Genomic DNA, 144179 nt, shown 5'->3' with positions numbered 1-144179 from the left:
TGAACACATCGCACAGTGGCCTGATTTTTCTTGCATTTGTGTTTGACCTGACACGTGGCTCTTTTTCCAGGGCTAGGTGTGGAGGGTTCTGCCCGAAGCAACTGATCTTTTCTTGCCTTCTTCGCAGCTACATGAGAGCAAGCCAACTCTGTTGCAAGCGCCACCAGGAAGTCCACCCGTCTTTCCTTCGTCCCGGTGCATGCTTGATACAGCACATGTGCATTCAGTGCTGCCATGTCAATCATGTTATAAAACACGGCGACTGGCCAGCGCCGTGTTCCTTTGCGGACAGTGTACTCCCGAACCATCTGGTCCATCACATCCACGCCACACTTTGTTTTGTTGTAAAGGGTGACAGTGTTTGGCTTCCTTTTGGTGGTGTTATCAGTCTGAACCACGCTGTGCATGCTGCTAAGAATATAGACTGTCTTCTTCCGTTTGGCCGCATACGCCGTCAGCGTGGCAGCAGAGGTTGAAAACACCTAAGAAATAAGATAAATTGTTATTTTCATAGCCCTTTTACACACAATGAAACACATAAACATAGAACCACAAAAGACCTGCAACATACCTGAGTGGTGAATACATTGCGATCTGTCTGTCTAGTGGATTGAGGAATTTCCCTGCGAATCCTGTTGACTGTGCCGAGGATGGTGGTTTTCCGTCTAAGAAGTTTTTGTGCCAGTGAAAGCGATGTGAAAAAATTGTCCGTGGTAACATTTCTGCCCTTGTCTAGGAATGGTTCCATCAGCCTCATTACTACATTTTCAGAAAGTCTCTCCCCAGTGGGACGACTGGGGTCCTTGCCAAGATATGGGAAGACATTGCAAATGTACTTGGATTTTAGGTCGCAAGCCACCCAAAACTTGATCCCAAACTTGTCAGGTTTACTTGCAATATACTGCAGGAAACAGCACCGAGTCTTTGATGGGAAAAGCTGTTCATCAATGGTGATATGTAGACCAGGGTTGTAGCACGTGATGCAGTTGGTGACCAATGATCCCCACACACTGGAAATTGCAGCAAACTTGTCAGTCTTTGCTCGATCACAGCGGGTGGACTTGTCATCAAAGCGTAGGTGTTGCATGATGTTTTGGAAGCGGTTTCGTGCCATAATTCCAATTATCTGTGGGTTTCCCAGGTTTGCTGACCAGCAGTCATTTACAGATGGAAGCCTGCAAACCCCCCGCAAGATCACAATTGCAATAAATGCCATTAGTTCAGGGAGGTCCATGAACCAATGAACATGCTCCGTTTGCTGTGCATGTTGAATAGTCCATTCTTGAATGCTACGAAGCATGTCAAGAGTGACGAAACACAGGAAGCTCTGAAGGCGACTCGAGATACTTCTCCTGGCCTTAGCCGTTGGCTCTCCATCTGCAGCGTACGCTTCTATTGGGGTGAAAGGGAGACAGGTCCCCACATGTTCTTCACGCCACACTGTGCCATCTTTCGCTGTCTCAGTCCCCAAACAAGGTCTCTTTTTCGGTGGAGAAGCAGTCTCCTCATCTGCAGTGTGAACAAATTCAAATTGTGAGCAAAATGGGAAGGTCAAACAAAATCACAAATGCATGCATAGATACTAATTATAATTCCAGTATCTCCTCCTCTGTATCAGAATAATGTCTGAAATATCTTACTTACTAACTACATCCACTTACTTGTTTGAAATGAAAAAGGAAATAACATGAAATGAAACTAACCGGAAGACTGATCAGACAGCTCTGAGTCCGAATCCGGCTGAACTGCTAGGTCTTCTCCATCCGAGTCACAAGGGTCGACTTCCGTCGGTGGACTCAGGGTTTGCAGAAAAAAATAAGTTTTTAACAATAGGATAATAAAGCCCTCTTATTTCGGGAATTTAGATCTCAACTCTCTCAGTTTCTCCTGTTTCACTCAGACGTCACACTGACAGAAAAAGCACTTAGCATACGACACTCAGCAGAGACACGAGCAAATTTCATTTTCACTGAGAGTCGGAAACAAAATAAGACGTTCTTCCATCAGGAGATGATCTGAGTCAGCTCCTGGAGAATCCGAGATATTCTCTGACGTTTTCAGGATTTTACACACACACGTTTGTTTTTAGAGAAACCCGTCAGTCTGCGAGGAATTCGACAGTTTGTCCTACTTACCAAGAGACAGAAAACAATAACATACAGCTTTAAATGGGTCAAATAAATTAAATTACTAACACAGTTTAAACCAGGATAAAATATGAAGTCTAAAAAAAGCCCTATATCACTTATGAATGAATCAGGTTTGAATGAATGAGCTATTGTTCATGCTGAAGTGATTTATATATTTGTCTAAAGGGAAATCTAGATATGGCCTTACTGCAGAAAGTCTGGCCTGGATAAAAATGCAGGTTTGAAAGTAAAATCCTTTATTTTACTGTTGAGATTGTGAGATCTGTGTTGGGGAGCAGAAGTGGCCCAAGAGATTTTATTTATGAGGCTTTCTATTATGAAACAGTCTCCAGATCACTCAATATTTTTAAAACAGTTACCACCTCAGTGTTATGTGTTAGCATGATAATAATAAGTACACTGTACTTGAAGTGGGCATATCATGGACACTTTCATCACAGTATTTTTATTCTTGCACTTCACCATGATACCTCTAACAATGATCTTGATTGATCTTATATTTAGCCTTGGTGCAGCCCTTCAGTTTTTCATCTGTCTGAATCAAGCCAATTTAGTGCCTTTTCCTATTAACCGAACTTTCCTCCGAGTGGATACCCCTTGCAAACAGAAGGTTTGAACAGCAGGTGTGTGGGAAGATCATATCGAGGATATTCTCTCTCTAAGACATCAGACAGGGCCACGGCTAGAAAAAACTAATTGAAACTGATGCATAAGAATTACATGAATATATTAGACTCATCCATTAAAACCATAACCCTGATATTAGCATGCATAAGGGACTGAGAACAGATTTTGGAGACAAACACATTTTTTTTAATCAATTGCTGTATGAAGTATTACTGATTATGTCCTTGTATAAACACACAGGGTTGCTAAGGCAAGTGTTATGTGACCTATGAACTAAAACAAATTTGCCACGCTGTTGTACAACATAATATTTAACACAATGTTGAAGTTTCACCTAATGATGGTGACAATGGTACTAAATATTAATCATAACTATCTGTTTACAAATTTCATGGTAATCAACCAGTAGCCGTCGACAGAGGTCACTTGAAATCACCCTCCTCAGCTATAAACCAGATGCTGGTTTTTACGGCATTACATGAGACAAAGAAATGATTTCAGGTTTTAGGATCTAAGCTTGACATTTCTCCAGATTAAATGTTGTCTATTAACAAGCTAAAATGAGAAAATTGCATTGTAGTAAAACTGTTAAATAACTTCAGGACGCTGGTATATTAATGATGCAACTTGTTTAACAGCAGGATGACCCAGATAATGGCTGCACATTGGGCTAACGATAACATTGTTCTCTATACCTTAAGTGCAGTGTTGGGGAGTAACGGAATACATGTACCGCCGTTACGTATTTAAAATACAAAATATGAGTAACTGTATTCCGTTACAGTTACCGTTTAAAAAGGTGGTATTCAGAATACAGTTACTTTGTTGAAATAAATGGATTACACTGCGGTACTTTCCTGTTTCATTTTGTCGCGGGTCAGGACTGTTTGGGTTTTGTTTGACAGCTACGTTCTGTTGTTCCAGGCGGCAGCGTTACGGTTGCCATGGTTACAGGGCGACGCTCTCTCTCTCTCTCTGCGACTGTGTGTTTCCTGGGTGAGAGAGCGCCTTTTCGTTGTTGTTGTTGTTGTGCTAAGCTAACAGGCAGAATGCTACAAGCATAGCTCTAAAGAATGTAGCATCATGGGCAGTGTAGTCCGTGTTACAGGGAGAATGGACTGCCATACACGTTATGTGTCTGTGAGCGCGAGGAGGGAGAAAAAGGGGAGTGGAAAGGTACGAGTTGCCATCGAGGAAAAACGGGAGCTGGAAGCATGTAAATATAATAATAACCACTGCAGCCAAGAAGAGTGCCTGACGAGCCCAGTTGTAAGTAAGCTATTAAGACTCGACTGTACACCGTGTTCGTGTTTTCCTCCGAAAACAATAAGTTCCGTTGGAGCAGCCTTTCAACGCCTCTCTCTGTCTCTAGCAAGAAAAGTTGACCCACACAACAAAGTAAAGCTATTTTTCGGCTACGAGCCGACAGGGACCCCGCCGTATTAGTCAGAGGTCCCTTTACTACAGTTCGGAGTCGCGGACCTTCAGTAATAGTAATAAATCACACAGCAATAGTACATTCACGTTGTTGTAAAAAGCATGATAATATATTAAGTAATCTAAAGTATTCAGAATACGTTACTGTCATTGAGTAACGTAACGGAATACGTTACACAATACATTTTGGGGCATGTATTCTGTACTCTGTAATGGAATACATTTTAAAATGTATTCCTTTCGGAGATCATTGCGACTAATAGTCATAAGCCGCAGGTCCTTTTTGGCATTTTTAATTCGTTAATAAATCCACTCTCCACTCAGACCGAGACCTCCCAAGCTTTATGTGAAAAATTCCTAAACTATTTTTCAGATAAAACTATAGCACTAAGATCCACATATCTACCCATTGAGGACACATCTTTAACATCCGAACCCTCGTCGGTACTAGAACAGTTTGAATTTGTTTCCTTTCCGACCCTTAAGGAAATAATAGCTCAAACGAAAAATTCCAATTCCCGTCATGATGTGCTCCCTTCTCGCATTATCAAAAACGCCCTGAATATTGTAGGACCCTGGATTTTACTTATAATGAATTCATCACTACTATCAGGCTGCGTCCCTGCCGTGTTCAAACATGCAGTTATCCAACCTGTAATCAAGAAAAGTAATCTTGATCCTAATGTCCTCTCAAACTATAGGCCGGTATCGAAACTCCCTTTTATGGCTAAAGTCTTAGAGAAAATTGTTCTCAAGCAATTGCAATCTTTCTTAGAGGCAAATGGAATCAATGAAAAATTCCAATCTGGTTTTAAACCTCACCACAGTACCGAGACAGCTTTACTGAGAGTTTTTAACGATCTCCTCGTAACTGTTGATACAGGGCGCCCTGTGGTTTTAGTTCTTTTAGACTTGTCCTCTGCTTTTGATACGGTCGACCATGATATTCTCCTTTCAAGACTTGAACACGTAGTTGGCCTTAAAGGCAAAGTACTCTCATGGTTTAAATCATACCTATCCGAGCGGTTTTTCTCTGTCTCTATGGGAAATCACTCCTCTTCCCCCGCACCCCTTCGTTGCGGTGTTCCCCAGGGGTCTGTGTTAAGTCCCACGTTGTTCTCTCTCTATCTGTTACCCCTGGGAAAAATCTTTAGAAATCACAATATCTCTTTTCACTGCTATGCGGATGATATCCAAATCTATTTCCCTTTGGATTTGGATCTTCAATCCCCGCTATTGCCGTTGCTTAATTGCCTGTGTGACGTCAGAGACTGGCTACTGCATAATTCGCTCACCCTCAATGAAAACAAAACAGAAATTATCGTCTTTGGTAGCCACATGCCGTTGAAACAGCTTTCGGAGACTTTAGGTTCCTATGCCAGCCACTTATCGCCCACTGTCAGAAATCTCGGAGTAATGCTGGACAGCTCCCTCAAATTAGATAAGCAAGTGGCTGCAGTGGTAAAAACCAGCTTCTACCAACTACGCCAAATTTCGAAGGCAATGCCTTACCTACGACATAAAGACCTTGAAAGGCTCATTCATGCTTTTATAACCTCTAGACTGGACTACTGTAATTCTCTTTACTTAGGCCTCCAACTCTCTCTTATTCAACGCCTACAATTAGTCCAGAATGCCGCAGCACGCCTTTTAAGCGGCGCTAGAAGACAGGATCATATTACTCCCATTCTAGCTGACCTCCACTGGCTTCCTGTCAAATACCGTATTGTTTTTAAAATTCTTTTATATACTTTTAAAATCTTAAATAACTTGGCACCCAGTTATTTGATTGACCTTCTTAATCTATATATCCCTACAAGGGCACTCAGATCCTCTAATCAGGGGCTTCTAATGCAACCAATGTCTCGATTAAAGACGAAGGGGGATCGGGCCTTTGCTTTCGCTGCACCAAAACTCTGGAACAGCCTACCGGTTGATGTCCGTGTGTCGGAAACTATCCAATCTTTTAAATCTCGGTTAAAAACCCATCTGTTTAAGCTCGCTTTTCAAACTACTTAGCTTAATTTTCCCTGATTCATGTCTGTTCTTATATTATTATTTTATAATTTTATTCTTTGTTAACTGTTTTCTCCTGTTGTAAATTGCAAGTATGGTTCGTTTGTGAAGCACTTTGTTGTACTTGTGACTTTTAAATGTGCTATAGAAATAAAATTGAAATTGAAATTGAAATTGAAAAGTAACCTTCCCAACACTGCTTAAGTGTTACTAAAATTGTGACTTGTGCAGACTTCCTGTTTTACTGCATGTACTGTGGGAAGCCTCTACTCTGCTTCAGCGTGTGTGAAAAGTCAGTTTTGAGCTGATGCATTTTGATCTTACATGAGATGTTGAAGAAATCTAAAGACATTAGAGGTTGTTAGTGCTTAGAGACATTGTGTCCTGTTCTCATCCAGTCCGGTCACGAAAAAGGAATTTATTTCCTGTGTGTGGTTTCACAATTGTCACGTTTTTGTCTCGTCTGTGCACATGAACACAATTAACCTTTTAGACATTTCCAGGCCTCAGGGCTGAAGCAGCAGGAATGAAATGAGCAGGTTCGGCTGCTTGTACGTAGAAGAATCCCAGATATCTGACATTTAAATGGACGCTGTCACATTTTTCACATTTTGCCGGTTGTGAAGGAATGCAGTAATGCTGAACATTCAGCTGAGCATTAAACGTACAGATGCAGCAGAGTCAGAACAGAGAGCAGCGTAGGAAAACAAAAACACAGGAGTGAATTCAATGTGAAAGTTGCATTTAAAGTCACAGGATGCTAAAACGAATGCCTTTATTTCTGGAGACCTTAACAGAAACAAAAGCATTCATTTGTTGTGTTGAACTTGATTTCTTACCTAAATCCAGAATTTTACTTGTATATGTGATTGTGAATTACCCACCACCGTAATAAAGACCTTACAGATACACATGTGCCTCAGGCTTTTGCTAAAAGGCAACATATTTGAAGGTCATTCATGAATGCGACCCACTGCTACTGTAGGCTGGTCGACATCAACCGGCTGCACTCGCACCGTCTCTTCGTCCCACACACACACACGCACACACACATACACACACAGACACACAAACACACAAACTAACAGTAACGGAGGCTGCTCCATCATGCACAGCAAAGAGCACATCAGGTAAGAAACTTTTTTTGTTGTGTATTATAGGTAATAATATTGTGTTTTTCTTGATACAGTGCCATTAGGTAACTAAGTCGTGGTTTCTAAACTTTTTGTGTGAGGACAGTGTTGTGTTATTGTATGTTTGTGATTTCATTTTCTGAGGCCTGAAATGTAAATTTACATTTTCACTGATTTATGTGAAGAAAATCCCACTTACTCCATGCAGAAATAGTAACAGGCTGTGGTTTGCCCCAGAGCTAACGGCAGCATTTAAACAATGCATGATTTTATTTTGACCTACTCTTAATAAAACAACAATGATAACAACAACTGTCTTGTATTAATTGATTTATGGTGGATTTAGAAAGTTTAAATGATTGTATTTTCTCAGTATCCAGGGCAGGATAATGACAATGCACACATTTCAAGCTAGGATTGCAGGGAGTAAATATATATATACAAAATATGTTTTTATGTATTAATGATTATAGGCTCCAGTTTCTGTGACCCTGAAGTGGTAAAGCAGAAGAAAACAGATGGGAATAATTTTATTCAATAATCCAATCATCAGAGGCATGTTTATGAATTGTAGTGCACACATAAATCAGCTGCCATAAGCGTTTTTCTTTAACAAAGCAGTTAATAGGTGGTATCAGATCTGACCGCAGGCTTGGTTCCTCCGGTTGCAGTCCAGCTCTGGTACCCCTTCATCAAACCCACATGAGCCTCATTAGCATTAGCTGATCAGGGCAGCAGCGAGGGAGCATGTGAGGTATGTTAGCAGTCATGAGACTGGACGTGGAGCTTCAATTAAAAGGGAAGTGACTGACGAGCTGCTGCTCGTTAAACTCCCACATCTCTTGAGTCTTGACTTGATGGACTTCAGGTGGACAAGATTTAACTTAAACAGTTTAAACATGTTTCTAATCGTGCTGCAATGTGAAAGCATATAACAAAAAAATCTGTTACATGTTAATTTATACACAAGATGTTGGAAGCTCATTAGCCAATGACACCTAAGTGCTGTAATAAGAAAAATATTCAACCAGTAGGCATATGTGGTTATTTCTTATGTTATAGTGTACACTTGTGCATTCTACACTTTTTTTTATTAATACATATGTAAAGCCTTGTTCAGGTATGAATTCAATAATACTGATAGTTTGAAAATATTATACAAAATTATCTCTCTATAAAACATATTTGTCTCTTTAACATTAATGATCCTCACACCCATTGACGGAGACAGTCATTAAAAAATAGAACGTACAGACACACTCAAACACATTAAGCTAAGAGGTGGTGTGCCACCAACTGCCTCCAGCTATGTAACAAGGAGTCCATGCAAGAGGTTCACTTAAGTACAAGATAATTATGTAAACATAAACTAACAAAGCTGAAACACTGAAGCACGCTGATGCCAGGTGAAGTCAAAGAACGAGGCTGAGCAGTACTGCTCGACCAACTTTTGCACCTTGGAAGGCCGAGATGATATGCAAGACCTTCACATCAGGCCAGGACTTTTTTTAGAGACATTGGGAGGGGGATCAGTAAGACGTTTAAAAAACTACATACCAAAGTCAGGAAAAAAAAACCTTATCCACATATAATTGATAAAGAAACCCTGTTTGCAAAAAGGGATTTACAAAAATAAAACAAGATCTAAGAAAAACTCAAGTATATCTCTATATACATACAAATGCAGTTAAAATTCATCCAATTACCATAGAAAGGGAACCTCACATTTATGCTGACATTTTAAATTATTAGGTCACAGCTCGTCTGTACAACTGTTTTCTAAAACAATGATGTGTTCCTCACAATATTCAAATGATGCAATCAAATCTTTCAGGAGAAGCACAGGTTTGACAAAGCCTGGAGATCTGATGATTTCTGCCATTAGCACGGACGAGTTTTCCTAATATTGTCTTGTTACTATAGTGACTATATTTCAGGAGTTTCTTAGAGACACCACATCCCAAATGTAATGGGAATACCTCCTTTAATTAAACAGATAAGAGAATTATTGCTCTCAGGTAACTAACCTGTCTATGGACTATGTAGCTTAATTAGCTTCCTAATTGATCCTGTCTCTATGAAAGGTGGATTTTACTCTTGGGATAGCAGCACAAACGAAAGATTTTGGATGGGGAAACACTGAAGTGCTCGTGTACTGGGTTAACAGCCTAAATGCTAAAAAACATTGCTGACATATACCAGGTAAGCAATTTTCAGTGAATCAGATGAATACCATCTTTCGGTATTTAATTCATTATGTTCATGATTTTAATGCTGGAAGACTTAAATAAGAAGAGTATACATTTTTCTATTGATAAAAAAAAATATCATCTTGCTAATCCAGCCTATAGAAAATTACCTAAAATCCAGCTGCATGCTATGTGCTATGAAAGAAAATCTCAAAGTAGATAATTCCAGGCTCGGTGCCAGCTTCTTGAACAGGCTGTACCACACAGAAAGCCATTTTATTAGCCTGATAATTCCATTAAAAATGCTCCGAAAGGGAACCAAGAGACTATGTCAGCTTGCTTGTCTATTATAGCAGCCAAAAAATATTTACAGTCCTTCTTAAAGGCTTTCAAATTTATGGATGCTTGATATGTTTTTTTCTACAAGACTGTAAAAATGTGAATTTCATAGCTGAAGTTCGATTTTTTTTTAGCACGGGAGTCTACTGGCTATTAGAGGAACTGCAGTTTGTGGCTACAACGTTGGGTTAGTTTTCTTTAGTCCCAGAGTTTGCAGCTTGGACAGAGTATCTGAGGATCTGATAGGTGAAGTTATTTTGGCAAATTTGACCTAACATTAGAACATATGATTCTTTCATGTTTGGGCTTAAAGAACCCAAACCCTTTTATATCATCAAACACTTGTTAGAAAGCTCAACTTTCTAGGATACAGTTTTAGAGCAATTTCTTGAAGATGATTTTTTAGACATGGCCAATGAATTCAGGGAGGTAAGGCAAAAACAAAGTAATAGGTAGTTTCAACATGCTTGAAAGTTTTTAATAACCACATTGTTGGTGCAAAACTATTTATCTTTGCTATCTTTGGCTTTTTTTTTAATAGATTCTACTACAGAAATGGGAACAAATGATGTGTTTTTGTGACAAGCTGCTAGTAACAAAGTGCCTAAAGAACCATTTAAAATAGGTTATTTGCTAAATTTTCTGTTATGTGTAGACACAACACTGGTTTATCCCTTGAGTTCTTTTTGAATGAAAAATAAAACATTCATTTGAAAATAGGCAAACAAAACTAAAAACGTAGTAAAAATGAACCAAAAGCTGCCAATCGCCAAACAAAAAACTTGAAACAACTTTAGAAAGGCTGAAGAACCAACATTTAAGACCAATTTAGAAATTTACAATAATTCTGGCTCTTAGGAATCAAATTATGAAGATATTAGGGGTGACTCAATAATTTTGCACAGGACTGTAGTTTAAAACACAACTCTATGTTATAGTTATGACAGGGTTGTTGTCTTGAGGGGAAAGCAGCTGGAATGAATGTGCAGCCTCTTAGCAGCACTTTATAAAACCAGTGCTATAGATACTATTATTGTTTGTATACATAATTTATTAGCCATTTGTCTTCATACTGTGCAAACATCTTAAAGCATGAGTATGTTTAAAGGCGTCACAACAGTCACAACTGTGTAAGTATGGAACATCAGGAATTACAGTAACTCTAATGTGAAACAGCTGACTTCAAAAGGGGGGGGGGGTCTGCTTACATAACAAACAAAAAAAACTTTACGTATCCACACACACATTCACTACTACAACACGGCTGCAATTGGCTGCTACTGCCAATCAGGAGCATGTGACTATGTGAATATGTAGGCTGGTCGACATCAACCGGCTGCACTCGCACCGTCTCTTCGTCCCACACACACACACACATACACACACAGACACACAAACACACAAACTAACAGTAACGGAGGCTGCTCCATCATGCACAGCAAAGAGCACATCAGGTAAGAAACTTTTTTTGTTGTGTATTATAGGTAATAATATTGTGTTTTTCTTGATACAGTGCCATTAGGTAACTAAGTCGTGGTTTCTAAACTTTTTGTGTGAGGACAGTGTTGTGTTATTGTATGTTTGTGATTTCGTTTTCTGAGGCCTGAAATGTAAATTTACATTTTCACTGATTTATGTGAAGAAAATCAAAGAGAAAAATTATTATATTTTTCAGCCTGCTTAGCTGTTAATCAGCTTTCAGCATCTTATTAGGCTCATGAGCTACAACTTGGTAGACCTGGTAACATGTTATATAATGGTCCACAATTCATAGTCATTTAGTTTAGTGAATATTGAGTCATTTATTTAAAAAAAAAATACACACACACACAACTACTACAGCCTTAAAATTGAAGAGAGAAGAAGAGTTGAAAGGATCAAGTCTATGGAGAAATAATAAGTTATTTTAAATATATTTTTAAGGTCCTTTACTGACTTATTTAACAGGTAAAGTGTACATTAAGAAATAAAGATTAAAAGACAGCAAAGATGTAGCTTAATTTTCATTTGCTTTCCTTGGTGAGTTTTTTAAATCGTACTTTTTTTCTCAAGCGAATTTAATTGAACTGCTGCTGGAGTGTTTTTAATTCCTCCTTCATCTGACACAGAGGTCTTTCAAAATACTGTAGCTTTGGAGAATGGCTATGGATAATTAATGGAAGTTGACCACCTAACACTTTGTCTAACATCAGTCACAAAGATGGAAAATCTTTACCAGCTCATACCACAATAGTGTTCAAGTTCTTCATTTTATCTTATGTGATTTATTGAGCTCTTCATTCATAACTGAATTCTTTCTTTTGGTCATTTTTATAATCTTTTCAATCCATTTTCTTTCTCATCCTTTGGCTGCTGTAACAAATAAATGTTCCCAATTTTGAGATAAATAAAATATTTACTCATATATGCTGACTTCATTATTTCAAACTTTTGCTAGGAGCATCCTCTGTTGTTTATATCTATATGAGAAAAGGCCCAAAAGTGATTTTGTTTTTGTTCATTTGTTTTCTTTATTTTGATTAAAACTTGTAAAAACATGTTGTGAACTGAAAATTGACATATTGTGAAGTCTGTGTAGGTTCTAAGTCTTCCAGGTAATGATAGTTGAGAGGCAAAATATCTTCAAAAACCTAAAGACGTCAGGTTGTCTTCTTTTTAAGCTCCCAAGAAATATTGTGAAATTGTTGGCAAACAGTTGCTTAATGTCAGTCACTTGGAGTCGTGTTTTTCTCCATCTGAGAAATACAAACAGTCTCTGTTTGTGGCCTGCATATTTCCCTGAGAGACGTAGCTGCCTTTTTATCTGCTGTGCGAACTGTTTTTACACAAGTTGACTCCATCTGTTGTTGGGGACTGAGAAAGTGGTGAGAAGTGAGTTAAAAAAAAAACAGCTTCCTGCTCCAACTCAAAATGCTGCCGGGCAGCAAGGGTAAACAGAAACAGTAAAGGTGCAGGACAGGCGGCCACAAACTGAACTCAAACTCATATCAGGTCTTTCAGTGAACTTGGAAAATAATTCCCTCCAATTTCATTATTATTTGTGACCCATATTTTATTTCCCTTCAACATTGAAGTAATTTGTTAAATACTTTATACAGTGAGGCAGTGGTCTTGCAAAACATGAACATAAAAGGCCAGACTTAGTCCAAAGTAAGCTTTATGTTATGGACCTGATCCAAAATGTATTGAGCCTACACAGATCCCAGCGGAGAGGAAACAGCAACAGCAACAGCAAGATGAGGTGAATCATGATGATGTTGCAAAATAATATTTATTCTTTCTTTTTTGTGTCCGTAGTCATGACGAATACCAGAAGACAGCTGACTGGCTGATGTCCCAAACAAAGCACCGACCCCAGGTAGCAATCATCTGTGGATCCGGACTGGGCATGCTCGCTGACACACTGAAGTGTCAAGACTCCTTTGCTTATTCTGACATCCCAGGCTTCCCTCAGAGCACAGGTACACTGAATATTCAGGTTAATGACTGATAAATATGCTACATTATTCTGTTTAAAAGAACTGGTTCCCATATCTTCTAAATATTAATCATGTTAACATGGGATTCAAGGCAGTTTGAAGTTACTATTTGCACATATTGAACAAAACAAACTAACTAAAATATGTGGAAATATATATGTTAGGAGGTTAATTTATTTTTATGGGAGAAACATCTCCTCACTCATCCAAGTGACTTCTTCAGTCTTATAAACATTACATTTGCATAATGACTCACACTAGCACCACTGACTAAGAATGCACTGTGAGGTCAGTTTCATGGTCATTAAAATGCGAATTATCATAGCCATTGATCAATGGTCATTGATCATATTCTTAATATAACATATTAAGAATATGTTATATTGTTTTATAGGTTCTTTTTTAATTAAATTGATATGTGGGATTACAAATATCAGACTGTCGAACAGCAACTTTTTGTAAGTTCACCTGCTGATTTATAGAAAATAAATCCTAAAATTAACCAAGACAAGCAGTTAAATGGTTAAAACCATTTTAATATGAACAAGGAAAGAATGCATGAACTGCCTATATGAAATATATATATGAAGCATAGTTACATCAGAAGTTCCTGTATGTATGTGTTTGTGTTTGCAGTCCAGGGTCATGCAGGTCGGCTTGTTTTTGGGGAACTGAAGGGGAAGACATGCGTGTGCATGCAGGGTCGCTTCCACATGTATGAAGGACACTCTCTCTGCAAGGTACATGCACGCAAATGCACTGATCCTCGCTGAAATAATGCATTTCCTTCTGACCTCATGAATCTGATTCAAACCAGAACCCCAAAACTCCCTCAATTCCATGACAGCTCTGTGAAGACGTGTGAACCAAGCCAACCAAACCAACAATTCATAAGTTAACATTTTCTTAAAGATCAAACCACAAATTATAAAACTCTTAAAAAAAAACTTCTGAAAAGAGAAACAGATTTTTACAGACTGCACGTAATAAGGTTCACATACACCAGGCGCACACACACACACACACACACTTACACATGCACACACACACACACTCATAGTGAGCTGATTAAAAAAGCTTAGTCATGCACACATGTAACTGTAATCAGCAGCATGAGACTGAACTTGTAGTGTGTGTGTGTGTGTGTGTGTGTGTGTGTGTGTGTGTGTGTGTGTGTGTGTGTGTGTGTGTGTGTGCGTGCATACACCCGCATGTGAGAAGCCGGCCCAAGTCATGCATGGGTTTGGTCACATGCAGCCTTTTAGCTGTTCAATGGTGTCATTGTTTCCCTCTATAACCCAGACACACATACACACACACCCACTCTCTTTTTTATAATATTGAAAATAATGACACTCCTGTAAATGGAACTCTGTGGAAAATGGAAAGCTGCTTCTCAATAAACACATTTCACTCCTGGGCACCATTACTAGATAACCATCTGCAATGAAGCTCACTAAAAGCTAGAGGCCTGTGTGCGAGTTACAGCTTCACAGGAGGCTTCTGTGTTTGTCAATTCATTACTGAGGCTCCAACTTCCTGTCTGTCCATCAGACGACCTTCCCCATTCGAGTTTTCAAGCTGCTCGGAGTGGAGACCCTGATTGTCACAAATGCTGCTGGCTCACTGGCCGATGGCTTCCAGACTGGAGACATCATGATCATCAAAGACCACATCAACTTTCCCGGATTGGTCGGTCTGAACCCACTGTGTGGGCCCAACGATGAGAAGTAATTACATGGATGGCTATGTATTGTTGCGACCGTTTTAAAGGTCTTTTTGTGTCTACTGCTCTTTACTGTTGTTGTGAAATTTGTTTTAGGCCCTTGCCTGACCACTATCAGCATGTGAGTGTGTGTGACTGTTAGACAGAAAGCATTTAAGCATAGAAAAAAGTGCTTGTGTGAATGGGTGTCAGGGGGTGAATGAGGTTTAGGTAGTGAAGCGCTATATAAGAGCGAGTCCATTTTCATATTATTTTTTGTTCGCAGGTTTGGTCCTCGCTTCCCAGCCATGTCTGGTTGCTATGACAAAGGTCTACGTTGCCTTGCTATGGAGATCGCCAAAGAGCTGGGTGTGGCCAGTGTTCTGCAGGAAGGCGTGTACGCCATGGTGGGTGGCCCCAACTTTGAAACCATTGCTGAGGCCAGACTGTTGCATCGGCTTGGTGTGGACGCTGTTGGTACGTTCAGTACAGCCACATTTTCATGGAAAAGCTAAAAATGTAAAGTTTTACTTAAGGTTAGCACCGCATGGACAGCCATGAGATCTTTAAATATCAACAAGAGTCATCTTCTGCACAAAAGGAATGAGTTTTGATTCTGTGGAGAACAGGAAAAAAGACAACTTCAGAAAATGGTACCATTGTTATATTTATTATTTAACTAGTGGCACTTTTTGTCAGGGCTGGGTCATATCAACTGCGATAATACTGGTATAAACTTGTACAATATGAAAATGTCATATTGTCACATCATTGTTATATCACACACAGTGTTTATGTTCTATAGTGTGCACAAGAACAAGACAAGCCCCAGCATGTCTGAGAGCAGCACGGACTCAAGCGCAGACTATGAATCACAATAAACAGTTCTTTACTCACACGACACCGAGTGCATTATATACAGGTGGGGAAGAGGGGATCCAGGGAATCCAGAGGTCCACGAGGAAAGACAGGGGAACGGGGTCCTCACTCTCGCACACAGCTCCACACGCTCGCTTCCAGTCAGCTCACTCCACACGGAAAACGCACACGCCACACTGCAACTGCCACACTCATGAACGGGGTCTCAGGACGGGGCACAGAGAATCTCTATACAAAGACAAATTGTCAATACCAAACAAAGCATGAAGAGAAATCAAAATATTTCGAAAACTAAAATTCCACTAACGAATGTTGCACAATAGTCCAGCGACGAAGGACTCACAGCTGCTGCCTTAAGAAGCGGCTGGTAAACAGGATGATGAATCTCCGGGGAGTAATTGCTTGCAGGTGTGAGGACCAGCCCATTATGAGCTTTGCCTGGTGAGATCAGACATCGCCATTTCCGATGTGAACAGAAAACACCTACATGTGTTAGACTGTAAATCTCCCCTAAGGCTCGATTTATGCTTAGTGCCAAGTCCCTAAACCACAGAAGTCTACTCTCTGCACTGGTAAGTGTTGTGGCATTTGTTACAACAACTCTCTTGTTATGCCTGTTTTAAATATGACTCACATCAGCTCTTTGGAACAACTGGAAGCACTCTTGATTTTCCTACATGGCCTTTCAGGATAGTCATTAGATAATGGACATAACAGTTTTAAGGCCAGAGCCACCAAACTCTTGGCAGGTCACAGGTATATAGATTTTACTGATGAAATTGCTTTTTTCCCTCAGTATTAGTTAAGTATTTGTGAGAAGATGTGACCTATATCGATACATGCTTTGTGCGGTCAGCTTTGTATTCTACTAAGAGAAAGATCTTAGAGATATGTGTCCTCATTAAGGATTTGTGTTGATTTGTGGGGTTTTAGTCTCAGATGTATATTGTTAAATGGTGATTATGAGACAGTGTGTTTCAGCTATTTTACAGAGTAAAATGAAAGTAACGAGTAATGAGTTTGTAGAATGAATTACTTCTTCCCAGCACTAACTAAGTAACGTAATGTGTAATGTGTAATAATTACTTTTTTGAGTAACGATTCCAACACTGATCACAACAAAGGTGGGAAATAGCTCAACAAACATGCACAAATATTTGACCCACAACATAATAACAGAATCGGAATCACTAAATTCTTATCAGCTCCCTCCCTGATCCCACTGCACTAAAATCAGATAATCTCACTCCTGTTATCTGCCATCTTAACTAAAATGCTCGCTATTTATAGGGTTGAGTGGGAAAATTTGTTGCAGTAGCATCAGTATTATCATCAGTTGTTTCATCACTAGTTTTAGTAACATCCCCTGGTCTGTTTTGGGGGTTTTTTTTAGGTATGAGTACAGCTCCTGAGGTGGTTGTGGCAACTCACTGCGGTCTGAGAGTCTTTGGCCTCTCTTTGATCACCAACAAGGTAGTACACATCCGAGTCACTGATCAACAACTGATTAGCTATAACTGTGATCATTTACAAAGCTGCAGGCTACAAAAGTAACTCTGTTACAAAGACTCTGTGATATCTCACTTTGCTTCAGGTGGTGAAGAGTTACGAGGACACGGAAAGCGTGAACCACGAGGGCGTCTTGGAGATCGGCCGGCTGCGCTCTCACACCGTGCAGCAGCTGGTGACTGAGCTGATCGATAGGATGGAGATCAATAACAACGACAACCTTAATAAAGCTATCTGAAAAACGTACAATCACACAAAAACACATGAAGATTGTGTACATATTTCACTGGTGCATTCACAACATTTTTAGCACTTCTTCCTGTTTTGTTTTGCTGTAATTAAACTTTATTTATATCAACATGGTGCCTAATATTCTCCATCAGGGTAAATCAGAGTGTAAGTATTCTTTTATGATATTTGACTTTAAATCCTAAAACTTTATATACCAATAACCGCTGTGTTTGAAGGTGCTTTAATATGAAAAACATGAGACACAGTTTTCTTTTTGTATTATTGTCTTGCACATTTTTGTTGTAGAATTGTATGTAATGTAAAGTATTAGTAAAGTATGTCACAGATTTCCTGATTGATGTTAATCGGATTAAACAAACTGCCACATCTAACGCTTTCCGTTTCCTACTTATTGTGATTAGCTCGTTTGGGTAGCTGCAGTTCCTCTATTGTCCACTAGATGCTACTGTAATAAACCTGTAAATCAAGGATATTTTACATGACAGGCCACAGGACACATCAAGACCAGATCAGTGAAACTGCCCAGAAGTTTAAATACACATTTAATCCCTGAGATATATTAATTTAAGACAAAGACGCTCAATTTCAACAGTATGTCTGTTTTTCTACATGATAAAGAAATGCTGCTGCTAAATGAAAAACTGGTCCACACAACACATACATTACTATAGCAGATATTGAAAAAACAGGAATGTTTCTGTCATTTAATGTTATTACTTTATTACTTTGGTATACTATAAAAGGCCACGGGGGAGGTTTTTATTAGCAGAAAAAGCTGCAAAAGTTATGGAAATACAGACAAAAGTCCCAAATGTATGCCCTGCTTCACATTTTCCAAAGCCAACCAGTGGGACAGAATGGAGTCTGGCTCCTCATGTTTGACATCCCAGCTCTAAATGAAATGACGTAAACTGGAAACCAGTTTTGCAGAAATAAGATCATAAGATCATCAAGGCCAGGACTTATATTTTGGAACAAGGAGAGTGTTATATATATATATATATATATATATATATATATATATATATATATATATATATATATATATATATATATATATATATATATATATATATATATATATGCATAATAAAGTGCAGTAAACCTGGAAATCATCAAGAAAATAAACAGCTATTTGTTGATGATATCAGAATCCTTTTATGGCCATCATAATTATTGTGAACCAAAAGCAGATAAAAACAATTTCACAAAAAGCAAAACTACTTGTAAAACACACAAAGCCTAGTTCACCAACAACTGATGACAAAATAACACGCAAGGTCAGGTTCCAATGCATTACATGTATTTGGCATTTTGTAATAAGGGTAAAAATAGGTATCAACACTCGGCCCACATCACACCAATTCAGCCCTGGCTTTATAACTGAATCAAAACACCCTGCCTGGAGCATGAGTTTTCAGCTGAATAATCCTTCTGCCCTGCTTCCTTCGAATGGCTTAACAATGACTCCAGACCAAACATGTGACTCAAACCACTCCAGATACATTCCCCTTTAAGCTCTAATCATTTTAACCAGAAGAACACTAGTCAAAGGGAGTACACAGACCAATGTAAAAAAAAAAAAAGGAAAGGAAAGGAAAAGTTACTTTATGATTATGAATACTTTATAAAAGAGGTTAACAGATTTTGAATGCAAGTTCGCCATCAAGCAATTCTCTGCTATGAGTCAGCTGGTTTTAGTTTTCATTTAGTGAATCTTTTCATGAAACTGGGATAAAGGTACAAAGCTGTTTCTCATTTCTGATGTTTTGGTATTTGTATGTTCACACCTGCACTAATAAACTACACCCGTGTGTGTAATTCAGCCAAATCACAGCTTCTTTTATTGCAATAAAAACAAAAGCCAAAAACTACAACAAGTGCTCCAAAAATTTGCAAACAGTAACACGTGGAGACTGCAGTATGCCTCGGAGTCATGTTTTTTTTTTTCATGTTTTCACATTAGCCATGTGCAGATTATCATTGTCACTAACCATGACTATCAGAAGAGTCCTGGCCTGGGAATGTTTACTTTCAACTTTCTAAGAATGGCACAGTTTCATTTCTAAGCAACAGAAAAAACTTCAGTTGCAGAATACCAACAACGGACATTGGTACGTAAACAGATTAGCAGAAAATGCTTTACAGCAGTGACTGATATGTGTACATGTGATAATATATTTATTTTAAACTAGATTACAAGTGTAGAAGTGTGCATTGTTCATCAAAACAACTACAGGCTATTAGTGGCTAGTGAACTAAGACTGTAAAGTGTGTCTCCCCTCTTACTGCTGCCTGTGACTGAAGCATCTTTGTATGTTTTTCATCGTGTCTTTGCTTTCTTTTCAGTCACATTGATGCTTTTGTCACCATTAAAATTTTATACATTTTCTCATGAGGATGAAATTGATAGCTTTAAAAGAGGAAAGGGAAAAAAATTACTTTTTTCCCATAAAAAAGTAATTTGGGGCATAGATTCCTTAAACAGAATAAATCTTTAACCAAAACACCCTAACATAAGGCCTTCAGGTGAATCAGATGATCTTCATCACCAGATAAAGTGTCGTCACATGTCATGAAAAATTGTAGAGCTTTCTGATTTTAGGGCTTTTTACATTTAGTCCTAAGAATTAAAGATCTAAAAAAATGTTCATGTTCAGTGTTATTCTACCTTTTCTACCTCTCAAACTGTTGTTTAGTGTGGAGATCTGCATCACATTGCTGCTGCCTGCTTTCCAAATATCGCCATGACAGTGCCTGAGCAGGTGACCTACGAAGTCTTCTGTTTATCCCTGGCAGCTCTAGTGCTGGCTGTGATTGAGCTCCTGCTGCTCTGTTGCGTCCTCAAACAAATCAGAAACAGGTAAAAGCAGCTGCCTCATAAAAATCAGCCGCTCAATTCTGCAATTCAGAGTTATTTAGATTTACACTGAACTACTATTCTTCTATGTTTATTTTAGAGGTCACTTTAAACCTTCAATTATCAATAATCTCTGGTGTTTTTAGCGTGGTTCTTTTTGCAAGAACATATGTTTGTATAAACTGCTTTGATACAACTTTGGCATTGATTTTAATAACATTTCAGATTAGCCAAACTCGCTCTCCTATTTTTGACAAAGGCACAATTCAATTCAATTCAATTTTATTTATATAGCACCAAATCACAACAACAGTCGCCTCAAGGCGCTTTATGTTGTACAGTAGATCCTACAATAATAGATACATAAGACACTAGAGTCTTTGTATGTAATATTACAACTACCATGCTAAGCATTAAAACCACAACACTGGCTGACTTAATTCCCAGTTAGTGCATTTCTTACAATGGTGCAGCTAGCTCTAAACAGGAGTCATAGGAGTATTACAGTGTAAATAAGATTCATAAATCTCTGTTAGACCCAAAGTATGTGACTGCTTATAACTGAGGTGGCAAACAGGAAATTTAACCCATGGTCTTTAAAGGACACATAACAGAGAGATGTGGCTACTATGGCTACCTGCTCCCAACCAAGTTATATGTTCAGCATAATTTATCATGGATATTTAGCCAGGTAAAAGGATAAAAACAGCCATTGTTGCGACACTTTGACTTTAAACTTGACATGGCACACAAAGACATCCCATTGTAGTACATATGGCTATCGACATGATTCGTGTGTCACAGTTGAGCCTATGTCCCAGCTACTGCAGTTCCAGCACAAGAGCTGTTATATGAAAATGCTGTTACTTAGACCAAATTATAATTTCAGCTTTGATTATGATCACTTGTTATTTCTAACAATACCCAGGTCTTTGTATTGAAACTGGATTGCACACCTGGTGAGGATTTGTTTGGATCTGTGTGTCTGCCTTAAATTCAATAACATGTGACATTGCAGGCAGCATTTATCCCTTCAGCGCTCACACTGAGGCCGAGCCTTAGTCAGAAAATGAATAGCCCTGGTAAGTAGGGCAGCCTGACATTAATTCAGCAGATGTAATGGTTGACCCAAGCATGACCAGTCTGGTGACGTCAGTCTTTGGCTTGCATACTGGAGATGTGTAGACACTTCAAGACTTGTTGAGGTGGTGCAGTGGTTTCCTCCCACAGTTGAGGAATCTAAACTGAGACTGTCTCGTTCTATGTGTTAGCCTAACTGGTGATCTGCTCAAGTCTCAGGCAAACCTTTCATCAGATGGGGTAGGCTCCAGCTTACAGCAGCCCTCTGCAGGATAATGCCAGTATATCGAATGGATGGATATTAAATAGATTTAAATATTTGGTTAAATGATATCTTAGGTTAAAATTATGACTTTTAAAGGAAATCTCCTCTGCTGTTGGTCAGTTTTTCCCAGGCTGGTTTACTAGCGTAAAAATGAATGAAAGTAGTGAAGTTAGTGAGCCCATGTTTTCTCAAAATGATTTTCCCTTTACAATGAATGTTTTATAACCTTTTTTATAGTATCTTACTGTTGGTATTACTGGATAATATAGTCCAAATTACAAAAATCTGTTACATTACAGATACCAACATGGAACCGACTCAAGGGGCCATAAAGGTCTGGCTGTGTGTTCAGTGGAGAAAAAAAGGACCCAAAAAGTAACTTTGAGCAGTGATTAGTCTCTCCCATATCCACTGACCTTGCTGTGTGTTAAATAGCCTCTTACTGGATGGCAGGATTCAAGGAGAATATGAAGGTGTAATTACCCTTCAATGGGATTTTTATACTAGTATAGTCTGATTGGATGGATCCAGAGGACAGAGCTAGTTCTTGTGTTTCTTTTTCCAAGATGAAACAAATTCTCTAATTCAGACCTTAGGGAATATAGCTACAACGATGTAGAGACCACAAATATTGATCATCTCATTAGGTGTAAATAATCAGTTGGATCTGATTCCTCAGAAACATCACCGAGATGCAGATCTCAGCAGAACAACCTAGTCGTAAACTGACTGTCAGAACCAAGCCCGACCATGCAGACCAGCTGCTGGACCACCTGCTGGACAGAGTGTTTCTCCAGGGGAATGCAGGACTAGCATCTGGAGGAGAATCCCCAGCGGACGTTGAATCACAAAATGGAGGAGAATTCAAGAAGGAAGTTGGATTAGAACCTCAGAAGAACCTTAGAGAAGGATCTGGATCATACCCAGAAGCTTCAACATCCACTTCTCATCCTCAAAGAGGTAAGTGTTACCAAATTCACTTCACTTTTTCATTGTCATAAGTAGTTAATATGCAGTCCAGAAATATAAATACATTTTAAAAAATGATAATTACGTTTAAAAAGTCAGGAATATATGTTTAGTCATCTGAATAACACAAACTAAAATGTGTCTCAAAGTCGAGCTGAAACCTCAAAATAGCTTCAATAGTCCTGAAAAAGGCATTTGAACTGGCATGCAGTGAATTAAGTCAGACTGAATTAAATCTGTGATTTGGTGTAGTACAAATACTGGTTAATTTCTTCCAGAGTTTTAGTTGTTCCTTATTGACAGTGTGGAAGCATCGCCACCTCCTGTAACTAAAGGGAACTGCAGATTTTACAGTTTTGACTAATCTGGAAATACATACTGAAATGCTTCAGATAAGAAATGAATTTTGACTGAAGACTGATCCAGATTGTTCTCTCGTGCAGCTGTGAATCCTCTTCATAACAGACTGCAGCAGTGGTTCCAGGTGACTGCTCCTGGTCAACATGAGAAAAAAAGACATTTCAAAAGTTTGTATGAAATCCAAATTACATAAATCAAAAACTCAGCTGTTATTATATTTCCACATATTAAGTGTCATTTATTCATATGCTTATTTTTGCTTTAATATCCTTCACTCCAGCTGCATCCCATCAAACATCTTCTGTGGATCAAACCAACAACACGTACTCGCAGCAGTTCCATGAATCCCAGCATGGCTCTTCCTCATCTAAGGGTCCTTCATCCACTGAATCCTCAGAGGAAGACAAGTAGCACGATGGGACAGAAGATCAGAAACACAAACACTGATCAGATTCTGAAAGAATCTGTCAAATAAAACAGCAGAGCATATAACAGTCATGTTGGCGACCTCACTAACACGCAGCATTAGAGGAAAAATTCTTGTTCTTTACTGAAGTTAAAGGAGTTACACCAAAATCTATAAATATCAGTTGTCTTTCTTTTAAAATGATCATTTAGAAAACTAATTTGGAATAATGTACAGCAGTATTAAAGGTGCCGAGTACAGAAAAGTGAGCATGGTATACAGTTATACATAAAATATGGTCAAATATGATACCAATTTTTGGGATAAATAAAGTTGGTAAATTTCTGTGTTACAGCAGCCAAAACGTTAAGCGTAACCTAGCACACTAAATCATAATCTAAAAAGAATACAATAAAAACTAAAGTGTGACTAAAATACATTAATGCATTTTAAATACAATAATGATGAGATCATTATCACTTGTAAATCAATGTGTGTGAATGTATCTGAAGCATAAACGCAGCATGGAAATGTTGTCCTGGGTTTCGGACACACTGAGTTTTCTTGTTCTGTCTCTTCCCCATGTTAAGTTTACTTTTACATCTGTGATTCTCTGCTTAGTTTTCGTTGCTTACTTCCTGTTTTACTTTATTAGTCAGTCGTCTTGTGTTTTTAATTATCTGTTATCATCGTTTTGTGTTTGCTGACATGGAATTATCTGGATTTTTTTTGCCATTTCAGTTTATGGATTTTGTAACTCTGGGCCCTGAACTACAAAGCAAGTTCAACATACCAAGGGTATATTTCCATTATCTGTATCAACTGGCATTAACACTGGCAATCGCTATAAGCAGTCACATGAAACTATTATCAGCTTGCCAAGGCAACCCAGGGTTTTTCCTGCATATTCTCATGAAAGGGGCAGTGTTGCAGTGTCTGATCATTTAGAAGGGGCATTTTCTGGAACAGATGACTTCTCCTACACAGAAACTGTGTAACACAGAAACCTCTCAAGAAACTTCCAGTTGCTTTTCGTTCCAAGCTCCTTAGATTACTCTGACCTGGATGACTGAGAACCTCCACAGACAATGTGATGAATGCTGCAGAAAATCATTAATCTGGTGATTTAGCACACAAAGTGATAACAATTTAAATTCAGCTTAATTAGCCACTACGCTCTCTATGTTACTGTTTCTTTCTAAGGTGACAGACCCATTTAAACACTGAAGCTTAAATAATACTGCCCCACAGTTTAATAAAGGAGTTTGTCAGCATAGCCACCTTCTGACAGTTTTAGTTTTTATTCTCCCAGCTGCAGACTCAGAGATGTTTAAGGGTTTGGAAGATTATTTACAATCTGTTTTTTATATTTACAAGTTGGTCTATGTACAAATTTGATGTGAGATGAGCAAGTACAGGATAGGTGTCATACTTTAAGATGCTTATAGAAGAATACAACTATTTTTAAATTGTTTGCTCCAAATAAATATAACAAAGTCAAATAATAAAGAGAATCTAAGCTCCAGGGAGGCAATATAAATTGCCCCCTAAACCTAATAACAAGTTTGGTCACCCTTAGCAGCAACAGCTGCAATCAAGCATTACTGGCAATGAGTGTTTTACAGCACTGTGGAGGAATTTTGGGCCCACTCATCTTTGCAGAATTGTTGTAATTCAGCCACACTGGAGAGTATTCGAGCATGAACTGACTTTTTAAGGTCATGCCACAGCACCTCAAGCAGATTCATTTCAGGACTTTGACTAGGCCACTCCAAAGTCTTCATTTTGTTTTTCTTGAGCCATTCAAAGGTGGACTTGCTGGAGAGTTTTGGATCATTGTCCTACTGCAGAACTGTTACGGATTCAAATATTGGGGATGGATACAAGAGGAAAAACCAAAATAACAACACTGGTCCGGCCGGGTTGAGTCAAACGATGATTTTAATGATCACACTCGTGGGAGATGGACACCGTACGCAGACAGCATCAGATCTCAAAATGGTGGAGCATTGATCAAACTCTTATAGCCTCTAGTGGCCCCCACCTAATCATAAAAGCCTAAACATTCACATTCTTTCTCTCACACGGCGCCTAAGCTACGACCTTGGCTCCCTGTTTATCTGCTCCTGCTGAGATGGGGCAGAAAACTCCAGTATGTTCTGTTCTCTTCTAATCAGACAAATAAGGCGATGAATTTCTGCGAACAGTATTTCTTATAACTCAGCAGTATAATGCATCATAAAACAATATCATTCATTCACAATAAATCAGCAGTCTAATGTAATACAGTTTAACAAATGTAATAGTTATCACCTTCTAATTCAGGAGAATAATGCAAACTAAAACTACATACTAATTCAATCTTTAATTAGGGGTCTAACATGGCATAAAATAATATTATAATCTCACAGAACCCAAGTGCGCTTCAGCTTGAGGTCACAAAAAGACAGCTGGAAATTGTTATTTCAGTAATTACATTATATGTGGCATAGTATGACAATGTTTGAGACAGGACAGGCAGGTAAGAAAAAGGAAAGGGGGGAGAAAATGGGGAAAAATATAATAAATGGACAGAGCACAAATACAAATAGACATGTAGAGTGTATCACCAACTGCTGCACCTGTAAGAAAAAAAACAAGCATACAGCATGTCCATCCTAGCAGGAGAAGCAAGGACGCCCCAGATGGGCCACACTTGGACAAAGCTTCAGAGTCCCAGAGGACTAGAAGCAACAGGCAGTCGACCCCGCTAGAGACTGGCCACCCTGGTACAAGCCGAGAACAGTTTTTAGTTTTTCTTTTTGCTATATTTACTATAATTTGATTTTCACTGTGCAACTGAAGAAACATATTTAAAAACTCTCCGCTGCTTGACTTCCTCTGACCATGTGGTGGCAGCAGAACTCAATATCTGACTTACTACTAATACTCATACTACTGTCAGTGAAACATATGTACAGCTTGTTTAGTGGAACTAATCTACATGTATACAGACTCTATCTGGAATTTTCGTTAACCAAAGGAAAGGAATTTAGCCAAACAATTCAATATGATAAACAAAACGCAGCTTTAAACTTACAAATGAAAGCAGAAAAACATTCAACATGTTTCACTTTGTCTCCCGGAAATGTTTGATGATTACTTTAAGGTTTACAAAATGTCTCACATAGGATGATTTCAAAGTATAAGGTTAGGATCACTGGGCAGTAACTGTTATTTGACATTTGGATTAGATTTTTACAAAAGGAAAGAAATTAAAGTTAGCTTTATTGTCAGCTCCAATATGAAGAAAATTGTAGAAACATAGAAATAAAAAATACAAAAACCAAAATACACAAAGTAAAATAAGAAACTTAAGACAAGAAAATGCCATAAAAAAAACTGTGTGTAATAGAGTGAGTTGTATATTACAGGTATGATAATGTCCTTAATGTATGTTACCATTTACGGTAAATGTTTGGTTTTTTTCACATTCTGCAAATAAAAGAGACAAATTGATATGAATCGGCTGTCCACTAAACCTCTAAACCTTGCAGTGCAGGCCTGTCGCCCTCTACAGATTTTCAGTAAAGGAGTGCAAATCGAGCTCTCATAAGAGCTTAAAAATCAGGGTGATAAAATGAACCGTATGTTTGTTCTAACATAAACTTCATTTCCTACTAAATAGTTTTATCTCTTTTTTAGGTTGTGATAGATGTACTTTATTTGCTTTTACAGCTAGTAGCTCTTCTTTAAGAGTTCCCAGTAACTCTTGGAACTTTAGTGGATTATTTTTCTGTAACTTTGAAACTGAAACAGAGTTTTAAATGACAAAGAAGTGTCTTAGTTAAGTAAACATTTTGACAAGATAGCACGTATTTTCCTATTTTTTTATGCCACGTCTTTATTTCCATATTTTCATGAGCATTATCAAGTGTGACGATGTTGACGCTAGATTCTGTTTCATCTCAATATAAGCATAAACTTAAAAAGCCTTTAACATTGTGCTTATAGGAAATCATATCTCAGCCTCTATGAGACAGATTTATGTCATGCAAACTTTCTATTTACATATCACAAATCAGTGGCAGAAGGACATGAGACACATGACTGATGATCAGGCATGGAGATCTGCCATATAACAAATTCCCGGACCATGCTTAACAGTAATGATGGCTGGGAAACCCAGTTTAAAATAATCCAGACTGCACGGCATATCACTGCTGTGGGGCAGTCTCAGCACACAAACCCTCTGTATGAAGTGTAATAAAATCTAGAACATGCATATTTTTTTTTAGGATTGTTCAAAGATCTAAAGCTTCTGAAAAGAAGTTAAAAAAAACATATTGACATGGTGCAGTTTGCACATGCCCTCCATCCACTGTATACTGTCATTCGATGTGGCTAAAAATAATGTTTATTTAATGTTATAGTAATTTTTTTTACATAGCTAGACTGGTGATTCAATACTGGACCTCCCGGTATGTACCCATAATGGACGATTTGTATTACAAGATTCTGAGAATTCTTCCCCTGGAAAAACTGACATTCACCTTAGAGGACAATATTGAGGGATTTAATTAAATCTGGCAACTGGTGGTGGATTCAATCGACCTCTCTGGACTGGAATTTTGTACATGGTCTGATGTGACTAAGTCTGGCCATTGACTTCAAAATGGGGCACTTCGTCATTGGGGTACTCTGCTTTGTTGTGTACATCCATAGAATCTGCACAACAGGTTAATTGATATCCTGCTGTTTTTAGTCTGAACTGTTAGATTTTTAGTGTTTATTTGTTGATTGTTGGTAAATTTTCCTTTTAAAAGGAGAAGGTTAATAGCCACAACATAAGGAAAGGTTGTACTGTATAAAGCAAGTCTATTATTTTGATAAAAGCCTGCAAATTAAATTTGTTTTTTAAAGCCCTTTAAAGGCTTTTTGTTTTTAAAACAAGTGGAAACACTGAAAGCTTTCAACCAGCTCATAAAACTAATGATGGCATGAGTCTTCTATGAGCTGTCTACACCTGATTAAAGCCAGATGCAGTTCTCAGCGGATGGCAAAATCAAAAAGAGGGGGTAGAAAGGTAGAGTTGTTTTGGTCTCAAATCAGAAATCGATTAGATATGGACTAGCTGACTGATAAAGTTATGAATCAACTGTGCCAGACTGTGCTGTTTAGGAAACGACATTTCAAACAAATGGGAATGCACAGAGAAACTCCTCCTTTTATATTCAAACTCTTAACCTGAGGGGGTGGACAAAAACTAAACATCTGCGATGTGTTGAGTTTCAGTCAGAACACTCACACTGACACAGAGGAAGTGAATTTTCCATCTCAGCTCATGTGTAAACTGTGGGAATCCATTTCTACCAGAGGTATAAAAAGTTAAGAATAATGAATATGAAAATATTCATGTTGAATACTTAATTTGAATATGATTTATCCCAACTTTGGCATGCTATTAAAGCTTCACATTTTTAAAATGATTCTTTCATTTCTACATGGAAGATCGTATAACGGCATCCTGTATTCTGGACCAACTGCAAGCAGCGTAAAGATGACTGTTCAATACCAAAGCACAGGGAATTACAGTAGTCCAGACAGGAAGTAACAAAATCATGAATAACTTTTTCTAGGAACTTTGGGTTATTCAAATAAAATGTAAGCAAAAAGCAGGACAATTGTTATTAGCCTACTCTAACTTCTGGATCTGAATTAAGCCTTCACTGAATGCCTTAAACCTGCTCGTTTCCCACTGACCAGCAGGGGGCGACTCCTCTGGTCTGTTTGTACAGAAGTTTTGTAGTGTGGTGTTTAGTGTTTTCCTTTTGATCTTGTTCATCTGCATCCTCCGCTACTACTCCATTTCAACTTCTTCCTGAACTAGTAAGGGTTCTAACATGAGAAATCCTAGATGAACTTGCTTATTTACTCTTAATATCGTTGGGTCTGGTTATCATTTCAGATCAGACATGCGACCCTCCCATCTCCAGACAGCTAACAAGAACTAGCTAAACAACAACATAAATATAAGCTAACGTCGTGCCAGCTAACGTCAGGTCCTAGAAACCCGAACGTCTTTAAGTACTTTTCTCACCAATCCATCTGTCGATCTCCTGCTCCCTTCTCCTGTCACTCGGGAACAAGAGATACTTAAACTCCTCCACTTGGGGCAGGAACGCGTCTCTGACCTCGGCTGTGAACTGTTCCAGTGCGAGCTGGAGGCCATTACCCAATGAAGCCAACAGAACCACGTCATCTGCGAAAGGCAGAGATATCCTTAAGTCTTAATTCATCATTTTAACTCACCAGGACTACTAGCTACTAATCCATACAAAACTGGCGACTTCATCAACTGGTAGGTAATAATGTGTTATTTTTGTCCCCTCCATGTCAATTTGGATATTTCCATTATGAAATTACCCCAATGGAGCAAACTACAACTTATACTTAGTGTTAGTACGTCGACAGGGTGGTGTCTCAAAACATATTTAACAGTTTGTGCTCCTACTGTGAATGAACTTCCTGTATTTGGTCAATACATGCAACTTGTCTTGCCTCAAACTACACGTGACGAAATTCTTCAGCTGTGACATCAACATTTTATCACGCAAACACTAAACAATGCCACAACAACATGTGGTTTTACCTGTATTAACTGGAAAAAAAATAGCCTCAGAGCTGAAATATTTCTCTGCTAACCTAAAAATCAGCTGTTTTCATTCCTTAGAAAGGCAGTAAAATTATATCTTCAGTAGTTAGGGAGCTGATAAATTGCCATTAATAAACTGGTAAATGGACTGGTACTTACATAGCACCTTTCTACTCAATTTGACCACTCAAAGCACTTTGTAAGTCTGTTTTATCTAAACCTAAGCAGAGTAAAAATAAGCCTGATATTTGGTCTCCTTAGTATCCTTAAATTATTATTTCAATCATAGGATTAAACATGTTTAATATAAGTGTCCACCATTATAACATATGAGAGAAAATTAGAGCAAGTATTGTCTGTATCTTTTATTTCTATGTAACCAGAATTTTAAAAAAAAGTTGTCATATCAATTGTAAACTAGACTATTCCAACTGAGCTGTTTTGTTACTCCAGACTGTGTCTTTTAGGTCAAACAGGAAGTGACCAAAATGTTTTCCTAAACCGCCTGCCCTCCACACTGATAAAACTCTCTCTCTCAAACGCACACACACACACACACACACTCCCTCCTCAGATATCTGTTTCTCCTCTGCTGTCACTCTGAGACACACACACATACACACACACTGGAGGAGGTAGATAACCGTGATTCCACTGCTGAATTTTTAACGCTGTTGTGGAACTTTTTTTTTCTAGGCGGGTTACTGTGGCACCAGGGTACTGTTACACTGACAGAGTCAGAGAGACAGGGTTCAGTTCAGTTCTGTTGTTTACTGAAGCTGGACGGAAGCAGCTGTGCATGGAGTGTATATGGTAAGTCTCTCTATCTATCTATCTATAGACATGCTGTGTGTTTTGTCCTGTTTTTAGCTATTAGTCATATAATAAACGAGTTTTAGATATTTCATTCAAAAAAACTTCACTTTCAGAGCTAAAATCATGTTTGAAATAGTTCTCATTCTTTCAGTTTGTTTGGTTTGCTTTAAGTAAAACCAAATAATGTTGTTCATCACCTCTTATTAACTAGTCAAGTACAGTTATTTGGTCTGTATATTGTATGTATTACATGAGCGATTTGTTACTGCTCATCCTTAGCTTCAAGTTTATCCGTTTTGTGGGACTGGTGATGCTGTAACTTTTTAATTGCAACCAACAGCTTTCACCTGGTCTGCCCGGCCTTCACCACCACTAACTGTTGTACTTGGCACCTTTAAATGTGTTAATTATTCATTATAGGAGGGTTTTTGTGTGTCTCTGCTCTCTGGTGCATAGGAGAAGTCGCTTTTGGTTCCTTCTTTGATCTCTAGCTAGATTTTGGAATTGAGACCTAAGTTTGACATTTTCCAGAAGGTTTCTTGAGTTTATATGTTTTTAGGTTTGTAATTTTGATTCCCATCTGTGATGTTTGTTATAATAGTATTAATTGTCTCAATGCATTTGTTTTCACAGAGAAATCAAATTAAACAAAGTTTTGGGTTTCTTTAACTCATTTTTAACAAAGAATGACATGACTGAATGAAATGCATGAAGTGTTGTGTATGATAGTGATACGTGATACCACAGAATACATGGAAATGTAATGAAGGTGTAAATTTTGTCTGAAACTGCAATCACTGTACAAATTGTTCACAAATTTCTTAATTGGCAAGGGCATGTTATTTGTTGTGTTGTTCCCTAGCAAAGTGCTTTCTCCTGTACATAAATCAGTGAGTGAGGTCACTCAGACACCACTTCAAAAATGCATTTATTAAAAAAAAAAAAACAAAAAAAAAACTACTTTAAAACAAACACTATTTAAGGTTAGCTCGGCAGCTATCTGTCCACAGCAAAGTTATCACATTTTGAGTCCTTCTATGGCCTTGCAATCTTTTAATAATCCCTAAAAATAATCAACTGTACTTTCAGCTTTTAATTTACCTGCACGCAGACATATAGCCTGTATATAAATGATGGACATAGTCACTATAAAGTCACTCACTAATTTGTGGACACCTATTTTTAAGCAACAAGGTGAGCTTTTGGGCCGTCATGATCATAGGTTTTTTTAAACCACATGTCACGGGTGAGGGGTGGACGTCACTGAGAACGAACGAAGTACTTTTGAAAACTTACTGAATGAAAATCATGTTGCCATAAATTAGACTTTAAATTAGCTCAGTGGCTAATTTAAAGTAAATTGTCATCATCACATGTTGTAAGCTGCAAACTAATTTTCTCCTGCACTTTATACAGCATACAATCAGATTTTTTAAAATCAAAGCAGTGGTGACTGCTGGCCATTAAAAAAAAAAATCCAGATATGAAGTTTTCATGAATTGGCATCACCTTTCTGATCTGTAGGCTCTTTCTATGCATTCACTGTCCATTGTATTAGGTACAACTTTTCACCCACTCAAATATCTAGTCAGCCAATCACATAGCAGTCAACATCAGAAGAAAGGTCATTTAAGTGCCTTTAATGCAGCATGGTTGTTGGTGCCAGATTGGCTAGTTTGAGTATTTTGGAGACTACTTATCTACAGGGATTGAATGGTCTGAAAAACAGAAACTATGCAGTGAGCTGTGGGTCTCTGGACAAAAATACCTTGTTAATGTCTGAGGTCAGAGGAGAAACAACTCAAATAAACACTGGTTATAATGATATGCAAATTTGCATCCCGTTGAATCTTGAAGCAGATGAGTTGTAAAAACACAAGACCACACCAAGTGCCACACCTGTCAGCTAAGAAGAGGAAATGGAGGCTAAAATTTGCACACGTTCACCAAAGTTGTAGAGTAAAAGACTGGAATAACATTTTCCTGTCCGGTGAATCAGGGTTTCTGCCACAATCCCTCTGGATACACTTGTGGAGGTCAGTCTATAAAACCAGGCAGGAAATCCGGAGAACACAGTCACGCTCTCCTTTTGAAATACTGTTATTTATTTAACCTTTTTTTTTAACAAGGAAATCTCTGGTGCTTTATTATGCATTTTATAGTGTAGAGTAGTTAACATTATGCCACAAAAATAGACTACGCTTTTAGCAAACAAATGAAGGTCTTGCTGTGTTTCTCCACCTTCTCTGGTGTAAACCTAAAAACAGAGCGCATTTCTACATCACTGTGGCAAAAACAGAGGTGGTTATTTGGGAAAGACAACAAATTGCCTCTCTGAAAAAGTTTGCAAGGACCTTTTTGGACCAGATTTTCCTCTGAACCATTAACAGTCTTATTTCCTCCCTCAGGCCCATCCTGTCCTAATGCCTTTACCGTAGGAACATGACCCTCAACACCCAGAGAGAGAAGGAGCCCCTCCAAAGGCGAGGCAGCACTCCAGTTCATCCCCTTTACCAGCAACCGCCTTGGATCCCCAGCAGCACCCAACCCAACCCAGAGCAGCCCCGTCCCCAGCGCAACCACCCCCCTCTGGGACAGTCAGCGTCCTACCACCCTGGAGACAAGTCCCTCCATTACCGTGCCCAGTGGAGTTCAGACTCTGATGATGACTCACAGAGTGATTCGGACTGTGTTTACAGAGTAGTGTTGCTTGGTGATCATGGAGTCGGAAAGACTAGCCTCGCAGGAATCTTTGCCGGGATAACAGACAAGGATGAACAACCTGGAGGTGGGACATTATGAGTGCTTGTTTTTTAAGTGCCTGGTGGTCATTACATCTAAATCGTCACACTTACTCATAGTTTTTAGTTAGTTAAGATAGTTAATTATTATTATTAGTAGTAGTAGTAGTATAGGTGTTGTTTAATTTAGTTGACAGGGTTAAAGTTTCCCGAAAAATGATGGACTTAACACCTTGAAAGATGTTCTTTCTGTTCAATATTGTAAAAAAATAAACTATTTCAGTTCAGTGCACATATTCAGGGTATTTTACAGGTAGGGTTCCTCTAGTCTTCTTGGAGAACTTGTCAGAGGATTCAAGCAGTCTCTTTGTTTTCATTGTCTTCATATGATCCCAGACTAACTTCATGATGTTAACTCAGCCCCATAAGAACAAATGGAGATGTATGTTACCCTTTGCTGCGCAATACCATAATGTCAAATCAAAAATGCTGCAAAGTTTTAGCACAAGCCACAGATATGTTAGGCCAGTCACTCCTAGGAAGTTTCTCCGTTTGTGGATGTTAGCTCTCACCACAGATCGATAGAGTCCCAAAGCTTTAGAAATGGCTTTACGCCTTCCTAGACCGACAGATGAAGGACTTTGTTTCTCTGCTGTTCTTGAGTTTCTTTTCATGGTGGCTGCAAAGCTTTAGCACAAGCCACAGATATGTTAACTGACAACTGACTCTGTATAAATAGAAATTAGCCAAAAGGATTCCTTAACCACAGACAATTTTTAACCATGCTTTCACAATCTTTCACACTCAGACTCAGTGCACGGTGGATCAGCACACACTTTCTGTCTCTGACTTTGTTGTGAGATCAACCTTGGCTGGCCTGAGATTGATCATCTGTCACGTGTTGACTGGCCTCAGGCCATAATTGATAAGCTGCATCGATCAGGTGATAGTCTGACGTGATGCGAATGGTCATACATCCATGGGTTTACATGTTTTGTTTTGTTACTTTTGTTTTTTGTTGTTGGTTAATCACTGATTGGCCTTTTTTTATCTTTTCAAAGTGATCTTTTATTTGCCTCCAACATCCATATAATTTGTGCGTAATTGTTTGATTTTCAGAGAGATGAATGCAAAAAGGCTTCTTTTCTGAGTAATTCATAGCACAGACATTACAGAGTATTATTCCAACGAAACATACAGAACATTTTGAAACATTAACATTTTGGCTTTTTTCTGTTTCATTTTTATGTGGGTTGTGCTGTCAGGGTTTACCTTATTGTTGTCTCTTTTTGGTCCACCATGTTGTTTATTATTTTAGTCATAGCTCTAGGGCTAACAGAGATGTTCAGCTGCTTCTGTCAGTGCTCCACTTTGGTTCAAACTAAAATCTCTGGACTAGATTTGGGTGATCTCGCTATAGTCCAGTCAACACTGAGACTGAGGGACAGGTTCAGGCTCATGTTAGGGTAACACTATCCACCTTTCATGTTGCATAGTGTGTGCGACCCATACACAAAAAGAAGCAGTACTGCTTCTGTAGCCTTATGTTCCAAAAAGGACAAAGAGGACAAACTAAATGTTACTGGTAAGAAAAAGAAAAACAGCCAAGGGAGTTTATTTCCCCCTTCAAACATAAAAAGAAAAAAATACACCATCAGGAGAATCTCCAGCTTGTTCACCTACAGCCTAATTTCTGAGCATAGCTTGACACATATTAATTGAACATCTAACTTTTGCCTGCATTTTTTTCCTCTTTGCTTTCTTTACTGCTGCTTCAGTATGTTTGTATACGTGCAAAATGCAACAACTGTCCACCCTAGACACACAGCTCAGTTTTTCACGCATCCAATGAAAATGAAGTTGAGGAGAGGTTATATACTAGCATTTCTGAAAATGCACAATTCCCTGCATTGCCCTTTAATTCAATATCAACCAATAGATTATGTTTTATAGATCAGTGTTGCTGCTCACACGCATTAATTTCAAAGAGGGCAGAGGGTTTTCCGGCGTGGACTGAGCAGCTCAATCTGATTAAAGTCCGGACTGTGACAAAGCCACACTTGCTGGTGTGTTCTTGATCATTGTCCTGTTCAATTGCACTTGAGTCTCAGGGCGCAAGCTTGATGGCCAGACATTCTCATTCAGGAATTTCTGATGGAGAGCAGAATTCATGGTTCCATCAATTACGGTAAGTTGTCCAGGTCCTGAAGCAAAGCATCCCCAGAACACCACACTACCCTCACATTTGTCTGACTGTTGGTATGATGTTCTTATGAAATGCTGTTATTTTTATGCCAAAATGCTCAACTTTTGTCCAGAGAATGTTTTCCCAAAGTCTTGAGGACCATCAAGATGTGAGACAAGCCTGTGTGTTCTCTATGATTAGCAGTAGTTTTTGCCTTAGAGTTTTCCCATATATGTCTTTTAGTCTCTTTCTGACTTTTGAATCATGAACTCCGACCTTAACTGAGCCAAGTGAGGCCTACGGTTTGTTAGATGTTGTTCTGGGTTCTTTTGTCATCTCCTGGATAAGTCGCTGATCTGCTCTTGGAGTAATTTTGGTAGGCCGGTCACTTCTATGAAGTTTCTCCGTTTGTGGATGTTAGCTCTCACCACAGATCGATAGAGTCCCAAAGCTTTAGAAATGGCTTCACGCCTTCCTAGACCGACAGATGAAGGACTTTGTTTCTCAGGTGTTCTTGAGTTTCTTTTGATGGTGGCATGGTGTATTGGTTTTGATCTTTTAGCCTACTTTACTTCATTAAACAGATTTTATTTAAGCAATTTCTTGAGTCAACAGGTCTGACTGTAATCACTGATAAATCTGATTATCAAGGAGGACAATTACTTTCACACAGGGCTGGATAGGTTTAGCTTTGTACTTTAAAAACTGTATTTTGTCTAATATTAAAATTAGTTTCATGGTGTGAGACATTTAAATATAATGAATGAGCAAAAAACAACAACAACAAAGGGGCAAATACTTTTTCACAGCCCTGTAGGAGCTGATATCCTTTAGCCTCAGCTGCTCTTCGGTACTTTCAGTGCCAATTAGCAAGTGTCAGCATGCAAACACGCTAAAATGCCAAACAAAATAAAAACCGACATGTGAGCGCGTTAGCATGCCGATCACAGCGTTTAGCTCAAAAGCAAATTCTCAAACCTGTCTTTTTTGTATTTATTGTATGTTACAGAAGACACATATGAGAGGACACTGACAGTAGATGGAGAGGAAACGACGCTCATCGTCATGGACAACTGGGAGAACGACAAACTGGTACAGTGTGTTAATATCAATATAGTAACTAAAACTAGAAAGTACATTTGGTTTATATCACTCATTGAAAAGTGCTTTTCAATAAAATGATTTTACATAAAAAACAATAAGGAGCCTAAAAAAATCATGCTACATACATTCATGCTGTTTACATAAAATAACATATCCTCTAACCAAAATTGCAGATATCAGCAGTTTCTAAAAGATGGAGAAAAAAAACATATTTAAAGACAGTTACAGAGTCTTGAAATGACAGCAAAGGCACCAGTGATCTGGAAGTAGGCTTAATGATCGGGACGTAACATGTCTACCACATACAGCATGGCTGCACGTGACCATTTAAGGTTTTAAATATAAATAGTGCAACTTTACACTGGATTCTGTAGAGCACAGTGAGCCAGTGCAAGGCTGCCAACGCTGGAGTAATGTGATCTCTCTTTTTTGTCCCAGTAATTAATCTGGCTGCAGCATTTTGAACTAATTGCAGACCAGCAAGAGTGACTGACTAACTCTAGTATACAGTGCATTAAAGTAGTCCAGTCTACAGGTAACAAAAGCATGCATAACCCTTTGCAGATCTAGTGGTTTAAAAAAATTATTTTAGTATGGAGAATGTTCTGAGCTGAAAGAAAGTTTTTAACCACAGCATTGATTTGTTTGTTGAATTTCACATTTTTCTAAAAGATTTTTCCATTGGTTTTAACCTCTATTTCATTAAAAGGGTAGTCAAAGATACTTTTAACCTCTCAGTTAAAAGTGGAGAGACAAACAATATGATCTCTGTTTTGGACTAGCTCAGCTGCAGAAAACTGAGACATCCCAATTTTCTATACCCAAAAAGCCCTTATTGAGCCTTATTATGGTACAGTGATTTCCAAAATTCAAAGATAAATACAGCTGCAAGTTATCTGCACAATGAAAAGAGATATAATACTGAAAATAAAACTAAGAGATTAACAAAACTGAATTAAATAAAAAGCAAAAACTAACTAAAATAGCATCGTGTACCTACAAAACAAACTAAACCAGCAATGTATAGGAAATGTGTTTAGTTGCAGTCGGGTCAGATTTGGTAGCACAACCAGCTTCTGTGAATCTGTTCATTAAGATGAGGATGTCAGTATTACTGTGTTTCAAATGTTTCCATTGTTTGGTTGTTTTTTGGATCGCTCTGAACTCCTTAAATCGTTTAATCTCACAGACAAACACTATGCTACAAACACTACACTTTATTTAAAAAAATAAAAATTATTGTGGAAACTAAGCGACAGTTTGAAACTAAACTGAACTCAAAACCACGGTGTGTCCGTGTGTTACAGAGTAAGGCTGTAGGGCAGGCCAGGAAATTTACAGTGTTTGAATCTCTGGGTTTCACAGCCACATAAAAAAAACAATAACAATGGTAGGGAACTGTGTCGAGATGATAATATTTTTTTTAAAAACAAACTTTTCCTATGTTGATTAAGGTTTTATTTTAGGATCTCTAAAACATAAACTTGTCGCTTTGACACAGCAAAATGAATTTTACCAAAAGAAATAAGATATGGTTGATAAAAAACTACCACAAAAAGTAAACATCTCAAGGTGTGCACAAATACAAATAATATGAACACGTGTGTCAGTAAGTTTGTTTTTTTCACATTAATGTGAAATTCAGAACAAAGTGTTCTGTTGGAGCAAATTTCATGACTAAATTTAACAAACATGTTGCAAATGCCCTAAAATGTACTAAAAAGCCTGTACAATAAAGTTCTTTCTACCTTGGTACTATTAAAAAAAGATTCTTGAGCTGCAAAGCAGTATAATTTATAGTGGCCATTTGCATAGCTCTCTGGTTATGCGTAGAGGATTATGAGTTAAACCAGTGCAGGGGCTACAGACATGTGTGCAATGTAAGTCACTAAAAAAGTTGGACAACTTTGTCCAGTACAAGCAGCTTAAGAAGTAGGCATTCATTATTCACAAAGAAGCTGATAACATCTGATTTAAAGTCTGGGTTCAACCTTCTCTGTGTTTAGGTTTCCTGTCAGGAGGGGGAGGATGGCCCCTCTCACAATGACTGTCTGAAGGTGGGGAGTGCTTACGTCATCGTCTACTCGGTCACCGACCGCTCCAGCTTTGATTCTGCTGCTGAGCTCCGCATCACGCTCCGACGTACCCGCCAGGCCGAAAACCTTCCCATCATCCTCGTAGGAAACAAGAGTGACTTAGTCCGATCGAGAGAAGTTGCTGTGGAAGGTGGAGTGCAAGTGCAAGACGTACATAAAAACAAATAAAAACTACAAAAGTACTAATAATGAATTCCTGCTACTATATTAATATGTCTGTGTCATTTATCCCCAGAGGGCCGAGCATGTGCAGTCGTGTTTGATTGCAAATTCATTGAGACGTCAGCGTCGCTTCAGCACAACGTGACCGAGCTATTTGAGGGCGTGGTCCGACAGATCCGCCTTCGTCGAGACAGCACCGAGGCCATTCAACGCAGGCGCTCCGTTTATAAACGGAAAGAGAGCCTCACTTGTAAGGCCCGGCGCTTCCTGGACCGACTGGTGGCACGTAACAACCAGCGCATGGCAGTGAAAGTGCGGTCCAAGAGCTGCCACGACTTGGCCGTTCTGTGAATTTGTCCGCCAGCAAGTTTTTTTGACTCACTAGAGCTCTCTCTGGTCGTGATAATAAGGACGTTAGAGTCTCCGGTGATTCTAACGCGCAGCGCCAGACAAGTTCAGCAGTGAACTACATCAGACAGTAACATAGTTACTATGATCCTGTTGATCATGTTTGAGCATCTGGTGTTAACATTTGTGGAACTATAACAGCAGATGACTTAAATATTGAGATACCAAACAGTTAAGTGTTCAATGTTCATTGTGATAGTGTGTTCAGTGTGTGTGGATCATGTGTCGCTTGTGTTGTTTTCCTGAGGTTTTGACTGTTTTTAGTTCCCCACTGTGCAGAATAAAGTCTTAATTAAGTCTTAAAGGAATTGTAATCTCAAAATCACATTTTTCACAAAGAACATGATATTGATATGTTATTATTTATGATGATGCCATATTTGTTTCCAAGTTAACTCCTTTTTTGAAAATTATTTGAATTTACTAACTGCTTTTTGTGTCTATTTTTAAAGGATGCATGTGGCCACTGTGCCATCAACTCAGACTGTCACTTGGTTTTTGAAACCAGTGATGTCCATAGTTAGAAAATGGAGTGCTAGACAGCTTAGTTAACAAGCTAAATCCACAAGACATGTAGCATCATAGCACAGATGTAGATTCCTGCTGATTTGAGTTTTCACTCACCAACTCAACAGCACCCTACTGAATAGGGTGTAGTCTTATTAGACAACAATCAATTCTACCGGAAATTTAAAAGCCTCCGACAGGACACCAACACTGCAAACATGGTGAAGAAGTCAATTTCACTGACTTGAATAAGAAGATGTGGTGTGAAAACAGATACCAGATATTACCTGTGTTGGTACACCTCAACTTTAAGCCCTAAAATTGAAAAGGATTTTTTAAAATCATCTAACCACCATGAATGGTGGATGGATGATTGGCATTTTAAGCGCCAATCTCCGGATTTGCTTCTTAATACCTGAAATTTGTTCAGAATTTGGCTCTTCTGTTTTCTCTTCTAATATAAGCTGCTAACATTAGCAATTTCAGTTAACTAGCGTAAGCCAAGCACTGGCGCATCATAAACTAACATTAACTAACATTTTGTTGGGTTACAGGTTAAATTTGAAAAAGCAAAGGACACACACACACAGTGTACGCAGTTTCATATTTGTTTTCAGAGTGTACAGTTTCATTTATTTTGAAATATACTAGTTAAATATTCTCATCCGATTTATTCTTTCCCTCCAGTTAAAATCTTTTCTCTGCAGGAGACCCAGGGATCAAATCTGTGTTTCACTTCACATAAACACACTGTCAGGCCTGCTGGATATTTACTGTTGTCTTGGTGAGCTGTGGCCCATTGAAGAAGAGTTTGTTTACTGAGAGGTCGCCATGACGACACAGTCACATCTTGACATCTCTGTATGGTTGACATAAAGCAGGTGAGTGTTTGGGATGGTGACTTTTTATGGGATTGAACCTAACATCTACCTGCTGGAAACACACAGTACTTACGGCAACTCCCAGTTTCCACTGTTAAAATATGAATGTTGTGAGCACAAGTAAGACAGACATGAAGGATTATGAATATGCAACCAACACGGATGTACCTGCATGCAAGCCTCCAAAAAATATATATATTGACTGGTTGAAAAGCAGGTTGTAATGGAGAGAGCAACAACAAAGACAAAAACAATATTTTACTTCAGGAGCTAATTTAAGGGATCAGTTGTCCCACATATTTTTGACACTGCCCCCTGGTGACAGTGCACAGCTACTACACATAGACAAAGGCCTGAAAAACTCTAAAACCACTTTACACTTTACAGGCCACATACAGCCCACTTTGATCATAAGTTGGGCTCTTTTTCTACACGATAAATGAAAGCCTGCTGTGACAAATCAAAACATCTGTCAGCTTGACTCTTTGGACTTACATTGTAATAAAAAAAATAAAATTACAGAAATAGTTCCTGCAGCTAATTGCCCAGACTGTCCAGTGTGTTGTTGTTGTTGTTGTTTTTCGTCTTTTTTTTAACTGTACTCATAAAAAATGAATTTTACAGTAAAAAGTGAACAAGAGAAATTTTTCTGTTTTTCACAAAGTTACAGAGGTTTTATTATTCAAATAGCTAAGCATTTTGCGGTTTGACATAATTTGTAAAAGTTGAAATTTCCTTGAAATTGAATTGCAAAATCTTTTGTCAGAGGTCATTTTTGGAGGCGGAAAAACAAAAAACAGTGGCCAACATCACTGTACACAACAGTAGAGTGGTAATAAGCAAGCAAATAATGCACGAAATAGAGATCTCTTATGGAAAACTGGTCTCAAAGCAAACAGAGAGCTATGCAGGAAGTGCACTTTTTATCATGGTCAAATTCAGGTAATTCATTACAATGTTTTTCAAACGTGAAGTGTAGTTGTGGTCTTCTTTTGCTGTTGGTTCGCACTTTGTGTTTACATCTTTTTGTAGAATCTGTTTGGACTTTAATTGTTTGCTGTTTTAGCTGTTCAGCGGTTGTTGAAATGGTTTTGTGAGCTTTTAGCTGATATTCTGACATTTCTGTCAATACCACACATGTCTATATTTAGATAACAGATCCAGCAGTATATCGTGTTAAACCAGATGTTCTCCCTCTCGCCTCAGAGAGGTACAGAGATTGGGGTTCAACAGGTTAATTGTTTATTGCTTAATTACTTTGAATAGTATGAATAACCATTAGGAAGTTTTTTATAAGTAGGAAAAGCTGAAAACTTATGAAAATACAGTTAAAAGTCCAAAATGTTGTGCTTGTTTGTGGTGAGCAGCAGATCAAGCAAATTAAGAATTAAAAATGGCTTCAAGCGCACATTCAGGCCTGTGAGACTCATTTAAACACTCAGACACTGAGCCATGGCTCTGTGCTACATGCACACATTTCTGCATCTCTGCTACTCAAAGCAGGGCTGAAGATTCGGTTCCCAGATACCGACAGGTCATTAATAACTGACATATGAAATTATCATGCAGGATGGATATAAGTCTATCGTACAGGGCCATATGTTTGACACCTCTGAACTTCACCGTCTCAGCGACATATATTCAACTCCTTTAATCAGGTTTTACTGTAAGATTTACTAAAAGATTTAAGCTTAAAAAATAAAACTTAAAAATTAGGTTGCTACACATTGTCATATTTCTAAATATTGGCCATTCAAAGGAAGGTTTTAGTTATATTTTTTAACTGTGACTCATGCAAAGCTACTCTTGTGGTGTTCCAGAATAAAAGGATGGCACTAGAGTAGGTCATTTTATCACACCAAAGGCAATTTTCATTGAATCAGTTCAAGTCAATTCAGTTTTATTTATACAGCACCAAATCACAACAACTGTGGTTGTTTTATACCATAAGGTAAAGACCCTATGACTGAGCACTTTGCAATAGTAGGAAGGAAAAACTCCCTATTAACAGGAAAAGTCCCTATAACCGTCTCAGGGAGGGGGGGTTCTCTGCAGCAAACAGCTGGAGGGTGAAGGGAAAGAAAAACAAGAGAAAGAAGAGGTGAGGAGAGGGGAAAAGAAGTTATCAGTGCATCACATGAAGTCCTGAAGCATAGACATACTACACTGTTATTCAAATTTTCCTTTGGCTAAAATCCTGCAAAATAAAAGTAGTGTTCAAAAAACATTATTACAAAAAGAAAAAACTGTCTTTGGCAGCATAACTAAAGGATGGGTTCAGGGTCACCTAATCGGTAACTATGAGCTTTATCAAAAAGTAAAGCTTTGAGTCGATCTTAAAATTAGAGAGGGTGTCTGTTTCCTGACAGCTGGTTCCACAGACGAGGGGCGTGAAAGCTGAAAGTTCTGCGTCCTTCCTTCTTTAATAAACTCTAGAAACCAGAAGAAAGCCTGTAGTCTGACAGCACCGAAAATATGGTACTATGAGGTATGTGAGATATGGTGAGGACTAATTATTCATAACTTTTTATCATGCCGCACATCACGAATGTGTAGCACTTTGCTATTTAGCACTAAACACAAGTTTGAGTTTTTACTGCTTATCCTGGTGTAAAATGCTATTGAGTCACTGCTGAGGTATTTCTCTCAAAGCTAAAGATCACAGACTGTTGGCGATGCTCAAAGAAAAGTAAGAATAATGAACCAGTCACTAAAAAATTCACAGAATTGAAGCCGACATGCTGTGAAATAACATCAAGCAGCTTTCCATCAACAGCAGTTTATCTGGAACCCACATCGACAGGGCGGTCGTCCCAGTTTTTCCTGATCAAATATCCTATCTGTTTATTGATCAAGCATTCCAGTGACATACATTTACACAAATACACACACTCACTCGCACACTGCAGCTGTACAGGGACAGTAGATGGAGGAGGGCTGTTGAACATTGATTTGATGAGGGTAATGGAAAGAATGCATGACTCTGCTCAACCCGGATGACACATACACACACTCATGCTCCCAGGCGCACACACACCACACACACACACACACACCACACACACAATGAGGTGTAAACATCCTCTCAGTGGAGGAGGACCAGACTGAACTGTGAGTTCAACTCCCTCCCGAATCTGTTATGAATAGAAACTTTAAAGTGACTTATTATGCTTATATCTAGCGCCATCAGTTTTTATTCCTAAATTCTTCCAGAGTAGTAGAGAAACACGTGGCTATATGACGAATATTCCCACTCATTTACATTGTACAGAACCAACAATAGACAAAAACTGTCCAAAACTTAAGCACTTTGAGTATCCTGAAGCTTAAGATTTTCACTCAGAGAATACGTGTGCATGTACTTTTTTCAGCTGCTCCCTTTAGTTGTCACTACCAGAGATGGGCAGCGTTACTGTAATCCGATTACTTTTTTCAAGTAACGAGTAAAGTAAGGGATTACTATTGCAAAAACGGTAATTAGATTACCGTTACTTTCCCGTAGGAACGCTGCGTTACTGCGTTACTAAAACCGTGATTTTTTTGCGAGAATGTCTCATGACAGTGACGTAAGCGAGAGCGACATTCGTGACAACAGCTGTGTGCAGATCAACAATGGATAATATAATGAGTGCAGGAGAGAGTTTGAGCATGCAGCGTTTGAAGCGTGGAAGTACTGAGCTTACTTTGAGTTAGATTCCATAAAAAGTGACAAAAACATTAGCGTCCGTTGTGCTTGGGAAGAAAACTTCGAAAAAAGCCCCCCTAAACAAGCTTCGAGTGCGCTACCACGTAATGGGAAATTCACAGAGAAACTCACGGATTCTTCCACTGACCGCTGTGGCACACCTGCACCAGGGTAAACCTCCGCCTACCCCACTCCTGCTTTACAGGTGAAAACAGAGCAACAGGACTGCTAGTCTTTGATTTTATTTATTTTCTGCTGTGTTTTACTTGCATCTATTTGAAAGACTGAGTGTAAACACAAAAAAAATATTTTATTTTATGTGCTGGAATGTGCAGAAAATAGGTTTAAATGTTAAACTAATTTCTTCAAGTCAGAGAATGTTGCATATAATTAAATTTTTGCTTGATGCATAAAGTTAACCTCTTAAGCCGCAAGCCTAACTGATCTCCTGCCTTTTGCCCCGTATCAGGGGGCGTTGGGGCTTAAGAGGTTAAAAGATTAAAACTAATAAAACAAGTTTTAAAATTCAAATTCAAATTTTATTTGTCACACACACAACCATACACAGTATGACATGAGGTGAAATGCTTGTAGCTGTGCAATCCAATGCCCGACCATTAGATGACAGTGGTTTTACAGTATTTACAAAATTTACAGATTTAACTTAGAAATTTACAGTAAATTATAGGAAGTGTGCATGAAGAAAAACCAGAGTGCGTGTGGTGATGTGATGTGTGTGGGAGAGTCCAGTCCTACACCTGGTTCAGGGCCCGAATAGCCTGGGGGAAGAAGCTCCATTGTCTCTGTTTTGGCCTTAAGGAAGCGGAAGCGCTTCCCAGACCTCAACAGTGAGAAGAGTCCATTGTTGGGATGGGAGAGGTCCATCATAATCTTCCTAGCTTTGGTCTTGCACCGCTTGGTGTAGATGGAAAAAAAGAGACGTTTCCATTTGATTACATTTTGTATGATGGATTATGCAGAAAAAGTAGAATTGGGCTAAAAGATCTATTGCTTTATCACCTATTCAGGTTGTGAATTATGTTTTTAAAAAGTAACTAAGTAATTAATTACTTTTGAAAATAAGTAATCAGTAAAGTAACGGGATTACTTTTGGTGGGATGTAATCAGTAATTAGATACTGATTTCTTTTTTCAAGTAACTTGACCAACACTGGTCACTACAGTGGATCATCTGCCTCCATCTTACCTATTCCCAGCATCCTCGCCTGTCACACCAACATTCCCCATGTCCTCCTTCACTACATCTATGGCGCTTGTCTGTGGTCTTTCTCTTTTCCTCCTGCCTGGCAGCTCCATATTTACCATTCTTTCCCCAATATATCCACTATCCCTCCTCTGCACATGTCCAAACCATCTCAGCCTTCCCTCTTGAACATTGTCTCCAAAATCCTCAACCTGAGCTGACCCCTCGCCTCTGATGTACTTATTTCTAATCTTATCCATCCTGGTCACCCCCAAAGAAAATCTTAGCATCCTCATGTTTGATTTGGCAAAGATTTTATGACGGATGCCATTCCTGATGTAACCTTCCTTATTTATCTAGTCTTGGGACCGGCACTTAAAGTAAACTGTCTTGCGTCCCTCCCTGTAGCTAGCTTATTACTTGTACTTGCACTGATGTCATTATTTAAAGCTTTGGTCATGTTTAAGATAAGTGTCTACCAGTAGACACTTATCTTTGTACTTACACTTGTAACAGGAGAAATCCCAAGCATGCATAATAGGTCCACCACCAGCAAAAACAGATGACGCCCACATAAGGAGTCAGCCAGAGTGACAGAGGCTGAAACAGTGCAGCGAACCAGCACACCACATATTATGCCTCAAGTGTCTTAATATTGCTTTTGCACTTATCATCTAGGTGGGTTACATCTACTTGTTTTGGTTTAGGAAAAGATCACATTTTTGGGTCGCAATCTAAACCCTACATACCGACATGTTGCTAAAAGGCATCTAATGTGTTAACATGTGGCTAAGGCATCCCGCCTTTAAAGTCTCTGATGAGCTATGATGAGTAAAATAGTCTCTGCTCGGCCCTTTGTTCTTTTACCTGTAAAATCATGAAACACTGTACATGGCTAATTGCTGAGCAACAGGCAAACCTGAATGTCACAGACTGAGAGAAACCCTCTGTGGGTATATCTGCACCTTAACACGCTGCCACTGACCTCAGGCTTATTCTTAATACCATTTCAAACATTTCAGACCCTTTGAGGTGCGTTTGATTTGCCGACATGGAGTACAGAAGAGAGAAAATCAAGCACTCGCCTGTGTTTATTTAAACTGAACAGTTTCCACTCTGTATGTGTCCATGTCTCTGGTTCAGTGTGCAGACATCAGTCCTGTAACTCTGCCTCTTTATTCACTGTGACACGATGAAGATCTACAGGAATGTAAACTGACTGCAGTTTAGCTTCATGATACTGTGGCTCCACCTGGAGGCTGAATGTTGTTTTCTTTAAAGATGTACTCAGCCATTTTTTGAGTTGTTGGTTTTTGGGTTTTTTTGTTGTTTTTGGGGGGGATAAAAAAAAGTTTTGTAATTACTTCTAGCAAACTGATGACATACATGTAACCCAGTTCCTGGAACCTGCCATATGGCCCCGCCCCTACATCTTTTTTGTTTTTGTTTTTTACCTGTCCATCAGTTGTAGCAAGCAGAATCATGGTCTGAATGCTTTGTTGAGCCAAACTTATTTACTTTCCCAAGAGGAGCACCATAGTGTTTTTAATTGTTTTTGTTTAATTAATTATTTAATTTCTATTATTGGTGTTATTATCTGTGTGGATATTATGCTGGAGCAGACAAGGAATAAAGGCCAGATTGGCAAAAGATAGAAGACAACAGGGGAAAGGGGGGATGGAAAAAAGGACAGAAAAGAAGGGGATGGGGGATGAAACAAAAGACCCACAAGGAACCGGATGCCGACGGACCCCAAGTAAGCTGAAGATCTGAGGCCACATGTCCTAATGACAAACGTGTCCACCCCAGGGAAGCCAAGGGAAAGGGAGGGTCCCAGACGTCTTGATGCATGCTCAATCATCCAGGTAAGGAAATGCCATCTTGATGCAGTGTTTTCAGTGGGAGAAACATTTCATAACTCATCCAAGTGACTTCTTTAGTCTAATCTGACTGCAGGTTTCCCAACCTTATAAACAATACATTGCACAGTGACTGAAACTAGCACTACTGAATGAACAATGGGCTGGAAGGTCAGTTCCTTGATGATTAATCAATCACTAATCAATCCGTCCCAGATGGAGCTCCCACAGCAAAAGGCATGAGTGCCAGGGGACTACAGGCAGCGGGCAACTGACCCTGCGGCAAGCCGAGGATAGGGCCCCGAGAACCCCCCAACACAGCAGGTTATGACTTTATGTCAGCTAATGTTAGACTCGAGTGTCCTAAAAATAACTCCTTCCTTCTGATAAATAAATAGTTTGACCACATTCTCATACAGTATGAGAGTTTATTAAGTTAGTGTCAAGTTCAACCGCGTTAGATCCACTTGAAAGACATTTTCAGTAATGCTGGCTAACAGCAGCTAACAGTGGAAAAAAGCGGGGCTTACCAACAGAACATTTAAGGATATCCTCAACAACATGTGAAGTAGAACAGTGTATTTGACTGGCATTAGACTCCTTTTAAAACGTTTTAGAGCCTCCTCTAGAGTAAATAGATGAGACTCACCTGGCATATTAAGGTAAACAGCTAACTGACAACCTTGCAGACCTAAACAAAAAAAATATGATAGGACAGATCTGAGGAACCCCAGTTTTTGCGGTGACTTGGGGGTAAAAACGCATACTGCAAAATATGGCTATTGAGTCCATTTTTTTGTTTGTTTGTTTATTTGTTTGTTCTTGTTTTCTTGTTTTTTGCTGACTAAAGCACATTTTTCCTACAAGAGCCATTATAGCTAGGCGGTAAGAAAACAGAAATCAGTGGACTGCAGTTTGTAATCTTGTGACCTCTAATGGTAAGAATTTACACACTTTAAACTGAAAAAGGTGCATTTCTCTTTAAATACACGAGTTTGTAAAAGCAATACACAAACAAAGAAGTCAGATTTACTTTATGTTTTTCATTCTCCCACAATATGTTTATTCATATATGGCCTCTCAGTTTTGCTTTTCTGCATTTGGCGCAAATGCAAAAGAAAAACATTTTGAAGATGTCCCACAGTTAAGACGTGGGTCTAATAATTGTAGTATTTATTCCTCTCATCCTGTTTAACATTTAATTTCTATCTTTGTTTATCTATTTTTTCTGTCTTTTCCTTAACTACCACTGATGTGGCGAATCCACTTAGCCAAAAAATGGATCGGACATCAATTGGAGAAACGATAGTCTTTATATAAGGCTTCAAAAAGGGGAATGTACAACAAATAAACTGCTCGACATCAGAGCAACATATAATGGCTTCCCAAACTTCTTTGCTAGCTAAAACCCAGAGTAACTTTCGTCTACCACAAAGGATTCTGGGAAACGCAGTTTTCTAATGAAAATAACTGTTAAATGCTCCCTTTTAGCAGAAAATTAAATCTATAATTAACAGCCCTCACTAAACATGTGACTAACACTTAAATCACTTACAAAATAATCAAAATGCTGTTATCATACAAAACCTGCAATAAAGTTACAACATCCTCCCCCCCGATGAACAATCTGTTCATCTAAAGCTCTAGGTTATACAACAACTGAATCGGTCTTCTTAACAGAGTCCCCGTTGTTGTGCGAACTAAGCAAGATCTAACAAGACCGTCTCGTCCAGGAAACATTTCTTCAATTCTTCCAAGTTTCCACACTTGTCTGGGGAGGTTGTCATGCCCAATGAGCACGACATCCCCTAGTTTTAGGGGTGTAGGCTTTGAAGCGTCACAGCAATGAGCTGACTTCAGCTCCAACAGATAGTCCCTTCTCCAGGTGTTCCAGAAGTTGGTCATAAGTTTCTGCCGGTATCTCCATCTCCGAGTAATATCCTCTTTGTTAGGTGTTGGATTGTGTGTGTCCTTCGGGATTGACTTGGGTGGTAGAGATGTTAGTCGTTTGCCCACCAAAAAGTGGGCTGGAGTAAGTGGTTGCAGTTCATCTACCTCGTTGTGCACAAAGGTGAGAGGCCTAGAGTTCAGAGTAGCTTCGACTTCCGCCAACACAGTACACATTTCTTCAAAGTGGAGTGAAGCTCTACCTAACACCTTCTTGAGACAGATTTTCACTGATCTGACAAGACGTTCCCAGAATCCACCCCACCAGGCTGCTCTTTCTGCAATGAACTTCCAAGTAATTCCTCTTTCCGAAAAAAACTCCAGCAAATGTGGGTCTTTAATTGTCTTCCACAGCTCCTTCAAATCTTGGTCTGCTCTCTTAAATGTTCTGGCATTGTCAGAATATATAACTCTGCATAGCCCTCTCCTGGCAATGAATCTCTTCAACGCTAGCAAAAATGTCTCAGTTGACTGATCTGACACAAGCTCTAAATGGACCGCTCGTGTCACAGCACAGGTAAATAGGGCAATGTAGGATCTTTTCACAGAATCCTCTGTTTTCACATAGAGTGGCCCAGCAAAATCCACACCTGTAACTTCGAATGGTGGTGACTCGGATATTCGGTCCCTAGGCAAAGGTGCAGTTGACTGATGCCCAGCCTTTGCCTTAAACCTCTTACACACAGTGCATCTGGTCACAATGCTCTTAACCAGCTGCCGAGCCCGGATGATCCAATATCTCTCTCTTATTTGTACAAGAGTGTCCCTCACTCCTGAATGCATCACCCTTTTGTGACAGTCCTGTATCAGCAGTTCTGAAAATCTGTGTTTGTTTGGCAGAATCCAAGGATGCTGCTCTCTGAACGTGAAGTCCGACTGCTGCAGCCTGCCTCCAACACTAAGCAGCTCATCTTCATCAAGGAATGGTTTCAGTTCCTGAATCTTACTGTCATTCATCATAGGTTTTCCTACCTTCAGTCTCTGGACCTCCTGGTTAAAACTGTGATGTTGTGCAACCTTAATCCAGTACTTCTCAGCATCAAGAAGCTCATTTGCTGTCAGCTCACCTCGCATCTTTGGTTGTATTGTTGTTTTTGCATTAGCTATGAATCTCCTGATCCATGCTGTCACTCTGAGCACTCTCTTCAGTTCGCTGTAACTCTCAAGCTTCAGTATTGGTTCACAGATGTCAGTGTCATTAGCAGCAAACTGCATGGCTATTTGATAACTGGATTTAAGTTCTACATTCATTTTGTCTGAAATGTTTTCATCTTCAGACTCATGTATCCGATTTTCTGATACAAGAAAACTGGGGCCATTCCACCATAGCTGGTTTTGTAGTAGGGCCTCCACTGATTCTCCTCTTGTGGGCAGGTCAGCGGGATTAGCCTTTCCTGGGATGTGTGACCATGAAGATGGACTCGTAAGAGTCTGGATCTCAGTCACTCGATTTGCAACAAACGGTTTCCACCTTTGTGCCGAACTGCAAATCCATTGCAAAGTGATCATGGAGTCAGTCCACATTCTTATTTGGGCTTGCTCCATCTTCAGCGAGATGATCAAGTTGTTCGCCAATCTGGCCCCAATCACGGCTCCCATGAGTTCCAGACGTGGCAACGTCATTTTCTTTAGGGGAGCCACCCTGGCTTTAGGTTAGGTTCAGCAGTTTTGACATGTGCGCACTAATTACTACATCCTTTCTTCCAAATCGGTTTTGTAGTTGCGTTGTCATAATTTTCATCTGTCAACATCAGTCCTGCAACTGCCTTTGCTGCTTGGCCAGTGAGATAGGTTTTCAAATAGGTAAACTTCTCTCTCTTGCATAGTGCATCATTGTGGTGAATAACAGCTTCATATTGACTCCAAAACTCCTGCCACAAACTGGCATCTCCATCATATTTGTGAATGATCAGCTTAGGAAGCTTTACCGATGCTCTCTGTGCCAATGAATGAGCAGAGTTAGCGTCACTCACCCTTTGATGTGCGGCTCGTTCGCGGCAATCCTCATTTCTCTTAATTATGCGCCGTGCACGGCTCTTGGACAGGATGATGCGCTCCTTATATTCCTCTGCGCTTTCGATCTCCATTTCCAGGTCATCCAGAGCTGTTTTACGTTCTATTTCACTATCTAAGGCATACAAGCTGAGCTCCTTTGCCGACAGCATTTCCAGTAATGTGCTCAGATGGTCAGTGTCCGGATCTGGTTTAGCCATTTCGGAGTCAATTTGATGTACAAGTCGTGTGGTAGCACCTCTTATCGTCCCACGTTTCCGTTTTGTTCTTTCCATTTCTCTCTGATGCTCGTCATCCGCCACTCCCGCAGCCCCGGCGGCGGCGGCTCCACGTAAATCCTGTTCGCTCATTTTCCCGGGTTTCGGCACCAAAAAATGATGTGGCGAATCCACTTAGCCAAAAAATGGATCGGACATCAATTGGAGAAACGATAGTCTTTATATAAGGCTTCAAAAAGGGGAATGTACAACAAATAAACTGCTCGACATCAGAGCAACATATAATGGCTTCCCAAACTTCTTTGCTAGCTAAAACCCAGAGTAACTTTCGTCTACCACAAAGGATTCTGGGAAACGCAGTTTTCTAATGAAAATAACTGTTAAATGCTCCCTTTTAGCAGAAAATTAAATCTATAATTAACAGCCCTCACTAAACATGTGACTAACACTTAAATCACTTACAAAATAATCAAAATGCTGTTATCATACAAAACCTGCAATAAAGTTACAACAACCACCGCCTTTGCCACTGATGTAGGCCTATAGGTTGTAACTTGCCCTGTATCATACAGACACACCGAACACGTTGCGCTTTTGCGCAATTTGGTCCTGATGTTCCCAAGCCAGGAAAGAAAAAGACGGAGATTCTGAGTTCATCAGATTCTTAGAGAAGGCATTTTATGTTTTGATCCAGGAGCTGAAACTGTACGATGGCCGCTTTTGAACGTATTTCAAGATGTCAGTGCAGTTTAAGCTCTTGTTAGCAGAGTGGGGACCACACACCTGAGAAGGCCTATTTTGCTGTGTGCCTGAGGTAAAATAGTTGTTGTTGTTTTTAAACTATTTTTACTATTAAAATTATTTTACTATTTCCGTTTCATTGTATATTCAGTACATGCACGCGATTTGAGCTATGCTGGTTGCCAAATGCAGTGTTCTGATTGGTCAGATCTGTTAATTCAGATTCGAAACATCGGGAAAATCGAGCTTGGTCGGTGTGAACAGCTGCATGAAGAATAGATGAGTCCGAAAAATACTTACAAATATTACGAAATATATATTTCGTGCGAAATATAAAATACGCATGAAATATTCGCACAGCTTTTATGTGTGAAAGTTCCTTAAACATGTAGAAAAGTCCAACATGGATCGAGGGGGGAGGGGGGAGAGGCTACGAGGGCGGATTATGAGAAATGACTTTTCAGGAATGTCGGCGCCTCCTACTAACCTGAGAACAATTTTACTTGAATAGAAAAGCTGTGCCAACACGCCTGGAGAAGAAAAAAACAGCTTCTGACACGTTACTTGTTGGTATGTTTGCAATACGATAGAGGCAGGGCTTCATTTCCTTTCTGTCACAGAGGAGACAGAAGAAAATAGAGCCGCTATTTTTCTCTCTGACCCAATATCAAATTTTCAGGTAGACTAAGAATAGTTTTAATTCTGTCTTTATATTTATTCTTTACCCTCAGACCTTTACCCACCACCAATCTGCTGGTGAGGGAATAGAAATGACAACAGTCGTTTAAACATTAGTTTATTGATATTGATATTTGACGTAGGGGCTGATACAAAGAGGTCCTAATTACATGTATTTCGAAGGTTGCGCGGCGGAGTTAAATCAACGGATCCTGTGTGGTTACCATAAAACCGAGCTGGTCTACTGAGTGGTTGATCTGCAGCAGAATGAACAGCGCAGGTAAGAAGTGAAATAGCAAGACAGCAGTCACCCTGCACAGACACCGAGTCCAAGCAGGACACACGAAGGATGCAGGGATGAGCTTCTGGTAGTCGGCGCGACTACCAGCAGCAAATATGTTCCAGCAAATGCAAGGTGCATTTTTAAGGTTTCTTTGAAGTTGTTTTTTTTTTTTTTAATTCTGAGACTAGATAAATACAAAAAATTAAATATTCACTGAAATTAAATAACCTGCTGCCTAAACTTCTGTTAAATGGCGACCTGATATCAGTTAACCTGTTAATTGCATCATTTGGTTTTTATTTTCTCTCTGGGATTTATTTGTGCTTGAACAGCTTTACTTATAAACAGAGGTTGTTGTATTTTGTTGAGGAAACAATTCCAATGTGAATATTTTTTTAGTTTTAGGATTTTCCTTTGACCTAAGTCCTGAAAGAAATGATGACTCTGTTTTTCATAGATGGATATACCTGTTTTTTCTAAAATAAACTTCTTTTTTTTATTTTTAAATGGGTGCTGGTAAAAGAAAGCCAAAATGATTTTTCTTCTTATGTTAATTGTCAGCATTACCACCTCATTCAATTTTAATATAGCTATCGATATGGATGGATAATTGATATGGGTTAGTTTATGCATTTTATTGGGTTGTAATTCTCTTACACTGTAACATTCATCTTTTGGATGGCGGCGCAAAGATTGAAAGAATGTGAGAGACAGGGAGAAAGCTGTATGAAGATGGGAGAGAAAAAGAAACAAACATCTACAAATCTCTACCAAAATCAACATCAAAGTCATAATGCTAAAGTAGCTTCTATTTTGCCCGCATACATATCTGCATTCAAGCACCTGAGCAAGGACTAAGCAACTCCACCTACTGTCCATTGTAGATAAAAGCAATCCATGACCTAGGGCTCTGAAGTGTTCTTGTTACAACATGTAGAAGGGGAAATAGGAGCCCTTTCAGTTGTATTCAGCTCTATTGAAATTAGGCTGAAAGACTTTTAAACAAACAAACAAACAAACAAACCAGAATGACTCAGAAGAATAATATCTTAAAGAATACTAAGAACTGTAGAAGGGAAGTTAGACTGATTGCTGACAAGGGAAGAGGTGGAGGAAAGTGAAGCTCAGACTAGGACTTGGGACTCCAGGAATGTCCCACCGTGAGGAACCCCCAGGGCAAACCCAGGACTTGCTAGAGAAATTATATCTCTTGGCTAACTTGTGAGTGTCTCTGTGTCCTCCTGGATGAGCTGATTTGAGGGAAGCCTGGGTTTCTCTGCTCAGGCTGCTGCTTCAGTGACCAAAACGGCAGAAAATAGATGCATGAAAGGATGGATAAGCTAAGACAGATTCTTGAAGATTCGGCAGTCCATCAAAGTAACAAATGCGACTGATGCCTTTGATAAGGGAAAAAGGAATAATTCCCTCTGGAAGGGGAGACCTCTCTTAAACAGAGTGCACCAAGGCCACAGAGACCAGCCCTGAGTACATGACCATACGGTACATTTCCCTTCCCACAACTGCTGAGGCCCAGCTTACACAATACTTATTATCCATAATAAACTTCAATGTTGATGTCATCCTCTGAGTGTTCACCTTACCCTAAGCAAAAACATCCCCCCCGCCCCACCAAAAAAAAGGATAATTAATTAATGCATTAAAAAAACTTAGATGAATTTGAGTTCTCTCTGTGTTAGTTTGAATGGTTTGTTTCTTATTTCTTTTAATTCCAGCTGCATATACCCCTCTCATGCCCACCTCAGCCAACACTTTCAGCAATGCCCCATTCTATGAAGGCAATGTGTCAGCAGGAGGTAAGAAAAGCCCAATTCCTCACATTAATGTTGTTGCATTGACCTAACCTGCTTTTTTTATAGCTTGTTTCATAACTTGAAGATCTTTATCATTGCTGGATGACAGTTCCTGCCCCCTCCGCCTATATGAAGCCTGTAGTTTTATGCAGATGTTTGCCTTTTTAACGAGAAGTTTCGACCAGCGGTCCCCAACCTTTTTCGCGCCACGGACCGGTTCACGCCCGACAATATTTTCACGGACCGGCCTTTAAGGTGTCGCGGATAAATACAACAAAATAAAACTAGTACCGGTACCAAAAAAAGAAGATTTATTCATAACACAAGTAAAAAGACCTAGGAAAACCGAGTTAACGATAAAAACGATAACAAAATAACCCTAAAAACCGATAAAAATCCTGAAAAGCATACATTTCACACCTGAGCCTCAACTCTCGCGGCCCGGTACCAAACGACTCACGGACCGGTGCCGGTCCGAGGCCCGGGGGTTGGGGACTGCTGGTTTAGACTACGTATGTAATAGTGGTATGTGAAAGAGAAAAGAGAGTTGAGAAGTAATCAGTGCTTAAGCTAATCTTAAAACTAGAGAGTGTGTCTGTCGCTCAAAACTCTGCCTCCCATTCTACTTATAGAAACTTTAAAAACTGTGAATCTCTGGGGGAGGGGGGGGGGGGGTTGTGTTTTTGTCATTTTGTATGATGATTTATGTAGAAGTCCACTTTGTTAGTCTAGTTGTCCTGTTTTGAGTTTCTTATATTCCCTGTTTAGTTCCTTGATTATTTAGTATTTTCCCCTTGTGGCCTCTGTGTCTCTCTTTGTGTGTCTGTGTTTATATAGGCTGTGTGAGTTCTTGTGTCTTATTTCCTCCTCATGTTTTATTCTGTTTTCCCCTGGCTGCCATGTTTCCCCATTCAGTCACGTTTCTGTGTCTGTCTGCGTCTCTGTGAATGTTCTCATTACTTCCGGTTTTACTTTCTCTTATCTGTGTGTGCCATGTTTTGTTTCACTTCTCTAACTCTGAAGGTACCTTATCTCATGTTTTATGTTTAGCTTTGCATCCTCTGTCTCGTTGTGTGTAATTAGCCCCAGCTGCGTGTGTGTGCGTTTCCTGTTCTCTCGTCATTACCTGTTAATTGAAGCACTTTGTTTTCTTCTGTCCAGCGTTGCAATCTCCCTCATCCATGGCTGTGTATTTCCCTGTGTGTCTCTTTGTACGATTAGGTTCCAGTATTCCAGTTTAGGTTATTTTCTTTGTGTCACCTACACGCCAGCAAATAAGGCTGTGTTTTTTGAGTTTACTTGAGACGTGAGTGTGCGTTTGGGTCCTTTCCTGCCTGCACACAGCTGACTTATGACAGAATCAGAAATAAACCTGCGGGGTTGCAGTGGAGAACATGTTACAGTTCTGTTCTGATATGTAAATTTATTAACTGTATTTTGCCTTAATTGTGATTTCATGGTGACTTATTTATTTATTACATTTATTTGACTTAAACATGACAGTTAATACAACAACAAAAAGGGGGGGGGGGGGGGGTCAAATTTTAATATCAAAAGTAAAATGAGATGCATTACAATATTCTGTCACCATTTTTGGGTGTGAGGTTAACATGCTGGTTTTAATCTTACTGGAATAGCTAACGCTAGCGTGGGCAGAACCCTCTTTCATTCGCACCACAAATTTCTCTGCAGGATCTATGGAACTCCAAAGTGTTCAAAATTAAATAAATAAATAGGTCAAGATGAAATAAATAACTATGTGAATAAATAAGACACAGATATGTAATGTGAGAATGATATTGTGAAATAATGGAACACATTTTGAAAACAATGCTCATTATTGTGAAACATATTACATTCTGCTATATAAATTTTCTTATTATTGTGAAATATTATTTCATGGTCATTATTTTTCACAATAACAGAGATTATTCCTGAGGCATTTTATTTATTTCCAGCCGTTTTTAGTCCAAAATGACCTTTTTTCAAAGTCAGTCTTTATTTCAAAATCCCGTTTTTCCCGATGGTCTATTTATTTCATAATGCGACTTTTCAGCAGAATGACTTTGTCTGTCAATCAAGAAAGACAGGGCGGAGCCAGTTGTGTGATTGGTTGCTCCTTTACTCAGACATAAGTAATAGCACATGAATTGTCGATTTAGGTTTAATGGTGCAATGCATCTCCTATGCAGCTGGCGGCAGTATGCAGCTCAAAATAAACTTAAGGCACCGACAAATGCAAAACACTGGGCGCGAATAACGTTACAGGTGTATCAATTCTTGTGAAGGGCATGGCTGCAGGAAACAAGTCCGTTTCTGAGTTACTCAGAGAAGTTGCTAACCGCTTAGATTGAACGTCTTCACCTCAGTCTGCGTATTGCAGCAGTGTACTGGAGATGAAGTGGTCCCTGGTCCAAGTTCTCATCACAACCGCACAGTGTTAACGTTAGCAAATGCTAACGCTATCACAGCTAGCTCCACTCCACGAAACGCTGTTCAGGGTAAGTAACGATATGTTATTATTGCTTGGTTAGTCTGTCTGTCTGGCAAAAATGAGCTTTTTAATCAGTTTAGTCACAGATTTTTTTTTAATACTGTTTTTTATCATAGCAAAGAATTCTATAAATTAGGTAAGAGAAAATAATTGTCTTCTGGGTTAATGTCTGTATTACTATTTACATTGTTGTAGGTAATAGTTATTCATGACTGTTTTAAAGTGGCTTATCTTCTGTGCTAATATGGAAGACAAGTAATCTATGTGAAAGAAAAGAAAGCAATTTTAGTTCAACGTAGTGATTTTGTAAGTGGGTATAATTTGAAAATGCTTTTACTAGTACAGTGGATGTTCTTTAAATATTTAACATTTAAAGTGTGTGTCACTTTACAGACTCCAACTTCAGTTTTGGTTTGGTCTCACCGTTGTAGGTCATAACACAAACAAGTCGTCAAGTCAAGCAGCTGAGGAAAGGGCTTAAGGAAACCATGGTATGGCCGCTTCTGACAGAAAGAGCAGACATCATTCCTCCTTTCTTACCAAGGGAATCAGAGACTGCTCCCTGTTGTGAGGTAAGGTCAGGTCACATCTTTTAACATCTGAATAGTAAAGCTATTTGGTTAATTTATGAAGGATGAACATTAATTGTTGACACAAAACACCAATATACTGTTTTGTATGCGTGGGTTAGTTGAACAGCTGGGTTACATTTAATAAAAATACACCTAATGTTGCTGATGCTCTTAAGACTACAAGATAAGTAAAGCTATAAAATGACTGTGGCCTGCCACAGAAGATTAAGATGAGGAAGAAGAGGAATGCTCTCGAGGATAAATGCAGAGTGGCAGGTTACCTTCGGTCCTTCATTGAAAATGGTAAGTCTGCTGCGATAGGTATTTTGCCATTGGTTTTCTCTGATTATACTTTGGTAAATTACATACAGTCCAGTGATCTTGGGTCATTAACAAAGTACACTATAGTAGAGCTGGGCGATATGAGATTTTTTCATATCACGATATTTATTTTTATTTATTTTTTTATAAAAAGGACAAGAGCGGTGAGGTCTATCGCAATAGTTTAATTTTTCTATTGAGAAAAAGTTATTTCGCAATACATATCGTTATCGTTCTATCGCCCAGCTCTACGCTATAGTATAATTTTGTTTTGTTATTTGCTCCATGCAATACATAAGAGTGGTGGCATTATCAGTTGCACTAGAATTGTATGTAGACTACTTTTAGCTTTGTTAACATAAAAATATCTATAAAAGCTACAACAGCAATTTGAGTGGGGCAAAAATGTCTGGTGCCCTGTATGTAAGTGGTCATCTTTTATGGTATTTCTCCATAAAAGATTCAAAATAATGAATATAGGATGTCATTATAGTTTAAAACAATCTTCTGTTGCAGCATCTTGTGCACAACAAAAAGCCCTCATCAAGTTTTGGACAGGATGGGAAGTCTTGCCGAGAAATGACTGTGGAAGTGGTCAACAGCAATCTTCCAAAGTCTTCCACCGGTTTTGAAGTACTACGTCTTCCTGCACACTACTGTACCTATGAGTCATTTCTAATGGACATTCAGGTGTGTCTCAACTCTACTGACTCAGGTTTTGGTCTGGTTTACGATTGATTCCATAACCACATGGTAAAATTAGACCATTTCTTCTTTCTTGCATCACATTACTGTACTCGGTGTTCAAAGAAACGGACAATCTAGTGAGTTCTAGTTCTTTTTAATACACTTGACAGTGAAAAATACAGAGTACAGGTGTGCATTTATGGCTTTTTTAATATAAACTGATGAAGAGTTCAGATATCAAAATCAGTTGTTCACTGTACATTATAAATTACACAATATGTTTTGTTTATACTCGCTACTGATACAAAAAAAATTTCTAGAAAAAATTATTTGAATTAAGATGTTACACTACTCTACTGTGTTCATTGTATTAAATCTGCTCAGAGTTGACATGTACTGTATATCCAACCAAGAAATGAATATCATTAAAGTGACAGCTGTATAAAACAAATCCTGTTTTATAGCCACTCACTGTTTTGTTGAAAATGAAATTGGTTATGCTGTTTTGAGTCAGTATTAGCTACAAAGCTGTAGAAATTTAAAAAAAAAAAAAAATCCTCCTGACATAGAAACTGATTAAATGTAATGTCTTTCTACAAGTGATTTTGAAGTATTGGTAGCACAGCAGGGTCTTGTTCATTCAGTGCATCTGGGAGCTGAATCTCAGGAATGGTGATCTCATTTGATGGGCGGCGATTATGTTGTCCTGTCCAGTCCACACCATAATCCTCATCAACCTGAAAGAGCATGCACATGTTTTAAATCTAAACTGAAGAGGTGTTTCCTGCAGCTGTTCCTAGATGGACTTATTGAGTCTGCCAGGGCCTATGTGAGTTGCTTAGGCATTGGCTACCAACTAATTATTCATTCACCCATTCTAGGTCAGGATTGGTTCTCTTCAGGTATAACAAATTTAACTTTGTTTAAAGTATTGCCATCTATACCTGACAGGTGGGATAAAAGAGAATGGCTTGGGAGGCGCACAGCAAATCTCAAAGTTTTCCAATTAATGCTGAAAGAACCAAGGATGTAAATGTATTCTTGTTTTAGCTTTACCGAAGACACCAGAGAAAGTATATCTATAATGCTGCTGAAATAGACAAAACCATTTCAATAAACTCGCTATTTAACATCAACCTTGTTATGCGTTATCAGAGAACAATCAACTGCAAACAGCAATGAAACATTCAACTATGTACTATTTAAAGCACTAATGACCCTGTTGTCTAACAAGATGTGATAAGTAAGTAGACTGTGGAAAGCTGGTGGGTCTACTCTGTGTAAAAGGTTCCTACAGGCTCCACTGACCCCAGTCTCCGAGTTAACACACTAACAGCTAACACTGCTAAACGTGTCTCAACGCCGAGATGGCGCCGATAGCTTTAGCCGTAGCTGCCCCACTTAGTTTAGACAGTAACAAAAAAAAGTAAGCAATAATAATTCATTGTCAAACGTCATAATTAAGGTCAACACCTAAACAATGCTGTGTACAGAATCACACAGGTGCTCAATTACAGCATAAACTTACCTTAGACCATCCTCCGTCATTTTCCTCCTAATTGTGCTCGGAGACACAGAAAATGTATCGGCAATTACCCCGACGGTTATCCCGGACAGCACTAAAGTCCTGAGTGCTGCACCGGGATTTCTAGACGTGGACGGCCAACATTTGAAGACTGTTCTTCCTCGGCGTATTCCAAACGAACACGGTGCTGAATTGATCTTAAACCTTTGACAATGCTGTCATCGATGCGAACATCTTGAAGAGCAATTATCATCCCAAGCATTTCAGAAACATCTAAACGACTCAAAACAGTATCTACAGGTAAATGATCCCTCTCTATCTGATTTGCTTAAATGAGCAGAACTGGCTGAAGTTCACACCAGTCCGCCATCCTCCGTGACTTTTGACCTAGCACGCTGTTGCTAGCTGCAGTAGCCGTCCGCGGAGCCGGTATCCAGGAAAACTAGTCGATGGTAAACGATAAGCCAATAGGTGCAAAGGTCCAGCCCACTTACATTGATTGACAGACAAAGTCATTCTGCTGAAAAGTCGCATTATGAAATAAATAGACCATCGGGAAAAACGGGATTTTGAAATAAAGACTGACTTTGAAAAAAGGTCATTTTGGACTAAAAACGGCTGGAAATAAATAAAATGCCTCAGGAATAATCTCTGTTATTGTGAAAAATAATGACCATGAAATAATATTTCACAATAATAAGTAAATTTATATAGCAGAATGCAATATATTTCACAATAATGAGCATTTTTTTCAAAATGTGTTCCATTATTTCACAATATCATTCTCACATTACATATCTGTGTCTTATTTATTCACATAGTTATTTATTTCATCTTGACCTATTTATTTATTTAATTTTGAACACTTTGGAGTTCCATAAGGATCAGGCTTGTTCAGCTGCACACATAATGTAACTTTGTATGAACTGAAGTTTATCTAAAAAAAATTGTCATGTTCCACCTTGTCACTGTTTAACCAGTTTGATGAATGAGTCTTCTGAAGGAAGATAATGTGAAATATGATACCTTTCCTTTTAATTCATGCAAGGGCGTAGATTTGGCATGGACGGAAGGGACATGTCCCCACCAATATCCAGCGATTATTGAATTGTCCCCACCAATAATTTGATCTCTTTGAGTAAAGAAAAACAAAACCGATAGAAATAAAAAAAATAAAAAAAAAGCGATCTGTCAACCTCTCATCCACCCAGCGGTGCAGAAAGAGTTCAATTACGTTCTCTACTGGAGTCCTATATCATGTGACAAATATAGCCAATGTGATTGGCTGTGCCTTTCAGGGAGCTCTGTTTAGTTTTAGCAGCGGCAATCCTGCGCTGCGAGGACCTGCAAGGAGGAGAGGAGGATGGCAGCAAAAAGAACCTGGATATAAGAAAGTATTTTTCCAAAGAAACCTGTAAGTGATTTAAAGTCAAGTTCACTCATAAAACCTGTCCATCATAATAACGTTACAGGCTATGCAAGGTAATACATGCCAACCCTCCCGTTTTTTCTCGGACAATCCCGAATTTCAGTGCCCCTCTTATTACTCTTTCTGGGTTGCAAAATAAACTTTTAACAAATTTTCAGGCGAGAATGTAGCCGTGCAAACTTCAAATATTTGAACCGGGGAGAACAGCAAACTCCCAGCTCACTGACTTGATAGGGGCAATACCACGGCGCCTAAGCGGCTCAAACACTAAAAAGTTTGATTATACTTTACGAGAACGGAAGACAACAGGGCAACTTGCAATACTTGAAAAGTAGATATTTCATTTAAGGGAGGAAACACTACGAATATGCAAAAGCATTTGAACAAAGTCTGTAAGTTGTAAAAAGCTTTCAAAAACGCATATAGATTTTGTTTATTAAGCAGTTTCTCTTGTATACAAACATGAAGGAAAAAAAATCCCCTTTGAGGTTAAAATTATGCTAGCTTACTCAAAATTACTCAAAAGCATTGGAACTAAATTTTAGGAACATTGGCAAGTTTTGAGTCTTTTAGAAGGGGAAAGTGTCATGTAAATGTAATCTTAATTTTCTGAGCCATTATTCTGCTGTCATGTCAGTAGGAACTGATATTCCCATAGATGGATATAATCATTTTTCTAAAATTAATAATTCCAAATAAAAATAAATAGAAAGGGAAAAATCTGTGTGAAGATGGCAAAAAATTAAGATGTGGCCAAAGTCAACACTGTACTTATAATGTCGAGGTATTTTCTGTTTTGCCTGCATTCAGTGATGCGTGAAATTGTGTTACACCGTTATCAAATGTCACCTTTTTTTGTTTTGTTTTAGACCAAGCTTAATTAAAGCTGGCTTTTCTGTTTTCGACTTTTTTAGTTCTGCATGTTTGCTGAACGAGGTTCGTGGTATAGGGCCCAAACCTCCTAAGCTGTTCGGTTAGAACTTTAGTTTGAATGAAAATTTTTAAGTTCATCCAAAATATTGGTTTCAATGGTTTGTTTCTTGTTTATTCCAGCTATGTACCCACCTGTCATGGCACCCCAAGCCAACATGTTTGGCAATGTCCCAGGCTATGAAGGCACTGTGCCAGGAGGAGGTAAGAAAAGCCCGGTTCACATAATTCCTCACATTAATGCTGTTGCTGGTACTTGAAAATTTGTCATTGATACAGGAGGTTTCCTGCCTCCTCCCATGCCCATGGAGCCAGTAGCTCCACCCCAACCCGCCCCTGAAAATCCTGAATGGAGGTACGACATATTATCTGTGTCTTTCAGCTGCTCAACAATCAGTAGAATATTCTGGTTTAACACAGAGTTTGTGTGTTTTGTAGCATCCCCTCTCTGTCTGAAAATGCAGCTCGCGAGGCTTTAAAGGAATTTGTGTCGTCTCATTGCTGCTACGGTGACGCACCAGTCACTCAGGGAGTCATCACCTCCATGGAGCCATTCAACACATTTAGGGTGATTAAATGTTCCCTTTTTATAATGCTGTCAGCATCAGTGATGCTGAGGACTGAGTTACCTGCTTTTACTATCTCTGCAACAGACTGGTTTGAACTGTTTGCACTCATAGTTTTCTAAACATTTGACCAAAGGACATAATTGAATGATAATGAACTGTTAAGAATAAACCTGTGTAAGGATTTTTTTGCTCAAAAACTTGAGGGCTTTTAGTAAGTGTCCAGACCTGCTTAAGTAGTAGTTTGCCAGAACTTTTCATCACACCCTCAAGACTCTTGCAATTAGCTCAAAGAATATGGAATACCGGTTCCAAATACTGGTTTTACCACAAAATTTGTTATGCAGTAATATGATGCCCAGTTATATGAAACCAAATTGGAAATACGTTGTATGTTACAAGTTTAAACAAATTGTGGATTTAATATCACATCTATCTCAGGTTCTACACTTTTAACAGTGAGAGTGAAAATAGTTCTTGTTATTCAATATTTTCACCCCCATTTGTCTCCATCTTATACTTATTTTGACAATAAGATGTTTTTTCTCATTCTACATGTGCATTAATACAACTCTTTCCTGATCCAGAAACAGACTGAAGGCTCATACAGTACCAGGCTGACAGGCAATAGCTGCATGAGCAGTGTTATTACAAAGTCCTTCTAAGTGATGACATCTTGAGCATGCAGAGACAAAATAAAGGCAAATATGTGTTGTCAAAGAGGACAGTCTCAGTTCAAAAAACTGTTTCACATCAGTTTAAAACAAACCTTAACTTGCACATGGCTGACATGTGACCTGAAAAACCTTAAAGTGACATTAAATTGTGAATAAAATCATAACGCCTGTAACGTGTATCTGACACAACAAATATGCTTTTATTTTAACATGTCCAGCTTTTTGCACATGATGCATAGAAACGTATGTTTCACTTTCACTCTGATGTGAAATATAGAGAAATTAGCACAGTAATGTTATCAGCAAATCCAGTTTCTCTCAGTAAAGTCTGTTTTTTGTTCCTTAGTACCGTCTGGAGACATTCACTGAGTCCAGGTCAACTGACTGGGCCCACAAACCACATGAAGGTAAACGCACATTTTCATTTTGTTAAATCAAAACCTGATGTGGAGCCATTAAAATGGTCATTTTCATTTGTTTCCTTGAGCCACCATGTTCTGTTATTATAGAGCAAGGCTGGATGCTTTTTAATCTGATGGTAGAGTTTTGTTGTTTCCTGTTACCAAACCACATTTTTCACTTTGTTCTTGACCACACTCAAAGTTTATGGCCTTGTGAGGGATTAAAAACAATAGTGTGATACTCAGAGCCTATTATGAATCAAACTCCAGAACAACTGATTAATCAATAGTGTTTTACCTGAAAGAGTTAAACCTGGAAACACTTGCTTTTGTTTTCATAATAATGAAATGCCTTTTTTATTAATCCTTGCGTAAACCTACTGACAATGCAGTAACTTACTATACTAGTAGTTTATTGACTGTCATTTTCTGTGATCTCGTGTATTTAAAAGGTGAGCCTGCTGACTTTTACGCCCAGCCCGCTCCACGACCATGGGAGGTCCAGGCCACACCCCCCAAACTTTTCAGTGACCACACAGAGAAGATCCGGGTGCCCTACACATCCTCCGTCAAGGTGGCTGAATAACAAAAGCTATCTGTCAAAGTGCTGGGTTACCTGCAGTTTGGTTCTGAGCTTTAAGCTTGAAGACATATATACTTAAAGAATGGGATACTTGAAATCTGTGAAGATTTGAGTTCCTGAATGAGCTGGTTTCTAACATAGCACGAGGTGTCAGTGCTATAGCCACATGTAGTTTTCACTTTAGCTGGAGCTCTAATTAGAAGTTAAACCATGAACACAAACTGTGTGTGAGGAATCTAAGGAGAACTCCCCATCAGTGTGATTCTGAAAAGTTTTTACCTTTTACTCATTTTTATCTTTTTTGTGTGTTTGTGTTTAGCAATGCCACACGTGCAATGCAGCAGGTACTGAGCAATGCAAGGAGTGCAGTGGAAGTGGAAAAGTAAGGAAACTCTCAATAGTAAATAATAAGACATGAAAAGTCTGATCAAGGTACAATTAAAACATTTGCTTATTTGTGTCGTTGTAGAAAACTTGCCCGATGTGTAATGGTGCGGCAAAGTCCGATCCAGCCTGCACTCACTGTAATGGCACAGGCAAAGACAGGTACTGAATGGTCACACAAACTGAAAATAAAACAGAAAAAATACCAGTTTCAAAGCTTACATTTTGTATTATCTTCATCTACCTTTTTCTTTTTAAACATGCAAACTAATAACGATACGCCGAATTAAACAATTACAATTGAAATGATTCAGTGTTAATAAATTGGGATCAGACCTCCTTTTTTTTTTTTTTTTTTTTTTAATGTTGGCAAGCAAGTACAAGAATTGTCTCCTGAAATTCATAAATTTTAGATTCTGATTATTTTGAATTTGTGTTTTCAAATAATTTATTCACTATTAACATTTTAAAGTCAAAAACACAGCTTAATATATTGCAATTTGATTAGATCATATTTGCATGAAAATGTTGGGGTTATGAGCCTGTAGAAAATAATGTCAGTAGGGATTGTTGGCCCCTATAGGTGAATTTCTATTAATAAAACTGTTTGGACACCCCTGTACTATACTATGGAGCCTCTACCTCACGTTTTCCCCTTCAGATACAGGTGATCCAATCAAACGCAACTGTTGGAGCTATTTGTTCTTTATTTTTGTTTTTGTTCTTATTTTTGAAATTAGTTAAAGTTTGTTGTTAGTTTACTTATATTTTGGAGTTTATTTGTCGGTTAATATTTTGTTTTAAATGATTTGTTTTGTTTGTTGTTATTTTGTTAAATTAGTCAGTAAGAGCTGTAGGGCCATTTTGTTTCTATAAATAAAGAGACTGGTATAGGACCAGCATGCATTGGGGTGGGCCTATGGTTTTTTACCAGAGCAGGAGAAGCAGTAGGAAGGATCTTGTTATTGCTTGCCAAATGGATAAATAAACCAAAACCAAAACCCTCAACTAAAAGGTTTGGACAATGGACTTCTTTTGCCTGCGTACGAAATATTACCTCAATGCAGCAGTGGCTTGTGGACTTTAAGTTGTGGGACGTTTGATCATACAAAAGTAAAGGAATTGCCACTACACAAAGTAAAAAACCTTCCCGTGGACAAAGGAATAATCCTTCATTAATGGATATAAGGATTTCAAGGATCACCGTCGAACTCGAATAAAAGGTATTGGATCGTCTGGTGAGTAATCCAGACGGATTTGATGTTGAGGCCTGGATCAACATGTCACTCGTTCATCAAAGCTGGTGAGTGATAATATTGTTTAAGCCGTAAAGGAAAACGGTGAAGCTATTGGAGTTTAAAGACATTATTTCACTACAAAGACTGATGAACTGAGTTTTGACGTACTAAATTGGTGCAAAATTGGATCGCTAATTGAAACATGCCAACGCCCTCTGTGGAAATGTTTGTCCGCTGCAAAAGGCAGGTAAATGGATGTCATGTTTGTACTTTAGGCTATGGATTCTCAGTGTGCTGTGCATCTTTATAAAGTTTGAAATAATCCAAGAGGACAATAAAAATGTCGGATATTAAGAGTAAACGAGAGGATGACACTGAGATGCAAGCAGAGAAAAGAAGCGTTAAATTTACGCCAAAAGGTTTGGATTTGTATATAAAGACATGCCAAGAAAAGCGCAGTTCAATGTGTAAGCAAGCATCTAAGTACATGGGGAAAATTTCCGCTTTAATGACCTCACATGAAAACGTTAAGGAAGTGTCTTCTGAATTTGGGAAGTTTATTAAATGCTATTGTAACATAGTTAAATAGAGTTGAAGTTAAATCCCGCTAAATGGGACATTGGCGCCACCTACTGTCGAAAAAGTGACCCTGCAATATTCACAAAGGGCAAGGGATTCTGGGTAATCCTCAGAATAATGGAGGATTCCTGCGAGGTAAGGAATGCGCAAATGTCGTGGGGAGGAAAAATCATATCGTAGGCTGTTAAAGTAATACAGTCTGACCCGATTATTTTTGTTGTTTATACATCATTTGTTGCGGGTCATTTCTCCAGTCTTTATGTTGAACTGAGTGCACGTTTATGTGAGATTTCTTTATTGGGAGGAGAGGAAACAAAATGGGAGCATAGTTAGCTAACTCTGTTGTTGCTTTCCCGTTTAGATTTTGTGCTGATTGCCCACGACATTAAAAAGAGAGCATTCTAACCATTGCCTTTTTGTTGTGAATGCAGGTATGTGACTGTGCCACACTGTTTAGAGAAATTACATTGTTTCATGTACAGCTTTAAAATATATTTCTATATTCCTTTCATTTGGGAAATTTAACATGCAATGTTAATGGTGTTGAAGTTTTTCTATTTTGGTTGTATAAATTTACCACTATACGATCACACTGCAAGTGGAAATGTAATCCTCAGAATAATGGAGGATTCCTGCGAGATTTTGTGCTGATTGCCCACGACATTAAAAAGAGAGCATTCTAACCATTGCCTTTTTGTTGTGAATGCAGACCAGAGAAGACACTACACAGAGGTCACATTGGTGCCGTGACTCGTTCGTGACGCTGCTGAATCGGGCTGGTGTCCTCTCGTCGCAGCATCATCGTGGAGCATCAGCTTCCTTATTGTTTAGTCTGTTGGGTAACGGAATCAAACTTTGGGGACTGTTGGACATACTTTTATATTGGCTTTGTATATTGCCATATTGTATTAAGTCCACCTTAGCTCTATTAATATTCTGCTAGATATGGATCTAAGTGACTCTGATGACACCCCAAATGTGACTCCCCTTGTTGTGGGTAGGGGCAGAGGGTTCACAACTGTTCCTTTTTCACTGGGTGACTGTCGGGTGGGGCATAGAGCAGCAGATAGTTCTTGTGAGCTGGTGGCTGAGTCGCAGTCAGTACAGTGCACTAAGTCATCTACCTCAGACCCCCCAATAACTGATGTGAGTCTAGTCGACCAAATGAGCGACATTGTGCAGCAAATTGGGCAACGCCTGGCTGATAGCATTCTGTCACACCTGACCACGCCACACACTTCGAGCCCTGCATCTGCTACATATACATGTCCTGAGGTGGCGCATGGAACAACAGATCTCCCCTCCAGCCGCTCACTAGATCTCTCTCAAGTCCAGCTGGTGGCTCCACGACAGGTTAAAGACCCACCTGTGTTTCGGGGGGAGAGTTCGGACTCATTGTCTGTTGATGAGTGGCAGGAAGCCATGCAGAGTTACATAAAGAAGAGTGCCATTCTTCCAGAAAACCAAGCTGAGGAGATTTTGATGCATCTGAGAGGCAGGGCAAAAGATGTTGTGAAATTTGGTGTGAGGAATGGTGGAATTGATGTCCAGCATAATCCACAAGCTATCTACAGACTTCTGCACAAACATTTTAGTTCCACCCAGTGCTCGTCTGTGCCCCTGGCTGACTTTTATTCCACCCTGCCGAAGGACCGAGAGGATCCATATGAGTACTGGCTGAGGCTGAACAAGGCTGCTGATGTTGTTGGCAACTGTCTTAAGGAGCAGGGGAAATCTTTTGAGAACTCTGGTGTGGAGGTTGCACGCATGTTCATCAGACACTGCCCCTGCAGAGACTTGGCTCTTATTTTTAGAACCAAAACATGTGATAAATGGTCAGCTCGTGAAGTTCAGGAGGTACTGGATGAGTATCACCTGGGTAAGGGGTTCCAGTCTCCTCCACAGACGGGTAACTGTGTCTATGTGAATAAGGCAGAGGTTAGCACAAATGGTACTCCTTGTTTGGCTGACCATGAGCAGAGGCCAGCTGTGAGTCAGGATGGCTCTGCTATTGAGAGGTTGATCAGCATGCTAGAGAAGGTGCTGCTTCAAGGCCCAGGCTATGCTCGAGCTAATGCCAGGCGACAGAGTGCCCGACTGCCGAGAATACCGGGCTTAGATGACACACCATGTTCCATCTGCAGAGATAGCTCCCACTCCACACTCACGCACTGTCGGGAAAACAGATTGTGCTTCATGTGTCACCTACCTGGTCATTCGAGACGTAACTGCCCAGAGGGCAAGTGTACTCCTTCCAGTGGTCATCAGGGAAACTGAACGATCTGCGTGGAGGGGAGGACAGCGCAGATCCAGCAAGTAAGCCTCCCATCTTGGATGTGACTGATATTAATGATTATGACACTTTGTATTCTACTTACAGTGGCATTGTCCCGCCAAATAAAACACTGATTGCACAGGGCTTGCATAGGCTCTCAAACACTGATAGTTTATTCTACTCTGCAGTGACTACTAGTGGTGGACAAGTTCTTAAAGCATTAGTGGACAGTGGCTCTATGGCGTGCACCATAAGTGAGACAGTTGATGAGAAACTTTCACAATCGATACCTGATATTGAGAGACGTTCAGCTGAAGACGTTGTCATTGTTGGTTGTGGGGGTCACCTCGTTACGCCTTCTGCTATGTATGATCTTACAGTGTCAATATATGGCTTTAAGGTGGTGATTCCTGTTCTGGTGGTTCCGGGCCAGGCTGATGACATGATTCTGGGCAGCAATGCGATAAAGTGGCTTATTTCACAGTTAAAAATGACTGTTGGTACCCAGGATGATGCTTTCCCTCATTTGGCAACTTTGCTGTCCTATTCTGATGACTGTGGTGGCAGAGCAATGCCTCCAAGTTTCGGCACTGCAAAGCTTAAGAGACGCATCACCTTGCAGCCCTTGTCTGAACATTTAGTGTGGGCTAAGCTGCCTGCTCCTGATGCCTCAGCGGTGGGAAGTGCTGTCATTATTGAACCCACTCAGTCTCGATCCAAACCTGCACAGATCCTAGTGGGGCGAGTTGTCACTTCCTTGTTTGGGGATGGTTGGGTCCCTGTTAAAGTGGTGAATCCCTCCGACAAGCCCCTCACTCTCAGGAGAAATGCTAAGGTTGCTGATGTGTCCCCCTGTCTTTCTGTGCAGGACTTACCTGAACCTGTTCAAATTCGATCCAGTACACAATACACACAGAACTCGTCGCCCGCACCGAGATCAGAAGCGGAGATGTCACAGCGCTTGTGTGATTTGGGCCTGCAGGACCTGGACCTCTCGTCCTGTGAAGTTTCCCCAGAATGGAGAGATAGGCTGCTGCGACTCATTGAGCAGTATGAGTCCATCTTTTCAAGGCACAAAATGGACTGCGGTGAGGCTGCTGACTTTGTCCACAGAATCCGCCTGGTGGATGACAAGCCCTTCAGACTGCCATACAGACGGGTCCCACCATGCCATTACGAGAAGCTTCGCACTGCCCTAGATGAGATGGAGGAGTCAGGGATAATCCGTAAGTCCCAGAGTGAATTCTCATCCCCCCTTGTCTTAGTTGTTAAGCCAAATGGTGACCTGCGCATATGCAATGACTTTAGATGGTTAAATGCAAGAACAGTTAAAGATGCACATCCATTGCCTCATCAGTCAGACGCCCTCGCAGCACTTGGTGGGAATGTTTTTTTTTCTACAATGGATCTCACATCGGGGTTTTACAATGTCAGACTCCACGAGGACGACAAAAAATACACGGCATTCTCCTCCCCATTTGGCCTTCATGAATATAACAGGATGCCTCAAGGCCTGACAAATAGTCCTGCTACTTTTATGCGGATGATGATGTCCATTTTTGGTGATGAGAACTTCACAAGTTTGTTGTGTTATCTGGATGACCTTATGGTCTATGCCCCATCCGAACAGGTGGCTCTTGAACGTCTGCAGATGGTTTTCTCACGACTTTCTGCCAACAACCTGAAGCTCGCACCAAAGAAATGCCACTTTCTTCAGCGGTCTGTGAAGTTCCTGGGACACATCATATGTGGTGAAGGTGTGAAAACAGACCCAAGTAAAGTGCAGGCTATAGACAATGTGGAGGAAGCAGACCTGATGGAGTCTGACGGGGTGACACCATGTGCAAGGAAAATCAGATCCTTCCTGGGGATGGTTCTCTACTACCATCATTTTATCGAGCGGTGCTCTGCAAAAGCTAAGCCACTGTTTGATCTTGTGGCTGAACCAGCTGCGCTACGCAAGAGAGGTAGAGGCCGTAAGCCTAAATTTAAAAGGGGCCACGTGAAGCTGTCTCCGGCTGACTGGACTGATGAGTGCAGGGAAGCATTCAAGGCCCTAAAACATGAACTTGTGCATAGTGTCACATTAGCCCATCCAGATTTTACTGCGCCCTTTCTCCTTGCAGTTGATGCTTCCTTTGACGGCCTTGGAGCCGTCCTCTCACAGTTGCCCCCTGATGGTAGCATCGCCAGACCAGTGGCATTCGCCAGTAAGACCCTGTCACACTCTCAGCTAAACTATCCAGCGCATCGTTTGGAGTTTCTTGCTCTGAAATGGGCAGTCTGTGACAAGTTTAGCCATTGGCTGAAAGGGAGCCACTTCACAGTGTGGACGGACAATAACCCGCTGACATACATCTTAACCAAGCCTAGGTTAGATGCATGTGAGCAACGATGGGTTTCAAAGCTTGCAGCATACAGTTTTGAACTGAAGTATGTCCCTGGCACCAAAAATGTTGTCGCGGATGCATTGAGTAGAGAGCCATTTGTCCAGTCGTGCATAGGCCACAGGCTAGTCACTGAACCTTATGCTGCCCTATTGAACCAAATGCACGGTCTGGTGGATGGGACTGTGCAGGATATGTTTCGGTGTGCTGCAAACTGCCAGTTGGTTGTGGATCAGTCTGAGGAAGGAGCTACAACTATCCTAGCTAACCCTCAAGGTTCTCTCTCGTCACAGGATGTTTCTGCTGTGTTGGCTGCACATGACACTGGTGGTATCAGCCATGTGAGAGGTGTGGGATCTGATATCCCTCAGGTCCCAACTATTGCCCGTCCAGCCTGTACGCCGAGAAGTGAACTCGCTAACCTGCAGGAACAAGATGAAGTTTTGGGCAGAGTTTTCTTTTATGTCCGGCGTCACAAGAGGCCCACCAGGCATGAACGTGCTAGCGAGTCCCGTGGTGTAATGAAATTACTCAGACATTGGTCCAGACTCTTGATTAAAGATGGTATGTTGTATAAGGTGAAGAAAGACAGGAACATGAACGTGACGATTTACCAGTTTGTTGTCCCAGACACTCTGAAGACTGAAGTTCTCCGAGGCATCCATGATACGGCGGGTCATCAGGGCCAAGTCCGCACCCTGTCTCTTGCAAGGCAGAGATTCTTTTGGACAGGGATGGAGCGTGACATCATCAATCATGTGAAAGGCTGTTTTCGTTGTGTGGTTGGGAAAACCCCAGAGCCGAATGACCGTGCCACACTGGAGAGCATTTGTACCACTGAACCGATGGAGCTAGTCTGCATCGACTTCTGGACTGCTGAACAGACTGACAAGAAGTGCGTTGATGTTTTGGTTGTCACGGACCATTTTTCCAAATTAGCGCATGCATTCCCTTGTAAGAATCAGTCTGCCAAGCAGGTTGCTCGCCGCCTGTGGAATGACTTTTTCTGTGTGTACGGCTTTCCCAGACGTATACACTCTGATCAAGGAGCCAACTTTGAGAGTCAACTCATTAAGGAGCTCCTGGACATGGCTGGCATCCAGAAATCACACACCACTCCTTACCACCCAATGGGGAATGGTATTGTCGAGCGATACAACAGGACCTTGGGAAATATGATACGGGCTTTGCCCCCTCAATCCAAAGCCAGGTGGCCGCAAATGCTTCAGATGTTGACGTTCTGCTACAATTGCACTGAACATGAAACAACAGGTTTCGCACCTTTTTTTCTCGTATTTGGGAGAATTCCTCGTCTGCCTGTTGATGTTGTTTTCCAGCATGTTCTCCCTGATGGTGCCGTTGTTGACCACGGTGAATTTGTCGCCCATTTGAAGCGTGACCTGTCTGAGGCTGCCCGCATTGCCAGGCAGAACAGCCGTATTGCCCAGGCTCGCCAGGCGAGGAATTATGACCGCAAGGCTAAGGGTGCGCCCCTCTCAGTCGGTGACAGAGTCTTGCTTGCTAATCGTGGTGAGAGAGGAAAGAGGAAGATCGCTGACAAATGGGAATCCACAGTTTTTGAGGTGGCGTCTGTGAAACCTGACATCAATGTGTACCACATCAGAGACCCTGTGACTCTCAGGGAAAAAGTTGTTCACCGAAACCTACTACTTCCTGTGAGTTTCATTCCTGCAGGAAACGAGTGCATACCAGTGTCAACCTGCCCCTCGGTTGCGGATAGTGGACAAGGTGAACCAGAACTTCCAGGTGATGTGCAGGATGGTGAGACGAAGACGGTTCGCTGGCTCATGCAGATGGACCAAGCAAGTGACAGGGACTCTGCGGTTGGTCAACCTGGTTGTTCTCTTGGTGCGGCTTTCAGCGTCCCAACCTCTGAGGCAGAATCGACTGTGGCCCCGCCTGCTGGGTGTGACCCGTTGGTTTCCCGGTTGCCCTCCCCTGCCCCCTCTATTGAATCTGTTGTGTCCCGGAGTGCCTCCTCGCAGCTTCTGGCGGGAGATGCTCCACATGTCCTTTCCCCTGAGCTTGTGACTGACACACGACTGAGTACAGGGGACCGTGTAGTGCGTACACAGCCACCACCTCTTTGTACTAGATCAGGTAGACCTGTGAAACCTCCAACACGTCTCATTTGTGAGATCAATGAACAACAGGTTGATGATTCAGTGTCGACAGTTGACTCCTTGTTTTCATTTGTGCGAAATATGTTTTCAGGATAGATTACTAGCCGTTTTGCAAATGTGCTGTTACTCAGAACGTTTTGGGTAATACCTGCGTGGAGCAATGTTCACATCATGGGAGGTGTATACGGCATCTTTCATATCTGGGTTGGCAGGGGAATTGGCCGCTCTCTTGCTTGCCTTATTCCATATGGAAAGTTTTTTTAACTGACTTGAACTATCTTGTGCTCCCACGGTCACACTGTTATGTTTTATGCATTGGAAATTTCTGTTTTTCTGTTGTCATGCCCCAATTTAGCAGGATTTAAGGGGGGTGTGTGTAACATAGTTAAATAGAGTTGAAGTTAAATCCCGCTAAATGGGACATTGGCGCCACCTACTGTCGAAAAAGTGACCCTGCAATATTCACAAAGGGCAAGGGATTCTGGGTAATCCTCAGAATAATGGAGGATTCCTGCGAGGTAAGGAATGCGCAAATGTCGTGGGGAGGAAAAATCATATCGTAGGCTGTTAAAGTAATACAGTCTGACCCGATTATTTTTGTTGTTTATACATCATTTGTTGCGGGTCATTTCTCCAGTCTTTATGTTGAACTGAGTGCACGTTTATGTGAGATTTCTTTATTGGGAGGAGAGGAAACAAAATGGGAGCATAGTTAGCTAACTCTGTTGTTGCTTTCCCGTTTAGATTTTGTGCTGATTGCCCACGACATTAAAAAGAGAGCATTCTAACCATTGCCTTTTTGTTGTGAATGCAGGTATGTGACTGTGCCACACTGTTTAGAGAAATTACATTGTTTCATGTACAGCTTTAAAATATATTTCTATATTCCTTTCATTTGGGAAATTTAACATGCAATGTTAATGGTGTTGAAGTTTTTCTATTTTGGTTGTATAAATTTACCACTATACGATCACACTGCAAGTGGAAATGTAATCCTCAGAATAATGGAGGATTCCTGCGAGATTTTGTGCTGATTGCCCACGACATTAAAAAGAGAGCATTCTAACCATTGCCTTTTTGTTGTGAATGCAGACCAGAGAAGACACTACACAGAGGTCACACTATCAAGATGCAAACGCTTTGCAAGAATCCTTTTTAAGTTTGCCACTGCCAGAAGATGAAGTGAAAAGGCAAGTTGCACATTTTCAGTCGAAGGTGACAGCATTCTCTGTTTTTATGGACAAAGTAAAGGTTTGGTTGCAGGAGGCGGGCGAGCCGTATACTGAACAAAACAATACTGTTCGTAATGATAAAGCTGTTGAAAGTTTGGATGAAATAAAACCTGAAGACAGTGTCTCTAATATCTCAAGTGTAAAACCACCTTCAAAAACCTTGTCACAGCAAAGTCGAATTTCATCAACATCTTCCGCATGCATTAAAGCTGCGGCTGACAAGGCAGCGCTCATGGAGCGACTCGCTGCATTAAAGAAAAAACATTCTATCGAAGCGCAAGAGGAAAAACTGAGAAAAGAAAAGGAGACATTATCCTTGGAAACAGAGCTGGCAGCCACTAATGCAAAGCTTCGTGTCTTAAAAATAAATTCAGTTTGTAGCTCTGAGCATTCTGATGGAATGAACTCTTATTTTGAAAGAGGGCACGTACAAGAAGCGCCTAGTTTAAATCCTTGTGCCGATACATTTGTTCCAACATCAAGAGATTACTCTGGTATAAATTCTGCATCTGAATCACAAGTAATCGTACCTAGACAAAGTCAAACCCAACATCAGGTTGATGATTCAGCTCAAGTGACGCAGCAAACACAGCCTCAGTCTCCTACTTTGACTGGGAACTGCACGAAGGAGATTGTAAATATTATGCAAAAACAAAATGACATCACTACTTTGCTTGTAAAACAAAACTTATCTTCTGTCCTCCCCGCCAGAAACATCCCTGTGTTTGATGGAGACCCTTTACAGTACAGATCATTTATGAATGCCTTTGAAAATGGAGTGGAAGCTAAAACTGATAACTGGAGCGACTGTTTGCATTTTTTAGAGCAGTTCACTAGGGGGCAGCCTAGGGATTTGGTGCATAGTTGTCAGCACTTACCACCTGAGCAGGGCTATTCTACAGCCAAAGATCTTCTTGAAGAACATTTTGGGAACGAAAATAAAATTGCCTCTGCATATATGGAGAGGATTGTGAGTTGGGTACCTATTAAAAGTGAGGATGTGAAAGGTCTACAGTCATTCTCTCTTTTTCTTCAAGGATGTTCGAATCTAATGCAGCAAGTTGTTTATATGAAGGAGTTGGATTTGCCCTCAAATATGAGAATGGTTGTTATGAAGCTTCCATACAAATTGAGGGAAAAATGGAGAGTTGTTGCCTATGAACTGCAGGAACAAAATGGTTACAGAGCAGTGTTCACTGATCTGGTTGCCTTTATAATAAAACAGGTAAAGGTAGCATCAGATCCAGTGTTTGGCAACATCCAAGACTCACAATCTGGAAGCAGCTTTAAAGCTTCAAGTTCTATCAAGCAAAGGAGAAAAGGAAGTAGTTTTGCCACTAATGTCAGTACAGTGCCAGGAATCAAAGCTCAATCAACTGGAAGCAGAACAACTTCCGCCGTTCTGCATAGTTGTTTGTTTTGTTCACACAGCAACCATTTACTAGAGAATTGTAAGCAGTTTAAAGCTAAAACGCATCAGGATAAGTTGACTTTTATCAAGGAAAGGGGAATTTGTTTTGGTTGTTTAAAAGTTGGTCACACAAGCAAAGACTGTAGGAGTCGTTTGGATTGCGACGTGTGTCACCAAAGGCACCCAGGGGTTCTTCATATAGAGCGAAAGGATCCAGGTGCGTCTTCGGAACAAACTCAACAGAGGACAAACTCTAATGTCAACTTTTCAACTGCAACCACTCAGACATGTGGGTATATTGGGGCTGGTCATGAAGTTGATGCAATTTTTTCTATAGTTCCAGTTCAAGTTAAGAGCCAAAAGAGTAATAAAATTGTGCAAACTTATGCGTTTTTGGATCCTGGAAGTTCAGGTACATTCTGTACAGAAACTTTGGCAAAAAGGCTGAATGTAAAAGGTAAAAAGACCAATATCTTTTTGAGAACAATGAGTCAAGATAAGATTGTTAGTACACAAGTTCTGTCTGGTTTGGAAGTGTCTGGTTTGGAAGCAAATGATTTCATGCCATTGCCAGATGTTTTGACTCAAAAGACTATGCCAGTTTCTACAGTTAATATTCCCCAGCAAAGCGACATCGATCAGTGGCCTCATCTTAAACCTGTTAAACTGTACAACGTTAATGCAGATGTGGAGCTACTGATAGGCACTGATGCTTCCAATGTTTTGGAGCCATGGAAGGTGATAAACAGTGTGGGAGGTGGACCTTATGCTGTAAAAACAAAAGTTGGCTGGGTCATAAATGGTCCCCTGCGCACTGGAAGTAACAGTGGAAATAAAACCAACTGCACTGCTGTAACAGCCAATAGGATTTCTGTTGAGCGTCTTGAAGACATGTTGATTAAACAGTACAATCATGATTTTAATGAAAGATCATCAGAGGAGCAGACTGAAATGTCTAGAGAGGATCTGTGTTTCATGGATATTGTTAGTAGTTCAATAAAGCTTATTGGAAATCATTATCACATTGATTTGCCTTTCAGGAGAGAAGGTTCCAGTTTGCCAAATAACCTCTGTGTCGCGGAGCAGCGTCTCCAGAGTCTCAGACGGAGATTCGAAAAGGATACTCATTATAAGGATGAATACACTAAATGTGTAAACAACATGCTTGAACGAGGATATGCCGAGTTTGTGCCTGTAGATGAGTTGCACAAAGATGATGGAAAGGTGTGGTACATCCCTCATCATGGAGTGTATCATCCCACAAAGGGCAAATTAAGAGTTGTGTTTGACTGTGGAACAACTTATAAAGGAGCATCATTGAACAGTCAGCTTCTACAGGGACCTGATCTCACAAACTCGCTAGTTGGGGTTCTGATCAGATTTAGACAAGAGCCTGTTGCATTAATGGCGGACATTGATTCCATGTTTCACCAAGTTCACGTCTCAGAAAAACATGTCAACTTTCTCCGTTTCCTGTGGTGGCAACATGGCAACACTTCAAGGTCTGCACAGGAATGCAGGATGAAAGTGCATTTGTTTGGAGCTGTATCTTCGCCAAGTTGTGCAAATTATGCTCTACAGAGAACTGCAGATGATAATGCACAACAGTTTCCAGCTGAAGTGGTTGATACAGTCAAAAGAAACTTTTATGTGGATGATTGTTTGAAATCTGTTGCTTCAGAAGAGGAGGCAGTGCACATGGTGAAGAGGCTGACAGATATCTGCGCTAAAGGAGGATTTAAGCTTTCAAAATGGATCAGCAACAGTCGCACAGTGCTCATGTCAATCCCAGAGGAAAGAAGAGCAAAGGAAATTAAGGATCTGGATTTGGACACAGATCAACTTCCAGTTGAGAGAGCACTGGGTTTACAGTGGTGCATAGCAACAGACAAGTTCCAGTTCAGAACCTCCCTGCAGGACCGTCCAACAACCAGAAGGGGAATTTTGTCTGTGGTCAGCTCACTGTATGATCCTTTGGGAATCTTGTCTCCCTTCAGTATGCCAGCTAAACTGTTGCTACAAGAGCTTTGCCGACAAAATTTGAAGTGGGATGAAGTTATTCCCCACTCTCTTTCCCAGCGGTGGCGTGATTGGCTGGAGGATCTCCAGCTGATTTCAAAGTTTAAAGTGGAACGTTGCATTAAACCAAATTGCTTTGGAAGACCAGATAGGGCACAACTTCATCATTTTTCTGATGCAAGTCAAGATGGGTATGGAACGGTGTCATATTTAAAGTTGGAAAAGAATAACGTCACGCATGTTGCTTTTATCCTGGGAAAGGCTAGAGTTGCTCCTCTCAAGCAAACTACAATTCCCAGGTTGGAATTGACGGCTGCAGTTCTTGCAGTTCGGGTGGACAGGCTTCTGCAAAAGGAGCTGCAAGTCAGGTTGGAAAAATCAGTTTTTTGGACTGATAGTACAACAGTACTGAAATACATCTCCAATGAAACCAGAAGATTCAATACTTTTGTTGCAAACAGAATTGCTGTTATTCGGGAAGCAACAGATGTGAATCAGTGGAGATACGTTTCTTCTAAGGAGAATCCTGCAGATGACGCATCCAGAGGTATGAGAGCTGGGGATCTCCTCAAATGTAGGAGATGGATAAAAGGGCCAGAATTTCTCTATGAGTCAGAAAAGGAATGGCCTAAACTGGATGTGGAGTACAGTGTAATTTCTGCAGATGACCCAGAGGTCAAAAGGGACCTGACAATGAATGCCATTGTGAGAGAATTACAAAATCCTACCAGCTATTTTATCCTCTACTTCTCGTCTTGGGCAAAACTTAAAATCTCTGTAGCCTGGCTTTTAAAGATGAAAGAGGTCTTGGTGTTGTTGGCACAGAAGAGGAAAGAGTTGCTTGCTGCAGGTTTGAATAAGAATGATCCGGAAGGTCAGAAAGAAGTGGAGATAAGAATGGAAAGATTTAAGACCACTTTGAAGAAAGGAAATCTCACTCCAGAAGACTTGGCAAAGGCAGAACAAGCTATTCTTCAATATGCACAACAACAGAAATTTACGACTGAAATGGCTTTAATCCGCAATGGCCTCAAAGGAGTCTCTAAGGGAAATTGTCTCTATAAACTTGATCCAGTGTTGGATGCAGGAATCCTCAGAGTGGGTGGCCGATTGAATAAAGCAGCCATGCCTATGGAATTAAAGCATCCTGTAATTTTGACAAAAGATATGCATGTGTCAACACTGATTTTACGCCATATCCATCAAAGGTTGGGACATGCAGGAAGAGCACACATGCTGTCAAAACTAAGACAAAATTACTGGATACTAAATGCAAATTCTGCTGCCAGGAAAATCATCTCTCGTTGTGTCACGTGTAGACGCAACAGAGGAAAGTTTGTTGAACAAAAGATGGCGGATCTGCCTGAAGAGAGAGTCCTGCCAGACATAGCCCCATTCACAAATGTTGGAGTGGACTATTTTGGACCTATAAGTGTTAAAAGAGGACGAAGTCTCCTTAAAAGGTATGGAGTTCTTTTTACTTGTTTCACCAGTCGTGCAGTACATCTGGAGATTGCATGTACACTTGATACAGACTCTTGTATAAATGCTGTGAGGAGGTTCATCTGTAGACGAGGCCCAGTTTCGACCATCAGATCTGATAATGCTACAAATTTTGTTGGGGCGAATCGAGAGTTGAAAGAAAGTTTGACTGAGCTGGACCATGCCAAAATTCAAAAGGCTTTTGTTCAGGATGGCATGAAATGGAACTTCAACATCCCAGCAGCTTCTCACCAAGGCGGTGTGTGGGAGCGTCTCATTCGTTCAGTAAAGAATATTTTAGCCTCAGTTCTTAAGGAGCAAGTTCTGGATGATGAAGGACTCCACACAGTCTTCTGTGAGGTTGAAGCTATAATGAACGACAGACCCATTACTAAAGTTTCAGATGACTCAAATGATCTTGAAGCACTGACACCCAATCACTTGTTGTTGCTGAAAAATAAACCAGTTTTTCCACCAGGACTGTTTCATCCAAGTGATTTGCATGTCAGGAAAAGGTGGAAACAGGTACAGTACATGGCAGAGTTGTTCTGGAAGAGATGGCTTTCTGAGTACCTACCTCTGATGCAAGAAAGACAAAAATGGATGAGGACTAAAAGATGTCTTATACCTGGAGATGTTGTTTTAATTGCAGACGCTACAGCTCCAAGAGGATCATGGATGATGGCGAAAGTCTTAAATGTAAACCAGGATGCAAAAGGCTTGGTGCGTTCTGTGAGACTACAAACAAGGACCAGTGTTTTGGAAAGGCCAGTGACAAAACTTATTTTGCTACTGGAAGCCTCATCGTGAAGAAAATCCTCAATGAAAATTAAGGATTTGTTTAAGGGAATAGCTCCTCCTTTTGGGACTTTAAAGTAATTGTGATTGTATGCACAATTAGGGGCCGGAGTGTTGGAGCTATTTGTTCTTTATTTTTGTTTTTGTTCTTATTTTTGAAATTAGTTAAAGTTTGTTGTTAGTTTACTTATATTTTGGAGTTTATTTGTCGGTTAATATTTTGTTTTAAATGATTTGTTTTGTTTGTTGTTATTTTGTTAAATTAGTCAGTAAGAGCTGTAGGGCCATTTTGTTTCTATAAATAAAGAGACTGGTATAGGACCAGCATGCATTGGGGTGGGCCTATGGTTTTTTACCAGAGCAGGAGAAGCAGTAGGAAGGATCTTGTTATTGCTTGCCAAATGGATAAATAAACCAAAACCAAAACCCTCAACTAAAAGGTTTGGACAATGGACTTCTTTTGCCTGCGTACGAAATATTACCTCAATGCAGCAGTGGCTTGTGGACTTTAAGTTGTGGGACGTTTGATCATACAAAAGTAAAGGAATTGCCACTACAGCAACAATACACAGTTTAAACCCCACTTCCGCTTAGAACTATTTGGTGAGCTGTGCGAAGTAGATATCTACTTATCAGACTCAGAAAACAGCCAGCTGGGATGATGATGGACTTTTTCTCTATACAGGGAATGAGGTGACTCTTTTACATGTACTGAGCAGAGCATGAGACTTTCAGAGTTTGAGGGTTTATAAACTTGTGAAAAAAAGGCTTCATAACGTGTTTGTCAGCATATGGACTGCAAGTTCTAACATGAATAATGAATTGAATTACAGTCAGTTAAGGGCTAAGCTTTTCACTCAGGCATTCGTATGGTCCTCTCTGTTGATCAATCACAATAGCTATTTATTTAGTAACTTTAGTTTTTATTCTGAAGCTGTGGTGCTGAATTGCTTAATGAAAATTGGAATGGATTCAGACAACGCCCTTCTCAGACACACACGCACACACAGAGTCATGTCATCAGTACTGTCATGGGACAGTGTCAGTTTATTTCAGGTGGTTTGAGACACCTCTGGGAGGCTTGCAATGCCCTGCAGCATGTTTTTCCTGGGCTACTTGTGTGTCTGTCATTTTCTCAGAACCTACCAAAGTCATAACTTTTAGCCTATTTTTTTTCCTTAGCAGTTTTTCTCTTTCTTTTCAAGAGTCCACCGAATGAATCACTTTTTCTTCTTTTTCTGCATGTCCATTCATTTTCTGCTTAAATCTCTGCTCATGTTCTCAATGATGCTTTATTTTACTCAAATTAAAAGCAAAAGTAGAAGTGTTACAAAAGCAAGAAAAGCCTCATTAAACAATTGTTTTATATATGAATGTTTTATAAAATAAAGGGTTTAACAATTTAAAGAGTGAAATAAAATGCTGTTGTTGCTATTTGTTGCTCTTCTATCTGACGCTACGGACTCAACTGATCATCTGTCTGCTCCCATCTGCCATCTAGTTATCCCACAATAACTGGGATAACTTTTTGTAAAGAAATGATCATCTGGCCCAATAAATATGAGCAAAGGAAGAAATCAGTCAAAAAATGTTCAGCAGGATGTGAAATCATAAGTTACTTTTATTTATTTAACAAACTTTTAAAAATACATTTGATAATTAAAGTCTTTTATGAGTGTAGCCTGGTTGAAGATGAGCAGCAATATTGACAAAATAAGCATACACATATCGACAAAATAAACAAATATCAGATTTTTTTTAAAGTTAAAATAAAATCTAGAGAATCGATAATGGTCAAGACTGAGTCAAACATATTTAAATGATTTTATTCACTTCAATGTGGACTTTAGTAACAAAGAAAAAATTGGGAAAAGATTTGTATGTCTATAAGTAACCAAAAATAATGAGTCATGTGTCTGTGTGTGTTTAGGTGTACAAAGTGTAATGGTAGTGGGAAAAAGCAATGTGAAACCTGTAAAGGAAAACGTCAACTGCTGACCTACATTGAGCTCAAAGTGGAATGGTGAGTACAACAGCAGTTTCAACATTCCTATTTCCTATGATTCCTGTATGAAGATTGGGTTCTTCAAGTGTGTTTTAGGTGTCATTTGTAAAATTCCAATGGTCCTGGAGGAGGTTGCAGAAGTATATAAAGACACTTACATTTGAACTCAATTTAACTCCTTTAAACGGTTTAAATTTGTTTCTAAAGCCCTTGAAGCCAATTTTATGCTACATGTCCTGGATACTTGCAGAGTTAATTAAGGATACTTAAGGTTCTGTTTGAGGTCTGTTTGTTTTGACAGATATTCGTGAATTATGTAGAGGAAAATGGTACATGGAGATGTTTTAAAAGGCTTTGAAAAGTCAATGCAAATTAGTTGGTTCTTTTTTTTCCTACCTTAAATATTTTTTGAGGTACTTCCACTGAAATTTTAGAAAACATTAAATATCTTCCACAGACTACTGATGGGGTCCAGTCCTTAAGGATAATACACGAGCCCTGCCCACGGTTTTAGTTGTACTTGAGGAATAACCAGTTTATGAAAACAAAGATTTTATCTTTCAGTGACAGAGTTGCTTAAAGGCTTAAGAGGCCCATATATTTCTGCAGATATCTGACATACAGTATAAACAAATTTTAAAAATCAAATAAGGAAACAAGAGAAGAAATTACACATGGTCATTGTTTCGTTTTACTATCAGTAAAAGTATGTAGCATGTAAAAATATAGCATTAAATTTGAAAGCCATATTTGAATGATAATAAAAAAAATTCTTGATCAGTGGGCACCCCAATATTATTAACAACAGAGATTTATCTGATGTAATTTATCCTGAAATTGAGAAAATTCAGGTTTCGTGAACATTCAAAGCACTGTTGCAAATCCATTATATTCAGTCACTAATAATAATAATGTATACTTTATTGATCCCCGTGGGGAAATTACTTGTTTTTCTCTGTATTTGACCCATTCACTCAGTGAAGCAGTGGGCAGCCACTAAGCAGGCGCACAGGGAGCAGTGTGTAGGGACGGTACCTTGCTCAGGGGTACCTCAGAGTAGCCGTTCAGCGGATTCAAACCCCCGATGTGGTGGCTTACACTGCGTCACAGCAGGAAGATCCTGAGTTCATCTCCATAATCTGGTCAGGGCCTTTCTGTGTGGAGTGGAGTGTTCTCTGTGGGTACTCAGGCCTCCTTTCACAGTCCAAAGACATGCAGTTACTGGTCGTGATTCTAAATTGCCCTTAGGTGTGAACGGTTGTCTGTCTCTCTGTGTTAGAACTGCAACAGACTAGCCGCCTGTCCAAGATGTACCCCACCTCTTCCCCTTGCACTCATGCAACCCTGCTAAGGATAAGCGGAAGAGAATAAATGTTTTTTTGAGTGATGCTTTGGTGCCCTCTAGTCAATAAAGATGAAAATTACATGCTGCGAGTTTAAACTGAAAACAGTAGAAACTTGATTGGTTAAAACTTGAAATGATTGATTCATGTAATATTGTATTCATCAGGATGTAGAGTGTGTGTTAAATCTGTATTTTATATTTGATGGATACAGCATGAATATAGTTCATATCTGTGTGTTTGTGTTTAGGAAAAACCATGTGGAAGATCATCTGGTGGAGCAGAGCTGTGGTCTGAAGAGTGATAACCTGCGCTCAGTAAAAGGGAAAGAGCTGTTCAAGAGCAGCCAGAACCTGGTAAACAAACACACACACACACACACACACACACACACACACACACACAATGTAGCTTCACTTTGAATCCTAATAAGATTTTTTTTTTTAAATACCAAAATTTCATACAAAAAACTACATCTCAGTAATTTCACACAGTAGTTTGGAATGTTATATTCTATGTTCGAAATGTTGAAATAATCTCCATAAATTAAACATAAAGCCACTGCAGGAACTCACCTCAGACAGGTGTAGTTGAGATAAATGTAAAGGAAAGGTTGGGGAGAAGGAAAACACATTGCTGGGGTTAGCGGTGTGAATATTGTGAATTAAACTCTTGCTTCTCTCAGGTCTACCCACTGCTTGGCTTTCCAAACCCAGCAGTCTCTCAGGCCTCTGAGCGTCTGATCAAAGAACATCAAACTAACTATGGCAAAACCTCCAGGATTCTGCAGCAGGTAGGCCGACACACAGCTCAAAAGAAAAATTATCCAGATCTTCTCCAGTAGTGGAGGGAAAGAAAACAGCTATCCTTGTTCCATCAGCAGCTAATTCTAGTTGAAATATAATTGATTCGAGCTGAAATTCCATTATTTGTAGTTGAAGCAGCAAGGAAAACGTGCAAAGTTTACTTTAGAGTTTTGAGTCTATGGGCTATAGTGTAGTCACCCCCAGTGGCCAGCCTGTGCTGGTGTGCCTGTGTTACTCTGCAATTTATTGCTTTGCTCTGCAAAATATTTAACTTAACTGATTCCTCAGTTAGTCAATAGAAAAATCAATAGACTGTTCAATTACTAAAGTTATCAACTGCTACAGAAGCTCAAGAGATAAGGTGACCTATAAAGATAACTAAAGCCATCTTGAATGATTTGATGGTGGTTGAAGAGTTAGCTGTTATATAAACACTCAAAAGGGGAATTAATTGTTGGAATTTTTGTTAAAGAAAAGGACATAAAGGTTTGAAGTCAATGCTAAGCTAAAGTATTCTGACTCAAGCTGACCCCCTCTGATGCTGTTGAAAGTTTTCCTTTAATACGAATCCCTCCATCTCTCTCTCTTTCAGAGGCAGACAGTCGAGCTGATCCCCATCACTCAGGTGAACTACAAGTGGAAAGACAAGAGCTACGTCTACTACGTGTACGGCAACGAGCGCAAAGTCAGTGCTGATGACTACCCAGAGACCTGCTGCTGCGTCATCCTGTAGACTCACAAATACACACAGCTCAAAGCAATTAAACATGTACTCATCAGTCTTCCTTTTTCCATATATAATGATGATTCATTTATTAGGGTAAGAAAAGCAAACCATACCTGTGTTAAAAAGTAATAGAATGTAATGTTCTGTTCAGCATTTTATTAAAATTAAAAAATTAAAATAAAAACTCTATACTGACAGTTAAAGTTGGTGCTGGTAATGTCACATTGTGAGCAATTTACTGTAATTGATGGAAACGTGAATTCTGCTCTCTACCATAAAATTCAGAAGCAGAATGTCCAGCCATCACTTTGGGTTGTGAAGCTCAAGCACACTTGGCTTATGCAGCAGGACAATGTCTGAAATACAATAGAGTCTACCTCTGAATGGTAAAAAAAATAAAAAAATAAAAGAACAAAAAGTGAAGGTTTTAAAGTGACCTAAGAAAAGTTTGGACTTATATCAGATTGTGATTTTTGCCATTCATGCTCAAAAACTCTTGAGCGTGGCTGAATTTAAACAATGCTACAAATAAGAGCGGGCTATTATTCCTCTACAGCGATATGAAAGAGTCATGGCCAGTTATCACAAATGTCTGACTGCAGCTTTTTCTGCCAAGGGTTGCACAAGCTCTTATTAAGTTTAGGTTTAGCGGCAACTGCTTTTTACCCCTTAAGCATAGAAGGCTGATGGGGTATCGTTGTCACCCCACCGGCCAGGCATGTGGTCGGGTGGTGTGGACACCAAAGTTTGTGAATGCAATAACTCAAGAACGAGGCACTGTAATATCTTAAAAATTGCAATTCTTCATTAATCCCTGAGGACGTTATATAAACACCTGCACCACCAGGAATTGAACCCAGGACACAAGAGTTGTATTGTATTATGCCACTACACAAGCAAAATAAGCTCGGCCTGACACCATACCGTGCATCTACTAGGAAACTGAGGGTTAGCACTGGCGGCTGCCAGTATTTTTCACGTAGTATCAGGTAGGTTTGGTTAATGTTTTTCCCTTGATGAATGAAATCATCAATTAAAAAGTGTATTTTGTATTTTCTCTGGTTTGTGTAGAATTAAAAGGTTTTTGATTTGAAACATTAAAGTATGACACATATGTTAAGAAGTAAGATATCAGGAAGGGGGTGAATACTTTTTCACAATAATGTAAGTGGTCAAGCTAAAGGAATAATTGTGATATTTCACATCTTATAATGCTTCATTTAGAGCTACTGTAGCCATACAACCCAGTCTCATAGGAAAACATAACAGACTGTGGGGATTATATCATTTTATATCATGTTTATTCTCTTATATCCTTTTTATTAAGCTTTGAGTAGCATTTGATTACAACATTTATTCAATATATATTACACATATAGTTTCAAGCATGTTATTACATATATTGTAAGAATGTGCTTATGAAAGAGTTGGCCTTCTGTCTGGTAAGAGGTTACAAGCTTTATCTGGTGAGGTGAGACAGAGTGCAGTGAGGTCGAGACAGTTCGCCTGCATACACAGACAGTATATAGATTCATTTCTAGGTTAGAGTTAAGACATATTTGGCTTGTAACTGCATTTTGTGCCTGCATAAGTAACAGTTTTTGTAGAATGTGTTTCTGATGTTCCAGAGATAAGCGAGAATAAGAAGATCAAGATCACCTGGCGTGGAGACGGAGAAAATGTCTTTTTGAGTGTGTGTCAAAGGTTGTCAGCAGAAGAGCTGTGGTTACTGTAACTTATGCATGTTATGTATCTGCTTTGACGCATGAGGGGGCGTTATACCCTGACATATAAAAACATTTTAAGTATGCTGTTTTGGGGGATTTATGCTGAGGATTGTGATGGTGTATTTCCTTCACACGTGTTTAATAAAATCATTGTTTTGACGCACTTGGACCAGCAGTCGTTTGTCTCACACCTCAATCACGAATCGGGACAAGACACACCGGTCCACTGCATCCATTTCACACTTTGCTTCTCCAAAAAGTGAAACGGACAGGCATGCAGAAGTTGCATCACCAGCAGGGGTAGATAATAATAATAATAATAATAATAATATTAAAGCCACCAAGTCAGTAGTGAACAAAAAACATATGATGTACATTCCAATGTCCTTAATCACCAGAAATGATTAAGCAGGGCAGATAATAATATATATTTATATATGTAAATAAGTTCATAATGTCTGTTTAAACACTTTCCTGTGATTATTTTCATGTAGGCTTGAAATAAAATATCTCCCTCCGCTGTTACTGCAACTTACTGCAAGTTCTGCATGCGTGTCCTTATCATACTTTGGAGATATCAGATGAAGATGATTCAAATTTTTGCAGGGACTTAAGGACATTTAAATTTTTTTATATAATAGAGAATTATGAATATAATATGTACCTTCACACGATGTTTATGGCAAGTCGCTGTAAAAAAAACTGCAGCACTTTGTGAAGGATGGCTACATTTGGGCTGGGTTTATTCACATTTACAATAACAGGAAATGTTTACTGTTGGTGATTTTTGTAATATAATGATGTTGCCAATCAAACTACTATCCTATAGTTACCAATTGCTGTACACTTACTTACTCTTTCTTACTGCCCACTTAATTTCACTTCCTGTGGAAGGTTTTTGCTATGCTCTGAAGGCAAAAACCAGCCTCATGTGCCTCTAACTGAAGGTGTTTCTGTGTTACCAAAAAGTTTACTCCAAACATGTGCCAGTATGTGCCACTATAGCGTCTTCAGCATGACAAGAAAACATCCTTTTATCCATCTAAAACTTTCAAAAACAATGATGTGCTGCTTTCTGTATGTGTGACTTCAACTTTAAACAATGTGTGATTAAATGTTTCCTCTAGAGAAAAATCTGACTAATCACAGTTGAAAGGTGAAATAAAAACATGAGATGATGGCATTAGCCTGTGGGTTAACCTCTTAATATGTTGCCTTTATGTAACCAAGGTAACATCTGACCCCACTTCCGGAAATCCCTTCATCAGAATCAGAATCAGAAAGGGGTTTATTGCCAAATGTTGAGCAGGTTTACAACATTAGGAAATTGCTGCGGTGCTTCAGTGCAAACATAGTGTCATAAATAGCACTTAAATAGTGTCATAAATAGCACTTAAATAGACATGAAAAAATAAAAGTAGGGATAAGAATTAAAAGTGCTACGTAGAAAGATATGTGCATGAGCTATACATGAGATATATACATGAGAATAAGAATTAAGAGTGCTACGTAGAAAGATATATACATGAGTGCAGGTGGTGATCAGTGCCAAATATGAAATGATGCAGTGACACAGCGTAGGGTCATGTGTTAGTGGTGGGAACAGTCATGTGGTTATTGTTCATGTGTCCAACAGCAGAGGGGAAGATCATTGTGGTGGGAATGAACTCTGTATAACTTCCGGGTCAATCTGCTGCACCTCCCCTACTACATGTCATCCCAGAATGCATTGTGTGCATTGTGTCACTTAACCACTGCCTAGGCATGCTGTAAAATGATTCAAATTAATAAATTATTCTTAGTTTTATGTAAGGGGATGTTCTAACACTTCTAAAATATGTTACAACCCACCCCACCTCTTTATTAGTCCTTTATTTATCCAGGTAAAATCTCATTTCGAAGAGGGACCTGGCATCATGGCAACAAAAGTCACATACCACATAGGTATATAACATTTAAAACAAATACAATATCCCATACCAACATGTGTAAAATATACAATAACAGATCAAATTAAGAGTACATTAAAAACAATCACACTGAGTAAAAGAGCTGTTCTCTCGTTAATGAATCAGACTTAAACTCTCCCAAGGTAACCAATTCTGATAATTTCAGTTCCTTCTGCAGATTATTCCAGGAAGCAGGGGCAGCATATTTAAAAGCCTTTTCCCCCAATTCTTTTCTGATTTTTGGGACAATCAATTGTATGATATTGTGCGAACGAAGGCTGTATTGGTTGTGGTTTTTACACATATACACACATAAATAAGATGGAACCAGCCCAAGGAGAGATTTATAGATAAAGATCAACCAATGGGAGAGTCTGCGAATATGCAAAGATGGACATTTAGCAGCAGCATACAAAGAACAATGATGTACACGATTTCCATAGCCAGTAATAAAACGTAAAGCACAATGGTACACAGTATCCAGCCTCTTTAGGTAGTGGGCAGGTGCATTCATAAAAAGCAGGTCACCATAATCCAATAAAGGTAAAAAGGTTGCACGAATCAAATGTTTTCTCACTTGGAGGGAGAAACAGGATTGGTTTCTAAAAAAGTAACCTAGTTTTAGTTTTAACTTCGACACAAGCCTTTGAATGTGAGTCTTAAATGGCAAATTCTGATCTATAATGATCCCTAGATACTTGTAAGATGTGACCATTTCAATTTCAGTTCCTTGAATTGTTTTAATCTTAGGAGACGTAGCTAACAACTCTTTGCCATTTGAGAATAACATGAACTTGGATTTCTCTGGATTTAACACCAACTTAAGTTGAGTTAAATGGGACTGAACGACGTCAAAGGCAGACTACAGAAATTGCAGGGTTTGTGCTACTGAAGGGGATGAACAATAAATAACTGTATCATCTGCATAAAGATGAAATGCTGCATTTGACAAATTATCACAAAGGTTGTTTATGTAAAGAGAAAATAGCAATGGCCCTAATATGGAGCCCTGTGGAACTCCTTTGGATACTGGGAGAAAAGAGGAAGAAGACCCAGCAGCACGGACACACTGTTTTCTTGCTGACAAGTAATTTGAAAACCAACTTACAGCATTTACAGATAGACCAATATTGTTTAGTCTATTTAATAAAATAGCATGGTCAACTGTATCAAAAGCCTTTGACAAGTCAAGAAAAAGAGCAGCACAGTATTTTTTGCAGTCTATTGAATCAACGATGTCATTAACCACTTTAATAGCATCAGTTATTGTGCTGTGTTCTTTTCTGAATCCTGACTGATGTTGGGAAAGAACTGAATTTTTGTCCAAAAAGTCTTTCAGTTGTTCACTAATGAACTTTTCTAGAACTTTTGCTAGAACACACAATTTAGATATGGGCCTGTAATTATTAACATCTGAAGGATCACCTCCTTTCAGCAAAGGGAGAACATAGGCTAAGATTAAAAATTTAAGTTATTGGTTCTGCTATAAAATCTGCAGCCAACTTAAGAAAATAGGGATCAAGTTGATCTGGTCCTGCAGATTTATTTAGATCCAACAGATTTAAAGCCCTGTGGACCTCAAAAACTTTTAGCGGAGAAAAACTGAAGGGTTGGACCACAGATTCAGTTTGAGTGGTTGCAGAGAGAGCCTCTTGTTGAAAGCTGTTTTAAATCTGGATATAAAGATTCAAATAGAGATCCTGAAGAAACAAAATGCTCATTAAAGCAGTTTAGAATGTCACATTTCTCTGTTAAAGTACAGGAGTCTTTTACAACTAAAGTTGGCATCTCATTTGTAGTTATGTCCCCATAAGAAGATTTTATTATTTTCCAGAATTTTTCAGGGTCGTTCAAATGTTTAGTAGTATTTGAAAGATAGAATTCTGATTTGGCCTTTTTAATTAAGGAAGTTGAACGGTTTCTGAGCTGTCTAAAAGTCAGCCAGTCCGCTTCAGATTTGGTTTTTCTGGCCTTAGCCCAGGCAGCATCCCTTTTTTTGAGTAGACTGGAGAGCTGAGGAGAAAACCAAGGGTTGTTTCTGCATTTTACTCTAAATTTGCAGATAGGGGCATGTTTATTTATAATTTTGATAAAAGTATCATATAAATAATTCCATGGCAGCTCAAGATCAGTTAGGTAGATTCTACTCCATTTATAGTCCCATAAATCATGAAAGAAAGCTTGCTCACAGAAATGCTTAAAATCTCATTTAAAAGCTATTTGTGGCCTTGATTTTGGGAGCTTCGATTGTCTGACTACAGCTACCACACAGTGGTCACTGATATCATTTGCGAAAACCCCAGTGTGAGAATATTTATATGGCATATTAGTTAAAAATAAATCAATAAGTGATTACTTTTCTGTGCATTTAAGATTTGGACGAGTTGTGCTGTAAATTAGTTGTGTGAGATTATAACAACGACAACTCATCTCTGAGCTCTGGAATGCTGGCATCAAGGCTGAGTTGATGTACAAAAAAATCCCCTCAACTGCTGAGTCAGCTGCAGTACTGTGAGGAAGCAGGAATCCCCCTCGTGGCTATACTGGGAGAACAGTAGCTGAAGGATGGAGTGGTGAAGCTGTGTGTAGTGGCAACCAGAGAGGAGGTCGATATATCCAGAGCAGATCTTATCAGTGAGATCAAGAGGAGAACTGAGGCTTAGCTGCTTCCTGCTTGTTTAGCCATAAACCAGCCGCTTTATCTCATGGGCTCTTCAGAACCGTGTACAGAATTCCTGTCATCAATTGTTTAGCTAACTGTATTAGCATAGTTACCCCGAGGGGGTGCATCACAGTTTATCTATGAAATCAGAATTTAATCTCCTGTAAGCCATATCATTTTATCTGCAAACAAAGTTTTGTGTTGTTACATCAAAATCCCTTTTTCTCAATAAAATCTGCATGCCCTATTTCTAGCCCTTAAGTCAGGGATAGAAGTGGGTAAACACTGAAATGATCATATGACTCCTATCTTATTGTTGATTGATGGCATTGGGGGTGTTGCAACTGTCCCCATGTTGCAACCATACCCCTCTACCCTGTCCAGGTCTCTCTTGGAAATTAAGGATTTTTTTTCTTTCTTACATATAATTTACATTTTTATTTTGAAAGGAGTTTTTTTCTGGAAAATTGGGTCTTTTGCAACTAAAGGTTATTAGAAAATGCACTCAAAGCAGGTGCTTTCAGGTTTTGCCAAAAAATTATTGATATTCAAACAGCTGTAAACAGGTTTTTAGCCTATAATCTGTCAAACAAATGTCACACAAATCCCTCAGGGATTATATCAAATCATTATAAACCAGAAGGAACATTGGTAGAAGCTGCGATCAGTTTCCAGGTTAAAAAAACGTCATTGACAAGTGAGGATAAGGGGGCAAGAGGGGAGCAGAAATCTTAACAAATGTAAAATCACAATTCTATAGCAATATTTTAAATATTCATTAGGATACGTACAATAACGCAAAGTCAAAATTGTGTCAATCCAGTTGGATGCAGTCTATTCATCAATATTGGTAAATGTATTACAAATAGAAAAAACATAGAAAAGTTGGATTTGGATCAGGTTTCGGCACAAAAGACCCCAAAGGCCGCGTTTATGCCGATACCACGAAACGATGATGAACTGAGTTCTAATAGTAAAGTAGAAAAAGCGGGATTTGTTTCTTGCCAAAGCCATTGGTGTATCACAATATAATGCTTGTTTTTCTGCGCTTAAAAACAGCCTTAACTGCAGCCACAGGATAGACCCTGGTCAGCTGTTTATTGAGCGAGTCACAAGCACACCGCAGGAAAAATAAAGATTTACAGTTTTTCGATTGTTTGCATTCACTGCTTCTATCTTTGATCGTTAACTCGGGGTAGGCGGGCCTGCTCTCCCACCAGGGGGCGTTCCGAATTTCACCATTTAAATGCGGTTCTGGATGACTCTAACTGTAACGGATTCTGTGAGGCTGATATCAGCGTGGTTGATCTGCAGCAGAATGAACAGCTCAGGTAGGAACTGCAGCACAGGACACACCAGCAGGCTTAGGAACCATCACGACACTGACCACAGAACCCCTGCGGGCTATTCAGAGGCGCAGACGCAGGGTTCGGCTCCTGATAGTCGGCGCTGAAACGCTGTCACTTCTATTAATAAACATTCAGTGCGAAGATTAAGTCAGAATCATGTTAAACTTCAGCATTCACTAAACTGCATTCGTTTGCTTCTTCAGTATATTTTAGTTTTTAAAAGAGGAGCTCCAAACATGATCCACTTGTTTTCCTTTTTGACAGTAAACTGCCGATGAAACTCATCAAGCCACCTGAACCTTGTTTCCTGAAGAATTTGATGCAGACGTTTGCCTTTGTAGTGGACAAAAAAGAAAGAAAAGCAGAAAGAAAGTGGACTTGGGAGGAAAATGCGAATTAACAGGATCTTTCTGTTTTGTACTTTGTGCAATTTCTTTTCTGTAATTTTACACATTTATTTCTTACAATTCCAATTCCAAAGAGTCACACTGACATATTTCTATCATTAACGTCAGCAGTGTTTCGTTATCATGTAGAAAAACTAAGAGATACTATAAGACTTGCGTGCATTTCTTTTAGATTAATGCATCTCAGCTAAATGTGTAGTTAAACTTATTTCTATTGTTGGAAAGACCAGTGGTCCGGCCGCTTAAATTTAAAATGGGGTGAGTGTGGCCCATGTTTTAAAATTAGTTTGCCATCCCTGCTTTAGACTTAACAAATAAGGACACATATGGATTGCTAAACTCTGAAAGAGAAAACAAGGTCAGATTTTCTGATTTAAAAATAAGTTTAATCAACTCAGGTGAAGAAAGGGAGTGCAGACCTAATATAATGTGCTCAATTTAGGCATAATGAAAGTCAGGAAATAATCAGTGATGATAATAATAGTAATGCATGATAATAAATAATCTTTTGAGACAAAGACAAAGAAAGTTGAAATGTAAAGATTTAATTTGTTGTTTTGAGTCAAACAACTGGTACGGCTTCTATACCCTTTTCAAAATGCTGTGTTTGCATGAGTTATTGAAACCGTACTGAGGATATGGAAAATATTTCTGTTTTAGCGCATACACACTAGTAACAAGTATAAGGGCGTTGAAGAGATGGTGCAGAAAACAGCATCTGGTCAGAAAGAAAAATAACACTAATCTAGAATAGTTCACCATATTTATACAAAATTAAATAGCTGTAAATGGACAGATGCAAGGATATGGATGTTAACACTGTCATGTTGAGAGAGCTAATCAAGTTGTTTTACTAGTTTCAGTTTTTGGAGTCTTTTTTTCTAGATACTGACCTCATGCCTTCGTCTGTAATCCCTCATGTGTCAGGTTAACGTAATCATTGATTCTTGAGTTGCTGGAACGGGTGATGGAGTCCTTCAGAGTCTGTGACAAAATATTAAAGTCTGTCCGGGGCTTTAGGGGCTGTCTGCACACAACCATTATTACCCTTTTCAGAAATCAATGCAGTTTCTTGTCATATCAGTGTTTGTTTTTTGGAGATGTTTGTTAAAATTAAGAGATAAGAGAGAAAATGGTAAAAGAAACCTGAACTAAAAATGTTTACTCTAACACTGGAAATGGGGTTAGTATACTACCCCCATTATCATACTTGTCATACAACAAACATCTTTGAAACTCTTTATTGCATGAGGGGGTAGCAATGGATATCCTTGCATCTGTCCGTTGACAGCCGTTTTAAGTTTTAACAAATCTGGACAACTCTTTAAAATTTGTGGGGTTTATTTCTTCTGACCAGATGCAGCTTTCTGCACCATTGTAGTTATCACATTTTACTTTTACATTTTACATTTCACATTTACTTATCACATATCACAGAAGGTGAATCATTTCCTTCTAACTAAAACTGATTCTGAAGAATGATTTCACTAACTTATCTACACAAGTCGTTTTGTAGAGCAGCCATGGCAGAAACAAGAACTGTTCAACAGAGTATACCCTTCTGTGTATTTAGAATAGAATAGAATAGAATAGAATAATCCTTTAATTGTCCCACGAGGGGAAATTTGGTTTTGACAGCAGCCAGAAAGACACATATATAAACAAACAGTACACAGGACACAGAACAGAAACATACACAATTTTTTAACTTTTAATTTTTTATTTTTTTAACACAATTTAAGTCCTCTGTCTCTCTTTCTTCATTGTCAGGTTGTCTGTCTATCTCATGTCATATCACTGCAAGTCTCAGGATTGTTTTCATGCTTCATGTTCGTGTTCATGTTCATGTTTCTGGTCACCGTTTTCGCATGCGCTGAGTTCCATGTCATAGTTTTCATATTGAGTTTAGGTTATTCCAGTTTAGGTTTTGCTTTCCTTTTCCCCCCAACTCGCCTTGCCTTGTTTTCTCTTTTGGAAATCAGCCTCAATAAAAGGCCCGGCTTTTGTTATACCTCATTCCCTCTCCTGTGTCTGCTTTTGGGTTCACACCGCAAATACACCAGCCCACCTGGCCGTGGCTAACCATAGCGTGGGCATAATCATTTTTCATTGCACCAAACATTCTTCTGTGCAGGAACAGTCTTATTCAGCTCCAGCCATTCAATTCAATTCAGTTTTATAGCACCAAATCACAACAAAAAAAACAGAAAAAAAACAATCAGGGAACCTCCTATGAGCATGCACTTTGGCTACAGTGGTAAAGAAAAAAAACCTTTTAAATGGAAGGAATAAGAAACAGTGCATTATGGGAATCCCCCAGCAGCCTAGATCTTTTGCAGCATAACTAAGGGAGGATTCAGGGTCACCTGATCCGTTTGGTTGAATTTTTTGTTTCTTGTTTATTCCAGCTATGTACCCACCTGTCATGGCACCCCAAGCCAACATGTTTGTCAATGTCCCAGGCTATGAAGGCACTGTGCCAGGAGGAGGTAAGAAAAGCATATAATTCCTCACATTAATGCTGTTGCTGGTACTTGAAAATTTGTCATTGATGCAGCAGGTTTCCTGCCTCCTCCCATGCCCATGGAGCCAGTAGCCCCACCCCAACCCAGCCCTGAAAATCCCGAATGGAGGTACAACATATTATCTGTGTTTCTGAGCTGCTCACCAACCAGTAGAATATTCTGGTTTAACACAGAGTTTGTGTGTATTGTAGTATCCCCTCTCTTTCTGAGGATGAGGCTCGGGAGGCATTCAAGAAATTTGTGTCATCTCATATCTGCTACAGTGAAGATCCAGTCACTCAGGGAGTCATCACCTCCATGGAGCCATTCAACACATTTAGGGTGATTAAATGTTCCACCATCACCACCATCAGTGATGCTGCGGACTGAGTTACCTCCATATCTGCCTTTACTATCTTGATCAGTCTGTTGCAGAGCTCTGGTTTGAGATGCTTTTATCCATAGTTTTCCAAACATTTGACCAAAGGACATAATTGAATGATAATGAACTGTTGAAACATGCATAATGAATTTTTTGGTAGCACTTTCTATTACAGCTAGGTAATACAGGGGTAGTAGTAGGGTAAAAAGGGGGGAAAAGAGTGTAATAATGTGGTAATTTCCAAGCTTTTACTATGCAATTACCAAAGTAATAACCACTTAATATCTAAATAATATCATGGTAGCAAGAGTGGTTACAGTTGAGTAATATTGCTCAGAAATGTATGTAATAGGATAATGAGAACCCAAAAACTGCACATAATAATATGGAAATACAGCTCCACAATAAAGTGGAGTCACAAGGAAGAAACAAGAATGCTATAATGCAGTAATATGCGTTAAGTTATTACCCCTCAATTACCTGTGGTAGTTTCTGTGTAAAAAGCAGGAAACAGTGCTGCAAAATGCAAAACCACCTGTTTAAATTTAATAACATATTAAGAACCTATTAAAGCTAAAAAGTGTGTGATTATTATCTAAAAACAACTGTGGCAGTTTGCCTAATAAAACAGGAAATACAGCTGCAACATGCAAAAAGCATATTTAAAACACATACCTTGTAGGTTAACTAGTTAACCTGCTATTACCCCCTTATTACTGAGCTGTAATAGAAAGTGCGACCATTTTCTTCTCAAAAACTTCAGAGCTTTTAGTAAGTGTCCAGAGCTGCTGAAGTAGTAGTTTGCCAGAACTTTTCATCACATCCTCAAGATTCTTGCGAGAAGCTCAAAGAATATGGAATACCCGTTCCAAGTACTGGTTTTACCACAAAATTTGTTATGCAGTAATATGATGCCCAGTTATATGGCAACAACCCGGAAATACATTGTATGGTATAATGTGCGATACTGATTGGGTTTAACAAATTTTGTGTAGGATTTAATGGGAGAGACATTTCTTGCACATGATGCATAGAAACGTATGTTTCACTTTCACTCTGATGTGAAATATAGAGAAATTAGCACAGTAATGTTATCAGCAAATCCAGTTTCTCTCAGTAAAGTCTGTTTTTTGTTCCTTAGTACCGTCTGGAGACATTCACTGAGTCCAGGTCAACTGACTGGGCCCACAAACCACATGAAGGTAAACGCACATTTTCATTTTGTTAAATCAAAACCTGATGTGGAGCCATTAAAATGGTCATTTTCATTTGTTTCCTTGAGCCACCATGTTCTGTTATTATAGAGCAAGGCTGGATGCTTTTTAATCTGATGGTAGAGTTTTGTTGTTTCCTGTTACCAAACCACATTTTTCACTTTGTTCTTGACCACACTCAAAGTTTATGGCCTTGTGAGGGATTAAAAACAATAGTGTGATACTCAGAGCCTATTATGAATCAAACTCCAGAACAACTGATTAATCAATAGTGTTTTACCTGAAAGAGTTAAACCTGGAAACACTTGCTTTGGTTTTCATAACAAATGGCTCTTTTATTGATCCTTGCATAAATCTACTGACAATGCAGTAACTTACTATACTAGTAGTTTATTGACTGCCATTTTCTGTGATCTCGTGTATTTAAAAGGTGAGCCTGCTGACTTTTACACCCAGCCCGCTCCACGACCATGGGAGGTCCAGGCCACACCCCCCAAACTTTTCAGTGACCACACAGAGAAGATCCGGGTGCCCTACACATCCTCCGTCAAGGTGGCTGAATAACAAAAGCTATCTGTCAAAGTGCTGGGTTACCTGCAGTTTGGTTCTGAGCTTTAAGCTTGAAGACATATATACTTAAAGAATTTTCCAGATGAATTTTGATGGATCTTTAGTTGTCCATGAGATGGTTCTACAGCTCATCTTTTCCTGAGTTTATTGAGGCTTTAAAACCATGAACACGTGAAATTTTTTTACCTTTTGCTCATTTTTAACTTTTTTTTGTGTGTGTTTGTGTTTAGGAATGCCACACATGCCATGCAGCAGGTACTGAGCAATGCAAGGAGTGCAGTGGAAGTGGAAAAGTAAGGAAACTCTCAATAGTAAATAATAAGACATGAAAAGTCTGATCAAGGTACAATTAAAACATTTGCTTATTTGTGTGGTTGTAGAAAGCGTGCCCGATGTGTAATGGTGCGGCAAAGTCCGATCCAGCCTGCACTCACTGTAATGACACAGGCAAAGACAGGTACTGAATGGTCACACAAACTGAAAATAAAACAGAAAAAATACCAGTTTTATGACTGTGCATATGCTGGGGATATACGATTAATTACAGTAACTAATTAGAAAAGGACAGATGCAAAATTTCCTAAAAATGTCTAAGCAAAGAAATACTGCAATAAGTAAAAGTTCAGTAATTTTTTAAAATAATAATAGAAGTAAAAATAAACAAATACCATATTTTTAAAAAATAAAGCAAAATCTGCAATGTCTGTAAGTAACCAAAAATAATGAGTTATGTGTCTGTGTGTGTTTAGGTGTACAAAGTGTGATGGTAGGGGGAAAAAGCAATGTGAAACCTGTAAAGGAAAATGTCAACTGCTGACTTACATTGAGCTAAAAGTGGAATGGTGAGTACAACAGCAGTTTCCTATATTTCAGTGGCTTTATCAGAGTCCTTGAAGATTGGGTTCTTCAGTGTCTTTTAGGAATCATCTGGAAAACTCAAATGGTCCTAGAGGAGGTTTCAGAAGTATATAAAAAGTTTTTATACATTTCAATTCATTTAACCTGTTTTTGGCAGATATCCATGAATTATTTCGGGCATTAAAATGGTCCATGGAGAAGTTTTAGAAGGCTTTGAAAAGTCAGCGGAAATTAGCAAGGTCCTGAGTTCAACTCCACCATCTGGTCAGGGAGTGTGAATGTTCTCTGTGGGTACTCGGTAGGGCCGGACCATATCATACTGTTCACGGTAATACCAGTATAATGTTGGGCAACGATAAGAAAATGAAATATCGCAATAGAATATGGGTAAAACGCGCATGCGCAGTGCCTTTGTTTTCATACGCACATGGCGGAAAAAGCATGGCGGCGACGAAGAATGAGAAGGGCGAAAGCGGATCGTTGAATAAAACAGATGAACCAGAACTGGTTTGTAAAAATGCTGCAGCATCAGTGATGTGGAACTGGGTTAGCTTTCGTCCGTCAGATACACAACAAAGCACTATTTTTGGTAGACCATGCTAGCGGGCCGTCGTTATTACCGTGTTTTTTGGAAAATATGGCACACTTAAAATCAATCCTTTGATTTGTCTGAAAGTCGACAGTGCCCCTTATAATCCTGTGTGCCTTATGTATGAATTCTGGTTGTGTTCACTGACCTCGAAACGATTTTATGTGGTACACGGCGCTCGAAAATCTGTCAAATGTTTTGGTATGACTAAGCTACGAACCCACACGGCTATCGCAGGCAGGCGCCTCGTGGAGTGATACGTACTGTGCTTCAACATAATATTACCGTATTATGTGTGTATAACCTCTTTTTAAGTTTTGTGGATATTATACATGGTTATGCCTATGATATGTCAGCCAATTTCCACTGGAAATGCCTTTTGGTTAAACTGTCAGCAACTAATAAAGTTGTGGAGTTGTAAAGTGTTTTGTCTAGTGTCAATTATATCGTCAGTTATATCGTTATCGCAAATTTTCAAATGTATATTGTGATAAATATTTTTGGTCATATCGCCCTGCTCTAGTACTCGGGCCTCCTCCCACATCCAAGGATTGGGGTTAGATTAACTGGTGATTATAAATTGCCCTTGGGTGTGAACGGTTGTCTCTCTGTGTTAACCCTGTGACAGACTAGCAGTCTGTCCAAGGTGTACCCCGCCTCTACACCTATGGTAGCCTGAATAGGCTCAAGCTCCGATGCAACCCTGATAAGAACAAGCAGAAGAGATATGATTGTGAAGGTTCTTGGTCATCCATGTCATCATAGTCTAAAGAAAAGACGTTTCACCTCTCATCTGAGATATGAGTTCTTTAGAAATAAGCGGAAGAGAATTAATGGTGGTTTGACAGATGCTTTGGTGCCCTCTAGTCAATATAGATCAAAATTACATGCTGCTAGTTTAAATTGAAAGCAGTAGAAACTGTTAATTGTTTAAAGCTTAAAATGTATTAAATCATGTAACGTTGTATTCAGCTGGGATGGGCTCCAGCGCCCCCCGCGACCCTGAAAAGGATAAGCGGAAGCGAATGGATGGATGGATGGAACGTTGTATTCATCAGAATCTACATTGTGGGCCATTTATATGGATACACCGTAATAACATGGGAATGGTTGGTGATATTAAAGTCCTGTTTGTGGCACATTAGTATATGTGAGGGGGAAAACTCCTCAAGATGGGTGGTGACCACGGTGGCCATTTAGAAGTCGGCCATCTTGGATACAACTTTTGTTTTTTCAATAGGAAGAGGGCCATGTGACACATCAAACTTATTGGTAATGTCACAAGAAAAACAATGGTGTGCTTGGTTTCAACGTAACTTTATTCTTTCATCAGTTATTTACAAGTTTCTCTTTGTTCACAGCCATTGACTGTCATGGTTCTGGGTCGTTTCGACCCAGCATTTTGAATTTCTTATGTTTTGGTTTATTTTTACATTATGGATTATTTTCTTATTCTCTGGTGCTTTGATCATGATTATAAATATGTCTTATTCTTGGTGAGGGATTAGTTCTTCGGTGGTGTCTCATGTTTAATATTGTTTGAGTTCCATGTGTTATATTCTTTCTGTCTGCCTCTTAGTGTCAAGTCTGCGTCTTTGTGATTTGTTTCATGTTTCCTGTTTTATTTTGATTGTCCCAGTATGTTGTCAGTGTGTTCAGTTTTACTGCTCCCCTGTCTCATTAGTCTTATTTCTCCCAGCTGTGTCTCCCTCCTGTTGCCCATTCCCTGATTACCGCCTTGCGTATATAAGCACTGTGTTTTCCTGTGTTCTCTGTTGCGTCGTACCCTCACGTTATCTGCCAGCCAGCCAGCCAATTAATTTTTGTATTAGTTTGTACTCAGTTTAGTTTCTGTTCCATTGCTCCAGCAATAAAGCTGTGTATTTTGATTTCACGTCTGCCTCCGAGTCCTGCATTTTGGGTCCTATCTAGTGATGGGCAGATGAAGCCCCATGAAGCACTGAAGCTTTTCATCCAATTGGTTCACCCCAACGCGAAGCTTCATGAAGCTTCATTTGCTCTAGCAGGACACCTACTGGACGTAAAAATAATAGCTGGCATGAATTTGAGGAGTGTGGCATTTTGCACACAGCCTGTAAATGTCAACAACAAAAGGAGTGTGTAAAACATGTATATTGTAGTGATGGCAGTATACTGTGTATATTTATAGTGGCAGTATGGGAAATGATTATTTGGAAATGCTTGAAATGGAAATGATCATTTACTGTGAGGTGAGGTGTGGTTGGGGTGTGGACAGTGGTTGTGCTTTTGTAACGTTGAGGTATGGACAGCTACACACTGCCTGTTCACATTTTATTCTGTAAAAACTAAATTTTCACTGCTTTTATGACCTTTTTAGTGGGGAGAACATAGCTAGGATTTAATGATTTAACAAATCTTTTGAATCCTTTGTCCTCCACAATGCTAAATGGCTGGGAGTCCTCAATCACCATGCTGACCAGGTCTTCATCTATTTGAGATTGTTCTCCTGAGGAAAGACAATAAAGATAAAGCACAAATATAAATATCACATACGTAACTTATAACAGTTGTATAATATTGTTATATCATTTAGTAACATTACTGCATCCTATATTATCATTGCATTTGATGGCTCACCTGGTCTTGCTCCACAATCGGTGTCCCCCTTATTCTCATGCAAAGCTCTGTAGTGCCTAAGCATGGATAAGGTGTTGTTGTTGTTATATCCCAGCTCCCTGGCACATAGCAAACACTTCACCTTGTACAAAAGTCAAGACAGCTCAACATAAATTGTATTGCACCATCAGTATCATGAAAATACATCTTCTGTAGAAATTTACATACCTTGTTGGGAGGAATAAGATCAAAATGTTCCCACACAGGGGAGGACATCCTCCTCTTCTTAGCTGGCTCCATTCTCTCCTGACTTTCCTCACTCTCATAAACCTCCAAACGGTCTCCAAACTCTCACTAACCGCAACTCTCCATCAAACACCCACATTTTTGAATGAAGTCTGAGGGGTTTATATCGCTGTCATATCTCGCGGCAAAGTTCGAACCACTTCATGAACCAGTCACGTGGTACAGCCGGGCAGCGAGGCTTCGGACGTCATCATTTTCAGCTCCTCCCATAAATGAAGCAAGCCTCGATACGCGCTTCGCGGAAACGCCCCCTCCATTACTCGACACACGCTCCGAAGCCTCGATACAGAACGTCCCATCACTAGTCCTATCTCCCTGCCTGCCCGCACACAGCCATGACATTGACATGTCGAAGAGGTTAACACGTGAGGAGTGGATCGAAATTATGTTGCTGTCTGGTGAACGCAGTTAATCGGGTCATTGCAGCAGATTTCAATGCAAGACACCCTATGAGACCCCCCATCTCCCATGCTACAGTTAGCAAACTGCTTGCTAAGTTTCGTGAAACTGGTTCAGTGTTGGATTTGCCAAAATGTGGATGCAAGAAAACTGTCACTAATGAAGAAACATCAGTGGCTGTCCTAGCTTCATTCAGCAAGAGCCCACAGCGTAGCACTCGCTGCATGTCACTGGAGAGTGGCATTAGTCAAACATCCCTTTGGCGGATATTAGCTACTCACTCATGGCATCCTTACAAACTCCAGCTACTGCACCATCTCAACGAGGATGACCCAGATCGGCGCACAGAATTTGCAGGATGCGCAAAACAAAAATTGGAACAGGACCCTCAGTTCACGCAGAAGATTTTGTTCAGTGATGAGGCAAACTTTTATGTGAATGGCGAAGTTAACAAACAAAACCACCGCTATTGGTCTGACACTAACCCACATTGGATGGATCCCTCCAAGACTGTTGGAGCAACAAGTGATGGTTTGGTGTGGTATATGGGGTACAACGATAGTGGGTCCATTCTTCATCAATGCAAATGGTAAATGGCCTGTATTTGTATAGCGCTTTACTCGGTCCCTAAGGACCCCAAAGCGCTTTACACTACATTCAGTCATTCACCCATTCACACACTGGCAATGGCAAGCTACATTGTAGCCACAGCTGCCCAGGGGCGCACTGACAGAGGCGAGGATGCAAACCTCAAGGCCACTGGATATTTGAAATTGCTACATGATGATGCGTTTCCCTCTTTATGCACTGAAGCAGGCACGTTCCCTGAGTTTTTTCAGCAAGATGGTGCACCACCACATTATGGGTGCCAGGTCCGAGCATTCCTAGATGAACAGTTTCCTGTAAAGTGGATTGGTCGTCGTGGGCCAGTTGAATGGCCCCCAAGGTCTCCCGATCTGACCCCGTTAGACTTTTCTCTTTGGGGTCATCTGAAGGCAATTGTCTATGATGTGAAGATACGAGATGTGCAGCACCTGAAACTACGGATACTGGATGCCTGTGCTGGCATTTCTCCTGCGGTGTTACTATCAGTGTGTGAAGAGTGGGAGAAGAGGGTTGCATTGACAATCCAACACAATGGGCAGCACACTGAACACATTTTATAAGTGGTCAGAAACTTGTAAATAACTCATGAACGAATAAAGTTACGTTGAAACCAAGCACACCATTGTTTTTCTTGTGACATTACCAATAAGTTTGATGTGTCACATGGCCCTCTTCCTATTGAAAAAAACAAAAGTTGTATCCAAGATGGCCGACTTCTAAATAACCACCATGGTCACCACCCATCTTGAGGAGTTTGCCCCCTCACATATACTAATGTGCCACAAACAGGACTTTAATATCACCAACCATTCCCATGTTATTACAGTGTATCCATATAAATGGCCCACCCTGTAGAGTGTGTGTTACATCAGTATTTTATATTTGATGGATACAGCATGAATATAGTTCATATCTGTGTGTTTGTGTTTAGGAAAAACCATGTGGAAGATCATCTGGTGGAGCAGAGCTGTGGTCTGAAGAGTGATAAGCTGCGCTCAGTAAAAGGGAAAGAGCTGTTCAAGAGCAGCCAGAACCTGGTAAACACACACACACACACACACACACACACACACACACACACACACACACACACACAATGTAGCTTCACTTTGAATCCTAATACCAAAATTTCATACAAAAAAAACTACATCTCAGTAGTTTCACACAGTAGTTTGGAATGTTGTATTCTATGTTTGAAATGTTGAAATAATCTCCATAAATTAAACATAAAGCCACTGCAGGAACTCACCTCAGGCAGGTGTAGTTGAGATAAATGTAAAGGAAAGGTTGGGGAGAAGGAAAACACATTGCTGGGGTTAGCGGTGTGAATATTGTGAATTAAACTCTTGCTTCTCTCAGGTCTACCCACTGCTTGGGTTTAAACCGCAAGCAGTCTCTCAGGCTTCTGAGCGTCTGATCAAAGAACATCAAACTAAGTATGGCAAAACCTCCAGGATTCTGCAGCAGGTAGGCCGACACACAGCTCAAGAGAGAAATTAGGAACAATCTTCTCCAGTAGTGGAGGGAAAGAAAACAGCTATCCTTGTTCCATCAGCAGCTAATTCTAGTTGAAATATAATTGATTCGAGCTGAAATTCCATTATTTGTAGTTGAAGCAGCAAGGAAAACGTGCAAAGTTTACTTTAGACTTCTGTTTTGAGTCTATAGGCTATAGTGTAGTCACCCCCAGTGGCCAGCCTGTGCTGGTGTGCCTGTGTTAATCTGCAATTTATTGCTTTGCTCTGCAAATTATTTAACTTAACTGATTCCTCAGTTAGTCAATAGAAAAATCAATAGACTGTTCAATTACTAAAGTTATCAACTGCTACAGAAGCTCGAGGGATAAGGTGACCTATAAAGATAACTAAAGCCATCTTGAATGATTTGATGGTGGTTGAAGAGTTAGCTGTTACATAAACACTCAAAAGGGGAATTAATTGTTGGAATTTTTGTTAAAGAAAAGGACATAAAGGTTTGAAGTCAATGCTAAGCTAAAGTATTCTGACTCAAGCTGACCCCCTCTGATGCTGTTGAAAGTTTTCCTTTAATATGAATCCCCATCTCTCTCTCTTTCAGAGGCAGGCGGTCGAGCTGATCCCCATCACTCAGGTGAACTACAAGTGGAAAGACAAGAGCTACGTCTACTACGTGTACGGCAACGAGCGCAAAGCCAGTGCTGATGACTACCCAGAGACCTGCTGCTGCGTCATCCTGTAGACCACAGGTGTCTGGTGTCCTGCAAGTTTTAGTGAGTCCTTGATCCAACACAGCTGATTTAAAGGCTAAATTACCTCTTCAACATGTGTTGAAGTTCTCCAGAGGTCTGGTAATGAACTAATCATTTGATTCAGGTGTGTTGACCCAGGGTGAGATCTAAAACCTGCAGGACACTGACCCTCGAGGCCTGGAGTTTGACACCCCTGCTGTAGACTGACAAATGCACACAGCTGAAAGCAATTAAACATGTACTCATTCTTCTCTTTTTTTAACATCAGTCTTCCTTCTTCCATATATCATGAGGATTTCATTTATTAGGGTAAGAAAAGCAAACCATACCTGTGTTTAAAAAAATAACAGTATCTAGTATTCTGTTCAACATTTTCTTAAAATAAAAATAAATAAAATAAAAAATAAAAACACTATACTGTGGAGGTATCAAAGGATGACACGAGAGATCCCAATATTTTACTCCAATTTTAATCTCGGCTTCTCACAACTGAACACTCAAGGTGCCAAAAACCAAACCCTCTCACTTCCAAGCCATCACACGTTTCTTGACACGGTAGAGCCATTTGTGTATCGCAACCAATTTAACACAGCGCTTGTTGTTCTGTGCCTAAAAACTGCGTCATATTGAAAAATTCATTAAAAATCATGCTTGACAATTGACATGACTTTCTCAATGGATTCCTCTTTTTTGGAAACCTGGGCTAAATTTGTGTGCATCTCATTCCACTGCATAAATCTAGAGAAGAATATTTCTGGTCAAATTCAGCATGCTCAATGGAATATAACACTACATAAAATTTTTATTAAAAATCATCTCTGATCGTTGACATGAAATTGTCAGTTGAATACTTCTCTGGGTTACCTTCTCTACATGTGTGCCAACTTTCATCACAAAATGCTGCAAGATTCCAGCGAATATTTCTACTCAAATTCAACAAGGTTATTTTAATCAACAAAAATTACAAAATAAAATAATTTTTGATAGTTGACAGGAAATTCTCCACAAATTCTTCTTCCCTGCAACTCACACTACATGTCTGCAAAGTTTCACCTCCAGCCACTGCAACTCTTTTTTTTTTTGCCTTTATTGGGCTTAAAGGCAAAAACCACTTTCCTTGGTGGTGTTGATCCCCCCAATTCTGGAAGTCTGGATTGGCTGTCTGTTTAAAAAGTCCTAAACCCTGATCCTATCAGTCAGTGCAGAGCTTAGATGAAGCCGATGTGTGAGGGGACTTTCCCAGTTGTAACTGCCTCAAAAGCCCAATAGGGCTACTTCCTCTGATACACACCAAAGTGTGAGTAGACTTGCAGGCCCAGCAGCTCCCCTGTAGCTCAGTGCCTTGGACAACTGAGCCCTACGAATCTTTTAGTTTTAAAGGGTTGTAGTAAGAACACGTCACACATTTTTATGGTTTTATAACATTAGAATCCTATTTTACAATTTCTTTGTGAATTTGGGGTATTGTGATTCATTGTATTTTTGAGCATGATAGTTTCCTTTAGGGTTTATTATAGCCTCTGTCTCTGTTTATATTGGAGTGTTTATTTATGTCAGGGGTGGGAGAACTCCAGGCCTCAAGGGCCGGTGTCCTGCAGGTTTTAAATGTGTCCTTGATCCAACACAACTGATTTAAATGACTAAGTTACTTCCTAAACATGTCTTGAAGTGCTCCAGAGGACTTAATGAAATAATCATTTGATTCAGGTGTGTTGACCCAGTGTCATATCTAAAACCTGCAGGACATCAGCCCTTGAGGCCTGGAGTTCCCCACCCCTGGTTTATGTAATATCTAGTTATCTTCCTTTGTGATAACTTTCTGTTTCTAAGTCATGTCCCTGTGTCTGCTTTCTCCAAATGATATTCTGTTTTTCCCATTTAGTTGTGCCCTTTCTTCTCATTCAGCTATATCTCCTTTCCTGTTTTCAGCATGTCTGTGTGTTTTTGTTAGTTTCTCTTAGCTGTTGATATAATACGGACTCTATTATTAAATGAAAAGAACAAATTAGAATACACCACTGAAACGTTCTGCTGATGTTTTTAAAGTTTCCATGTTACCAGGCTGTAGAGGGCTCTGAATATTTAAACCGTTTCAGATCCATTACACTCACAGTCTTATGTTAAAATTTCAAAGGACAGCATTATATTTTTGATATTAAAAGTAACTCTGGGCCTCTGTGGAGTGTGCAGATGATCTCATCACTGTCCAAAAATGAATAAAAAAAAAAAAACATAAGGAGTGCCGAATCCTTCAATAATACAGACTATTAGCGTAACAGGTGTGTAGCATCGCTAACTAGCTAGCAACAAGCCTCCAACACAGTGCGTATGCTAGCGGCTAATCTAGCAAACAAATTAACTGCTACACACCTGTTACTCTATTAGTCTAATACTCTAATGTTCTTTGATTTTATCATTTAAGACTGTGAGTGTAATGGATTTTAAACGGTTTAAATATTCAGAGCCGTCTACTGTGTATGTGTAAACTTTAAAAACAGCAGCAGGTTTCAGTAGTGTAGTCTAATTATAGAATCCATATTGTATCAACAGCTACATTCATCCTGGGGAGAAACTAATGAGGGAGACCATAAGGACTAAGCTGGGTTTCCTGGGTCCAGAGGTTTGGAGAAACTTTTTCCCATTCTTTCATCACAGCTGTCCTGTGCCAGATGTTCTGTTGACCCACTGAGAGACTTCAATTAAGAAACACCAGGAAGACTGAAGCTCATGGCATTGATCAAGCAGGACTCATGATCTCCACCAGCAGTTCTCTCAGAGCTCCACCGCAGGCCCACCCCAGAAGATGGATACACCCAGCATTTTATGAACTCTTTGATGGAGACCTTTGGTTTGTGTAATGTTATAAATACTCGGATACTCCCCAGTGGGTCCGGGCTTTTACATAAAGATATTATATTCAGTCCTGTAGAACGTTACACATTTAAAAATATATTATCCTCTCTGGGTACTCTAGTATGAATAACTCTGAATTACTTTATGGTGAATAACACACTATCTGCAAAAAACTGTGAAAGAATTCCAGATCACAAGTTTGTAGTTTGACATACAAGTGGTGACCTTTGACCTTCATCAGGTTTTATTTAATCATGTCAGAGAAAATCAAATATGTTCTTCATGTAGCTGAGTACATCAAGTGTTTAAAACGGAAGCTGTGCAGGTCTGAGATCAGCAGCTCTCTGAAACACCAAACCGGTCCTGTTAATGCTGATATATATAGTGACACAGTTACAGGGGTGAGTAATCCTTTTGACTTTTTGTCTTTAACTTTAAAACAGCTGCAGCTTTCACTGACAGCACATGTGGTACTTTAACCTTTGTACTGTTTTCATCAGTTAATTTTGCAGTTAACATGTGAACATGCTGGATGATCTGTCTGCTGTCACTGGTTGGTGCTGAGGTCTGAATCTGAGGGCAGCTCCTGTAATCACAACGAGAACAGAATCATCACAAACTGAAATATAAAGTTTATTTCTCAAAGTTCTGCACAGGAGCTGAAGCAGAATGCAGCCTGTTGCATTTACAGTATAATGCTTGTAATAAAAGTACACTAACGGTAATTAGTGACTGAGCAACCTGGGGCGTTTCTCTTGATTTCTTTAGTCAGGGTAAATTCATTCACCTGCACGGATTAGCTAAACGAACTTTTCAAAACAAGTTTCCCCGACAACCGAGTGCTCATCTTAGCTAGCTAGGTCTCAGGACCTAGCTAAGGACGGTATTAATGGATTAGCTTATAAACACGTTTAACTTACCGAAAAAGTGCACCGGGGCCTCGGGTCCTTTTGTCGGGTAGTCCAGTTTACTGAAGAACACCTCAGGCTGTCCATGGCGTTATTTTTCTGCCACTATTCTGAGCGCACTTAAAAAAATTGCAGGCGCTTAATTTTTTTTTACGTGCGCTCAGAATAGTGGCACAAAAATAACGCCATAGCTGTCAAGTTAAAACAGTCGGTCGTGGTTTTGTAACGTAAACGCTGGCCCTCTCTCTCCTACGCTCTATCTGCTATTCCCGAACAGAGATATACAAGTCTCTCCGTGACTGCAGCTGCCAGTCAAAGCTGTTATGATGACGTTACGCCCCAATTTAACATCACCGTGGTAGGAATTTGAATCAAACTTATGGGAAAGGAGACCCCTTGGACATAAATCAGCGTGATGAGAATTATTGATAACAAAAGAAAGAATCTTTGGAAAAAATGTATCTGAGGAGAATTAATTTATTTTAGTCTGACCTCAGTCCCATCCGCTAACATGGAGGAGGCGGGGTTTATGACCCATACTGCAGCCAGACACCAGGGGGCGATAGGGACGTTTTGGCTTCATGTTTTGGGCGTCGTCCACGTTTTCTACAACTAGATCCGCTATCCGTGCTCATTGCGCGCTAGTGATGGGATTTCCGGCTCTTTTTAGAGATCCGGCTCTTTCGGTTCGGCTCACTAAAAAGAGCCGGCTCACTAAAAAGAGCCGGCTCTTTCGGCTCCGAACCGGCTCTTCAGGTTGTTTTGTTGCTTTAATTAATTTATTATTAACAATAATATAAAATTATGCACAAAAGGAATTACTAACATAAAAACAAGTGGTTTTATTTATATATGTTTATATATAAATATATGCGGTGGCCCCTAGAGACAAAACACGTACAAACTCCAAAACACATTTCTAGCATGAACTGAACTTCCAAAGCAGAGCTACTAGATCACTTAAATTACACAATTGAAAGCATGTGTGTATTGTTTGTGTATTTATACACAGGCACTCATATATATATTCAAATAATTTAAAAAAAAGTTCATTTACCTGTTATTACCACACACCAAATCCGGTCGTTGGTACTTGCTGGCTTGTGTAGCCACAAGATAACAAAGGCTCAACACTGCGCCCAGCATCCTGGAGCACTTCTGTTGTCTTTTGTACGTGTTTTGAGTTTTTATATGCTTCTGAGTTTTTATGTGCTTCGGAGTTTGTACGTGTTTTTACGTGTTTTGGAGTTTTTACGTGTTTTGGAGTTTGTACGTGTTTTTACGTGTTTTGGAGTTTGTACATGCTTCAGAGTTCGTACGTGATTTGAAGTTTGTATGTGCTTTGTCTCTAGGGGCCACCGTAAATATACTTTTATTTATTCACTCCACATAAAATGTAATAAATAAATCATATAATACAAAAATCAACTATTCACATTTTAAGTTTTAACTATTTAAATTTTCAGCTTTTTCCTTTCACAAATTTAAAGTGAAAAGAACACAAAACACTGCAAACCACAACACAATTAAATATAAATTATAATATGAAAACTAAAAGAACATGCATATTCTCTGTCATATGGACCTGCATGAATAAACTTTCTCAATCCTTTATCATCTGCAACTGAAAATAGTTGTGGATGATTACTATACCTTTCTAATGTTGTTGTCCCTGCCTCTCTTTCTCTCTCTCTGGCTCTGTTCCTGTGCTACTGAGTGTAACTACCGCCCCTCCCCCCTCTGCTCAGCGTAAAGCACAAGGCTCGCGTGCAGAGTGAAGCGGAAAAAAAGTGCGAGAGAGAGGCTGAGAGAAAAAAAAAAAAAAAAAAACCCACGTGACGGCTCGCGATAAGGAGCCGGCTCGCGTCGTTCGCAAACGACCCATCACTATTGCGCGCTCCCGACGGAGGGGAAACGGGGGATAACTACTAAAACTCAGAGAGATTATAACGGATCAATAAAAATCAGCTGATAACAGCGTGATTGATCTGCAGCAGAATGAACAGCGCAGGTAAGAATTGAAACACAGGACGGCAGACTTTAGGAACTATCACGAAACCGACCACCAAACGCCTCCGGGCCATTAAACGCGCAAGCTCGGCTTCTGATAGTCCACCTTCGTAAATGTGTTTCGATTACAATCTGCATTCTTAGACTCTTGAAATTTCTTAGTCCAACGTGTGCATTTTTTCTCTATTTGCTTACAGTTGTGCAGGAGAAAAAAGTACTTTTGTGAAAGAAAAATACTTTGACAGGACTGAAACGCTGTTTCTTCTATAAACACATTCAGTGCGAGAAGATTAAGAAGTCAGAATCACGTTAAACCTCAGCATTCACTAAACTGAATATATTTGCTGCTTTAATCTATTTCTGTTTTTTGTTTTTTAAGGAGTTTCAGTTGTTTTCTCTTTCGGACAGTAAACTCCAGATGAAACTCATTAACCCATCTGAACCTTATTTCCTGAAGAATTTAATGCAGATGTTCGCCTTTGTAGTAGCGACAGAAATTAAGTGAAATTGAAAAAAATAAAATAAAAAATCCGAATTAACAGGAACTTTCTGTTTTGTACATAGTGCAATTTGGGCAATAAGCAACAGGATTTTTTGTTTACATTTTTACAATCAAGTTGTTTCGCTAATTTCAGTTTTTTGTGTCTGGTTTTTTTTTTTTCTTCAACTACTGAGCCCAGTCCTTCCTCGGTAATTGCTTGGGTGTCAAGTTAACATACTCATTCTTTTTTGAGATGCTAGAACAGCTGCAAGAGTAGTACAGAGAAAACTCCACAATCAGATGACCTCCCAGGAGCATGCACTGGGCTCAGGGAGGGGACACTGGAGGACACTGGGTGGGAAAACAGACACTCCGACAAATGACATAGGAAGCCAGAGATAATATATATATACACTGATGGGTGATAAGGGAAGTGGAAACACATAATTACATAGCAGGAACAAATTAGAACAAAACGGGATGCAAAGCTGGACACAGTGCACATGAAATAACAATTAACTAAATGAAAAACACGCAAGCTTGACATTGGCATAGAGATAAGCAAACCCAGGAACACACGACAGGCTGAAGAGACAAGGATGAAACAAATAGAAGAACATGGGAAGAAGTAAGGGAGACAAAAAAGAGACACAACTAAGACGCAGAGCAAGAGAAAGGGAGACACAGAGACAGATGTCAGTGATTTTGAATTTAAAAATGTGGTAGCTTATTGTAAACAAAATGGAAGTGGAGGGAAAATCTTGTGAGGTTCTCTGGTTTGATGGTTTAAAGTCATTAGTTTAATTGTCATGAAAGGTCATGAGTAAAAACGAGAACCTGTGGTGGGGTTTTGGTTGCCTTTTTTTACCTTTTTTTTTGATGAATAATGTTTTTTTCTTAATATGGTCCTAATATTCCTTCATAGGGGTAAAGAGGGCTAATGTTGATGAGACTGTTAATTAAACTGAATACATATTATTCAGTTTTATTTATACAAAACCTAATCACAACAACAGTTAAGGTGCTCGAGGTGCTTTGTATTGGAAGGTAAAGATCCTACAATAATGCAGAGAAAACAAAAAACAACAATAACAACAATCAAACCACCTCCTATGAGCATACGCTTTGGTGATAATGGAAAGGAAAAACCTTTTAACTGGAAGGAACCCCCAGCAAAACCAGGCTCAGGGAGGGGCAGCTATCTGCCGTGACCGATTGGGGTGAGGGGGGGAAGACAGGACAAAGACATGCTATGGAAGAGAGCCAGTGACTAATTATAACTAATGAGTGGGGGGGGGGGGAAATGGTGAGAGAAGAAGAAACACTCAGTGTATCATGGGAATCCCCCAGCAGCCTCGACCTTTTACAGCATAACTAAGGGATGTTTCAGGGTCCCCCGATTCAGCTCCAACTATATGCTTTATCAAAAAGAATCATTTTAAGCCCAATCTTAAAAGTAGAGATAGTGTCTGTCTCTGGAATGCAAACTGGGCGCTGGTTCCACAGGAGAGGGGCCTGAAAGCTGAAGTCTCTGCCTGTCATTCTACTTTTAAATATTCTAGGAACCACAAGTAAACCTGAAGTCTGAGCGCAAGTGGTGTAATGGGGTGATACCGTACTTTAAGGTCTTTCAGATAAGCTAGTCCAGCCTAGAAATAAAATTCAAATTTTATTTAAAATGTTATTTTTGTACAACTTAAAGAAACCCAGTTATAGCAGTGATTTCACTTCCCAGCAGAGAGACAGAGAGAGATCTCACAGTAGAGTACAGTACCACAGTGTGTATTTTCACTGTACTTATACAAAAGATATAACTGACCAATAAACGCTCTGCATGCCTCTAAATTGCAAAGCACATGTGGGTGCAGTTGTGTCCTGGGCACTGTATTCATGGTAAATAGGCTGGTTCCTAGCGCTTTTCTACTCTACCTGAGCACTTTGTAAAACTTTCCTCATTCACCCATTCACACCCGGAGGTGCTTTCTATCTAACATTTACACATGTTCATGCTCCAGTGGATACATCGGACACAAACCTGGGTTTAGTAGCCCAAGGATATTTGGCATGAGCACTGGAGCTCGAATCACTGATCGAATCACCAACCTTCCGATTAGTCTATGACATGCTCTACCTCATGAGCCACCACTATATTCATCAGGTATTCATGAGACTTCGAGGTCCTAACATCCTATCCTAACTGGATAAAAAGGTGCTGGTTGATAAGCCAGGCTATACCAGTTAACTTTCTCTCCCTAAACCTATTCCGTCTTACCTTTCTTTAGCTGTTGAGAAGAAACCACACCACACTACCACAAAGATATTACGTGCTAATTAATAAGTTCCTCGGAAATATATATATATATTTTTTTTTAACTTTGAATAGATTTGGAATAGCTGTTTCCCTTTCAGTATTTATCCCAAGCTAACCAGCCACCAACTAGAGAGTGGAATCAGTTTCTTGCCAAGACAAAATGTCAGACCTCCTAAGCTGCCTGGTCAGAGCTTTGGTTTGCATCAAAAAGTAAACATGGAAAGCTGGAGACATGACTAGTTTTAATTTCACCCAGAAGATTGGTTTGAATTTTTTGTTTCTTGTTTTTCATTCCAGCTATGTATCCACCTGTCATGGCACCCCAAGCCAACATGTTTGGCAATGTCCCAGGCTATGAAGGCACTGTGCCAGGAGGAGGTAAGAAAAGCCCGGTTCACATAATTCCTCACATTAATCCTGTTGCTTGTACTTGAAAATTTGTCATTGATGCAGGAGGTTTCCTGCCCCCTCCCATGCCCACGGAGCCAGTAGCCCCACCCCAACCTGCCCCTGAAAATCCTGAATGGAGGTACGACATATTACCTGTGTTTCTGAGCTGCTCACCAACCAGTAGAATTTTCTGGTTTAACACAAAGTTTATGTGATTTGTAGCATCCCCTCTCTTTCTGAGGATGAGGCTCGTAAGGCATTCAAGGAATTTGTGTCGTCTCATTGCTGCTACAGTGACGCTCCGGTCACTCAGGGAGTCATCACCTCCATGGAGCCATTCAACACATTTAGGGTGATTAAATGTTCCCTATTTATAATGCTGTCAGCATCAGTGATGCTGCGGACTGAGTTACCTCCATATCTGCCTTTACTATCTTGATCAGTCTACTAAAGACGTCTGGTTTGAACTGCTTTTATTCAGTTTAAATGTTTTTTCCAAATATTTGACCAAAGGACATAATTGAATGATAATGAACTGTTGAAAAATTAACATGTGTAATGATTTTTTTTTTCTCAGAAACCTGAGGGCTTTAAGTAAGTGTCCAAACCTACTGAAGCAGTAGTTTGCCAACCCCATGGCAGCAAATAATTGTGCAGTTTTGTGGGTTGGACAGTTTATTTCATTACAAATCTTCAGGGCTGTTGCACGTGGTCGAAAACTACACTGTAGATTAGTCTTACAGCAGGATTTGTTATGCAGTAATGCACACCACGCTGTTACTAGTAAGCTAACATCAGTTATTTCTACCTACAGTTTTATGCTAACGACAACCATTCATAATATTTTTTTGTTATAAAATATTTTCGCCCTAACTTGTTTCCCTCTTGTTTTTTTTTTAATCTACATGTGCATTAATACAACTTCATCCTGATCCAGAAACACACTGAAGGCTCACAAAGTTCGTTGTACGTTGACAGGGGAATCTTATCATCACATCCAGTTTCTCTTGGTAAAGTCAGTTTTCTGTTCCTTAGTACCGTCTAGAGACGTTCACTGAGTCCAGGTCAACTGAGTGGGCCCAGAAACCATATGAAGGTAAAAACACATTTTTATTTTATTCAGTCCAGAACAATTTACAGGCAGTCGAGAAACGGGTAAAAAAAAATCCCTGAACTAAAAAGGAAACATGGGGAAAATCACAGCTAGTGGGGCGACTAAATGATAAATACACAAGATAACGAGGGAAGAGGAAACGAGAGGGAGATACAAAAACAAACTAATCACAGAAAACTGAACAAGGGAAAGAAACTAAATACCACAACTGTTCCACTATGGGGAACAGATACATGAATATAATTCCAAACAATACCAAGATTTACTAAAAAAAAACCTCAAAGTCACTTTCTAACAGACCCAGGACCATAACAGAAACTACATGGAAAAATGCCACTGCAAAATCTCCAGTGTTGAATTGACACTAGAAAGTGTCTATATAGGTCCACTCTTTTGAGTATTAAATGAACATTTTTGACAGTGTGATAGTTTTAACAGTAACCTAGTCAGTTTTAAAGGTTAGCAATGACTAACACTGAGCAGTGCTGATTTTCCAACACTGGAAAATAACTCAAAATGCTAGTAATAGTCCAGTGTTAGGAAATCAGCACTGCTCAACGTCATTGTTAATCTTTAAAACGGACTAGGTTACTGTTAAAAATATAACACTGTCAAAAATGTTTAACACTCAAAAGAGTGGACCCATATAGACACTTTCTAGTGTCAATTCAACACTGGAGAAACACACTTGCTTCTGCTTTCATTACAACGAATTCCTCTTTTGGACATCATTGCCTAATCCTTACCTAAACATCAGTTTGTTTGTTTTTTACTGTCACTTGCTGTGAGCTCTTGTATAATTAATAGGTGAGCCTGCTGACTTTTACACCCAACCTGCTCCACAACCGTGGGAGGTCCAGGCCACGCCCCCCAATCTCTTCAGTGACCATAAAGTGAAGATCCGGGTGCCATTCACATCCTCTGTCAAGGTGACTGAATAACAGAAGCTATCTATCAAAGTGCTGGTTTTAGCTTTAAGAGGGCTGACACAACTTTCATTATGTAAATCGAATTCCCCCCCCCAATCACTGGACATGTATTAAGTACCACAGTAGCTTTGAAAACGTTTTTATGGTCTAAGGAATAGATTTCAGTGGTCCTTACATGAACTTAAGGAATTATCATGCTCCAAAGGTTTCATTGGGTTGCTAGTTGTCCATGGGATTTTTCTAGAGCTTTTTTTTTTTTTTTTTTTTTTTTTAAATGCATTGAGCTGACTCAAGTAATGGTTGGATATATAGGCACAGTAAAGCTGGCAGGGAACCTTGAAAAGATGTAAGCAGCCCTTTGTGAATTAAAGCTGTCAAATCTGAAAATGTTCCATGGGTTTGACAGGGTCTTGAAAGGACCGGAGGTTGTTTCTTGGGTTACCGATAGTGTTCAAGGGTTCTCAATACAGCAGTTCTTCAAGACATTTCAGTAGTGTCATGATTGTATGTGAAAATGACCCAAATGCAGAGTCAAAGGTGAGGATTAATAAACAATCTTTTTTTTTTCCGGCAGTGTAGAACCCCAAGGCTAAATCAACAGAACAACGATGTGTGTTAGGGATCATTGTCCTGCTGGAGCGCTCAGCATTTCAATCATGTAGCTGTTGTTTTGAGATGAATTTGAAGAATTTGCTACGTCCACCATCTTTAACAGCTGGTACATTTAGGTTTGAATGCCTCACCTTTACTAATCCAAACATACTTCTTGTCATTGTGGCCACATAGCTCTTTTTCTTTTCTCATTTGACTATAAAAACCTTTTTCTGAGCACATGCAAACTCCTACCACAACTTTATTTGCAGTTTTGATTTAGCTTGATCTCTGATTAGAAGTTAAGCTGTTAACATGGAATGTGTGGGAAGGTTCTAAGGATCTAAGGAGAAGTGTCTGTCAGTGTGACAATAATCTTATTATTAACTTTTTTTTGTGTGTGTGTTTTTAGGAATGCAACACCTGCCATGCAACAGGTGTAGAGCAATGCACTGAGTGCAATGGATGTGGAAAAGTAAGAAAATTCTCAACAATGCATAATAATTGCTGACAGGAGAAATCTGGTGGTAATGTTAAAAAAATGCTTATTTGTGTCTTTGTAGAAAGCTTGCTGGGTGTGTGATGGCACTGGAGTGAAGTTGGATGCGGCCTGCAGTCACTGCAATGGCACAGGCAAAGAAAGGTACTACTTTTTTCAGAACAAAACTATGCATACAACATTACCATAAATAAAAAGGCAATTATTACTTCAGAATATGAGTACATGTTTTTAGAGCAAATCAATCCAATGCAGTAAACTGGAGATTTTTTTAAAAAGGGACCAAAACAGCCAGGTTTTCTGTTTATGCATGCAAACCATTAATAATATATCTAGTTAGCCGTTCATTCATTCGGCATTCAAGTGCAATCATAACCAGACTTCCATTCTTTTTTCTTCTCTTTTTAAAATTTAGGTGATATAAATAACTGTGACTATAGATAAAACAGGGATGCTGAGTTTCTGTTAAGGTTGAGCCATATTTTCCTATCTGCAATAATAAGTGTATAAATTTATACGTGATTAAGAAAGCAAGAATATCAATATCAATGATACTACTTGGCCTAGCGTACTCCACAACAAGATAATTACAGACATTTCTGAGAATGAGAGCAGTGTGTCAGCCTCAAATGATGACTTCATACCTAAAAAGGGAGCTACAAGAGGGCAGACCAACAGCAAAACACCACACTTTTCAAAATATTCAAGAAAAACTGTTCCTGCTAAAAGTGGAAACAAGATGTTTGTTGAGTACAACAAAGCTGTGAAAGCACAAGTGGACGTGACATTAGCACTGGTCCCCCCCACACACACAACCACGAAAACAATTCTTGAAGCAGAGTCTGCTCCTGTGTGCAGAGCAGCTGCATCTTGTCTGCAGTGCAACCAGCAATAAAACCAAAAGAATCAACAACTGACTTTTTGATATCTAGCACTACAGACTTGCCTGATGAATACATGAGCAGAGATAGTCGCACCACAATCATCTGTGTCCTCTATCTGCATCCCGCAATAACTCAATTTTGATTTAAAAAAATATATATATATTTTTATTTTATTTTAAAAGACGTGAAGGATGGAATCTGTTAAATTATGTTCTGGAGGATGTGAAGATAAGCAGCAATATTAACAGAATAAGCGTACACATACTCAGAAAATAATAAATGAAATACAGAAATATTAGAATTTAAAAAAAATAAATAAATCTGATCTAAGGAAACAAGAATGGTCCAACCCTTCCCTGCCAGGTAAATCCAGGTAAATCTAGAAAAGCACCTCCCAAAGATGATTTTAGATTATTACAAAGCTGATTTCAATTCACATTTAAAAACTCTTATTCGATTCAGGCTTGGCTTTAGGAACAGTTGAGTCTTGAGGAAATGAGTTTTGGAATAAGAATTATTTGGATGATGTATGTTCATGGATGTATGATTCAAGACTGATGTTTGCTAATGACAGCTTATCGATACAAATGACGATGCAGAGGTGACTGACATCCTCTGTGACAATGCCTGCATTGCCGGGCCATATGGACTCTAAATCAACACCACAGAGCATCGGCGGCTGCTTTTCATCTCAATGGTGCCCCAATTAAGCAGTGAATTTAAACGCATTCATTTGATAGTTCAAAAATCAGATCACAGATTACATCCACAGCAGAATGGGCCAAGCGAAGAAGAAGCAGCCTAACATTAGTATGAAGACCGCCTCCAAAACCTGGACCTTGCTGAAATAAAACCTTGATAGGCCCGTTTGTTGAAATGCAATATGGAATTTCCATATGTGGTCACACCTGAAACAAGAACATTGAGACTGCTGCCAGCGAAAACCAACTGTTGGTGATCAAATACAGCAAAGCAGCATACTGGTTATGTGGCCAACCACCTAGAACAACCACCAACTAGGGCCTAAAGAAGATATTGATGTGACCACAAAAAGAAAAACAAAAGGTTAATGTGTCACGTCTATGTTTGTGTTTAGTTGTAGTAAGTGTAATGGCAGAGGGAAAAAGGAGTGTCAAACCTGTAAAGGAAAACGCCAACTGCTGACCTACATCGAGCTCAAAGTGGAGTGGTGAGTACAAGTACTGAGCTGTTCCAACACTGGATTGCTGAATTATGTTTCTTAATTAACCTCGAAGAAACATCTTCAAGGTTTCTTGAAGATGTTGTGATTTGGTACATATATATGAATATAGTTATTGTGTGTATTTAGGAAAAACAATGTGGAAGACCACGTGGTGGAGCATAACTCTGGTTTAAAGACTGATAAGCTGTGCTCAGTGAATGGGAAGGAGCTGTTCAAGAACAGCCAGAACTTGGTATGCACACACACCCACACACACACACACACACACTCGTCTGTGTGTATTTATATCCTTGTGGAGACATCTCATTGACATAATGCTTTCCCTAGCCGCTTACCCTAACCATCAAAAATGATTGCCTAACCCTGACCCTTCCCCTAAACCTAACCTAATTGTAACCCTGACACTAAAACCACATTTTGAGTCTCAAAAATGCCTTCAAACGAGGGCTGTATACAGGGAGTGCATAATTATTAGGCAAGTTGTATTTTTGAGGAATAATTTTATTATTGAACAACAACCATGTTCTCAATGAACCCAAAAAACTCATTAATATCAAAGCTGAATGTTTTTGGAAGTAGTTTTTAGTTTGTTTTTAGTTTTAGCTATTTTAGGGGGATATCTGTGTGTGCAGGTGACTATTACTGTGCATAATTATTAGGCAACTCAACAAAAAACAAATATATACCCATTTCAATTATTTATTTTTACCAGTGAAACCAATATAACATCTCCACATTCACAAATATACATAGGGTGTTGATGTCATTAGACCACACCCCTTCTCATTACAGAGATGCACATCACCTAATATGCTTAATTGGTAGTAGGCTTTCGAGCCTATACAGCTTGGAGTAAGACAACATGCATGGAGAGGATGATGTGGACAAAATACTCATTTGCCTAATAATTCTGCACTCCCTGTAGTGTAGTATAGTAAACTACCAGTTTTTGGTCCCCATGAAAACCACAGACACACACACACACAGCTAATGTAGCTTCACACTTTTCAGTTCAGTTATTTCATACCAAAATATACACAATAAACTACATCACAGTAATTTCTACACAATAGTTTAGAATGCTGTATTCCAAATTTCGCATTTTAAAGATGAACTAATCTTCATAAGTAAAACATAATGCCACAGCAGGGGCTCACTTCAGCCAGATGTAGTTTAGGTAAACATAAACGTAAGAAGTAAAAGACATTGCTGGGGTTAGCTGTGTGTATATTGCATGTTAATTTCTCTCTTTTATCTCTCAGGTTTACCCGCTGTTTGGGTTTCCAAACCCAGGAGTCTCTCAGGCCTCTGACCGTCTGATCAAAGAACATCAAACGAAGTATGGCCAAACCTCCAGGATTCTGCAGCAGGTAGGCCGACACACAGCTCAAGAGAAAAACAAAAGGTCTATTCTAGTGTGCCTGTGTTGCTCTGCAATTTTGCCACCAAAATGCTTGTTGGTGGGGAGTTTCTCTCTTTATGTTGATTCATACACTCCCAGTCAGTTGCAACAAAACATGAACTACACAATTCTGGAAGTAACCAGAAATGTGTAGAAGAAACAAAAGCACCAAATGGGCCAATCACAGTGTCATGAGTGTGATGAGACACATACATTTACAATTCCAGGAAAGGTTGTGGTGTAATTTACAATGTGGGGTTTTAGAGGGGTTTGTTCTTATGACACAAGAAACGTTTTCAAAGACCTTCAGAGTGCAATGTTTAATTAAAATGAAATATTCCAAAGTTAAAACAATACTATGTAAAGTATCAGCGAGATTTTGTGAAATTAGTCCACATGTCATAAGGAGATAAACAGTTTGATGGCCACATGTAGTGTTCTGTGGTGCGTCGTGACTGAAGGTGTCTTGAAATGAATGAATACATTTTTGAGAACACACTAATAAAAAAAAAAACCTTGACCTTGCAAAAGACAACTAGTCGCTATTTCTGAACAGTATATAGTTATCCACTAGGGGTGCAACGATATTCGTATCGATATTGAACCGTTCGATACAGTGCTTTCGGTTCGGTACGCATATGTATCGAACAATACAACATTTGTAATTTATTTTATCAACTTTCCTTCTGACGATGCTGTCTGTGTTGATATTGTGAATCTGCGTTCGACTACTCCGCCTAGGCTGCACTGTCGAGCGCAGATCCACTGAGCACTCAACACAGACAGCATAGTCAGAAGGAAGAGCGCAGGGCAAGCTAGCAAGACAGAAGTTAAGCTCTCCTTGCAACATGGACCTCCCCCACCCTCATTCAGATCTGGCGTTTGGAATTATTTTGGTTTTCATGTGACGTATGACCCTGAAGGTAAGCGAGTCATGGACTAAAGTAAAACAGTATGTTGGATGTGCCATGCAATGCTCAATTACATGGGTGGGAACTAGTGTGTTAGCGCAGTTAGCTCGTTAACGTGTTGGCCGTCTAGCCCCATGCACGAGGCGATCGGCGGTAGCTCGTTAACGGAGATTTGCCATGTTGTGGCGTTAAGGTCATTTCAACGAGATTAACCTGAAAGCACTAGTGGGAACACAACGAATATGACTGCACATTTACGCCGACATCATCCTAGTGCAAAGACAAAAACAACAAGCATGCTACTAACTTTAGCCGAGTCATTTAGACAGCTGTTAGCACATGATTCTCCTTATGCTGCTGAGAATATAGCCCAGAAGAAGCGGATAGTATAGCTTTTATTTTGGAAAGAGACATTTCTCTGTAATAAACTCTCTTTTCCAAAGATGAGTGATTCCACAATCAGATACAGGGCTCGCAAAATCGCTAGCCCGACGTCCTGGGGCTAGCGATTTTTTTCAGACGGGCTACCAAAATCTATCTCTGCCCTGCCCGTCGGGCTATTGTAGGAAGGAAAAATATATGTCAATGCTTTTGCATTCTTTCAGAAATGTAGCTGGGTAATTATGTCATTGGCATCGGTGAGCCACTGTCAATATGTGACATATTGAAATCGCGTTTAAATTTGCGCTTGTTTTTTTGCTTTCACTTTGCAATCGTGCGAACTGTGTATAGAGAGCGACAGCACTGATCTGTGAGTGATGATAATTTGTGCACCAATTCCTCTGACATCGTCTTATTAATCGTTAGCTTACTATGCAAACATGACAAGTGAAATCTCCCGCAGCTTAAACATGTGAGAGGTTGATCGCGCAGAGAATCGCTGAGCTTATGTGAGTCCGTGTGTAAAAGCAGCAGGATATATATTTTAGTTCTGCTGAGCCAAATAAGACAGGTCAGGGTGAAGAAGTGACAGCCAAAGAAAAGCTTACCACAAAACGGAGAAGTTATGACAAATCAGACTATAAGGCAAAAAGAAAGTGCAGCTTTATGGTTTCATGGACAAAAGAATTTCTGTGGCTGCAATATGACGAGCTAAATAACCAGGGCTGCACATAAGTGGTCCGCAGGTGCGCATTCGCTGTCAAAATAAAAAACACGCACAAGGGTTAGGGTTAAATTTAAAAACTGTACTTTTGAGTTAAAATATATATTTATAATTTTAATAAATGACAAATTAAAAAGGCATGAACATTTTTTTTGTATCGAAAAAATATCGAACCGTGACACCAAAGTATCGAACCGAACCGTGAATTTTGTGTATCGTTGCACCCCTAATATCCACCTACCCAAAGGAATTGTTTGTCTGTTAGCAGTGTAGTGTTAACAATTTTCAAGATATCATTTTCAAATTGATGGTGATGATGTTGTGATGGTAGATGCCAAGGACAGCTCGAGCTGATTTAATTTTGGTGAAAATCAGGTCGAGGGTCACATAAAATATGTAAATCAGCAAAAACATATATAACCCACCCAAGTTTTTATGGATCATCTTCAAACTTCACAATAATATAAAAGGCTTTGGGGGGGGCACGAGTATCTTGGTTGACTAAACATTTGGCCTTGACCTTTATTGTTAGCACCCAATGTCAAAGTTGATCTTGAAAAACGATTTCAAAAAACCATATCAAGTAATACATCAGGGGATGGAAACAACATAAAAAAAAAAAAAAAGGAGTACAATTCACAAAGAACATAAATTCAAGGATTTTGTTCTATTTAAGCTAGACTATCTACTGGGGATGGACCGATCCAATATTACATATCGGTAATAAAAAAATGTAATCAATCCATTAAATATCACGAAAGCGCCTCAAAGAAAAACTTGCGCCATGGCGTAACTCAACTCATAACCATAGCACGTCGGAGCAGTATGCGTCATGTGATAGAGCGGCTGTGGCGTGCGAGACCTCTCGGTGGTCTGGTTGAGCACTTGGCGTCTCGCTACCAAACCAGCATTTCATCTCCAAGAAAGTTATCCCAGAGAGAAGAAGTGTGTAAGTTAATGTCTGAATGTTTGTAAAGCATTCCCACGTTAAGCATAACAACCGATATATGGAGCGACTGCCTCTTCTCTCTCTCTCCCTCTCCTGTTGCTACTTCAATCATGAAACTGATCGGCTGATCGGCTTTTCTGTCGCAAGTCCCGTCTCCCTTGTTTGTTTTTGGCCCACTTTGCACCAGAAAAAGGAAACCAGCGGCTAAACAACAGCAGCACGTTTGAGCTTATAAGCTGTTGTTAGAATGTTGTACTGTTTATAAGGTTGGGGAAACCTGCAGTCAGCTGAGCCTGAAGAAGTCACTTGGATGAGTGACGAAACGTTTCTCCCACAAAACGCTACGTCCAGATGAACAGAATCAACTTATGGAGATTAATATTACTTTCTAGACCAGGATCCTTTTCTACGTAGCTGACGGCTGGTAACTGTGCAGGGGCGGGTCTAGCAAAGTTTAGCCAGGGGGCAGGTAGGGCATTAACAGGGAAAAGGGGGCACAAAGACATGCTTTTCCATCTTATTCTCATTTAAAATGTCGAGCTTTTAATACATAATTATCTGAATCTTACACCCAAAGTTTTCATCTGATGTAAATGTATAGAAATCCATTATTGTATATAGGAACTATTAAGTCAAATTTATAAGCTACAGTACTTTTTCCTTTGGAAAGGTACCATCTGTGCAGTCTGCAATTCTGTTGAAGAAAGATGTTGAATCTATTTAATTATTGTAGAAAAATAATTGATTTCTGTGCATTTTGTTTTTTTGTTGTTTTTTTTACACGTGCATTAAATTAAATTACGTCGATTAAGCATCACGAGGCGGAGGGTGGGGAGTGGTTCCCTATTTATATTGCTGGGAGTTTGCAACCCTATTAGTTAGGTTGCTTAATATTTCCACTAAGTACTCTTTAAAATACCAGAATAGGGAGGATGGTGTAGGTTTAAGTTTATTAGATTGATCAGTATTGCTGAACTAGTGATGTGCGGATCGATCCTGAAATATTGATTCCTCCGATACATAATCATTTATGTTCTAGAATCAATTCTCACATTAAAATATCGATATTTTAGTAATTTAGGGTAAATTTGTAGTTTATCATTAACAGGAACACAGTGGAAAGAAACTATAACATTCAGATCTTGTCTACATTCAAAGGAACTACTTCCTCTTTCATAGTCATGTGCGAAATACGGCTGTATAAATGTCTCGCAGCCCCTTGGCGTGCGCACTCACAACAATGGCTGAGCGTAATTGTGCGGACATATTTTACCTCCACAAACAGCTGAGACATGGTTTGTGATACATGTGGCAAAAAAGTGCTCCAAGAGTGAGGTATTGTGGCCATACTTGAGACCTCAGAATTAGGGAGACATTCAAAATACATTTTACAGTGTTTATTCATCGGATAAAATGCATTAAATGTCACCTTTATTATTGGCCGGCCCGGAAACAGCGAGGGTGTCCAAATTCAGAAGCTGCTTCCACCTGAGGACCCGGCCTTCGTGGTCTAAAGAAAGCCGGGTAGTACGTCACGAGCTCCCTCGGTGAAGTGAAACTCTGCCGTCTGCTCCTTGCTATCTAAAATATAACAGGGCGCTGGCGTAAACTCTCGACCGTCTCACACTTTGTTTAATTAGTTTTCTGTTTAACGTTTATTCAGCTGTGTAAAAACCCTCCCGAGGGATTAATTAAGTTAAATTTAATTTAATCTAATCTAATCACTTTAATCTCAGCCAAACTGATTTGCTCATGAACAAATAAAACACTGAAAAAGCCAAACAATAACATTTTTAAGTTATCAAAGTGACTTATATATCATGTTTAACCCGAGTAATGAAAGACCGCAGGGGTTTGAAGACGATGTGTCGGTCGGTTCAGATATTTGAAGTTTACACAGCTACATTCTCACCTGAAAATATGTTAAAAGTTTTTTTGCGACCCAGAAAGAGAAATAAGAGTGTTACGACCCCCTCTGCTAGGCGTCAGGGAGGGAGTAACATACACGAGCCCCCCAACACAAAACTGAGTAAAGCAAAAGGTTTTAATTACAAACTTTAAACAGAAAACCGACAGGGCTGTGCAACAGACCACTGGGCAGACAATTATTACATAAAGAAAGAACAGTCACGAGTAAAAGTTAAAGGGTAACTAAGGCAGGCTGGCCGCACACAAAATAAAAGCTAGGGTTTTAACTAAGGCAAGCCAGCTTCACAAAATCCTACTCACAGCCCACTAGCAGCTCAAAACTCTAATCAGGCTAAGTTTAAAGCATGCACCAAGGTTCGACAAAGTTCAGCAATATGAATAAGTTCAAAAAAGATCGACGAGGGAGGCACGAAGGGCAAACTGCATGTTCAGTCCTAAGCAGCAGCCACTGAGTGAAGGACCTCCAGCCTTTTGTAGCCACAGGTGGGTACGATCAGCCACTGATTGCCTCTTGGAGCATCATGGGATCCCGGGGCAGCCAATCGTCCGTGTGGTCTGGCACACTTCATTCTGCATAAGAGAGGGTTGGCACGGGTCTCCCAGTAACCAATCACACACAAGTCCTGGAACACATTGATTTACCTAGAGGAAGGCGGGGCCACCTGAGGCCGGAGGCCGTAACACCCCTCCCCTTAAAACACCAACTATGTCGGGCAGAAGCGGACGTTGCAGAGTGTGAACAACAACAAAGAACAAACACAGTAAAACATGTTTACAAGCGGGACAGACCATCAGCTAAAACATTTTCAGACCCCCTTTTATGGCGAATACTTAAGTTGTATTCCTGCAACAACAGAGCCCAGCGCATAAGGCGCTGGTTATGATTAAACATACGAGCAAGGAACACAAGTGGGTTGTGGTCGGTGTACACAACAAGAGGCAACATGCTGGACCCCAGGTACACGTGAAAGTGCTGAAGAGCCAACAACAAAGCCAGGGTCTCCTTTTCAATGGTGGAGTAGTTTAACTGATTTTTATTGAACTTGTGGGAAAAGTAACAAACGGGGTGGTTCAAACCCTGCAAGTCTTCTTGCAACAGCACTGCCCCAGCCCCAACAGCACTGGCATCAACCTCAAGTTTGAATGGTCGCGTCAAATCAGGTGCAGCTAACACAGGAGTATGGCAGAGGAGGGCTTTTGCACTCTCAAAAGCATCCTGACACTCACTTGACCAGCCAAACTCAACCTTTGGGCTGAGTAGGTCAGTCAATGGCTTGACTACAGAGGAGAAATTCTTACAAAAGTTTCTGTAGTAGCCCACCATCCCTAGAAACCTACGCAACTCACGCCTGGTGGTAGGTGTGGGAAACTCTTTAATCACTGCCACTTTGGCATCTATGGGCCGGACCTGTCCACGTCCCACCTCCCTGCCTAAGTACGTCACTGTAGCTTTGGCAAACTCACACTTAGCTAAGTTGAGAGTTAGAGTAGCTTGAGCCAAACGGTGAAATACCTGCTGTAACGTTTCCAAATGATCTTGCCATGTTTCAGTGTAAACTACTAGATCATCTAGGTAGGCACTGCAGTTGGACAGGCCACGGAGGACTTTATTTACTAGCCTCTGGAAGGTGGCAGGAGCGTTACACATGCCGAACGCCATGACTGTGTATTGTAGAAAATCATCAGGTGTAACAAAGGCAGAGATGTTAGAGGCACGTTCAGTTAAAGGGACCTGCCAGTAACCTTTAAGAAGATCTAACTTTGAGACATACTGAGCAGTCCCAATACTGTCCACACAATCCTCAACTCTTGGGAGAGGATGTGAGTCAGCCACAGTCACAGAGTTCACCTTCCGGAAGTCTGTAATAAAACGGGGCGAGCCATCTGGCTTAGATTCCACTATACAAGGCGAGCTCCAGGGGCTTTGACTGGGCTTCGCTAAGCCATGTTGCAGCAGATAGTCAGCCTCCTGTTTCATGAGCAAGCGCTTATGGGGGCTGGCTCGATAAGGATGCTGCTTAATAGGTTTAGCTCCCTGGACATCGATGTCATGCTCTAGCACCGTAGTGGAAGTTGGCACATCCCCGAATAAACAGGTGTGTTCCCTAATCAAGGCAATTATGTCTTCTTGCTGCTCTGAAAACAGATGCTCAAGCAAACTCGGCAATGCCTTTAGCATTTCAGAGTTAGGCAGACGGGGTCTAGAACAGGTGGGATAACGTAGTTTTAACCCATCAACCTCGTCCACCCCTCCTTCCTCTAGGTGGCTTGAGGCTACAATAGGAGCACAGAACCCAGCAGGCTCTGGCGTTGACCGAGGATGGTACAGTTTCAACATGTTTATGTGACAGACGCGTGTTTTGCGTCTGCGGTCGGGAGTGCAAATTACATAATCTGTCTCCCCTCTCTTTTCACAAACTTTAAAGGGGCCACTATACCTAGCAGACAAGGCTGAGCCTGGAACAGGCAAGAGCACAAGAACCTGGTCCCCCACCTGAAAGGTTCTTTTAACAGAAGCCTTATCATAATGGCGTTTCATCTTTCCCTGTGAAGCGGCAAGGTGCCGTTTAGCCAGAGCGTTGGCTTGATTCAAACGCTCACGGAAGTGCTTTACATAACTGCTGACATTCACTTTGAAAACCCCATGTGGGCTCAAAAACGCCTCTTTCAGAGCTTTGAGGGGTCCCCGTGGCCTATGGCCAAATACCAGCTCAGAAGGACTAAAACCAAGTGACTCCTGAACGGCGTCACGGGCAGCAAATAACACAAATGGAACACCCTCATCCCAGCTCTTTTCACTCTCCAGGCAGTATTTGCGTAGCATCGTCTTTAAGGTCTGGTGCCACCGCTCTAATGCACCCTGCGATTCAGGATGATACGCAGAGGACACGACATGCTTGACACCTAGAGTGCTAGCCACTTGGTTGAACAACTTAGACTGAAAGTTTGAGCCCTGGTCGGTCTGTATGACCTTTGGCAAGCCAAACACTGAAAAGAATGTTGTCAACGCCTTAACAACTGCTTTTGCTGTAACCTTATGTAACGGGACAGCCTCGGGGAAACGGGTAGCTGCACACATGATTGTGAGAAGGTATTGCTTTCCTGATTTTGTTCTAGGTAGTGGACCCACACAGTCTACTATGACATGGTCAAATGGCTGATCCACTACAGGAATGGGACACAACGGAGCCAGGGGTATGACCTGATTAGGTTTACCTGCAACCTGACATACATGGCAACTGTTGCAAAATTTAGAAACATCACGCTTCATACCAGGCCAAAAGAAATGTTTTAATAGTAGCTGGTATGTTTTCGTGATGCCCAAGTGTCCCGACCACTGGCTTTCATGAGCAAGGGCCAGGGTCTTTTGCCGGTACACAGAGGGAACTACAATCTGCTTGACCTTACTCCAATCTGCACCTGGTGGAGACCACTGACGCATTAGAACATCATGTTCTACAAAATAGGCTTGTTGCTCTTTCTCGACTTGCTCAGCACTTACCGTACGTTTGAAACAGCTCTGTAGTGTTTCATCAGCTAATTGAGCTGCTGATAGCTGGTCTCTAGTCAAGGGCAGCAAAGAGACCTTAGGAAATGGATCAGGCTCCTCAGGTTTCACAGAGTCTGGGGGTGACAGAACATTGTTTCTGTTAGTGGGCACATCATTCTCCCCGGAAAATGTGGACATCAACACAGAATCAGAGAGGGCAATATCAGTATCTTTACGAGCTTGTGCTCGAGTAATTGCACAGGCTGGATACAGCCCAGGGGGCATAGAAACATCAGAGGCTTTCTGATTCAGGGGGTTGTCTAAAACCTCCAGACGAGGGAGCACTACCCCTCCTGCGATATCATTGCCCAACAGCATGGCCACACCCTCTATTGGCAAGGCCGGGCAAACAGCAACAGGGAAAAATCCTGTAGCAAGGTTTGATTTAATAAAAATTCTGTGAACTGGTCTGGGAGCGTAACCCATCTCTATCCCCCGTAGAACAGAATTAAAACCACATTCACTTTCAGCAGAAAATGGTAATACACTTGAGAGGATGACAGTTTGAGAACCTCCAGTGTCCCTTACTGAGCCATCAAAAATGAATGGTTTGAAACAGGGGTCTGGCACCCTACCACCACAACCATGGACCTCATGACGGGCCTCAGCTTTTACAAAACCCACCCCTTTGGGTTGCTGAGCATTTGATGTTTTGCGTTTTAAGGCTAAACAGTCAGCAATCACATGTCCAGTTTTATGACAGTAAAAACATTCACGGTTTTCCCTAGACCCAGACACTTTAGCTGTGTGGCGCTGTTGCACAGGGCTAACCCGTGGCTTCTCACTGTCAGTAAACGAGGCTTTATGAGTGAGTACAAACTCATCAGCAAGAACAGCAGCAGATGCGAGTGACGTCACTTTGTTCATTCAAATATAGCACAATACGCTCAGGAATGCACTTCTTAAAATCCTCTAACAAAACTAATTCGCGCAGAGCGTCATAGTCACTCGCTTTTGAAGCAACACACCTCTTATCAAAGAGAACCCCCTTTTCTCTTGCAAACTCCACATAAGTTTGAGTTGGCAATTTCTTTTGCTGGCGAAACCTCTGCCTATAGGCCTCGGGAACTAGCTCATATGCCTGCAAGACAGCTGTTTTAACGCACGCGTAATCTAAACTGTCCTTTAAAGAAAGTGCAGCCACCACCTCTTGGGCTTTGCCGGACAGTTTGCACTGTAGCAAAAGAGGCCAAATCTCACTAGGCCACTGCAGCGCGCCAGCGATACATACTTTGCAGCATTTGAACGTATCAACCTCAGTTTCTCTAAAAGTGGGCACTAAAGAAATGCACTTATTAATTTTAAAAGCAGAAGCGGACGAGGAGGTGGGACCGGAATTGTCAGCAGAGACAGATGAGGCTTGAGACTGAGACTCCAGCTCAAGCTTTCGGAGCCTAACGGCTTTGTCTGCCTCTATTTCCAGCCTTCTTATTTCGAGCTGAACCCGCCTGTTCTGAGCCTTCTCCTCAGCCTCCAATTGGAGACGTGCCAGCCGCACCTTCAGCCGAGCTCCGTCTCTGCCTTCTGAACTCCCAGAAGAGAGTGGGTCATAGCGAGGAAGCGTGCGCGGCGTTTTTCCCCGCTCATCCCCCTCACCATCCCCACTAGAACCATTTTGGCCCTCTTCAACTACGGCAGCTTGGCTTGGCACACCAGAGACCACAGGTGAAACAGGCACTTGAAGCACACCAGCTCCCACCAACTTGTCCACCACTAAGGCTTTTATATCACACTTACGGAGGGTTTTTGAAACCTGCAGCTGAAAGTGATCCACAATTTGCAGCAAATCATTTTTGCGACAGCTATTAATAACCTCAAGAGATGGGGCAGCTATAAAGTGCTGTAAACAAAACGCAGCCGACATAGTGCTTAATCTCTAGTGATAAAACAAACACCCCCCCCCCCCCTTTTCTTCTTTTTTTTTTTTTTTTTTTTTTTTAAATTTTTTTATTTTTAACCCCCACTCCCAGGAACAAAGACCCCCTATGAGGGATCCCGGACGAGCCCCCACTTATGTTACGACCCCCTCTGCTAGGCGTCAGGGAGGGAGTAACATACACGAGCCCCCCAACACAAAACTGAGTAAAGCAAAAGGTTTTAATTACAAACTTTAAACAGAAAACCGACAGGGCTGTGCAACAGACCACTGGGCAGACAATTATTACATAAAGAAAGAACAGTCACGAGTAAAAGTTAAAGGGTAACTAAGGCAAGCCAGTGTCACAAAATCCTACTCACAGCCCGCTAGCAGCTCAAAACTCTAATCAGGCTAAGTTTAAAGCATGCACCAAGGTTCGACAAAGTTCAGCAATATGAATAAGTTCAAAAAAGATCGACGAGGGAGGCACGAAGGGCAAACTGCATATTCAGTCCTAAGCAGCAGCCACTGAGTGAAGGACCTCCAGCCTTTTGTAGCCACAGGTGGGTACGATCAGCCACTGATTGCCTCTTGGAGCATCATGGGATCCCGGGGCAGCCAATCGTCCGTGTGGTCTGGCACACTTCATTCTGCATAAGAGAGGGTTGGCACGGGTCTCCCAGTAACCAATCACACACAAGTCCTGGAACACATTGATTTACCTAGAGGAAGGCGGGGCCACCTGAGGCCGGAGGCCGTAACAAGAGTAATATTAAAACTAAGTCGCTGCCGCCATTGTTGGAAACTGGAATTGGCTGGGCCGCGTTATAAATTCTGCGATATGGTTTTTCAATTTTGTTGTCCGGGTGGAAAATCGGGAGAAATTCGGGAGAATGGTGGCTCCGGGAGATTTTCAGGAGGGGCACTGAAATTCGGGATTCTCCTGGAAAAATCAGGAGGGTTGGCATGTATGGTTGTGGCAACATCACTAACCTTGTCAAACACCTCAGAGTAAATCATATCACAGAATAGCGTATGTTGAGGCGAACTGAAGAGGAGGAGAGGGACAGGTGACGTCTCTCACGGAGTCCTTTAGTGCTGCAGGCAGGCAAGGTGTTCAAATAGCGCACAACTGCAGTTTTTTTATTTCTATATGATGAACTCTGCATTACTAAGTGATAAGAACAAGAAATCTGATGTCCTGTAATCATTATGACGCTATAATTTGAGATACAATAAATAAAATACGTTTTTGTACAAAGTATCGGTATCGGATCAGTATCGTCGATACCACCCTGACGATTACTTGGTATCGGATCGGAAAGGAAATCAGTGGTATCGCACATCACTATGCTGAACTATGAAATATTTTGGGTGCAGTGTATTTTTTGCATACAGGTATAACAGAATAGCTTTAGTTTTTTTTTTGTTTAAACTTGAGTATGAACTTATACAAAATGCAGCAAAATATTTAAAAAACAGTTTTATTGATTAAAAAATACACTATATTGGATTCATATCAGCAGATATCCAAATTTATGATATCGGTATCGGATATAAAAAAGTGGTATAGTGCCATTTTTACTATCTGCTGATGTTTTTGTGGTACAGCTTGTGATATTTGCTCAATTAAACATGAAAGTTAAATGGAAATAATCACAAAAATGAAGAAAATCATAATCATTTAATGTTAAAAAGGATTCAGTTTTATTTTAGCATTGTTGTGAAAGATAACTATATACTATTTAGAAATTTTCACTTTCTGTCTTTTGAAATGGGAAGTTTTTTTTATTAGTTTGCTTTCATATATAGGACTTTGTAGTAGTCTTGCACTTTTTTCAAATTTTAAATATTTAGATATTTATTTTTACATATTTGAACATATTTTAAAAACATATTTTAAAATATTAGGCTTTTATCTTTAATAGTCTTTGAGATAGTCATGTTCAATCATTGCCACAAATTTCAGCTTGTGACAAATGAGTCACAGCAATCATTATTAATATTTAATAATGATCTACCATTTAATGTTTATGCGAATCAGAGACGGTCAAGACGTACGACAGAATGAGGCTGATGTGTTTCCTTTCCTCCAGCTTTTAGTCTATGCTAAGCTAAGCTAATGCTTTCCTACTCAAGCTGACACGCACCTCTATCTCTCTCTTTCAGAGGCAGACGGTCGAGCTGATCCCCATCACCAGGGTGAACTACGAGTGGAAAGACAACACCCACGCCTACTATGTGTACGGCAACGAACACAAAGTCAATGCTGACGACTATCCAGCAACCTGCTGCTGCGTCATCCTGTAGACTGTTCTCTTCTTTTAACATCAGCGCATGAAATGTTTATTAAAATAACTGTTTTCATTTGATTTATGAAAGCCAAAACAGCATCCCACATCATACCAAAGTAAACATGGTGGTGGGAGTGAATTAAATTAAGGATTTGAAGTAGCTTAGTCAAAGTCCAGACTGAAATTCATTTCAGATGCTTTGGCATAGTCTTAAATATGCCAAAATCACGAGTTAGAATCTCAGTGGTCAGGGGTCACGCTTTCTGAAAATCTTTGTCTACAGTCGCCAGTATTTTAGCATGCCATGTCCCCCTCTGGACTTTTTTATTCTTTTCTTTTTCATGTTCATTGAAGCATATCATACAGTGTCTGTTGCATTTGCTAAACATCCTACATATGTAAAAGAAACGAGGATCAATATAAAGGTTAATTATTGCTTAGCTCTAAGTCTCTATGAAAAGCTTCTATATTTGCTTTTTTATTCACATGTTTTTCTGACAGTCTGTCTTGTATTTAAATGCATTCTGGGAGAAGGAAGGAAGGAAGGAAGGAAGGAAGGAAAAGGGCTCAGTTCATATGGCCTGAAGCGAGTTGGTGACTGAATGACATATTAGTAGCTCGACTCCGTTTTCTGCTCACCTCACTTTAGCAGACCAATATGGGGTCCGCATTACAGCTACGCCAATCCGTCTGTCAATCTGCCACAGTGTCTTATTCATCTACTGTGAAAAAGACAATGAGATACTTGAACTCCTCCACTTAAGGCAGCAACCCTGAGTTCACCATGCACTCCTTCCTTCTATAAAAAATATCTGATGTGAATTTTGGGGGGGTTGTAGGCGCACCTTATCAGCATTTGAAAATTGTAAAATATGAAAGATTTCAAACATTACAGTTTTATAATCAACTGTAATCAGTTAATTAAATGATTGAATGTGTCCATAAGTATTTTCCAGGTGCACATCTGACAATAGGAGTCACAGTAAGACCCCTCACATCTTTAGCTTACATAATTGCAACCATAGACTGTATATAAAAGCTCATGCTAAATAGCTTTTTAAACTCTTCCAGTTGCTAAATGTAGTCCAGATGTAAAGACATGTATAAGAAAATGCCCGTTAGCTGCCTTTCTCTGTCAGCTCAGTAGACTTTTATGATGGAGTTAAGTTTAAGTTGCTAATCTCTGGTCTTACTGAGTACAGCATGATGTTGCATTGGTAATTATAGACACCACTACTGTCAGAAAGGAGGATAAAACACGATATACCTCAAGCCAGTGTGTGATGTGTCTCCTTTCTCACATCAGGTATTAAAACACCAAGACAGCAGCAGTCATAATCATCAACTTAAGGCTTTGAGTCTTCACATTGGAACTTCACTAATCAATGCAGAACATTGACTATATCCATCTATTATATATCGTATGTCTGCAAAAACTAAAGAAATACACAAAACCACACAACCCTTTAGACTGCCTTTCTTCAAGACTGCAAAAATCCTGTAGGAGGCAGTGTCCAACTCAGAGGGTCTGCTCTCTGCTGGCTGTTACTTATCTATGATATTCAGGATGAAATTATTTCTGTTTAAAATAGTCTACTGTTAATGTTTAATCAGTCATAAAAATATTTTTATGTGCATTTATTTTTTTATGTGCATTTACTTAAATATGTATTCTGTTAACCATTTGAAGATTTTAGTTTTGTTTTTAGTTAAACAGGTTACACAGTTCTTATTTTGATAATATAACCAACAACTTTTCTGTTTTATAATTTTGTTTCTTCTGAATGTAACCCCTAATGCCAGATTGTTCTAGAAAAATATGCATTTAAAATATGGACATAACCATTTAGTAAGTGGAATGCTCTTTTATCTGCATAGCCTGCCTTACCTTCATACAGGTACATTTTTGCTCATAACCTGGTGGGCCTGATCATGTTATTACATGTTATGATGTGTTATTACTGTGGTTTATTAATGATATGTTAATCCTTAAACTGAAAAATAAACTCTGAGACTCATCTGCTTCTTTCCCATATTTCCACCAAGCTGGGGATGCATAAAAATGATGATAAACAGAAAGAAGTGAAGATTTTGTAATATGTGATCCTTTTGTCCCTCTGTGGGGGGTTACTCCCACTAGGTTTATATCTGGGACTCTCCACCATTTGACCTTAGAACTGAAGAAGCTTCTCGGATGAGAGGTGAAACGTCTTCAAGTAACTTAAAGAAGTCCAGACGCTTTTCTTTGCAAGCTCCTTTGACTATTAGGCAAGTTGTATTTTTGAGGAATAATTTTATTATTGAACAACAACCATGTTCTCAATGAACCCAAAAAACTCATTAATATCAAAGCTGAATGTTTCTGGAAGTAGTTTTTAGTTTGTTTTTAGTTTTAGCTATTTTAGGGGGATATCTGTGTGTGCAGGTGACTATTACTGTGCATAATTATTAGGCAACTTAACAAAAAACAAATATATACCCATTTCAATTATTTATTTTTACCAGTGAAACCAATATAACATCTCCACATTCACAAATATACATTTCTGACATTCAAAAACAAATCAGCGACCAATATAGCCACCTTTCTTTGCAAGGACACTCAAAAGCCTGCCATCCATGGATTCTGTCAGTGTTTTGATCTGTTCACCATCAACATTGCGTGCAGCAGCAACCACAGCCTCCCAGACACTGTTCAGAGAGGTGTACTGTTTTCCCTCCTTGTAAATCTCACATTTGATGATGGACCACAGGTTCTCAATGGGGTTCAGATCAGGTGAACAAGGAGGCCATGTCATTAGTTTTTCTTCTTTTATACCCTTTCTTGCCAGCCACGCTGTGGAGTACTTGGACGCGTGTGATGGAGCATTGTCCTGCATGAAAATCATGTTTTTCTTGAAGGATGCAGACTTCTTCCTGTACCACTGCTTGAAGAAGGTGTCTTCCAGAAACTGGCAGTAGGACTGGGAGTTGAGCTTGACTCCATCCTCAACCCGAAAAGGCCCCACAAGCTCATCTTTGATGATACCAGCCCAAACCAGTACTCCACCTCCACCTTGCTGGCGTCTGAGTCGGACTGGAGCTCTCTGCCCTTTACCAATCCAGCCACGGGCCCATCCATCTGGCCCATCAAGACTCACTCTCATTTCATCAGTCCATAAAACCTTAGAAAAACCAGTCTTGAGATATTTCTTGGCCCAGTCTTGACGTTTCAGCTTGTGTCTTGTTCAGTGGTGGTCGTCTTTCAGCCTTTCTTACCTTGGCCATGTCTCTGAGTATTGCACACCTTGTGCTTTTGGGCACTCCAGTGATGTTGCAGCTCTGAAATATGGCCAAACTGGTGGCAAGTGGCATCTTGGCAGCTGCACGCTTGACTTTTCTCAGTTCATGGGCAGTTATTTTGCGCCTTGGTTTTTCCACACGCTTCTTGCGACCCTGTTGACTATTTTGACTGAAACGCTTGATTGTTCGATGATCACGCTTCAGAAGCTTTGCAATTTTGAGACTGCTGTCAAGTCCTTCTTTTGACCCATTTTGCCAAAGGAAAGGAAGTTGCCTAATAATTATGCACACCTGATATAGGGTGTTGATGTCATTAGACCACACCCCTTCTCATTACAGAGATGCACATCACCTAATATGCTTAATTGGTAGTAGGCTTTCGAGCCTATACAGCTTGGAGTAAGACAACATGCATGAAGAGGATGATGTGGACAAAATACTCATTTGCCTAATAATTCTGCACTCCCTGTAGTTTTTGGCCTTCTGTACTGCTAATTGTCACCAATGAATTGTATTTTAGATAACAGTATAAGCTAAAAATGTTAGAAAAAAACCCCGAAATTTTTGTTTACATTTTTTGATGTGATATTTTTGTGTGAATTTTGCAAGAGAAGTCAGATATACGAACCACATAAATGTCAGTTATGCTTCTTTTGATGTGAAATGAAAGTGAATTGTCTTCTGTCATGTTTTTTTGACACCGTGGCAGCCCCTTTTTCACACATCTGCAAATACTTGTTGCACAAGAGCGTCAAAGAGATTGTGAAACAGTCCTCAAAATTATCATCAAGCTACCTTTAAACTAACTACATATACATATTTAGTTGAGTTAACTTAACGATTTAATGCATTAGTTTTTGAGATTTTTTCATAAGTGGCAAAAGTACCGCATCCGAATAAAAGTTATTTCTTAATGGACATCCCATTAATAACAACAGAGATTTATCAAATCTAATTTAGGCAGAAATCTTGAAATTCAAAAGCGCAGAGTTTCCCAAAGTGTGGGGCCCGCCCCCTAGGGTGGGCGCAGAGCCATTGCAGGCGTTGACAGGGCTCCCACACAAACGCAAAGCAGGAGATGAAGCATCGCCAAATATGTTTCCAAACCAACTTCCTTCCAAGCCAAAGACTAGAAAATAGTGAAGCATATCTTCCCTTTGGCTTCAGCTGCACGAGTGCCAAGGTAGGTCTCCCCTGCAGAATTGGTTTTCCCTGCGTCGGGAGCACGCGCTGGGCTGTCCAAATCACAGACAAACTGTATCCCTAATTTTTAAATTAGGGATACAAAAAAGTTTGGGAACCACTGAAAAGCGTTTCATAATTTCATAATTATGAGGTTTTTATAATTATTTAAGTGCACCTGCGAATACACTGTTTTCAGTCACTATGTTTGAGTGATTTTCTTATCTGTATTTAACCAGGGCAAAAAATAACCATTGAGATTAGAAAATGTCTTTTGTAAGAATGTTGTGGCCAAGATGAGAGATCTGACGCCCTCTAGTTGATAAAGATGAAAATTACATGCTGTGAGTCTAAATTGCTAACAGTAAAAACTGCAAAGTACCCAGAAATCTCACAGGCCTCTGAGCATTTGTTAAAAGAACATCAAACCTCCAGGATTCTGCAGCAGGTAGACCAACACACAGCCCAAGAGAAAACTAAAAAGGCATCTTCTGATATCCTTGTCTCATCAAAATATAAATCTAGTTGAAAAGTAATACATTAAAGCTGAAATACAATTATCTTTAGTTTTACTGGTAGAGAAAATGTGCTTCATAAAGCTTAATTTAGACTTCTGTGTTGAGGCCATCTAGAGCCTAATGCATAGCCTATTCAAGAAACCAGCATCGTCGCCAGTGTTTGTACCTTTGTGCCTGTGTTGTTCTGCAATTTTACCCTCAAAACACTAGCTGGCAGTAGAGTTTCGCTCTAAGGAAACTGTTTAGTTACAGATGCTCACTTAAAATATATATGAAAGTTTGAAAATATAAAAAATGTAAACTGTATGAAAAAATAAAGTTTAGAAATTAAACTTCTTGTTCATGTGTTTGTTTATTTTTTATCTGTGTATTTGTTCATTTCTATCAGTGTTATTTCATTTATTACATTGTATGTATAGTATGACAGTGTCTAAGCTGACAGACAGGAAAAACAAGAATTGGGGAGAAAGCAGGACCAATAAAAGGACAGAGCACTGTGAGATAGCATAACATAAGCAGCATGGAAAGTGATAGGAAGACAGCATCTGCAGACTGTTCAAGTTTCTTTTAAGTGTTCTTTATTTTCTGGTGTTGCCTTTCAACAGTTGTTTCACAGAACATAAGAACCTGGCAGTCACAGGAACACACAATGGTAAGTATAACCAAACTACATAAACAAATGAAAGATTCAAATCAATTAATGATGAAGTGACATTCAGTTTTAAGAAAATTTGCTCAGATGAAATGAATATAACCGATGCCACCACAAACAGACCTGGGATAGTATGTAGAGCCAAGGTTACATGTGCTGTGTTTACATTAAAGCATTATGATAGACTATAAGATAACAGAACACAAAATAACAATATATGCAAGTGACAAATGGTAAATGAATTCAGTCCTAGCCACTTTGCCACAGGCACAAATAGAAAAGGATAATGTGTTGCCAATTGCTGCACCTGTAACAAAAAAAGGGGGGGGTGCATACAACATCTGGAACAAAAAATATGAAAATGCACAGATATATAAATCAAAAGTCAACTTGGTATGAGTGTGTGCACATGTGTGTGTGAGAGAGTGTCTGTGTCTGTGTATGTGTATGTGTCTTTGTCTTAAACAAAACATGTAAACAAGGTGAACTGCAAGAGGAAAGGCAACGCCTACGTGTACTGAAACATGCACAAAAAGTCAGTGCTGACAACAATCCAGCAACCTGCTATATCACCATCCTGCAGATCAGACCTTGATCCTATCTGTTGTTTTCCTGTTTATGACTTGTATTTTTGGCTTACTCCACAATTTTATATCTTTATTGTAATAGAATATCCTTAGTCTTTTAATTAGTGACATAATACTGAACATAGTTAAGTTCAGGTTATTGTTGGTTCGGCCCTCTGAAACAGCTCAGCGTTCTGATATGCCCCTTTGGGAAAATTAATTGCCCTCCCCTGCTGTAGATAATTGATCCCATAGATGATGATTTCATTTATTAAGGGGAAAAGCTATCCAAACCTACCTGACCCTGTGTGAAAAAAACAAACAACTTTTAAACATTTGTTTTAAAAAAAAAAATGCTATCTAGGTTAATTGTTTTCTTCTCTTGTGCCAAAAAATGTCGGCCAATTGCAATCTTCAATTTTTGAGCAGTTTATATTATAACAGAGAGGAGAGGATTAAGTCATGATTTTGCAAATATTCCACCTTGTAGTGCAGTTTGTACAATTTAAAAAAATAAATAAATACACTCACCCTGCAAACATTACTGATGAGTGACTCATCAGCAATGTTTGTATAGTGTACCTAAAAGGTTGCATAATTTTGCTGAGAGATCTTTTACTTTGTGGTAATCTTAGATGAGTAGTTTTATGGACAAAAACCACCAGGTGATTCAGTGTCCCCTTAGTGCTAATGTGTAAGAGATGTTGGTGTACTATAACTGAAGTAATGTTGTTAAGTCCTTAAAGTCATATTCTTTTATTGTCATGACTGTACTTGAAGCTATTTTTATTATTGTATGACACCTGATTTATAAGGAATATGGCTGAAGTAAACTAAAGTCTAAAATACTTAGTCAGTCATTTGTTTAATAGTAATTTAACAATATATAATTCACATGTAAAACTGTGAATTGTAATTTTAAATGGTTTAAAAGCATGTAGAATAGCATATGTAGGCAAGTATATTTCTCCTCTTTTTTTTTAACCAAGAAGCAAAGACTAAAAGGAAAAAAAAGAAACAGGGCAGGGTTTGGTGGTTGAATCATCCGTCCGCACCAATGCCAAAACCAAATCTACGCCCTTGAGTTTGGCGTTGACAAATCGGTGTCAAAGTTAATTTTGACACTGGAAAACATCGTCTTCCGTGATGTTTTCCTCTATTGAGGACATCTACACCACACGCTGCATTCGCAAAGCCACCAGCATTGTGGCTGATCGGACACACCCCTCTCACACACTCTTTACACTCCTGCCATCTGGAAAAAGGTACCGAAGCATTCGGGCACGCACATCCAGACTGTGCAACAGCTTTTTTCCACAAGCCATCCGTCTCCTCAGCAAAAAGGGACTGACTGATAAACACGCACACACACACATACACTAACATTATCACTCAGCTTAACTCAAATACCTCAAAACATTGAGACTGGACTGACTAACCAACACAAGCGCAAACACACTGACCTACACCACCAAACCATCGCACACACCAACCTGTAAATGCTCTTTTGCACAATATTATTACTAGATATATATATATATATATATATATATATTTTTTTTTTTTTTTTTTTTTTTTTTTTGCACTAACTTGTCTTGTAGCACCTTGGTTCCTGGAGGAACGTTGTTTCGCCTCACTGTGTATTTTTAAACTGTATATGGTTGAAGTGACAATAAAGTTGAACTTGAACTTGAACTTGAACTTGAATGAGTGAATTACTATCTGTGACAATTTCTTTGAAACTCCACAATTTTAATGTAGGTGTGACTGGAATTTTTTTTTCTTTTTTTACATTTATTGAAGCCTCTTCATACTTTGTCTTTTAAATAATGTATTCTGTGGTTTATGCTAAACATCTAATGCCTCTAAAATAAACTATGATCACTATAAAGGTCAGCTTGAAAAGCTTGAAAAGTTTCTATATTTGCCCTCTGTTCATTTGTTTTTCTGACAGTCTGCCCAGTATTTAAATGCATTCTGAGAGAAGGAAGAAAGGAAAAGGGCCCAGTGGTTATGACCTAAAGAGAATGCGTAACAGAAATAGACAGTCAATTAGGTGTAATTGAAAACCTAAGGTCAAAGGTTCTGCTGAAAAGCTTGTGAATGTGACAACTCGAGAATGAGATGACGTAGGATTTTGAATTGATACCATAGGTTCATCTACTAAAAAATGTGTTAAAACTATATGTATATATTTTTTTCTACAAGTAACTGATTAGTAATGACAGTAACATGTTTGAGGTAGGTGCCTGGTACTAAGAAGTTATTTAAACAATGACATTGTTCATTCCATACAAAGAACTACAAACTGACTAATCCAAGTTTTGTTCAGTTGCCAAAGAAATACGTGTCACTGCCAACTGCTGCACCTATAAGAAAAAAAACAAAGGGGAATAAACCCACAGCACCTCGAACACAAAAACATGAAAAGCACAGTTATACATATCAATAGTCTTCTGGGGCATGAGAAACATTAAAACATAAAGACAATAAAATCTTTCCTCAGCTTTCTTACAATGAGCAAACACCCAACTTTTTTAGCCATTTGTTAAACTGTATTGAAAACACAATATTAGCACATAATGAGCTCAGACTCACTGCAAAGCCTCCTAAACTTTACTTTAAAAATGAAGCAGCTCAACTCACACAGACCTTCCAAAGCTAATATACACCTCTGCATGCAAGCCATTATTATTTGAATTGGATGCTCTTTGAATCCTGTGATAGACTGCAGACCTGTCCAGGGTGTAATCTGCTTCTTGCAAGACAACAGGCAGCAGTTCTTATCATCTTGCAAGAGGCAAGATGCACCTCGCCT

At 39.7% G+C, this 144179-nt stretch overlaps 7 protein-coding genes across 13 annotated transcripts; all 7 read left to right on the top strand.

Moving 5' to 3' along the window:
* The first annotated feature begins 11322 nt into the window (after positions 1-11322).
* On the top strand, positions 11323-17701 carry LOC146632614 (purine nucleoside phosphorylase-like). The gene is made up of 7 exons (XM_085354530.1): positions 11323-11345; positions 13189-13352; positions 14007-14110; positions 14925-15100; positions 15362-15552; positions 17348-17427; positions 17549-17701. Exons 1-7 carry the CDS (start codon positions 11323-11325, stop codon positions 17699-17701), a joined length of 891 nt encoding a protein of 296 aa, XP_085210656.1.
* Positions 17702-20462: 2761 nt separating this feature from the next.
* LOC146632613 (uncharacterized) lies at positions 20463-23660 on the top strand. Its single transcript, XM_085354528.1, has 4 exons — positions 20463-20578; positions 22600-22880; positions 23333-23416; positions 23530-23660. The coding sequence occupies exons 1-4, from the start codon at positions 20463-20465 to the stop codon at positions 23658-23660; spliced, it is 612 nt and encodes a 203-aa protein (XP_085210654.1).
* Positions 23661-30912: 7252 nt separating this feature from the next.
* Positions 30913-39814, top strand: rem1 (RAS (RAD and GEM)-like GTP-binding 1). Its single transcript, XM_085354527.1, has 5 exons — positions 30913-31102; positions 33514-33893; positions 37041-37123; positions 39142-39361; positions 39467-39814. Exons 2-5 carry the CDS (start codon positions 33548-33550, stop codon positions 39742-39744), a joined length of 927 nt encoding a protein of 308 aa, XP_085210653.1. The 5' UTR covers positions 30913-31102; positions 33514-33547; the 3' UTR covers positions 39745-39814.
* A 13986-nt stretch (positions 39815-53800) lies between these two features.
* On the top strand, positions 53801-86648 carry LOC146632610 (protein SSUH2 homolog). 4 transcript variants are annotated; one of them, XM_085353409.1, is made up of 13 exons: positions 53801-53813; positions 55550-55630; positions 63709-63789; positions 63865-63940; positions 64024-64153; positions 65175-65235; positions 65682-65803; positions 66132-66194; positions 66282-66358; positions 83692-83784; positions 85360-85465; positions 85795-85902; positions 86508-86648. In XM_085353409.1, exons 1-13 carry the CDS (start codon positions 53801-53803, stop codon positions 86646-86648), a joined length of 1152 nt encoding a protein of 383 aa, XP_085209535.1. The 4 variants fall into 4 exon arrangements, with proteins under 4 accessions (XP_085209535.1, XP_085209536.1, XP_085209537.1 ...); XM_085353410.1 differs by lacking the exon at positions 55550-55630; XM_085353411.1 differs by lacking the exons at positions 53801-53813; positions 55550-55630 and adding an exon at positions 63432-63453.
* Positions 67775-80488, top strand: LOC146632611 (uncharacterized). The gene is made up of 3 exons (XM_085353415.1): positions 67775-68014; positions 75933-76615; positions 80458-80488. Exons 1-3 carry the CDS (start codon positions 67775-67777, stop codon positions 80486-80488), a joined length of 954 nt encoding a protein of 317 aa, XP_085209541.1.
* A 7650-nt stretch (positions 86649-94298) lies between the features above and the next one.
* LOC146632609 (protein SSUH2 homolog) lies at positions 94299-106979 on the top strand. Of its 3 annotated transcripts, none has more exons than XM_085354525.1 (12): positions 94299-94311; positions 97145-97225; positions 97294-97369; positions 97453-97582; positions 98764-98824; positions 99267-99388; positions 99637-99699; positions 99787-99863; positions 100156-100248; positions 105694-105799; positions 106122-106229; positions 106839-106979. In XM_085354525.1, the coding sequence occupies exons 1-12, from the start codon at positions 94299-94301 to the stop codon at positions 106977-106979; spliced, it is 1071 nt and encodes a 356-aa protein (XP_085210651.1). The 3 variants fall into 3 exon arrangements, with proteins under 3 accessions (XP_085210651.1, XP_085210650.1, XP_085210652.1); XM_085354524.1 differs by lacking the exon at positions 94299-94311 and adding an exon at positions 94719-94746; XM_085354526.1 differs by lacking the exon at positions 94299-94311 and having other exon boundaries at positions 97138-97225; positions 97297-97369.
* Positions 106980-112698: 5719 nt separating this feature from the next.
* On the top strand, positions 112699-135177 carry LOC146632608 (protein SSUH2 homolog). 2 transcript variants are annotated; one of them, XM_085354522.1, is made up of 12 exons: positions 112699-112761; positions 115850-115930; positions 116006-116081; positions 116165-116294; positions 116978-117038; positions 117864-117985; positions 118989-119051; positions 119140-119219; positions 121056-121148; positions 121290-121395; positions 122426-122533; positions 135037-135177. In XM_085354522.1, exons 1-12 carry the CDS (start codon positions 112749-112751, stop codon positions 135175-135177), a joined length of 1074 nt encoding a protein of 357 aa, XP_085210648.1. In that variant the 5' UTR covers positions 112699-112748. The 2 variants fall into 2 exon arrangements, with proteins under 2 accessions (XP_085210648.1, XP_085210649.1); XM_085354523.1 differs by lacking the exon at positions 112699-112761 and adding an exon at positions 113295-113316.
* The last annotated feature ends 9002 nt before the right edge of the window (positions 135178-144179 follow it).

Source organism: Diplotaxodon limnothrissa, linkage group LG5 (genome assembly GCF_057381915.1).
Source record: "Diplotaxodon limnothrissa isolate DT_005_m linkage group LG5, D_limnothrissa_male_GT1.1, whole genome shotgun sequence".
Classification (NCBI taxonomy): domain Eukaryota; kingdom Metazoa; phylum Chordata; class Actinopteri; order Cichliformes; family Cichlidae; genus Diplotaxodon; species Diplotaxodon limnothrissa.
Note: the sequence above shows the minus strand (reverse complement) of the source record. Positions and strands in the feature narration are given on the sequence as shown.

Bases quoted from the DNA above. Each gene is read 5' to 3' on its own strand.
- LOC146632614 (XM_085354530.1), top strand. From the start codon at position 11,323: ATGCACAGCAAAGAGCACATCAG. The intron at 11,346-13,188 runs GTAAGAAACTTT...TTGTGTCCGTAG, and splicing joins CACAGCAAAGAGCACATCAG to TCATGACGAATACCAGAAGA. The intron at 15,101-15,361 runs GTAATTACATGG...TTTTGTTCGCAG, and splicing joins TGTGGGCCCAACGATGAGAA to GTTTGGTCCTCGCTTCCCAG.
- LOC146632613 (XM_085354528.1), top strand. From the start codon at position 20,463: ATGACAGTGCCTGAGCAGGTGACCTACGAAGTCTTCTGTTTATCCCTG. The intron at 20,579-22,599 runs GTAAAAGCAGCT...CTGATTCCTCAG, and splicing joins CTCAAACAAATCAGAAACAG to AAACATCACCGAGATGCAGA. The intron at 23,417-23,529 runs GTTTGTATGAAA...CCTTCACTCCAG, and splicing joins GAAAAAAAGACATTTCAAAA to CTGCATCCCATCAAACATCT.
- rem1 (XM_085354527.1), top strand. From the start codon at position 33,548: ATGACCCTCAACACCCAGAGAGAGAAGGAGCCCCTCCAAAGGCGAGGC. The intron at 33,894-37,040 runs GTGGGACATTAT...TGTATGTTACAG, and splicing joins CAAGGATGAACAACCTGGAG to AAGACACATATGAGAGGACA. The intron at 39,362-39,466 runs GTGGAGTGCAAG...ATTTATCCCCAG, and splicing joins GAGAGAAGTTGCTGTGGAAG to AGGGCCGAGCATGTGCAGTC.
- LOC146632610 (XM_085353409.1), top strand. The intron at 66,195-66,281 runs GTAAGGAAACTC...GTGTCGTTGTAG, and splicing joins AGTGCAGTGGAAGTGGAAAA to AAAACTTGCCCGATGTGTAA. The intron at 66,359-83,691 runs GTACTGAATGGT...GTGTGTGTTTAG, and splicing joins AATGGCACAGGCAAAGACAG to GTGTACAAAGTGTAATGGTA.
- LOC146632611 (XM_085353415.1), top strand. From the start codon at position 67,775: ATGTCGGATATTAAGAGTAAACGAGAGGATGACACTGAGATGCAAGCA. The intron at 68,015-75,932 runs GTTAAATAGAGT...GACACTACACAG, and splicing joins TTAAATGCTATTGTAACATA to AGGTCACACTATCAAGATGC. The intron at 76,616-80,457 runs TTCAGCTCAAGT...AAGCTATTCTTC, and splicing joins ACCCAACATCAGGTTGATGA to AATATGCACAACAACAGAAA.
- LOC146632609 (XM_085354524.1), top strand. From the start codon at position 94,719: ATGCGAATTAACAGGATCTTTCTGTTTT. The intron at 94,747-97,144 runs GTACTTTGTGCA...TGTTTATTCCAG, and splicing joins TAACAGGATCTTTCTGTTTT to CTATGTACCCACCTGTCATG. The intron at 98,825-99,266 runs GTAAACGCACAT...TGTATTTAAAAG, and splicing joins GGCCCACAAACCACATGAAG to GTGAGCCTGCTGACTTTTAC.
- LOC146632608 (XM_085354522.1), top strand. The intron at 121,396-122,425 runs GTATGCACACAC...TTTATCTCTCAG, and splicing joins TCAAGAACAGCCAGAACTTG to GTTTACCCGCTGTTTGGGTT. The intron at 122,534-135,036 runs GTAGGCCGACAC...TCTCTCTTTCAG, and splicing joins CCTCCAGGATTCTGCAGCAG to AGGCAGACGGTCGAGCTGAT.